A 140207-nucleotide genomic window follows, 5' to 3' on the forward strand; every position below is an offset into this window, starting at 1 on the left:
GTGCGCCTCCGCTGCTGGCCGGGTGGACGCCGCCATGACAGCACCTACTGTGCGCTAAGCCCCACCCTCACAGCCTCTGTGCAGAAGAGGGATCCACTGGCCAATGAGGAAACTGAAGCTCAGAACACTGGAGTGAGGGGCTCACGGGCACACAGCCCGCAAGCGGTGGGGTGGAGCCCAGGTCTGCATGGCACCCATATTATCCCTGCACAGCAGCGTCGCAGGTCAAAGCGTAGGTCTTGGCCATGTCATCAGTTAGTCCTTTGCAAAAACACCTTTCCTAAACAATGCTGATCATCTCCCTGTGACAAACAGCACGAACTGATGAAGAGCCGTTGATCCAGAGATGAGGTTTTGCATTGCTCACAATTCTGCAGGCTGGGAAGTCCGAGATCAAGCTGATTCAGTTCCTGGGAACTGTTTCTTGGTTTGCAGACAGCTGCCTCCTGGCCAAGTCTTCACAGCGTTTTGTGGGGGAGGGAGGAGAGTGAGCTCTCTGGTGTCTCTTGCAAGGACACTAATCCTCCTGGATCAGGGACCCACCCTTCTGACCTCATTTAATCTTAAGCACCTCCATAAAGGCCCTTTCTCCAAACACAGTTACATTGGTGGCAAGAGCTTCGACCAACATGAATTTTGGGAGGGACACAAACATTCAGTCCACAAGACTGTATTTCAGTTATACTTCAAAACAGAAAGAAAGAAAAATATATCGATGCCACTTCCTCATTGCCAGAGATTCGAACTTAGTTGGTCTGGGGTGGGGTCTTGTCCTGATAATTTTTTTTGTTAAGTACTGCCAACGATTCCAACAGGCAGCGGGGCAACCTCTGGCGGGGTGGGGGGGGTGGGCTGGGGACCCCGGGCTTGGAGCATTCCTTCTTAAGAAACGTTCCTCCCTGAGGTTCTAGGACTTGAACCTGGCGGGATAAGCCAGCCGCCAGGCTTATCCTGGAATGCGCAGGCGGCGGTACCCGAGAAGGAAGTCAGCGCAAAGCTCCCTTTTATCTGAAGGAAGTCTTGCATGAAGTGCCGGGGCAGTAGGACTGTGCAGGCTTCCCGGGACCAGCCCCCCCCACCCCCACCCCCGCCCGACACACCCCACGGCACACCTGCACTTGGCAGGGGGCCAGGCTTGGCATCCCTTTCGGCCTCTTGAAAGCCCCGCTGTGGAGGCAGGAAAGCTGTGATTCGCATAAGCCCGCGGTGGAGCTCGGGGAATAATTGTGAATGGAATCCATGCTGGAGACTTCTGGTTCTCACAGCTGCGGCAGGGGGTGGGGGTCACCAAGGGACTTCTGAGTATTGTTCAGGGCTGCCTGCCGCTTCCATTGTTGGACTCTGATTACAGCTTTTGTTTCAGCATAAAGTACCCAGTTATTAAATGCCAGCCAGGAACAAAGATGTATTTACATGCCAGGGGGTCGGTGAAGGCAAGCTATTTTTAGAACTGCCCCTGCTATTAGTTTGCTGGATGGGGGGTGGGGGGAGGGGTTTGTGGGGGGGGACACCCCTCCAGCTTTTAGGTGAAAGTGAATTTTTTCTAAAGGAGCTAGGGATGATTGAAAATAAAAAGCAATCACAAACCTGTTCTGGTCTACCTAAGTCCATGTATTGATATTGATTTATTTGTACGGCCGAGAGAAGGCGGGGTAGGGTGTGTTACAGAACAGAAAGGGTCCGCCTACCCCACACTGGCAAAGCCAAACCCAGGACAGGAAGAACTGCAGTGGAGAAGTACGGGCTACTTTATCATGTGCCACCCAGGGGAACGGGAGGCTGATGTCCAAAAGCCTGAACTCCCCCCTTGGCGTGTAGGTTACAGATACCCTAGGGCAAAACCACAAGGCACTGTGGGTCTATGGCTCGGGGCAGTGCTGGGGGCTCATTGGTCAGAGGCGAGGTGAGGATAATAAATCATTTTAGGTCTCGAGGACAGTTCTAAGGTCTTTTCCAGAGTTCCTCCGTCCGGTCTCATGGGAAAGTCGCCAGGAGAGTCCTTTAGGGCTCAAGAGCTGAAACCTAACTCAGGTCGAGATGTTATCTTCAGCCTGCCAGAGGTCTGGACCGTGTGACCAGCAGTCAGGTCCGGGCTGCCGACTCCTGCTGCCTCGGGGCTTGCTGATCATCCAGGGGAAAGGCTAGGTCTCTGAGAGGTGAGAGAGACCACCCGTAGCACTAGGCTTTAAAGCTAAATGTAATCGAAGTGCTAAGGACCCTCGGTTTTTTCCCAGTGCACTTGGGAAGATGAACTGCAGCTCCCCTGCATTAGGCAGGGTTCTCCAGGGAAAAGGCTAGAAGAGCATTGGCACAATATAGAGATAGATACAGATAGATACGGGAGATTTATTGCGGGAATTGTCTCATGCAGCTATGGAGACGCAAAGGTCCTTCAAGCTGCAGGTTGGAGCCTCGGGAAAACTGGTGGTGAAACTCAGGCCAAGTCTCAAGGCCCGAGGGTAGGAGAAGGTCTCCCAGCTCCAGCACAGACACAGAAGAATCCCCCTGCCTCCTCCTTTGTGCTCCATTCAGGCCCTAAAAGGAGTGGAGGATGCCCACCCACAGGGGGGAGGGGGATCTTCTTTTCGCAGTCTACTGATTCCAATGCTAATCTCTTCCAGAGATGCCCTCACAGACACACACAGAAATGTTTTTCCGAGCTCTCTGGGCCACCCCCTAGCCCATCAAGGGGACACATCAGAGGAGCCATCATGTCCCCCTGATGCTGACATCTGGTCCTTCCTAGTCAGGCCCTCCTCCCCTCCTCGCCCAGCACCACACCCTCGTGGCCCTGCTCTCTCCTCCACAGTGAGTACTTTCATCGCACTCGCCCCGGATTGTGCATGGTGAGGGTTACGGCGGCCCGAGCGATTCACCTGCCCACTGCCCAGGTGAGGGACTCTCCGTGTGTCATCCACATTGGTCAGGTGAGCTCAGGAGCTGGGCTAAAGACTGGAATCGCTGCCATGGATGGAGCCATTAACGGGTGCCAGGCACTTGGCTGAGAGGTTTGCATGCATTATTTCCTCCAAGACTCACGATGAGGCTATGAAGTAGGAATTATTATCAACTCCATTCTATAGAGAAGGAAACACGGAGGCTCAGAGAAATGAGCTAAAGAGTCCAAGGTCATGGCTCGTCAGAGCAGATGGACTTGGGCCCAGGCTCCTTGCTTTCCTTTCCTAGGCTAGGGCCCTTGGTGTCCACGGGCTCTGCTGGGGGAAGCGGTGACTTCTGCCTGTCTTCCTCTGGAGGCGGGGCACCGCAGCCCTGCCAAACACTCCAGGCGCCCGGTTCTTGTTGTTGACTGTAAACAACCTCTTCTGACAAAGAGCAAGATGGATGGGAGAAAACAGCGGCCTTTGACTTAAGGAGGTGCTTGGCTGGCATGGGGCGGGCGAGCAGCTGGGGTCCGAGGAGGAATTCCCACAGACGGAGGCGCTCGTAAAGCCCCAGATGGACTCATTCCCAGGTCCCCTCCCAGCTTTGTCTGCAGAGAGCCCTTCATCCTCTAGAATGCTCCCCGCTTTGGTGTGGCAATTAGCAAAGCAGCTGTGAGCCTGGACAAGCAACTTGGCTTCAGAAAAAAATCTTCCTTCTCAAGTTTTCGGGCCCCACTGAAGCCAGGCCACGGGGTGGATGGCAGCAGGCATTCCGTGCCCCACAACGTTAGGGTTCGCCAGCATCTCGGGCCTGCCACGTGCGGTCAGGATAGTTACAGGGTGCCCTCCTCGGGGTGTCTGCTGGGGCTGGAACCTCACCAGACCCCGGGGATCACCGGGGTTGCTGCGGCCCCTTAGGGGCTCCTGGGGCATCAGGCGACACACAGTGTTAGGGCTGCTTCCTTGTTGGCTGACGGTCCTCTGCGGGAAATCCCTGGCTCTGCTCCCTAAAAATCTTGGGGGCAACCATGACCCCTGACCCCCGTTATTTCTTTTTCCTCTGTGAGCCTGGAATTTGGGTCGGTTGCTGACCTGTTCGGAAACCCTATGCTTGCCCCTCACTCAGGAAACCTGACATGTGGACATGCCTTCACGGTTCCTCTCCGAAGGACTGGGCTCCAGCCCTGGGGCGCGAGAACTGGTTCCAGGACAGCCCAGTCACCTGGTCTGTGTCTCGGGCTGGTCACGTAATTGCAACCCACCTTCGGTGGTTACTGAGAATCATCCCTTTTCTCCTCGGCTGAGGCCAGGGAGGTGGGAGGGTGGGGGCCGGGTGGGGGGGCTGCCTTCTGACTGCTCAGCTATCAAACCAACCCCCCTCCACTCCCTTCCCAGGTTTCGTTTTGACACCAAAAACTAGAAAAGTGCTGTTTTTAACAACCTGCCACCCAGTTTCTGGAGGGGACATAACTGGGAAAAAAGCTGAGTTCAGAGAGCACTCGGTTCACGTTTAATTCTTGCTCTACCTTGGCTCTGATTTCTAGTGAGCAGGGAAGGTAGGCCACCTGCAAGGCCGCCTTTTACTTAGAATTCATAACCTCGCTCAGATTGACCTGTGAACCCACTGAGTTCAATTGTTATAAGGTGGGCTGACCACATCCTGTGATTTGCTAAGAGTTAACGGAAGGGCTGAGAGTTAAACTCCCCCCCCCCACCCCCCACCGTCCCTAACTTTGACAATGGCCAGATCTGCCTTTCAGGAAGACCACGAGGATGAGCAGTGCAACCCCGGGGGTTCACCTGCCTCAAGCTGCCCAGGGCTGGTCTAAGTGACCTGGAGGACCCTCTATGGACCTCCTCACGAACTTTTCTCATTATACCCTCATTATAATACTAAAATCTGCTCCCAGGGGCAGAGATTTTTCACCATTTCTGAACATGTGATGTACGTCTAGGCACATTTGCTAACTTCGCAGGCGCAGGAATGGCTGCACCCACACACGCCGTGCTGGCACTCACCTTGATGTGTCTGCATGGGTTTCCCCGAGTCAAGACCCACCCAGCCCTCTGCTCAGGGACCCAATGCTGAGTCATCCTCAGTGGGTTCCTTGCTTGCCGGCTCGCAATAAAGTTCCTCCCTATAAAATCATCTCAGAGTTGTATTTTGGCTGAGTGATTGCACCCGGTGTGTCCCAGGAACGGGAATGAGGGTTACCTCTGGACTTTGCTCCTTTTGTTGGTTTCCGATTCTGACCCTGTCCCTACAGGGGGCTGGTTGCATCTGCCTGTGAACAGGTATTTATTTCTGTTGTAGGCACTGAGAATAAAGTGACACGCAAAACAGATGAAACCCCCGTCCGTGTGGAGATTACACTTCAGTGAGGCACGCAGAAGATAAATAAGATAAGCATGCAACGTGCAAGACAGTGGTCACTGCTAAGGACAGAAAAATAAAAAAGAAGGGAGAGATGAAGTGTCTCTGAGGAAAGGGGAGCTCAAATACTAAGAGGGGCAGCGAGGGCTTGGTAACTTTCTGTGTGACTTTGGACCGGTCACATGACCTCTCCACATTTCACGTAGAAGGGGCTCAATACATATTTTTGAATGGAACTTCAAAGTGCTTTACACACTCAAGGCATGATGATGGGACGGCAGTGATGTTTTAAAGGTAAGTGGCAGATTCTGGAATTCACACTCCTCCTCTCCCTTTTCTCCAGAGGACGAGTGTCCGTGGGGTGTTTCAGCATTCCTCAGTGCCGTCTGTGGGTCCTGAATGTTCTTGGTTGGCTCCCAGACTGTAATTTCAACAAGGGAATATTCCACATACTTAAAAAAAAAAAAAAACACTGAAAGCACTGTTATGTAATAAGCCTCTCCATCCAAAAAAGGCTGGAAGAAAGACAGAAAGAATATTATTGTTATTATTTTTGTCACTGCCTTTATTGGCTGATCCTGAGTCTTCCTCACAGAAGGGTGTTAATAGGTTCTGCTTCTGGTGCAACCTCCACGTAGCCCCGGGCTTACTTTGCTGTGCCTCTTTGGCAACTTGAATCAAACCTCTGGCTTTCCTCATTGTCTGTAAATGTGGCTCTCAAAGTCAAACAACCTTTGGGGCTTGTTAGGCAAAGAGAGCAAAGGAATAATTTAAAAGCACTCAGTCAATAATGTCAAATGGTAGTAACAAAGAGGACTGAGCTTCCCAAGGGAATGAGAGGCTCTCAGCCTCCAGGGGCTGATCCCTAAGGGAGGGTTTTCAGATCAAATACAAGATACTACATTTGAATTTGGATTTAAGATAAGCGAAGATTTTTTTTTTGTCAGTTTAAGTATGGCCCAAATATCCTATCTAGAATTTTCTAGAATTCCTGAGTTGGAGACCCCATCCAGACCTTCAGGCTAGGGGAGGCAAGCTGAAATGTTTAGAGGGATCAGGCAAGTGACATCTGGATTTCTGGGGGAAGTTTTCCTACTTTTAAATGTTTTCCACACAACTAGGGGTGGGGGGTAATGGGGGGAAGGGGGGAGGGTTGGGTGGAGAGGCTGGAACGGGAGTAGGGGGGAGAAAACTGTACTTGAACAATGATTGAAATAAAAAAAAATGTTTTCCACACATTCAGTTAAAAAAAAACAAAAACCCAAAACCCACTGTGGACCAGAGAAAAGAGAGACCTGGCCAGTTCATAAACTGCGATGAAGCCAAACACTTTCAGCCACGGGACAGATGAGGTCAGGAGGCCTTGAGAAGAAGGTTGTCAGCAAGGCTACGCAGCTGAGATTTCTGAGAAGATGAACAGAACAGTCATCTTGGAAATGCTGAAGATAAGCATTCTGAAAAAGCCAGGATAGGAATCCATGAAGCTTGCAAGGTGTTTGCACCTCTCTCAGTTTACGAGACGCAGAACATTTTGTAAGGTGAGAAGTTGTGCTCACGGAGGGCCAGTACAGCCACGTGTCACATGCTGCCTAAGGTCACACAGGTAAGTCTCCACAGGTGAGTCTAAGGCTGTCATTCACTTCAAATTGATTCCGATGAGATAATATCTAAGCTTCCTTTAGGATCCCAATAGAGACAAACTCCAAGTCTGATTTTCTGCCTCATACACAGAATGAAGTCAGCAGGCCAGGCTGAGGATTCAGACTTTCAACCCGGTTCGCAAATAAAGAAGGGGTGAAGTAATGAGGAGTCTTGCCACGCTACCAGGCTCATTGGCATTTAAATCGTTTTCTGTCCTAGCAGCTGCACAGTTTGTCCTACTACTGGACATTGGTTTGTCTCCTGTACAACTTCATATAGGAAGGATGTTCTGACGAGTGTTGATATAGATTTTGAAGAGGGAAGGATGTGACCTAAGGCGGTGCAGGAGAAGGAAAGGAAGGACCCAAAACAGAATAGTTACGGAGAGCCTGGTGCGTGCCATGAATTGTGAAAGGTATGGCATGTAATTCCCAGCTCTTTGCGCGTCTGAATAACTCTGATTTTTCAGGTTTCAGGTCAAATATCACTTCCTCAGAGGCTTCCCTGACTACAGTCGCTTAAGAGCCCCTCCTCCCCACTATCTCTTTAGCTCGCTCAGTTTCTTCACTGCATTAAAATCTGTAACTACCTTGCATAAGGACTAGCTCCCCTGACAGATCGCAGGCTCCATGAAAGCATGACGATGTCTGTCTTGCTTTCAGATGGACGCGTAGTGCCCAGCACGGGACTTGGCACAGAGTAGTAGGTGCTCAACAGATATGTTAAATCTGAATAAATATTTATGCTCCATCCTTCTTGAAAGAATTCCAGCTGACCCTCCAAGTTTATCTCTTAGGCTCCTGTCCTATTGGGTAGGAGGTGGAGCTACAGTTCTAGGCAGAAATGATTAAGAGGAAAGAGTTGGCGCGCAGAGCTGTAAAAGCGTTTTTCTCCAGGCCACACCGCAGCCATTGAACTTATGCTTCCTGGACCGATCGTGGGACAGCTTGCAAACAGATTATCTGCAAACGAACCAAGCCTATTTTTAAAGATCCCTGTGCCCCGAAGCTCTGAGCGATGATGTCAGACAACCCTGAGTCCCACCCATTAGTTAAGCCGCGCGTCCTCGGAAACTACGAGTCCCAGAATGCTCCGCATCGCAGGGGCCCCAGAGCTCCGTGCGCGACCCGCCCGACGCGTCCGAGGCCTCCTCCCCTGGAACCAGGAAGGCATCGGACACCCGGCCCGCCACGCCGCCCGGACCCGCGCGGTGCCTGCCGGGCCTTGTAGTCTGGCGAACTGGGAGCGGCGCCCGCTCCGGAATCTCGGCGGCCGTCTTGGGGCAGAGGCGGCGCGGGCACGCGTGCGCAGTGCGCAGGACAGCCGTCGTGGGCGCCGCACCGCCAGTTGGACGCCGGTGGGAGCCGCGGTCGAGGTGGTGCGGTGGTTCCGGGCCGAGGGCCCTGGCGAAGTTCTGCGTGAGGAGCGCCGCCGCGCCGGACGAGGTGGGCGGGGCCGGGCTCGGGGAGCGCCGGGCCGCGCCGTGGCGAGCTGGGAGGCGGCCGCGCGTCCGCCGAGGGGCCGGCGGGCGCAGGTGAGTGCGGGGCGGCGGGCGGAGCGCGGCTGTCGGCGCCGGGTCCCGGGCTGCGCCCTCGAGGCCCCCTTCCCCACGTGGGCGCCCCGCGCCGCCGCACCTGGGCGAGGCCGCGGGCCGGCTCACCTGCGCGCGCGAGCTCGGGGAGCGGCGGGAGGGGGCGGTGTCCCCTTCCCGCGACTGCTTTGTTGTTTCCCTGACCTCGGCCCCGCGTCCGGCCGAGGAGGGCGGGCGGGGAGGCCGGTGGCTGTGGCGGTCGCCGGCGAGCCACTCGGTGACTCTGCTGAAAAGTCCAGTCGCGCCCTCCTCCCGGACTCCCAGCGCCGGCCAGCTGTCCGGGGATTCCCGGCGGGCGACGCCTGTCGGAGTGGCTCGCCTCCAGGGCTGTGCCCACGGGGGCTCCGCTGCCTCGGGCAGCGTCTTGTAACAGTTTAACGCGCTTTCCCGGTCGGACTGGCCCTGAGTCGTAGAGTCACCGTGTTAGTGGTTCCGCTTCGCACCTTGACGGTGCCGATGACCCGCGCGGCAGTAGAAAGTGACTTGCCCAAGGTCACGCAGGTAGGACCGGGGAGGCGCTGGGGACCCAGGGCTTCGGGCTGCGAGGCCAGCCGGGAGCCGCACGGCTTCGGGGCCGTCCGGGGTGGTTTGTGGTTTAGTTCGTGCGCTTTCGATGGACTCTCCTGGACAGACCGTCCGGGGGGACGTGTTGTCATAACGAAAGCGTTGTCTGGGTGCCTGCAGTGTGTACAGCCTCGGGGGGAGGTGGAGGTGTGCTGCGCCCCGCAGCGGAGCGGAGCGGCCGCCGTCGGCTGCGCAGGGGAGCGGTGGACCTCGACCGCGGGGTCCGGGGAGGAGCGAGGCCGGCGGCGCGCGCCCTCGTCCTCTGCGGGCTCACCTCCCAGCCCTGCGAGGCCGGCTTCCTCGCTGTGCGGCGCCTGGTCGCTGTCTGTTTTAACAAGATGTTCTTGGCCCTAATGAAGTCATTGCCCTTCGTGAATTGGTTTTCTAAGTAGAGAATCTTATTTCCTGTGTGTGTAATGAGTGGAACGAGCGGCGCTGGATGAGGTTTAAACCTTCGTCTTTTATCTTCGAACTACTACTGATCAGTCTGCTTCATCCCTCCCGCCCCCCCCCCCGCCCCCCCAGCTTACCTACTTTGTTAGTTGGTGCCATTGAAACACTTCACGGCAACTTCGGGTAAGCTTCATGTGATTCAGGAAGAAAGTTTAAGGAATCATTTTGTAAAACTGTTTTTCTTCACCATCTGAAGAACGTGAACTGTTGTCTCAAAAATGGTAGGATTCTTTCGGATTAAAACGCATATTACATTGCATACTCACATTTTCATATTTACACATTCGTGGCAAAAAATACTTCCCCAGACAGAATTTAATAATCCTTATCTTGGCGAAGTCTTCCCAAGGGAAATTGCATTTTAGAATACTCACGTATTTAAACAAGTATATTGAAGCTGAGCAGAATGCGAGTTAATAGTTAATTTATTTTATAATGCTGTAAACCCTACAGTGCCCGCATCAAGGGAGATGGCTGTGAATTTGTCCTTTTCGGTAAGCAGTGGATAGCGTTGAGGTTAAGAGGTGATACATGTGTTGAAACTGCTTCATATCTCATATATGTCTTGTTAATTAGTATTTTTATTGTTGCTTTGAGAGGGAAGTAGGAGGTTTGCATCTTTTTATTTCCCAGCTTTAGCAGTGTAGCAGAAAGGAAAGGCAGTGTGTGAGTGTGAGTTGGTCATAGGCTAGGAGTGACAGTGAAACAGGATAAGTATACAATTGTTAGGAAACGGCCGGGAGTCCGTAAGCCGGAAGGACCTCTTTGGAAGTGCTTAAGGACATTAAGAATAGCATTGGGTTATTTTGTTTGAAAGTCACCGTGGGCGGTACTCATGTTGTTCGTGTATAGGATATGATGGTATGGAGGGGTTCTAGGAGAACACTTGGGGGAGATAGAAACATTTATATTTTTGCGGGGGCTTTTTCTCTAGAAACATTTAATGCAGCTTTAAAAGGATGGCTTTTCCTTAAGCCTGAAAGGTCTTAAGAGCCACACTGCAAAACCCACAGTTATTTTGTCTCTGTGGTAATTTGTAACCCAGAATGAAGTCTATGAAGTAATTTATTAGAATAATTGAAGACAGGCACTGCCATTGAAATATTGCTCGATGTTAAATAGTTATTCTTGTTCTTGTTTAAATAACTCTGTCATTCAAGAATGGGGAAGATAAATAGAGTTCTGAAGAGAATGTAGTAATTATTCAAAGGTAACAATAGTTACACTCTGCTTTTATTAGATAGAAAATTTCAAGTGGTACAGCAGGAACCGCCTCAGCTATGAGCTGAGGTAATACAAAAATGCTACTTTTTCCACATGTTGGAGCATTTTGCGATATTAAAATTTAATATTACATTTCATGGTGATTCTCGCACTTCAGATCTGCAATGATACAATAAAATGGCTTCAGTAGGAGGTAAATACTAAAATTTAGTTTTAAATCTTTTGACCATTTGTAAGTACACAGCATTTGGAAATTATCGATCGGTATCAGAAATGAGTTCTTCAAGTAGAAACTTGGGTAGTTTTAGATGCTTGTCTGTAATGCTTAATTATTTTTAGAAACATAAAAATAGGGGGTGTTTTTATTTAAAACCCAAAATTCCTGTTGATAGTTGGTACAGCAATAGGACTCTTAATGCGTAGCAAGTAATGTTAAACCATTTGAACTCTAAGTAATACTTTTTTCCTAGTAGCTCTTTTGTGATAAAGAGTAGGTGAGCTTGTAACTCCTAGAAGATACTTGAGCAAACATGTTTGCCGTTTATTTGGGTAAACCTTTGATTAGTTGAGTTGCTTTGGTTCAGGAAGATAGTGTTTGGGGGATTTTATAGCAGAAGCTTTTTTGAACTGGAATGTTTGTTGAATGTAAAAGAATATTAGTCATTTGGGATGTTTTAAAATATTTAAATAAGCCTGAGAATCCTAAATATTTTAAAATTTCTAAGTCTTAAATTTTTTTTTCTACATGGAATCCTTATCATACTTGTCAGTCTGATAGTTTTATTATCCAAAAGTTGTGGTTTTATCCCTTTATGTGGCTTAGACTTTTATGCGTTTAACCATTGAACTCTGGATTCTGATTTCAGTTCACCCTCTTCTGGTGGAAAGGACACTCACAGGCACTTAGTGCTGGAAGCGCTCTCAGAGGGCTTCCAAAGTGGCGTCTCCCCCAGGACAGTAAATCCCCCTGGGAATTCCCAGGTCAGGCGTTCCCTCGCCTTAGGAAGGGCGGCGATGCTGGTCCATGTGCCATCAGGGTATTGAGCAGTCCGAGCTTGTTGGGAACAAACATAAAACAGTCTCTTCTTCAACATTCACTGCTTTTAAGTATGATTTGTAGGATGTTTCTCTTCCCCCTCTCTCTCTGCCTCATGACATCATGGGTAAATGATAGCTTTTCTGCATTTACAGCTATTAAAAGCTCTAGTCTAATCTATTTCAGTTTAAACCTTCAATCTCCTCTTCAATTTGAAGCTCTTCTCCTCCCTCACCCCGTGTCAGGCCGCTGGCTGCTGGAAGCACTTGGGGCAGGGAGGGGTGCTGGCGTGCTCCCAGGGGACCCCTTTCTCTCCCCTCTCCTGGGGCCTGCTTGGACGGGGACTGCTCAGAAGGCAAAGTGAAAGGACAAGTGTTTGTCGGCCGGCAGCATTAAAGCTCTCTTTCAGTTTGCAGTGGCAAGCCATCGACAGCCACCGGTGGGAGTCCAAACTGGAGTTTTGGGGAGATTTTTGCAGGGAGACCCCTTGCCCAGAGCTCCTGGATGTGAAATTTGCTACCTGCACTCTCACCTCCTCGTTCCTGCCCTGTCATCTGCCCCCTGGGTTTCCTGTGAGTGTGGGGGCGAGGCGGGTTAGGGATCTTTTCTTTTGCAGCCTGATTTTACGGTGCCAGCGAGATAGCTCAAGTCCAGCTACCTTCTGCAGCTTCAGCTTAACCCACTGGAAACTCATTTCCTCGTGACGTTGAATGCCGGCCTGCAGGCCGCTGAAGGCCACCCCTTTCTGTGCCCTGCCGTTTCGCAGGCAGGCATTGCCCTGGAGACTGCGGTGCCCGTCTCCTTCTAGGCGCTTCTTCTCTTAGTGAGTGGCTCGCTTAGGTGTCCCTGCCACTGTTTTCGGGTGACTACCCCTTCCTTTCCTTTCCCTGTGCTCTCCCCGAAGACTTGGAAGACTTCTCATTTTCCCCTCTCTTTGTCAACTGCCTGTGTAGTGTGGAATGATGGGAAGGTGTTGGTTAGGGTGCCAGAGCCCTGAGGTGTCGGGGGGTCAATGCTGGACCCCACGGATGTTCAGGCCTTGATGGCCATACGTGCTCAGTGAGCTCTGTGTGTGCCAGCAGCTTGGGACGGTAAGGGTGGTCCCACTGGGCATTTGGTTGACGAGGAATAGTGAAGTCCCACGGGCCTCATGCGGTCTCACTGTGCAGACTTGAATTTTTCTTTCTTTATTTTCTGTCTCTGATTTTTATTTTGTTTTTATTTCTTGGCTTACTTCCTGGTTCCTGACTGATGAAGTATTAACTGTGAACTGATTACTGATTGTGTTATCTAACTAGACCCATACAGCATAAGTAATACGGAAGGATAAATATTGGGGAGGTTTTAATAATACAATTTTATCTATTCTGGCCTCATACTGACTTTATTGAAAAGATAAATCTAAACACTAGTAGAGTGTTTGAATGTTTTTTCCTTCTGTCATCTAAATAAACCGGTCAGATAAATCTGCTAAATGATTTCTCGTCTGATGAAGGAAAAGCAACTTTGCATTTGGGAAATTAAACATTCAGATTGGTTACAGTAATTATGGATCTCTTAATACTTCATCCAACAAATATTAGTTACTGAGTGACTCCCACTGTTTGAGCCACTGGAGAAACAATGGTAAATAGGAGAAAAAAAACAAACAAACCCTGCTCTCATGGAGTCTGCGTTCCGGTGTGAGGCGACAACAGACAGGTCGATAAGTGGACGGTGCTGTTCGTTAGTGGTACCTGCTCGGAGGACATGCTGAGGAGATGCTGGGGGAGCGGGCAGGGGTGGGAGGCGGCAGCACAGTCGGGAGCATGCGCGGTTTTAGAGGAGGCATCAAGGGAAGGCTCTACTGAGAAGAGGACATTTGGGTTAAAGGGCCTGGAGTGGGGAGCTTGTGCGATGTGGCAAGGTGTCCACTGGCCAGATGGCGAGGAAGGGGGGATTGGGGAAAGATGGGATGGGCGGGGGTGAGGTGAGGTCTGCAGGTCTTGCTTGGGTGGTTACCCCGAGTGAGAAGGATTGTGTTGAAACAGTGGTTTTAACCTGGGCTGAGCACTGGAGTTGTCTGCGAGTTTCAACAATGTGCTGATGCCTAGAGCTCATCTCCAGAGCTTCTGATGCTCAGGGGGCTGCCAGGGGGAGTCCAGCCTAGGCACCACGGTGTTCAGAAACTCCCAGGGAATCCTAACAAGCAGCCAAAGTGGAGGTTTTGAGTGGAGTGACCTACATGCCAGTGTGGAAGACTCCCCTCGTTGGAATACTGGCACTGCCACTTCCTAGCCGTGTGACCCTGGACAAGACACTTATGAAATCTTACGTGTTTTTGTTTTCTCATCTGTCAATTGTTGTTGTAAGGATTAAACAGACTAATATTTAGAATAGTGCTTGGCAAGTAATAATATGTGCAAGTAGTAAATGAAGTGATATTTAGAATAGTGCTTGGAAAGTAGTAATCTGGGTAAGTAATATGTACAGTCGTAATATGAATCACCAGTTGAGTGTATATTTTAGTGGGATTGCTCTGATTGCTGAGAATAGAATGAATTACGCAAGGGCAGAGGCGAGGAAGCCTGTGTGGTATTCCAGCCGAGAGTCGATGGTGGCTTGGACCAGAGGGGCATCGGTGAAGTGGTGAGAGGTGGTGGGACTGTGGCTGTGTTTTGGAAGTGGAGTCCACAGGATTTGCTAAAGGATTGGACATGGAGTGAGGGAGAAAGGCTCAGTAAAGGTGACCCCCGAGATCTTTTGCCCGAACAGCTGGAAGAAGGGAGTGGCTATTGGCTGAGACGGGGAAGGCAGAAACAGACCTCTGAGGGGTATCTGAGGCCCAGTTTGTTAGTAAGAGAGGCCTGTTAGATCTGTAAGGACATCTGTAGAGCAGGTAGTTGTATCCAGGTCTGGAGTAGGCAGCTGACCCTTCGGTTTAGCAGAGCGTCCTGGTCTGGGGATGGCAGTTGGGAAGTCATTAGTACTTAGACTGTTGGAGTTAGCGAGCTCACCAAGACTGCGGATCTATAGATGGAAGAGGTCTGTGGACCCTTCCTGGGGGTCCTCCACCATTCCGAGGTCTGGGAGGTGAACTGTTTCTGAGGGCGTCCTGTGTGCTCTAGAATAAAAGATGGTTGTAATTCTTTTATTTTTTAACAGCGTAATTGGGATATAATTCATCCATTTAAAGTGTACAATTCAAAGTCTCTTAGTGTATTCAGAGTTGTGCAACTATTCAACAATCAGTTTTAGAATATTTTTGTCACTCTAGAAAGAAACCCTCCCATCTCGAGGCAACGCCTCATTCCTCGGCATGCCCCTGAGCAACTGCTAATCTGCTTTCTGTCTTTATGGATTTGCCCATTCTGGGTATTTCATATCAGTGGGGTCATGTAACATGTGGTCTATTTAGAGGGTAGTGGTATCCATTAGTACCCACCTCCCAGATTCATTAGGTACTGAATCATTTGATAAATGTGGCAGCTATGAGTTCTCCATTATAAAGATGCATTTTCCTCTTTGTAATTAATTTAAAAACTGTGTGGGGCAATATTTGAGACTGTGAATATTTTGTCCTCTAATAGCCTGTTAGCTAGTGTTTCTTTTGTGTTCATTAAAGAGCCTTGCCCTGGCTGGTGTGGCTCAGTGGATTGAGAGCCAGGCTGAGGACTGAAAGGTTGCCAGTTCGATTCCCAGTCAGGACACATGCCTGGGTCGTGGGCCCGGTCCCAAGTCAGCTCCCAACTTGGGAGCGTGTGAGAGGCAACCACACATTAATGTTTTTCTCCCTCTGTTTTTCCTTTGCCCTCTAAAAATAAATAAAAAAATATTTTAAAAAATTGACACAGTAATTGAGGACAATCAATATTATACCACATGTGAGATAGCTGACATACTCAGAATATCCAAATCAGTGAAGTTATTGGTTAAAATGAAAAATGTGTCTTTCATTTTATGCAAAAAACCATGGGGACTTTTTGGCCAACCCAATACCATTTTGTATTCTTACCAGAAATGTAAGAGTCCCCATTTCCATTTCTTTTTTTTTTTTTTCTTAAAGTTTTTATTTATTTTTAGACAGGGGAGGGGAGAGAGGAAGAAACATCAATGTGTGGTTGCCTCTCACACGTCCCTCACTTGGAACCTGGCCCAGGACCCAGGCATGTGCTCTGACTGGGAATCGAACCGGCGTTCCTTTGGTTTGCGGGCTGGCACTCAGTCCACTGAGCCACACCAGCAGGGGCAGAGTCCCCATTTTCTTACAATCTCACTGTTGTGGTCTGTTGTCAAACTTTTGAATTTTTATCAGTCCGATAGATGAGAAATACTATCTCTGTGTGGTACAGGTTTTTTTAAACTTTTCCATTATGAAGAATTGTGAACATCCACAAAAATAGACAGAATTATATAACTACTGCACCTATCACTTAGTCTCAACAACTGTCAACCCAGGCTGTGCCCGCTTCATCCATTACATCCTTCCAAGTTATCCAGATATTTTATCTGTGTCTCAATAAATATCTCTAGTTTTTTATTGCTACTGGATCTTTCGTTTAAAAAATTTTTTAAAGATTTTATTTATTTATTTTTTAGAGAGGGGAAGGGAGGGAGAAAGAGAGGGAGAGAAACATCAATGTGTGGTTGCCTCTCGAGTATCCCCCACTGGGGACCTGGCCCACAACCCAGGCGTGTGCCCTGATTGGGAATTGAACTGATGACCCTTTGGTTTGCAGGTTGTTGCTCAGTTCACTGAGCTACACCAGCCAGGGCTGCTACTGGATTTTTAAATGAACTTTTTGAAGTTGTTACATATAGTATGCTATATCCATTGAAAGCTTTCAGTTGAATTTTGACCATATCGTTGCATGTAGCACAAATTCCTGTATACTATAGAGTGCTGTTCCATTGTCCAGACACACCACATTTTATTTGTGTACCTATTGATACACATTGGGGTTGTGTGTAGTTTGGGGCCATTGTGAATAAGGCTGCTGTAAGTATTTGTGAATTAGTCTTTGCATGCATGGATGCTTCCATTTCTCTTGAGTGAGCACTGGAAATGGAATGCTGCATCACAGGGTAGTTGTGAGTTTGCTTTCACTGCCAGGACACTCCCGTAGTGGTTGTGCCACTTTACATTTCCAGCAGCATCACATAAACTCTGCATGCACCCCATCTTTGGTAACGTTTAGTGTTGTCAGTCTGTTTAATTTTAGCCATTCTGATGAGTGTGTGTGGTATCTTTAAAAAAATCAGGATTATTGAGGTATAATTGACATATAGTACATTTTCCGTGTTTTAGTGTACAGTTTGATAAGGTTTGACATATGCATTTAATTGTGTAAGCTCCACTACAATCAAGATATACAGTCGTTAACATTACCAAAAAACTTCCCTCGTGTTCCTTATTTTTAAAAAAGATTCTATTTATTTATTTTAGAGGAAGGGGAAGGGAGAGAGAAAAAGAGAGGGAGAGAAACATCAGTGTGAGAGAGAAACGTGATGTGTCCTCTGGTATGTGCCCCGACAGGGGCCGAACCTGAAGCCCAGGCGTGTGCCCTGACCGAGAATCGAACCTGCAGCCTTTCTGTTTGGTTTGCGCTGCAGCGCCCAGCTGACCCACGAAGTTCAGGGCCCTCGTGTTCCCTGGTACTCAGCCCTTCTCCCTGTTCTAAGCCCTAGCAACTCTAACCTCTTCCATCGCTGACTTAAACAAAAATTGTATGCAGTGCAGTTTTCTCTTTGCATATGGGCCTGTGAGTTTTGATAAATGCATAGTCATGGATCCCACCATGATCAAGATACAGAACACTTGCATCACTCCAAAAATCACCCCTCCTCTACCTGCTGATCTGTTTGTTATCTGTCCCGATAGCCTTTGTGGGTCTGACTTCCTTCAGTTAGCAAAATACATGTGAGATTTACCCACGCTGTGTGTACCAATAACGTGTTCCTTTACACTGCAAAGTAGTACTCCATTGTTTTGGGTGTACCACAGTATTCGTTTACCAGACGGAGTGACATTTGGGTTGTTTCTGCTTTGCCAGCTTTGAACAGTGGTGCTGTAAACATTTCCATACAGGTTTTTTGTCTGAACATCAGCTTTCAAGTCACGTGGATAAATACCTAGGAGTGGATTGCTGGGTCACATTGTAAGGGTATATTTAACTTGATAAGGATCTGCCAAACTGTGTTCCTGAGTTGTGATACCATTTTGCATTCCCACCAGCCATGTATGTGCGAGTGTTCATTTGTTCCACATCCTTGTCAGTGTTTGGTATTTTCAGATTTCTGTTTTGTTCTGTTTTATTTTTGGTATTTTTTGTGCATTTGTTTTAGCCATTCTAGGAGGTATGTAGTAGCATCTCATGGTTTTTCTTTGTGATACCTTCGTGAGTAATGATCATCTTTTTATGTGCTTATTTACTGTATATATATTCTTCTTTGTAGGCTTGTCTTCATATTTTTTTACCACTTTTCTATTTGGTTGGTTGTCTGATTATTGAATTAGAATAATTTTTTGCCTGTTTATGGACATTATTCGATATATATGTGTACTAAATATTTTTCTCCCATTCTGTGGCTTGTCTTTTGATTTCTTAATGGTTTCTTTCAAAGAGCAGTTCCTAATTTTAGTTAAGCCCAACATATATTAACCATTATATGGTTCAGGTTTTTTGTGTAGGATCTAAGAAATCCTTGTCTACTCCCCAAGGTCACAAAGACCTCCTATATATAGTAAATAGTAAAGCTTTGCTATTGTAGTTTTATATTAGGTTTCTGATCCATTTTGAGTCACTTTATTTCCACATGGATAGCTAATTGTTCCAGCACCATTTGTCGAATGATTGTCATTCTCCTGTGGGATTCCTTGGCATCTTTGTTGAAAGTCAGTTGACAGTATGTGTATGGTCTGTTTCTGGGTGCTGTTCTGTTCTGTGTTTCCACCAGCCTCACGCTGTCTTTGTTCATGTAGCTTTATTTTAAGATTTGAAATCAAGTAGTGCGAGTCTGTTCTTTGGGAAACAGAGTTGGCTTTTTTCATGTCATTTTCATTTCCATACATATAATAGAATCACCTTGTCATTTTGTAAATAAAATATCCTGCTGGAGTTTTGATTGGTTGGACTGTAGATTTACTTTATTCCTTTCTGCGTCTGGAAAATACTTCATTGTACAGATATACCACGTTTTTGTTTACCCATTCACCTATTGTTGGACATGTGGGCTGTTGTTACTTTTGGGCTGTCGTGAATAGTGCTGCTGTGTACATTCATGGAGAAGTGTTCTGAGTTTCTGTTTTCAGTTCTTTTGGGTATATACCTACCAGTAGAAATTCTGAGTTGTATAATAATTCTGTGTTTAACTTTTGAAGAGCTACCCATCTGTTGTACCATCGTACATCCCCAGCAGGAGGGGCCCAGTCTCTCCACATTGTTGCCAAGACTTACTTTCCTCTCTTTTAATTATCCTAGTGGGTGTGAAGTGGTATCTCATTGTGGTATTGATTTACATTTCCCTAATGACAAATCATATTGAGCATCTTTTTATGTTCTGGTTGGTCATTTGTGTATCTTCTTTGGGAAAAATGTCTGCTTATTTTTTAACTTTTTTTGTTGTTCAAGTGTAACAGTTAGTTACATATCAGATACTAGACCTTTGTCAGATATATAGTTTACAATATTTTCTACTATTTTATAGATTGTTGTTTTATTTTTTGATGACCTTTGATGCAAAATTTCAAGTTTTTATAAAGTCCAATTTATCTTATTTTTTGGTGGTTGGTTGTGCTTTTGCTCAGCCAACCACCAAATCTAAGAATTCATCTCCAAATCCAAGGTCATGAAGGTCATGAAGATAAACCCGTATATTTTCTTAAAGTCTTGTACTTTTAGCTCTTACACTGTTAATCCATCTTTAGTTACATTTTGTATATGGTGTGAGGTAGGGGCCCAGTTCCGTTCTTGAGCGTGTGGATATCCAGCTGTCCCGTCACCATTTGTGGACGGGGCTCTTTTCCCATTGCATGATGTGGGCCCCTAACTGAAAGTCGGTTGGCTGTAGATGTGTAAGTTTATCTCTGGATTCTCAGTTCTGTTCCTTCGGTCTGTGCCTTTAGTGTCATGCAGGTTGATAGTTTTTACCTGTAGATGTGTTGGTATGGTGTATTAATTTTTCTAGTTTTGGTAGTACTTTAGAAATTTTATAAAAGTTTGGGTTCTTTAAAGAAATTAACTTCTCTAAATGCTAGATTTATAACTCACACATGCAAACTTAGTGGATAGTTTTGTTTAAAACTTTGTTATGTTTCAGCGTTTCGCTGGCTGCATACAGAATGGTGATTTTTATATGCAGTATGTCAGGGTGTATGCTAATTGAACTTTCACTGTGAGTTCAACTTTCCTTGATCTTTTACGTGAAGAGCTAGTTTTATATAAATGCAACCTGTCAAAAGGTGTTGCTGCTGGTTACACAAGTACAAGAATAGGGACAGTCTGAGCATTGGCATCACATCAGGGAGGAACCGTATATCTAATTTCCAGAGAAAAAATGACTTATAAACACTGCTTTTTTACCCAGGTCATGGTTTTCACCTTTAATTAGTGCAATAAAATTTTTAGTACTTTTGAATCAGAATGTGATGTGCTTCTGAGTCTCTTAATCCGTAACCCCTCTCTTATTTTCCTTGTAGTAACTGACTTGCTGCAGAAACTGGGCTCTTTGTCCTCTTGTTTCCCACAGCTCGGCTTTTGCCGATTGAACCACTCTGGTGGTTCGTTCCTCTGTGTTGTTCGTTTTCTGTAAACTGGTAGTTGAACATGGGGAGATCTAGATACTTGAGCAGGCTCAGATGAAAACTTGTATAACTTGCAGGTTATAATGTGTTCACTTCACTGGTGATGTTTGTATTTTCCATCAGGAGGCAACTAGTACCTGCTTACCTCTTTTCATGCTGTTAGCTCACTTTGTTTTGATTCATTTTAGTTTTGAAGTTGAAAAGGTTTTAAAGGGGCAAGATGGTGTAGAGATGAAGATACAAACCTCAGAGTCCAAGCATCGGGCTCATACTTTGATTCATTACCTACGAGCTCTCTGATCTTGGAGAGTCACTGCTCCTCTCAGTGTTGAGATTCCTCTGTGGGGGAGAAGGGGAGAGGGTGCCTGCTCATGGGGCCGTTCTTGAGAAAGTGCATGGAAAAGGGTCACCCAGAAGCCTCGCAGATAGAAAGGTAGCCAGTGAAAGTTAGCTACTGCTGTTGTCTTGTGAATTTAAAAAATACTCCAAAACAGCCTGACAGGTAGATCATCTCAGTTTTTAAGTGAGGAAATCGAAGTTTGGATAGCTAATTTTTTGTTTCACTTGGGTTTGTTTAGGGAAAAAGTAAGTAAATTCTTCAAACAAGGTAAATAGCTCTCTCTCTTCATCAATGCGAGCAGTTGCACTTAGTCACCGCTCATCAGCTTAATTTTCAAAGTGGTTTTGCCCACGCTTTGTATGTGTTTTCACTGACCGCCCCCCCCCCCCCCCCCCCAGTGTGGACAAGCGGGCCCCTTGTTGAACAAGTCATACTGTAGCACATTTTATTCTTGAAGTCCACTAGGAATAATGGCTGTTAATGTTTTTGTTTTACAGTGTAATGTTCAAGCTCAGAAATGCCTTATGTAGATCGTCAGAATCGCATTTGTGGTTTCCTAGACATTGAAGAAAATGAAAATAGTGGGAAATTTCTTCGAAGGTACTTCATCCTGGATACCAGAGAAGACAGTTTTGTGTGGTACATGGATAATCCACAGGTTTGTAAAATCCGGAGGGTTGCCTTCCTCCAAGAGCATGTGCGGGTTTTAGCTGTTAAAGTGGTTGACACACTACTGACGTTAGGAATTGTCTTCCCGAACTGTACGTATTTAGGTTTGTTCTGCTGGCGGCGGTCGCCCTGCCCCGCACCCCCACCTCCTGGTGTCCTGTTTGAATTCCATCGGATGAAACTAAATTTACTTGATAGAAATTTATGCATCGTGTATGCTTTTCCTCCCTTGGGGGAGAAGCACTGTCTCTGGCAGACAAATTTTAAATAATTTAGATTTAAGATGGCATCTCTGAGATAGAGACTACTATTTTTTGGAAATAAGCTGCTTAAACCAGTTGACACTCTTCCACGTATGCAGTCCTTTTCATTTTGTAGTGTGAGACTTGGATGTCAGCCATTGTAATGCCACTCATGAGTCGAATCCACTGCGTTTCATTGCCTTGCAAATGATGAGGGGTAATGTGGTAAACTAGAAGTGAGAGTCTTAGTTTTAAGATGTGTGAGAGACCTTGCGTTAGAGATCGTCTGTGGAGCAGTCTTGAACTCACCTGTGGCTCTCTGCAAATTGAGATGGATCCTGTGAGGATGCATGCGCACAGCCCGGGATGCATCCTTAGCAGACTTCTAGGTCGATCCGGTCTAGTGGGCTTCTTGTGCAGGTGAGGTGCCTAAAGGCCGGGAAGAGCAGGGACTGGTAGTAGGTTACATTCTGTTGCACAGAGTGGGAACTGGGTCCCCTGACAACTAGTCTAGTGTTCTTTGCTACCCTATACTGATTTGATTTGATTTTTTAAAGATTTTATTTATGTATTTTTAGACAGAGGGGAAGAGAGGGAGAGAAATAGCAATGTGTGGTTGCCTCTCGTGCACCCCCAACTGGGAACCTGGTCTGCAACCCAGGGACGTGCCCTGATTGGGAGTCGAACCGGCAACCCTTTGGTTCGCAGGCCGGCGCTCAGTCCACTGAGCCACACCAGCTAGGGCCCTATACCAATTTTAGATTAGCATGTAGAATGAACAAATATTCATATTCATGTAGAATATGAGTTGTAAGAGACCTTGGTATTCATCCTCCTTAATGCAAGAAACCCATTATCCCTGATCTTTTCTTTCGCTGTTGTTTGAACTACACATTACTAAAAAGTATGTATTATATTTGAGACAGCTTTAATTTTATTTGCTCTGTGAGCCATCATCTAGTTCCGTGTATCATCTACCCATTGATCCTACTTTTGCCCTTGATTCTCTGTAAAGTAAGGCTAGACCTTTATCCACATGAGCCTTTCAAATTGTAGAGGATGATTTGTATTTTAAGTCCGTTTATATTATTTGAATGCTGACTTTGTATGAAACTGTTATTTTTTTGGCTGAAACTCTCTTTGTCCTTATTCTGAGAGCTTACTGATAACCAGCTTTACCCTCTTATCTCTGGGTATAACCAGCTTTCTTGGGTGGTAGTAACCGGGCTATGCCACTACATGACTGATATCTTTATTTGCTTGACCGGAGTCAGTGGGAGAAGGAACAGGTCAGCGGAAATCAAAAGTTCATCCTTATTCGCCCACCGCTTGTTTTAAATCAGATTTCTCCCTTTTCTAACCCCATCTTAATCTGTGGCACAAGCCCTTCCCAATCTCCTTTCCCAATGGTGGAAAATAACTTAATACCCCTTGACTCCTTCTAATTACTATTTACTACATTCCATACCTGGTCCTCCTCGCCCATGCAAGCCATTAGACTGTTCTGCCTGTTAACTTACAATATGGTTTCTCCTGAATTTTATTTGAAAATCCTTTATTGTTTTTCTGTCTTCATATATAACAAGTTCTCCTCCTCAGAATTCCTCCATTTATTAGTACTTTCCATTAGACGGAGCTAAAAGATGATAAGTGCAAATAGAATACGCTTATTGCATGGAAGCAAACAAACTTGGAGTGCAGAGGAAGGGTGTGATTACAGCTGGCAGGGGGAGTTCAGGTCTTCGTGGAGGTGGTAACTCTCGAGACTGACCTACAACTATGGATACAGTTTTGGTCAGGAGGTGGAGAAGTGGGTATTCCCGTGCTCAGAGAGCAGCGTGGGCAGAGAAGCCGAAGCAGGGAAGCCTGGGCTGTGTTGGGGAGTCACTTCGCCTTGGCTCTGGCGGGGCAGGCATCTGCTCCAGTGTGCTCTCAGCTCGCTCTTCGTCCCGTGTGCTCCCTGGGAGCCGGGTGTCTGTGGTGTGCTTAGCACGCTGGGTTTTTGGAATGGAGTGCAGAATTTTTTTTATTATTATTATTAATTAATTTATTTATTTATTTTAAATAGCATTCAGCATTTTTTTAAAGATTTTATTTATTTATTTTTAGAGAGGGAAGGGAGGAAGAGAGGGGGGGGGGGAACATCAATGTGTGGTTGCTGGGGGTTATAGCCTGCAACCCAGGCATGTACCCTGGCTGGGAATTGAACCTGCGACACTTTGGTTCGCAGCCTGCACTCAATCCACTGAGCTACACCAGCCAGGGTAAGTGCAGAATTTCAAAACTGTCCTTTTACTCAGTTCGTTCTCAGTACTTTTATCTCTTCATTCTAACTGATGAGAATCTCACAATCTCAATTCTGCCAACCATTGTGTTAGTCCTCAATTACCAGCTTTGTGTCACTTTTAATGTACTAATAAAGACTTGCATCTTTCATGAAGACTTTAGTAAAATGTCTTACTGAATGTCACATTAGATAGAACCTCATGAAATTGCCAATGCACCAGTATTTTCATGTACTAAAATTGGCAATGTCATATGATTCAATCTAGTTGTTTATGTTTACAGAGCTGTAACATGTTATATTGATCAGCATAACCTTGAGAATGAAAGTAAACTAATTTGGCTCACCTGTCCTTAGGGAGCCATTCTTCCTGCTTTGTCTTCTTTATCGCTAACCATTGATTTAAAAAACCCATTCTAGTGTATTACTAGGGTTCAAGCAACATGTCTAGTCTTTTGACATTTCTTACAATTGTTCTGTGTCTCTAAGTATTCTTCCCAGTGCTTTGAGGAACAAAATCTGGTCTTGTTTATGGCTTTTTAAGCTCATGAAAAAGGAAATAAGTTTAGCTACAATGATAAAAATAGCTTTTTAGTTGGACAATCTGTTAGGGTGGAACAGAGTCGACTTCAGTTTTGTTAACCACGTTGTCACCTTGGCTTCAGACCGGCAGCACTCCAGCTGAAACAGCTGGTTTGTAAAATGTGGTATTAAAAAATCTAATTCATCGACTTTTTGAATGTATAGAAAATTATAAAATAAATTCATGATGTTGATATTGACTATATAATAATAACTTGTTTCTAGAATCTCCCTTCTGGATCGTCTCGTGTTGGAGCCATTAAACTTACCTACATTTCAAAGGTAATCTGTCTATATGTTGAATTATGTTTATGTTTGAATTAAAATCTCTTAGAGTAGCAGGGTGAATAAAAGGAGCAAATTTCCTTTCTGTGTCATTTAATGATGATGGTCAGGTATGTATCATACTGAAAATAGTGCCTGATTACTGTGTTTAGGATGTTCTTTGATAGAATTGGGAAGAATATGGAATTAACTTGCAGGATGTAACCCTGCAGGCGTTAACATTGACTTTTATGGGCAGGTATACGAACAGCAGAGGGGAGAAGTCTGTTCACTGTTGAGCTCTGTCCCTGGGAAGTGGAAGATATTTTTCTAAGTCTGTGTTATATTTATTTAAACTGTTTCCAGTTTTTAAGTCCATTACCTTAACTTTTTGTTTCTTTATGTTTTATTTTAATTTGAGGAAAATATGAACCATCTTTATGATGAATGATTTTCCCCTAATTTCACTTTCGCTCAACTAATTTGTTTTTTTGTTTGTTGACTTTTCTAGCATTTTTGCAGCACCATTTTCTTCTTAAAAATTTAGATTTGATATTTCAGGTAGTTCTTATCCTGTGGGTTTTTTATATTTCACACAAAGTAAAATGTTTGTTGATCACTTAGAATATGAGATGTGAAAAGTAGCAACATAGTATGATTAAGAAATATACATGTGCACAAATTGGAATATATTAGCAAAGATCTTCAACAGACCAGTTTACAGGTGTGTCTCTGTTTAAAAGATTTTTATAAATAAAATACTTTGTTATCAGTATAACAATAGAGCTATTCATTCTCATTGATTTAAACAAAGCCCTTGAACAATAAAGATTAAAAGGAAACAATTTATGTTAAAGCCATATAGTATAAATTGATGAGACAAATATTGCTTAAGTTTACCTCAAGCGTTCCTGTAAATTAAGACATTTAATAAATTCTTCAGGGTAGCTTGCAGCTTAAATTCTGGAGAGACTAGTATTGGGAAGCGTGGGATTCCACGGTTAGGTCGGTTCCCGGTCCCCTGCCTGCCTGGTCGCCTGTGGTGTGCACGCACTGTGGGCACTGCGGCATCCCGGTGCCGCCAGCATGTCCCCTCGGTGAAGCGGGGCGGAAGGGTCTGTCCCACTGAAACAGGCAGTTGATGGAGAGATTGCCCGTCTGCTTGTGTCTTTTTAAAAGTGGGAGCTCTTTATATTTACTTATTTTTTTCAAGGTAAAGTGTGCTTTTATTTTTATTTTTTCATTTGTATTGGCACTTAATTTATACTTGATTTTAATCAAAGATTGCTTTATGTTTTTTTAATTTTAATTTTTTTTCCAGTCACAGTTCACATTCAGTGTTATGTTGTATTGGTTTCAGATGGAAAGATGGGAGCTCTTTTTAAAAATAAACTGTTAACGAAGCAAGCAGGCTGGCCGGCCAGCTGCTCTCCCTTTCTCCGTGGCTTCCCTTTTAAAATGTGACCTCTGCGTAGTTCTGTTAACTTTCATCTCTGTCCACAGCTCACGGAAGTCTGAATGGTACAATTTGTACTCACTTGAGACATGCCACTTTTTCCCCCAGAATTTATTCCTGGAACAAATTTTAGAGTGACTCAGAGCTGTGAATTTATAGTTGGGATCAGTCAGGAGCCCTAGGCTTAGAATGCTTTTTGGAAGTACAAACACATGCTACGGTTACGAGTTCTAACGCTGGTCAGCAGCGTGGCCAGTCGTGGACGGGCTTCAGAGAGAGCTGCTCTGCTTAAAGGGGCAGCAGCAAGCAGGTCAGTTCGTCGCGTCACCTTCTCAGAGGAACTGTGTGGTGCATCTAGTAACTGACCCCATTCGCCCGGGTGGTTCCAATGTACAGGGGAGGGTCCAGTTCAGTTTTGACTTCCTCATTGCAGATCAGTGCCTTCTGGGTTACGGACTCTCTCCTTTGCCCACCATCATTTTCTCTTAAGTTCACAGCTAATTTAGAAATACATAATTCAGGAAGAATGCATAGTTTTGTAGAGTATTCATGGAAGGTATTTTGAAAAATATGTTAAGCTAAAAATATTTATATGTGTGACATTAAAACTTAATAGTTTACTTTCAACTTCCTCACGTGTCCTTTGGGAAATAAATAAGATTGCTCAAAGAGAACATGGCAGCAGCAGTTGTTACAAACAGCTTACCGTCAGGACCCGTACCCTGCATTTAATCTGCAGTTCTTCTTCAGCTGCCTTTCAAGCTGAACCCTAGATCTGTGTGCTAGATGTGCGTGCTGATTGGGAAAGCACGATGGGGAAGTTTGCACAGTGTTGCAGGCTGTCATGGTGGCGTATGAAGAAGTGAGTGATTCCTATCTCTTTCTTCTTAGGTTAGCGATGCAACTAAGCTAAGACCAAAGGCTGAGTTCTGTTTTGGTAAGTAGCCATATTTTATACGTTAGTGATTTTAAGTTAGACTTACCTAATTACATATAGTGTAAAAGAGAACAGTCGTCAGAAACCACACAGCACAACCTGAGGGCTAATGAATTTATTCTAAGGCAAAGTCCCTTGAAGCCTCCATCCAGGCGAAGAAATAAAACTACCGCTCCCTTACCCGCGAAGCCTTTTTCCTTGTCTTGTCCCGGTCGAAACCTCTGCCCTCTGCCATTGTGTAGTCATTGCCTAGGTTTTTACAGTGATCACATCCAGCAAGGCTAGAGGACATTTCTTACTTTCCACCTTGTATTATTCCATATTAGATACATAAATAATGAGAAGGATTCTGTTTTCAGCCTGTGGGTAGTGAGAAGTTTACAGTGTGGGGTAATTGAGCGACTGTCTGATACATGTGCGCTGTGCTTGGCACTAGGGCTGTGACAGTAATAAGAAGCAGTTGCTGCCCTTAAGACTGTCACAGGCTGGTTGTCTCACAGGCAGATACAATGCCAGGTAATTACTGCATTTATTATAGTCACACAAAGGGGAGCACAGTCTATTTAAGAAGTACAGAGGGAGAGCTTCAAGCCCTTACTGAGCATCTTGGGAGCCAGGGGAGCCTCACTGAGGAGGAAACCCTCAGTTGGCAGCCAGCTTACCCTGATCACCCTTTGCCGTTGGGCAGAAAAGGGAGGCAGGACCCCAGGGACAGAGTTGTGCAGGGGATAGAGCAGGGTGTGCGGGAACCGAGCGCTCAGTGAGGCTGGAGGGACTGGTGGGGGACTAAAACGTAAACACGCCGGCAGAAGACAGGGCACAATATGTTGTTGACTAGAGATTTTCTGTTTCTTAATGAAAGGTGGGAAATTCGAGAGCGTCTAGAAAGTACACATCAGGTGAAAGAAGGCTTTTGGGTTTTTGTATGCATAGGAGGGTTTCGATGCTGGTTGATTAGTTAAGTGGCTTTCAGACGCCGCCCTTAGGTCAGGGCCTGAACTCGGGGGGTGGCTGTGAGGGAAAGAGGAAGAGTGAAAAACGCTGGGAGGAAAAGCGCGGGGACTGGGTGACGGGGTATGCGGGAGTTGAGGGGACGAGAGAGACATTCAGGTGGGTTTGCTTCCAGTGAAGAACTGACTCCTTAGAAGAGTGATTGATTGATAGGGTGAGATGCTTGTTAAGGGGTTTGGTGGTGGGAAGCAGCCGGGTGGAAATGTTCTGGGGACAGTAACCAAGGACGGGATGGAGCCTGAAGATGAAGAATGGAGAACTTTGGAATGTGTTAGAATTGTGGGTGATAGTTGAAGCTGGGAGAATTGATGTGCTCTCAGAGAGTATGTTAGTGGACATTAGTGATGGAAGGGACAGAAATAGGAGTGGCCCACTGACGTCAAAAGGGAGTATGTTACGTTAAAAGTGCAGCTGCTTTCTGGGGTAGGATTGATGTTAAAGATCCTTGTTCTCTTCTGCGTGAGAAGGGCAAGTTTGTCAGCAGACGGTATGTTAGGGACAGCGTCCACTAGCAGTCTCATACATCGGCAGTAAAACGGGGTGCGAACGGGGTGTGGTACAGCTGTGCAGAGAATCCAGTGTAATGCTGTCATCACTACCAGGGAACTAAAAAATGCCGTGTGTTTATTACAGGTGTATAATTCAGTTACTAAATAGGAAAATACGCCAGAGCCTTGTGAATGACAGGCTACTGGGGGCAAGTCACGTCACAGAACTTTGTATTTTAGAATGTGTGATACACATGCTTTTGACCAGTTTTTTTTAATGTGAAATCTGGAATGTACAGTTTGAAGGAATAGATTTGACATCAGTTATTGGGGTATTTAAAAGGGGTGATTTTACTTGGGATCAAAGATTAGTTATTTATTGGTCTGCCGGTGGTTTGTTAGTCTTTTGCTGCTAGGGAGGGCTAGAGATGATCATGAATTGCTTGCCTTTGGAGAGGGAGCACTGGCTTCTGAAATGGAACCACAGCTTCTATTCAAATGGGCAACACAAAGACTTGTCCGTCACTGTTTCCTCTCAAATCCCCCAAAATAGTGGGAACGAGAAACACTCAGACTGTCTTCAGCGAAACTCGCAGACATCAATAACCCACAGTGCATGGAGATGGACAGCAAGCGTAGAAGAGGGCAGTGAAAAGCCAGCCTTTTTCAGTGTGCTGCCTTCTCTCCGGCTCTAGGTGGACTTGGGTCCTGGTTAATGTCTAGGGGAGCAGCAGCAAGGAGGGACCGAAAGAAGGGACTTAACAACCTCTGGTCCCCTACCTCCACCTAACTGAGGCTGGCAGCCACCCTTCCCCCATCCCAGCAAGAAATGGCATCTGTATTGTCTCCAGAAATGGGACCATTGAGGCTCTGTGCTTGGGGCTCCTAGTCGCAGAGAAGGGGAGAGATGAGGCATGAAACTGAAAATAGGATTACACACGAGTCCACGCACTGCCCAGCCCCAGAGCGTTGGACCGCCAGGTGTGGGTGGGACACCCTGGAGAAAGAGGGCCATGGGCACTGCCCCCTGGACGTTTCTGCTGGAAGGGCTTATTGTCCAGTGCAGCCGGCCAGTCAGCAGCACTGCACGTGTTCAAGACAGCCTCCCGCGCCTTGTTTTTAAATACGAACGGGTAGCCCGGGCGGGGTTATTGACATCTGAGGAGGCAGAACCGACCATCAAATAGAAAAGGAACGTGAGACATGGGAAACTCAGGGGGAAAGTCAGGATAACCTAAAAGTAGAACAAAGACAAAAATAGATAATAGGAGGGAAATAAAAAAAAAATTAGAAGTTCAATTAAGGAAGTCCACTCTCTGACTACTGGGAAAAGAATCGAGGGAACAGAGAATATGGACAAAGAAATAATGCGGTGAAATGCCTCGTAATCACGAGATCCAGACCTGACCTTACGCAGTCGATCCTAGATTTGGAGGTGGCGGTGGTTTGTAGTCAAGCTGATGTTTAGGCTTCAGGTTTTATCCTTACGATGTTCTCACTCGGACGGTAAAGATTTGAAATGGTGGAATAAAGACGTGCTCGGTGAGAAGGTGGTGGAAGCACAAGCCTCTGGATCATTGCACACGAAACCCTGGCTTTAAAAGTGAGACAACTTCGAGGTCTCGGACAGTTGTTTCAGTTATTATTCAGAGGTTTATTTCTTCCTTTCCCTGTGTCCTTCCCCTGACATGGCTAATGTGACACTTTTTAGTAATTTGCTTTACAATTTTCATGATGCTTTCTTACTTGGAAATCTCTGGGTGATGATGGTGATGATGAAGATTTATTTTGTCCCAGGCACTGTACTAGTTTCTTTACATACATTACCTCCATTCCTCAAGGAAGGGATGGAGGCATTCCATTTCGTAGAGGAGAAAAAGGGCTCAGAGAGATTAGATGATTGTACAAGATGATCCTGTTAGCAGGTGCGTGTGCTGGCCTTGTCCGACGGACTCTGGGCTCTGGTTTTCTGGCCCACATCGTACCACTGCGTTCCTTCCTGCCCTGGAATGATATTTGGGGCACAGGAGTGTTTACTCAGGCTGCAGGGTGGGCTGGGAGTGCTTTTAGAGGTGTATTTGCCTCTCTTTCTTCCCTTAAAAGAAGTTCTTACATAGTGTTATTTATTCAAAAAGGTATGTATTAAGCACTTACTTTGTAGCAGGTATAGTGCTTAGAGTTTCACATTCTTTAGGTGTTCTCTGCAGATGCCCAAAACAATTGTTTTAGAAATATTTTTAAAAGATTTTATTTATTATTATTTTAGAGAGAGGGGAAGGGAGGGAGAAAGAAAGGGAGAGAAACATCGGTTGGTTGCCTCTTGTGTGCTGGCCCGCCACCCAGGCACGTGCCCTGACCTGGAATGGGACCGGCACTCTGTCTGCAGAGACGCCCAGCCAGGGTGCAAACAGTTGTGAGAGGAGGGAACCGTCATGAGGAGAGCTCAGCTTCAGCCTAAATTCGAAAAAGGTCATGAAATGGTACTTCACTGATTGTTAGAGATTAAAAACATAAGCTAAATGCTGACATTGTCCTAGTGAGTTACTAATTTATTTTCATTTATATTTATGGCATTTATAATTTCTCCCGTCTCTAGTAAGACATAAAAGACCTGATTTACAGTGTTTTAAATATTTTTAGTGTGGCCCTGGCTGGTGTGGCCCAGTGGATTGAGCTCTGCTGGACTGTGAAGCAAAAGGTCGCCGGTTTGATTCCCAGTCAGGGCACATGCCTGGGTTGCGGGCCAGGTCCCCAGTAGGGGGTGCGTGAGGAGCAACCACACATTGGTGCTTCTCTTCCTCTCTTTATCTCTTCCTCCCCTTCTCTAAAATAAATAAATAAATAATTTTTTTTCGTTTCCAAACTACTTGTTTTATAGCATTTCACAGGAAATGATTTGATTTCCTAAAACCCTCATCTTAATTCAAGTAAGCTCTGGTTTCGTGTCTTAATCTCAGTTCCAGTTTCAAAATCTTGTGCATTTGAGAAACAGCTTTTTCTTTGAGGGCTTTCATTGCCCCCTTCCTTTAGTTACATTGAGCTGAGTGCTAGGGCACCATTTAAACTTTCGATGCAGACTTCTGGAAGTTACTCTTATATTTCAAAAACTCTAGCCATAGCCATTCAGATGCCTTCGCTCCTAGAATAATGCTTGTTTTTAAAAAAATGCACATGACACATAATTAATGTAGACAACTCCATAGACAGAGGTGGTCTTTGCGTTAGTCACTAAAGGCGCATATATAAATTCAGTTGCATAAAAGTTCCAAATGAATTAAGATTTTAAATATAAAGCAAATATACAAGTGCTAGAGAGATACAGGTGTTTATTTTTATAATTTTGGGGAGATTTTAAAAATATGATACGAAAGCTAGAGTCATTAAAGGAAAAGGTTGATAGAAAATTACTGTTTGATAGAAGATACCATGAACAGTGAAAAGAAAAATGACACTCAATAAAGTACTTGGAATGAAACAGGAAAAGTTTGTATGAAAGCTCTTATAAATTACTCAACAATAAATGAACAACTCAGGAGAAATATTGGTAAGAAGAATACACAAAGCTCACAAGACAAATATATATGGCCAATAAGCATATAAAACTCACTTGTCTCAATCATCAGTGAAATTTAAATTCATTTATTTTTTAAATTTAAAATTTTCATTTTAATTGAATTTACTGGGGTATAGAAATACACGCCATCTGTATATAGTAGTGTGTTCACCAGCCCAAGTCATGTCTCTGTCCATCACCGCTTATCCCCCTTTACCCTCTCCTACCTTCCCGCCACACGAAATTCAAATTTAAATAAGGTTTAATTATTCACTAATTAGGTAGTCAGAGAGTGCCCCAGGATCAAGGTGCTGGCAGGAAAACCCACCTTGCCAGGTATGTCAGACCCTGGGGATTTGTTACAGGGTATTGGCTACTCAACTGTGGGAAGGCTGAAGGAGCACAAGAGGAATGCTGGAGTGAGTCCAAAGGAATCCACAAATTAGAAGTTGCTGGAAGCAGCTACCACCCCCAGGGTTGGAGAGAAGTAATGGGAGAGAGGTAGTTTCACTAGAACCTTTGGAGGAGTGGCCACTGTGGAGCTAGCGACTTGGTGTCTGCTGGGCCTGCACGGCCGCTGCAGGGAGCAGCCTGTCCAGTTGTGCGCTGCTGCTCCTGCTGCCGCTGCTGCTGCCGCTGCTGCTCCTCCTCCTCCTCTTCCTTGAGGGAGGTTGGCTGGAGCAGCGTCTGCATAATTGGTAGGAGTGTAAAATAATTTTCTAATATCTATAAAAATTTTAATGTGAATTCCATCTGATACAAGTCTATATTAAGAAATTTATCCTATAGAAATGCTAGCCTAAGTATGGAGAAATGTATGCATATGATGTTTCATTGGGCCATTTTATATAATTTCAAAAACTGGAAGTAGCCTAAGTGTCCATTGTTAGGGGATGGGCTGAATGTATTGTGGCATTTCTGTTATATGAAAAATGTGGCCCTTATGAAGGAGAGTTTACCTATGTTGTTGGTAATAGCAGTATTATTATATATGGTTCTACATTTTGTCAGATCTGAGAGATTTACAGTATTGGTTACAGTGTGGTTTTTCAACTGCTGTAAACATAAACTTAGAGGTAACAAGTGCAAAATTTTGTGTATTGCAGTTTATTTTTTTTCTCTCCACAGTTATGAACGCAGGGATGAGGAAATACTTCCTACAGGCTAATGATCAGCAAGACCTAGTAGAATGGGTCAATGTGTTGAACAAAGCTATAAAAATTACAGTAAGTATTTGTATTTTAACAATTTTAATGTCGGTGTAACGTTTACATTTTGAAATATACCTGCTGAATAATAACTGAATTACTAATGGGTGCATATTCAAAGTTTACTTGAGAGAGAGGTGTTTATAGTGTGAATAAATGCCTTTTTAAGCCCGTTCTGTATGACCGTAGACTTCAGCCCCGGCTTCTAGTAATGTTTCTGGGGGAGATGGCAAGCGTGGGTTCTTCCACCTGGAGGATGTTTCCTCCTCCGGGAGGGAGGGGCTTCCTGCCGCCCACCCTGGGGGCGCGGGCAGCATTCATTCCAGCCTTTGCCGGACTGGGGCTGCCGTTAGGTGGGGCCTGGGCTGGGGGTGAGGTGCGGGGTTAGGAACGGTCGGAAGAGCTGAGGCTCCCGGAGGCTTCTGCCCACGTGGCCCTTGGGGAGTCCGCCTGTCCGGGGCTCTGAGCTTCCCGGCCCACCCACCTTCTCCGCGTTCCCTCCAGAGCCGGCTGCTCTCCTGCTCCTTTTCTGGGCTGCAGCGTCCGCTCCCGGCCTGGGCTTCTCGCTCTGGTTTTCTGACGGACGTTAATCAGGATTGATCCTTTACAGTGCACCAGGCCTGGTGCTGAGGTTTTACCTGAATTAGGTGGAAACAGGCTCAGAAGGATTGGATAACTGTTACAGGCTTCGTAGCTGCCTGGTTGTGGGGCTGCGACCCAAACCCAGCCTGTGTGACTGTGGGCCTCACTGGGGAGCACGCATCTTATTCTTTACCTTCCCTTGCCCCTCCCTAAAGCAAAACCAGACTTCCGAACGAGAGTTTGCGGCTGACGGTGAGCAGGGAAACAGGTTCTGATCCCTGGTTCTACTTCCTGGTGTTTCCCTCTTTACACACGGGTACAGAAGCGCACAGTAGGCCATTGTGGAAAGGGTGGGGGAGGAATTCCCGTGTGAGCCTGTGTGCTTTCACTGAAGCGCAGTTACTTTACTGACCCCAAACAACTCATTCTCAAGAAACATGTGCCCAGAAGGTCGGCATATGTTAGGTTCCATATTTACATCACAACACAGTGAAGAGTTAATGTAACTAAAGCTGTTGTCAGAGTTAAGCTGAAGTTTTTTGTCTTGCATGAGAACAGCTTGTTACCACACGGCAGAAGACACCCACGCACTGCATCGGATCTGTACATGAAGCAGAAGTTATTTTAGGTTTGTGCACTTTCGAGAAAGCAATTTTTTAACTGATTCAGAGTACAGATTCTTAAAAAGTTTTCACTGACTTAAAAAAAATTAAAAATATTTATTTTTAGAGAGGGGGAGGGAGGGAGGAGGAGGAGGAGAGAAACGTGCATGTGAGAGAGAAGCACAGGTCAGTTTCTCACCCGTGCCCCAGCTGGGCAACCGGCTCACCACCCAGGCCTGTGCCCCGACCAGGAATCGAACCGGCAGCCTTTGGCTTTGCAGGATGATGCCCCACCAGCACAGGTTGTTTTTAACTCTTCTAATAAATATCCCCTACTTGGGAAATTTCCTTAGAAGGACTGCATCTACTAAGTTTCCTGAATTAACTAACTTTTTACAGTTTGCAGTAGTAAGCACAGGTTTCTTAGTGCTTGAAGAGAAAAAGTGGTGAATGGTCTCAGGCCTTTCATCTTTGGAGGTGACAGTAGTATAAGGCAGTGAAACCACGCCTGCCTTTGATACGGGCCGCCTGCCCAGAGAGGCACTTTTCCGATTCTCATCAGTTAGTCAGCTGGCTCCCCCCCACCCCAGCCTAAAAATGTTTAATGGCTGAATTTAAACTAATTTTTATTAGAATGTTTAAGAAAGTTGCTATATTTGTGGGTATTTTGCTTATGTTTTTCTTAGGGGAAAAGATGATTATAATTTAGCTGATTTTTAATTATAAAATGCAATTCTGAGTTAGCTCCTGGATTCTGAGGTTGGAATTATGCTACATTTAGCATTTTACTTTAGGGACACATTGGAAGCAGTGGGCTTAACAGCATAGGCAAGGATGTTTAATGTACTGTCATTTCTAGAAGGAAAATGGAAAACCAGTGTACATTTCAGGGTATTTTTAGGAGGACATGAAAGGTTTTTCTTAGAAAATTCTCGTGATGGTTAAGCTCTCAGCTCCTTGAGGAGGGAACGACTTCTCGGGGCCCTTGAAGCAGCGCGTGTCAGCGAGACGGTTGGAGCGAGGCAGGGTCTCTCCGGGTTCACATCCTCGCAGTGCTCGCTGTTTTCTGCTTTTGGTGGGGTAACTCGGCCACGTTTTCCCAGTCAAAACACTTTGAACAGATGGTGCTGCTCATTAGAAAGCACCGTGGGCTTCCCTAGGGACTTGTTTCTGGGGGCGGAGTCCTTGCAGCCCTTTCACTTTTAAGCATTTGTGTGACTCTCGTTGAGTAAAATCTGTCCCTTGTGCTGCCTTTAAACAGCGCTCCAGAACGTGCAGCCTCTTAGAGACTCTTAGAGGGACTCGGGAGGCATCCCCCTTCAGGGTGCATTTCTCCTCCTTTCCTTTCCTTTCCTTTCTCTCTTTTGTTTCTGCCAGTGACTGGCATTGTCCTGTGAATGCGGGTGAGAGGGGGCGGGCCAGGCTGGAGGTCCTGGGAGGAACGGGAGGGAGTTTCAGAGACAAGTTCCTTGTGCCCATACATTACGTGTATGTGGATTGGAATCCACTAGAGTCCCCCCAGACCAGGTGTGCCCCGCATTTTGCAGAAAGCTTCTTTGTAAAGCCTTGTCCCCAAACACCACCGTGTGCCTGGTCTCCCGGACCTGGTGGGAGCAGCATGGTACAAGAGAACAGACTTTGGAGCAGTGTTTCTCAAAGTGTGGCAACACCCACCTCAAAAACATCTGGTGTTTTTGCTTAAAGTGCACTCTTGTGGACTGCACTGTAGATTTACTGAATCAGAATTTCTGGGTGTGGAGCCGAGAACCTGAAGTTTTTCATGATGTCCCTGGGTGATACGCCACACACAGTAAAGCTGGAGAAACCGCACGGCTTTGCAATCAGTGAACGGTTTGTGTGGGTCTTCGGGTGCGGTGTGAACGGGTCCCCGGCCGCTGCGCCGGGGCCTTGTGAGCAGAACTGACTGTGTGCGGACAAGCGACTTAACTTTAAATTACACGTGTTTACACCTTCACTCCTGTGCTGGTCGGTAGTGCTTGGCACGGTGTTTCCGATAGACTTCCAGGTCCTCAGATGCCCTTCAAGTCATCAGCGAGAGGTTAAGTACCATGTTCGGCATCATGATTGGTGCTGAGCATACTTTATTACATTTTATTCAACCCTTAAACATTTATAATTCAGATGCAGACTACATGAAACGGTCTACTGATAGAAATCGTAGCTAACCGAGGGCCTTATGCCCTGATTAGGCCGTGTACGAAAAATGTGTGTTCAACACTTGTAATGCCTCGGATTCCACCTCAGTGAGGTGTTTGTATAGGAAATTCATACATTACCAGTCACCGTTTCTCCTTGTGAGTGACTTGTTACTGATACAGGTGTAGGAATTCTTTCTAAAATTCCTAATAAATTTTAAGTTGTTTTGAACATTTTGACTTTTAATTTATAAGTATTTTTTATTCCTTTCTTCCTCCCTTTGGATTTATCTACTGAGTCAGCCTTCCAGCATTTATTGACTACTAAGTATGTTTTCGGTAATAGACGCTGCCCTGAGGCTAGTGCTGCCGAGTGTGCCGCCATCCCTGCCCGCAGGGCCGTGGCCGAGGCGCGAGCGGGACGGAGGGGAGGAAAGGGTGGCAGCACAGAGCTGCAGCACGGCACCGAGTGCGCGACCCAGCAGGCGTCGTGGAGCGCTTGAGCGTGGAAGACAGTTCAGCTCAGCTTGCGTGTCAGGCGTTCCCTGATGCCTGTGAACCTGCCGTTTTATCGCTGCAGCGAAGGTCTGTCCCTTGCATAGGGCTGGATAGGAGGGCGGAATGAGAAAATGCATGAAATGGTACCTGCCCAAGTAAGCGCTCCGTAAATTGTGCTGTAGTATAAACACTATTGTAACTGAAAATGGAGTACGAGAACTTAAATGGTTACGTATACACTCTGTCAGTAATTTTTATATATGTTAGACTTATGTAAATAGACTATTTAAACTGGAAATTCTGTGACAGAGAGGGTATCCTATGTATGGGATGCAAAACCATTCATCCGACTGACTGTTTCAGGTACCAAAGCAGTCAGACTCGCAGCCTCATTCTGACAACCTGAGTCGCCAGGGAGAATGCGGGAAGAAGCAGGTGTCCTACAGGACCGACATCGTCGGCGGCGTGCCCATCATCACTCCGACTCAGGTAGCAGGCTCGCCCTCCCCCTCGCGGTGCTCTCGTCACTGCAGGGTGACTTCAGCGTTGCTGTCAAAATGAAAACAAGACGTCCTCTGAATGAATGCAGTACAGTAACACAAAACACTTACATATTTGTTTATTTCAAAAGTGTGTCGTAAAAAATTTAGAAATCGCAGATAAACAACACTTTGTGTTTCGTGGTTTTTTTCTGAGCCTTTCTTCCGTGTACTTTTACCCTCAGAAATGGAGATATAATTGAACCTTAAACAACACAGGTTTGAACTGCATGGGCCCGTATAGACACAGATTTGTTTTTAGTAAATACCTGTACTGGTTTCCATCCCTGGTCGGGGGTCCTCCGACGCAGAGGGCTGACTGCCTGCTCTGACCGCACCATTTCACGCAGGGGTCTGAGCATCTGTGGGTGCTGGCACATGCCAGGGAACCAGTGCCCTGCAGATATGAGGGACAGCTAAGTTTTGGGGTGTCCCTAACCTCCATCTTGTTTGAAGGTCAGCTGTATTTTGTAAGCAGCTGTTTTCATTTACATCTCAAACATTTTTCAAGTCATCAAAAATTATTCTTCACCTTTTCCTTTTTTGGAGACTGGGGAAGGGAGGGAGAAAGAGAGGGAGAGAAACATCAATGTGAGAGAGAGGCACGGATCGGTTGCCTGCTGTGCATGCGCAGCTCAGCTGGGAGCTAGACCTGCACCCCTGGCATGTGCTGGACCTGAATGGGGCTGGTGACCCTTCTCTTCGCTGAAGGATGCGACTGAGCCTCACCAGTCAGGGCTCCGGTGTCCGTTTTGACAATGTATTGTAGTTACAGAGTATCCCTGTTTGGGGGCACCGGTTTGAAGGGTGAAACAACTTTCTGTGGATCTGTATACTTACTTCAAGATGCAAAGTTAAACCTCCACCCTCCCCACCACACACATGCACGCCCGCGTGCACGCGCACACACACACACACACACACACACACCCCGCAGGTGGCAGGGCTTCTGCAGAACAAGAGAGATACAAGTCTATGGTTTAATCAGTGATGGGAAGGTTAGGATCAAGTGTCTCAGATTAATTAGAGGACTTTTTACTTGCAAATCTGTGCTCCTAACTTAAGTCAAGTTTAAGATTTCTACTAGGAAACAACATGGCCTACAAGGATGACTTTTTTTCTTTAAATTTAAAAACTTTTTTCAATTACGGTTTGCACTCAGCGCTATTTTCTGTTGGTTTCGGGTGCACAGCGCAGCGGTCAGCAGCCACACAGTCCGCAGAGTGCTTCCCGGAGGGGTCCGGTGCCCGCCGGGCCCGAGCACGGCTGCCGCAGTCTCACCGACCCTGTTTCCTGTGCCGCGCAACGAGTGTGCTTTGAAGCTACACACACAGGAAAAGAATGCAGTTCTTTTTTGCTTCGTTGTAGAAAGAAGAAGTAAACGACTGTGGCGAAGGCATTGACAGAAACCATCTGAAGCGGTCGCAAAGCCATCTCCCTTACTTTGCCCCGAAGCCCCCGGCAGACAGCGCAGTGATCAAAGCCGGCTACTGTGTGAAGCAAGGAGCCGTGGTGAGTAGCTCACCAAACACGTGCACGGAAGAAAGCGCGTTGCATCAGCAGGCTCGGCATACAGATGGTTCACCTCGCTCAAGACCCAGAGGGAGAGGCCAGCACGCCGAGGAGGCAGGAGGCGGAATAAGGGTTATTCTGTGTTCCTACCTCAGGGCTGTTGTTTTCTTGCTCCGTGAGCAGCTGGGTAAATGAAGGCTTATTACCACTGACCTTCAATTTTAAATGAGCTTTCCTAACAGTTTTATTTATTTCCAAACACTTTTCTATTGATCTCCACACCCGCCTTGGGAGTGGCTGAAGGAAAGGGCGGGGGCGGGGAGTGGGGTGTGGAGGTCAGCCCAACACTCGATTTGACGTTGGGCTGACTTCAGTTGAAAGCTCTGTGACCTTGGGCTACTTAACTTCCTAGCCTCTCAGTTTCTTTTGAAGGAAAGCCATATTCTAAACCGTGCCATCGGAAGGGTTTCTGAACGGGGTAAACACCAGAGCACTTGGCACAGCACCTGGTCCTTAGCGGGCGCTGTTACGGGTCAGCCAGACAGTCTCACACGGCCGGGTCCAGGTGGGAGCTGTAGGAAGAGCCAAGTGCATCTACCAGTATTCCTGAGGTGCCAAGGTGTCTTTTTAAAATGCAAGTCATTCTTTCTGGGTCAGCTACATCTTTAGAATTTTGTAAGGAAATAAACATTCAAGTTTTCAAATAAACAGAGAATTCTGTAAGGGAAGAAATACTGCAAGCTTACCAGCAGTTTCTTTTTTCTTCTCTCCCTCCTTCCCTCCCTTCCTCCTTCTCTCTTTATTTTTTTTTAAAGATTTTATCTGTATTTATTAGAGGGGAATGGAGGGAGAAAGAGAGGGAGAGAAACATTGACCAGGTTGCCTCTGGCACGCCCCTAGGTGAGGACCTGGCCCACAACCCAGGCGTGGGTCCCGGCTGGAATCAAACCTGCGACCTTTTGGTCCATGGGGCCATTCCCAGCCCACTGACCCACACCAGCCAGGGCTACTGGCAGTCTCTTTGTTTTCACATCTTTTCTAATTAGCTTAGGTCAGCCAGGGGAAGGTCCTTTCTGCCCTAATGGTTTGACCTCCTGTTTTTGAGGGTTCTTCAGGTTGAGGGAGATGAAGGTGAGCGCTGGGGGTCTCTCACTGCCCCGTGTCTGCAGGTCAGTCAGCGTCCTCCAGCTGTGACTCACTCGTGTGTTGGGGCTTTTAAGGCGGTGCTCCTTTCTTTCTTTCATTTTCTAAAAAGTTAACGTTAGAAAGACACGTCGATTTGTTGTTTCATTTATTTGTGCATTCACTGGTTGACTCTTGCGTGCACCCCAACTGGGGACAGAACCCGCAACCTTGGTGTGCTGGGGAGATGCTCGAACCAACCGAGTGCCCAGCCAGGGCCAGGAGGTGCTCCTTTCTTTGAGTTTTACTCTTAAGTCCAGACTACCAGTCCTGTAGGACACTGAAGTGCTTTCACAAAAGCTCACAATGAGCAAATATTGTTTGCTCATTGACAAACAATATTTGTACAAAGTAGGCTCACTTTTTAAAATATTTATTGTTTTGCCACTAAGGATCAAGTACTTACAGAAAGACTTGTGCGTTTTATGAGTATAGATGGAGAAACTTGATGTGGTTTAATAGCATTTCCTGTTCTTGCTCTTGAACTCTTGAGAACATTTATTTTATGGGGTTAGAGGTGGAGAGAATGGGGAAGTGCTTTGCTTAAACTTTCAGAGCATTAAAAATATGCCACCGTATCATAAAATCATATGGTAAAAGCTGAAAGCCAGCCACCAAGGCTGAATTAGCAGTTCAAGGCCCAAGTAGCAAAAGGAAGGACGTTTCACATGTCTTCTCATTGTGGGAGGGTAGTGTGAGTTTCTCAGTGCTCGACATTTCCAGTTGTGGGTTCATTTCAGAATAATTAAATGGTTATTAACATTTGACATTCTTAGAAACAGAAGTCTTATGTCTGTGTCCATCTCTGGTAGATGAAAAACTGGAAGAGAAGATATTTTCAATTGGATGAAAACACAATAGGCTACTTCAAATCTGAACTGGTATGTTGCTCAGTCATAAATGTTGCTTTTATATGCTTTTATATGTTACACTGTGGTGACTTTTATATACATATATATGACTTATTTCTCTGATTTTCTGTTTTTAAAGTAATTAAAATCTGGTTTTGAGAGGTATATACAATTCATTTTTTGTTGTGATGCTTTGGTTAATGGTATTTTTGTTAAATATACCTTAAATAAAAAGATCATATTTTCCAAGACATTGCACCTTGAAAGAATTAAAAATATGTGAACCCCCTCCCTAACCCCATCCACAAATTTCCTTAAAGGGATGCTGGTGGAGGTGGAAAGAATTAAGTCCCTAAGAGCCAACATTTAGCGCTCTTTATTTCTGCCTTTCTTCTGTAGTCTCTCCTCACACTTTCTTTCCCTATCTGAGTCACTTTTAAGTTCTTTTGTATGAGATGTTTTGTTCTCTCCAAAGGTAGACATAGACCGACATTCCTTTTTCATTGGCTCGAGTAACATCCTCATTTAAAACATTCTTGTCCTGTCACCTGAGTTGTGCAATAGATGGTTGGATAAATTCTATGCAATTCTGTATTTACACATCTGGCCTGCCTCTTACTGTTTCACGGGGCCTTTGGAGGGGAGCGGCGTGTTTTACTTAAACGAGGGCCCAGGAGCAGCGGGCGCTGTGGAACTGTCTGCACCGATGATGGCAGGGTCCTGTGTGAGCGCTGGCCAGGTGGTGGTCTGGCTGCGACGTGCGGTTGTTGAGCGCTGGAAGTTTGGCTAGTGTGACGGAGGAACCTCACTTCATTTAATTTCAAAATCAAAACTGATTATATTTAATACTTATAAATTTAAATTTATAGCTAGTGGCTGCTGCATTGGACAACAGAGCACTAGAGAGCAGGAAGGGACTGCTTTCAGATTCATTGCAGGTGTCCGTTCTCCTGGGAAGCTGCTGACCTTCATTAAGTGCTTCTCTTTACCCATTGTGGTACCTGGTCCCCACGTCTGTCATCCTGCTTCTCCCTCTGTTTTGTAGTTGTGTGCGTGCTTGTCTTTACCAGGTAACCACGTGAGGTTCTTTAGGGCCGGTTTTCTTTGTGCCCTTTTATGCGCGCAGCTCCCAGTACTTGGGAGATAGCCAGTCAGTAGGTGTGTTTGCATGGATGGAAGATGACGGAGCAGAGCAAGAGTAGCCATTTTGGCACGGGAGCCCTTCTCACACTTCAGACGCCGAGAGCCCCCGCTGGAAGTGCTGGTGACTCGGTGCAGAGAACACTGGCCGTGGTGTCTCGGGAGGCTGCAGATGTGCTTGGTGGGCAGGTTGTTCATTGCTTCCTTTTGAGGTTTTATTTATTTAATTTTAGAGAGAAGGGAGGGGAAGGAGGAAGAGAGGGGGAGAAACATTGATGTGTGAGAGATATGTCAACTGGATGTGTCTCACACGCCCCCAGCCGGGGACCTGGCCTGCAACCCAGGCACGTGTCCTGACTGGGAATGAAACCGGCAACCCTTAGGTTCACAGGCCGGCGCTCCGTCCACTGAGCCACACCAGCCAGCGCTGATTCATTGCTTTTAATTATTGCTTTAATTAACTTTTGGGAAGAGTCACCCACGCAGCACAGGTCCGTGGAGCTCTCGTGGCCCTGGTGCGCGCTGTCCAGGGAACCGGGAATCAGAAACACTCAGTGACAGATGTTCTGGCCTTCACCTGCTCGGTTTTGCCGGAGAAACAGACACGCACCCCTGTCACAGTGGTGAGACAACTGTTAAATATGTGCCAGATTTTGAAAACCTGAGTATGGACATTATGCTATAAAATCTGAGACAAAGAATACTGAACTGTCATAGGATTTAGAGAAATTGTGTGTATTTAGGAATATGTTAATTAGAAAGCACAGATAAAGCTGAAAACACTGTATATTTATAATTGTTGACCCTTATCAATTACTGAGATGCACATTTCAACTTCTCTGAGACCTGAGGGTGCCTTAGAGCTGCAGGTGCGGGGCACCGGGAAGCAGCGCGCTCCAGTCGCTGTTGTCGGCGTGTGCACGGCCTCCTGGGGGGGACCCACAGGCACCGGCACTGCACCTCCAAAGGGGGGCCGGCAGCTGGGAGGAAAACCACAGGGGCCCAGCGAGGTGTTCTTAGGAAACGCTGCGTCGTCAGCTCTCGCTTTGGCCCAGAGAGTGGTATGGAGTGAACAACGGTGATGCTGATGGCCCTGGTCAGAAAGTGGTTCGGAGGAACTAGAATTCGGATGTGAGGTTTTAAAAAGCCTTAACCAATTTATTTTGCTTATATATTTTTGTATATGCTAAAGAAGGATGATCGATGATAAAAATTGATGTTTTAAAGTACGAAAGGGCTCCTTTCTAAAACCTTTTGATATGGAAGAGCTGAAACATTAAGTGGATTGGATCGCTTCTCAGAGTTCATGATTATCAGTCCATGCCTGGTTTTGTTTCTTTCCCACCACCCACTTCTCCCTCCTGCTTTGAACAAATCCTGGACATTATCATTTCATCTGTAAATATTTTAATACGTACCTCTAAAGGATAAGGATTTAAGTTTCCTTTTAGTAGGTTTAAAAGATTTAAGTATACAACTGAAAACTGGAGAAAATATTTGCAGCGTGTGTCAGAGATAAGACATTAATATCCCTACTGTACAAGGTCTGTCCGGAAAAAGTTCAGCCATTGTTAATATAGTGAGAATGGTTTGTGGGTGACGTTGATGTGAGCTGGCAGCCAAGGAGAGTGGGCTGGAGTGCGCATGTGTGAATAATGATGCCTTCCCGGTACTGGTCAGTGGGGGCGGTAGATGCCATTGAGCGAGCATGAGTACTGTGTGGCTATCGCATTCAAAATGACTGAGTGAGTAGGGCAATGAATCTGCATCAAGTTTTGTGTTAGGTTTGAATATTCCTCCGTGGAAACTATTCGGATGATTTAGAAGGATTTTGGCGATGTTGCAATGAGTGCAGCACAAATAAAAGTGTGGCACAAACGCTTCAAAGATGGTCTAGAATGTGTTGAAAGTGACCCACGTTCTGGAAGGCCTGCGAGAAGCTGCACGGGCTGCAGTCAGAGATCAACAACTGACCGTGCAAGAACTAGAAGCTCATGTGGGGATTCCAGACACTGCTGTGTCCGAGATTTGGACGCAGGATGTTTTCATGAAACGTTTCATGGCAAAATTCATTCTGCAGCTTCTGCTACCAGAGCAGAAGGAACATCGTGCTACCATTGCTAATGACTTGATTCAAGCCACCACCAGTGAACCAGATGCCCTCAAGAAGGTCACAACCAGAGATGAACGGTGGGTCTGTGGCTACGATCTGGCAATGAAGGCCCTGCCATCCCAATGGAAGTTGCCTGGTTCTCCATACCCGAAGGTGGCGTGACAGAGTCGCAGCAAGATCAGGGCCGTGTTAGCTGGGTTTGATTGGGAAGGCACTGTCCGTCCTAAGTACACCCCTTCAGGCCAGGCAGGTACTCGGGAGCACCACCGCCTCAGTGTTGTCGTCAGCTGAGAGATGCAGTGTGTCGAAAACGGCCGTAGCTTTGTGCAGCTGGTGACTGGCAGCTTCACCACGACAGCACGCCTGCCCATGCATCACGTCTCATGCAGAGTATCTTGGCAAAACGGCGAATCACCCAGGTGACTCAGTCCCTCTACAGCCCAGATTTGGCTCCCTGTAACTTCTGGCTTTTCCCAAAACTAAAATCACCTTTGAAAGGGAAAAGATTTCAGACCATCGGTAAGATTCAAGAAAACATGATGGGGCAGTTGATGGTGATCCCAACAAAGGATTTCGCAGAGTGTTTTGAGCAGTGGAAGAGACGATGGGAGAGCAGTGTGAGGTCCCAAGGTGCCTTCTTTGAAGGGAATGAGGCATCGTTGTCCTGCATACAACGTTCCCTGCATCTTGTAGCTTCTTTAATAAACGTCTCTTTTTCATATTACATGGCTGGATACCTTCTGGATAGTCCTCAAATAAAGAATCTTAAAAATTGAGGACAGGGGTCCCTTCTTATCTTCTCCCCCCACCAAACCTAAACAATTCAGACCTACATTTTTTAGGTGAGGAGAGTCAGTGTAGGCATCCGTGATAGCGGTGCAGGAGCAGAAGGGCCAGAGCAGCCAGGTGCGTGTGGGCAGAACACACGGCGGCTGTCTGGGCGGGCTAGCTCAGCCTGGGGTGGAGGGAGGAGGCACCCACTTTGGAGAGAGCGGTCGCAGCAGGGGTGGCAGAGCAGTCACACCTGCTTGCTGATGAAATAAGGAAACTAGCAAGGGCAGTAGTGGTCGGTGTGTTCACTGCTGAAGGGGGAGTGATAAATATAAAAAGGGAAAGTTTTTATGTCAGATTGGAATTGGACATGCTGGCGGGAACTTCAGACATACAGGTAGATGCGGAAATAAACACAGGAATAAATGTATTCACGTGCTTACATGCATCTGTATATTTAAGGTATACTCCCCAGCTCTGTGCACTGAAAAAACTACCTTCTTCGCCTGAAGGAAACCTAGGCTCCCTGGAGAAATGGCAAGATTTCAGACCTGGGACGTGAGAAACAAGAATAAAATAACCCTGGAATGTCTTATGTCAGGAAGCAAGGAAGTGCTTGCAGAATGACAGGGACATGTTACAGGACCCAAAATCCAACTGGAAAATGTCCCCCTCACCAAATGTGGGGCAGTTTCAGCATTAAAATGAGCAATTATGGCGCTAGAGTGTTGCCCATTGAATAAAATAGGGATCCACGCACACTCATGCGCCATGAATGAGTGAGTGAGGGGACATACGTGTGTCCAATGATGAAGGAGAGACGGCGTAGTTTCAAAGTGCCTGAGCACCAGGGGGCAGGTGCCTTTATTTACAGTGAAGAAGCCTGGCGGACACCAGCCTAATCAGGTGATCAAGTGAGGGACGTGAGCCTCATGGTGATGAGATGAGTTGGATTCTTTCGCCGCCCACCTGACAGGAAGGCTCGAGAAGAACGCAGCGTCACCGCTGTGGTATTCCTGAGTCTGATCGGGAGGGCGCATCAGGCACACCCGCCCGCGCAGGGGCGGGCCCGTGTACCGAATGCCTGTCCTGCAGTCTGCAGTGGGGTCCAGGCTCCGGAGCCAAGGACAGAATGGCCGAAGGAAAGAAGACACCGGACAAGTAAATGCAGCCTGTGATTCTGGATTTTTCAGCCTTCATAAAAGACATTTGGTGACACTTCCTGATTGTGGTGGTTGCGTTGTGATCATCTAAGGGGATTTCTTTGTAGGAGACACACACTAAAATATCAGGGTAGTAGGAGCCAGGCCAGCAACTCTGAGATGGTTTGGGGAACTCGGCTCTGTGTGCCGAGTTTTCGACCTTTGTCCAGGTTCGTTCATGGTTGGTTCAGAATTTAAGAAGAAAGTTTAGGGGGAAATACCTGCTCGCAAAATGAGCAAAAGAGACAGACAGACAACTGATTTACAGGGAAATTGGTCCCCAAACATACAAAAAGATACCCTAACATCACTTGTAATTAGAGAAGCATAAATTAAAAAGAAACTTAACAGCTACCTCGCTTCTCATCTGTCACGAGAAAACCATTGCCGAGTGAACAGACGGGCACATCCTCTCCCCATTTGCGCGGAGGGGCCCCGTGGGGAAACAGCTGGCTTCGGAGCTGGGCAGGGAGCGCGTGAGCTGCGCCCATTCTGAGCGTCTAGTTCGGACAGACAACAAGGAAGCGGCTCAGACAAGTGACGGGGACGTGTTGAAAGGACACAGAAGCCCCCAGAAACTCAGTTTGAGCAAGAAAATAAGTGGTAACAATGGATTACAGCTCATAGAATTCAACAAGTCATTAATAAATGGAGAAGGAAAAGCATTTTCTTAGAGTAAAGTTCCAGCTGATATATGTAGATGAGTTGATGGTGTTAGAAAGGTCACTGTCTGGTAGCCACTGTGGTGATGGTGGTTTTAGGCAAGAATCCTCTGTAGTCAGTAAATCTAGAGGGCAAAATTGTGATGGGAAGCTGGGTATTACCGAGGCCCAGGTACTTCCCCACAAGGTATTTAGTAATGGCGAGGGGAAAAGAGTGATGTTACAGTTGCTGGCCAGCGTGACCTTAGCGAGAGAGCAGGGTTAACACCCCCGGGACCCGACAGACCACTGCCGCGCACCCTGCGAGGGGTGCTGCGCCGAGAACAACACCCCGCACGTCGGTCGGTGGTTTCCTGCACCGACAGGCGTGCAGCCTGGGTCTGAGCACCGTTAACATCGGAACCGGATGCCGGCCTGGCTTCTTAAACTGGCCAGGTCAAGGAGGACTGAAGAGCCAGTCCACGGGACAGGAGACGAAGACACGGCGACTGTTAATAAACAGGAGGTGTGATACCGGCCCGAAGCCCAGGCCAGAAAACACACAGGACCTGTTTCTTTCGCTGTAAAGGACGCAGTGGGGCAGCGCACGGGGTCTGAGCACGGCGTGTGTCAGAGAACAGCAGGGTGTCATCGTGGGGCGTCTGCTCTCCCAAGTGCACCGTGGTTGTGTCAGAGAACAACCCTTTTGTTTTTTCTCGGGAAATACGTGCTGAAGTCTTCCAGTGGTAAAGGTGCGTCATATCTCCTGCGTGCCCTCAGACAGTTCAGGAAAACCTGTGCGTGCCACATTCACGTGTGCACACGCACACACGGTTTAGGGAATGTGAAATACGTCTTGGCAAACGGTGCAAAGAACACAGACATTTTTACAGTTTGAGCTTACTTAAAATGAACTGTTCTGTAAAACTTGAAAGAATTACGGTTTCAGAAAAGTGTTCAGCTGTGACCTACTGTTTTTCTTAGTGCTCATAAAATAATGGCGTGTTGATCTTACGGTGCGATGTTCAGGGGGATACGGGGCGCAGTGTTTTAGGGACCCCACAGCGTAAACACGGCTCATCCCCAGATCCCTCAGGCGGCTGCCAGTGCGTGTGTTGTAGGGCTTGGGAAGTTCAAGTGAGATGACATTTAAAATCCAGCACATGTCCTGGCACCTAGTAAATGTTCGATAACTTGTGCTTGCTGAAATAATGTATTCATATGAAAGTGTCATTCTTAAAGTGACGCCTTTAGCTCAGAGTAGCTGGGTATTCACCGCTCTGGTGCCTTCTGTAGCAGGACCGCATTCCAGAGAGGAAGAAGTGCCCACTGCACTAGGTGCACAGGGCTGGTCGGGCTCCGATGGGTCACGGCCGGGAGCAGGCTGCCTTGTTTCAGTCCACAGTGTATAGAAATAAGGTGGTAGTGTTTGAGCTGTTCTGATGCTGGACGGTTCGAGAGGGACGATTTATGTCTTAGATTTGCTTTAGGAAAGAAGCGTGATTTTCACACAGCTCTCCAAGTGAGGCAGCTGACTCTGAGGACTAAACTGCATTATCTGTTTGCTTCTTTCCCCTCCAGGAAAAGGAACCTCTTCGTGTAATACCACTCAAAGAGGTTCACAAAGTTCAGGAATGTAAGCAGAGGTAAGCACTAGTCTGACTTGTGTATTCCTTGTGTGTTGCTAATACACAGTAGTGCTCCAGTTCGATCGATGTGTTTACTGATGGTATTTTTTTGCATCCTAGTGTTATTTTTAACTTCTCATAGTTGGGATATGCTAGACCTTTTAAAACACTTGGATTGAAGTATTGAGACTTTTTTGTTTGAAAACTAAAAGTTAGGAGACAATCCTTAAGCGTATTAATGGAAAGGAAAAGGCTATCAAATTAAACAAATCGATGTATTTGTGTTTTATAGTATTTCCAGGTTGGTGCCGAATAGAGTTTTGTAAGAAAACAGTAACTTGGTAGCATTTGAGCGAACTGATTTCTTCATGTTTAAAACTTTGGATTTTAAAGTAGTTTTATGAACCTTTTCTAAAATATATCTGTAACTATATAAAGTAAGTAAAATTTAATGTAAAAATAAGTTGAAAGGTTGATAATTTGGTTTTCTCAAATCAGTATTTTTATCTCTAATATTTACTTTCTGTTGATACACACTTGGTATTGAGTAAAGAAGTGAAAGAGAAACTGTCAGACAGCTGCTATTGAAGTGTACTTGGGGATTCTTTTTTGTAACAGTGACATAATGATGAGGGACAACCTCTTTGAAATTGTAACGTCGTCCCGAACTTTCTACGTGCAGGTAAGATACTTCTTTGAAGATTATAGATCCTCTTAAGCAGTGAATAGTTTTAGAGGTGAAGTAAACTTGTAGCTTACGAGAATAAGCAAAATATATGGCAGATTCACCAAAAAATGTTCTGTAAGATGAGTGGTAAGGCCCTGTGTTCAGCAAATAAGAGTTTTCTCTGCTGTGAGGTGGTCAGATGGAATTCCGCAGTGTTTGGAGGAAGGGAAGTGCTGCTTTAACCTAGATGCTACGTGTGTGCTTTCGACTTGGGTTACTTGTGCACGTAGTTTGGAATTTTGATTATATCATTTTTGGTAATTTTATAAAAGGGGGGGCTCAAATACCCATAATAAAAGTAGACAGTAGATCTTGGAGTTTCATTAATGGTAGGTAAACATCCTGTACATACTTTTTACTTACCACATTAATTAGATTGGAAATTAAAAAAAAATTTGTTTTTATTTTGTAAGACTTAACATATGCTTACTGCACAAAATTTAGAAAACAAAGAAAAATATGGCCCTGGCTAGTGTGGCTCAGTGGATTGAACAACAGCCTGCAAACCAAAGGGTCACTGGTTCGATTCCCAGTCAAAGCACATGCCTGGGTTGCAGGCCACGGCCCCAGTAGGGGGTGTGGGAGAGGCAACCACACATTGATGTGTTTCTCCCTTTCTTTCTCGCGTACTATTTCCAGAAAAATAGTACGTAAAATAATGTCATAATCATTTTTAACTACACAATTACATAAGTATTCTTGTGGCAAATTTAGATAATATAGCAGCAAATATAGATAGAGGAAAAGTGATTTCTACCATTTTTTTGAATCCGTTGCCTTAGAATGACTTTGCTGTTAACAGTTTGTGACCAAAATGCATCCGTTGGGTTTGTAGGGAAAGAGCTGATGTTGAGTAAACAGTGACTAAACGAGCCCTTCCTTTTGCCCAGGCTGACAGCCCCGAGGAGATGCACAGCTGGATTAAAGCTGTCTCTGGAGCCATTGTCGCGCAGCGGGGACCCGGCCGGTCGGCGTCTTCTGTATGTCTCCTGTGCCCTGGGGTGGCCCTCCCTGGGGTTTCCCCGTCCTGTCCAGTTACTTTCCTTCCTCTCCCCCGATCCTCCCGGTTTCTTTCTGTATTGAGATTTACTTGCATGGTAACTTTCATACCGATTGGACTTGCAAAAAAAAATAATGCATTTCTAATTTAATGCTTCCTTGTAGTGTTATGTATACATAACTTTCTGTGCATTGTATTGTCTTAAATGCACAAGCAGGGCACCTAAAAAATGACCGTTTCCTTGCTTTGTTTTAGGAGTTCCTCACTTGTCAGGAGGCCTAGGTTTGGTGCAACTTGACCAGTTCTTTGCACACTACGTGGCCTGTTCGTGCAAGGCACCTTTAGGGGCAGCGTTGCACTCTTGTGAACGTCCCAGTTTCCTCTGCTTCCTGTAATTTCAGTCGAGGTGTTTTGTTTGTTTGTTTGTTTTCTTTTATTTTTTTCTTTTTTGGCTTAATAGTGCCGTAAGACATTGAGCAGCTGGAACCTTAAATACATTTGACTGCTCTCAGTCAATAAATATTTTCCATTTCACGTTTCATTCTCATTTCCTAGTAGGTTAATTTTAAAGGCTGCTTTTGTTTGTGATCTTTTTAAAAAATATTTTATGTATTTATTTTTAGAGAAAGGGAGAAAGAGAGGGAGAGAAGCATGGATGTACGAGAGATTCCTCCATCAGTTGCCTCTTGAACACTCTCACGTGGGGACCTGGCCTGCAACCCAGGCACGTGCCCTGACTGGGATCAAACCAGCGACCTTTCAGTCTGCAGGCTGGCACTCAGTCCCCTGAGCCACACCAGCCAGGGCTGTTTATAATCTAAATTATCATTGTAGTATGCCATAAAATTGAAACAGCTAAATATTTTGAGAAGTAGTAAGAAAAATGTTTTTAATTTTTAGCTGACTACATTTGAGGACAATATAGGAATAAGATATGCCTTTAGAATACTTTGGTCACTGGTCTCTGATGTGAAAATACACGTTCTGCTGAGGAATGAAAAATGTGTGAGTGTCTTGAAGTGTAGCCCTCTGGCCTGCAGAACGGGCCTGGTATGTAGCATGGTGGCCTTAACTATCCAGATTCCCTGGGAATGCTAGATAATCTGTGCTTCCAGGGTTTTCCTGGTAGTAATATTGTCTTTTAATAGTTTCCTACTGTTAGTAACTACAGATCAGTAAATACAGATCCCTCCTTCTCATTTCCAATGAAGTCATCCTCCTTATATTCTTTCTGGAGTATCAGAAAGTTCATGTCCTGGGTGTTACTTCAGTAACTACCTGTGTTTTGTGTGACTTTTCAGCGGTCAGGCATGAGACTCTCTGCAAAAACGGTGTCTGTTGGGAAGAGGACAAGCCGGAGAAGGGCGTCTGTGTTTTGTGCTTGTGGTGGGGGCCAGGCGGACTCTCTAGCTGTGACTGTCAGCACGCCTTTCTCTCCCCTCCCTCTCCCCAGGATAGGTCAACTCTAATCGTAGCTTTGCACTGTGTTCCAGATGCGGCAGGCCAGAAGGCTGTCGAACCCTTGTATACAGAGGTATACATCGAGAACTGGTGAATGCGGCACGTATGTGGGCTCTCACGCAAACGTGCCTTCTTACTAGAGGGCCCGGACTCACTCACTACTCACCACTCATCCTAGAAAGTTGAGTTAATCAAACTGCCTTCTGCAGTTACCGTAACCATGTCAACACTAACGCCAACTGTTGCACTGGAGTTATCAGGATGGAGATGTATTTCGAAAAAATAAGTAAATGATGAAAAATAGAACTTTACTAACTGAGAAAGTCATATTAAGTTATTCTCTAAAAGTTACTTTACTAAATTGCCACAAGAGTTTCAACTTCTGTATTTTATGTATTTTGAATTTTTTTAATACACCGCTTGAAACACGTCCTTGTTCTAATCTGTGCACACTCGTGCATGTAAGTGCATTGGATAAACTGCTGCAGTTTGCATGGCGTTTTAAATTGCAGTTGAAATTCAGCTGCCTAAATTTGTCACATTGGTAGTTTGTAGCACTTTGTTTTCAAAACCACTGGTCTCATAAATGAACACAATATACTGGGAACTATATAGGGATGCACTTGGAATGGTCATATTTAAAGTTATCCTCAGATTTGATAGAGTTAGAAGCATGTTGAAATTAATATTCAGAACTGGTAATTATTTCACCATAGTTACGGTAGCTGATTGAATTTGTGCCCTGTGCTCCCTTTACAGTCTTAAGCCGTATGAATGCACGACATTCTAAACTAAACACATACAGTGAAATGAAAAGCGAAGAGACTGTACTAGTGGTTGCAGAATTCAGGGAATGTATGCCACTTAAAATATGTGGGATAATTCCTAGTGTTGATTTAAATCAGCTTCTAAAGCAAACAAGAGCTAGTTGGCCCCTTGTAAGCACAGTGCAGCTGCAGTCGGGCCACCGTATTCCCTTTTGGGCTGACTGCGTCTCCAGAGTGTCAGAGCTGATTTCTCAGTGGGAATGGTTGTTGGCCATCATCGCTTTAAACTCACTCCTGAAAGTGCTTCGCTTTGGGAAAGAACTCGCACACGTTTGCTGCATGGCTCGTGCTTCCGCTCCGTGTGTGTGCTGTGTTGCGTCTGTTTTTCAGAGAATAGAGTCTCGCGCTGAGTTACTAACCTTGTCGGTGTGCCCGGCCGTGTCTGACCGCCACCCCTCTTTGCAGGAGCATTCCGCCGGCCCCGAGTCCAGGCACGCCTGCCGCCCCGCCGGGGCCGCAGCCGCCCCCTCACATTCCGCAGCCTCTCGCAGCCACTCTTTGGTCTCAAGCTTTGCCGTGGAGAAGCGAGGATTTTACGAATCTCTTGCCAAGGTCAAGCCAGGGAACTTCAAGGTCCAGACTGTCTCTGCAAGAGAACCAGCTTCCAAAGTGACCGAACAAGCGCTGCTGAAACCCCAAAGTGCAAACGGCCCTCAGGAAAAAGACGGCGGCCCGGTGGACTTGGACGACGCCAGCCTCCCCGTCAGCGACGTGTGAGGCGGGCATGCGCGCGGAGCCCGGCCTGCCTCGTCCCCTCAGCGTCCTTTCCTGAGGTCTCTAGCCAAAGATGACAAAGGGGGGCGCGCTTTCAGTGCGTGCGCTGCACCGCCCCGGAGACGCGCTCTCCCCGAGCTGGGAAACCAAGGATTTGGGCAGTGGCCAAACTTTTAGTAAGCAGCCTCTTCGGGAAAGAAAGGAGAGAAATCTAAGTGTCTTCGTATCAATTGTCTGAAGTGTTGTGTGTCCTCATTTGGGTGATAAAAATGTTTGTGTGATGTTTTTTCCTAATCAATTTGACAATTTAAATGTTGATCAATTTAAAACATTAAAAGTGCTTATTATCTTGTCATTTTTAAAATGCTACTATGACTCCTATTAGATGGTTGATATTTACACATTCTTACTGGTTGATATTATTGAATGAAATATTACCAGTCTAAGACCCCGGAACTCATGATGTCTGTGGTGCTGTAAAATTTATACTACAGTGTGGACTGTTTTATCCAAAAACCATTTTCGATGCCCCGGATCGCAGGGCGAGCGAGTGGGAAGCTTTGTGTGGAGGATAGTACTGGACCGTTGCGGAGGGCTGTGGGTTGCACCGAGGTGGAGAAAAAGGGGAAATCAAGGTTCAAACAACTGCATTTTGGACATTTGTTTGAAAAGGTTAAATACTGAAGACTTGCAGTGGCTATTGCTTTATTCAGTGAAAATTACTTGGTGTGAAGTTTCTGGGAAATCTGATTTTCTTACGAAAGTTTTGTACATAGTTCTTATTTCTATATTTGGATCGGTGAGGGACCTCAAGTTTGTATGTAAAGGCACACTTCCCTTCCTCCTGCGACTGTGGCCTCTACTTCTTGTCACTCACAACCTGTATTCAAGTGCCTGTGTTTTTCATTCTGTCAGATGTGCTCAGAAGTCCGCCATGATGGGTTTCAACGTTGGGGTGAAGTTCATTTTCAGCAGGGGGTTGAATGTGTGAGAGAAGGCCTCACTTGATGTTAGAATGCTGGTATTGCACTGCCTGTGCACATTTATGGTTTAGAACACAAATTTGAGAACAGATTTAATCACAGGGAATCGTCAGTATAAGCACCTCTCTAAAAAAATCCTTCGTTTGAGATGTCGAATAACAGACCAATTGGAGCAATCACCGTTGTTGTGGTGCGGTCTTAAACATGGGCTTTAAGAAAGTAGTCTTGGATTCCACATGCTGCTATTTTTATGATACTGTACCATTGTACTGTCCCGTGTTGTTTTGAATTCATGCATGTCACGTGTCTCCCTTCCCTTGCTGAGACGAGTTCCCGTCTGAGAGCGAGAGCGAGCGGGTTTCCCGCTGCAGTGGTGGCCCCCCCCCCCCCCCAGGCCGCCCTCTCCACGCGGGGGGCCTCCCAGCATCCGCGGCAGCCCCGGCGCCTGAGGGGCCCGCCGCTCCGCTCCTTCATTCATAAGCTAGTGTTCCCGAAAGTTGTACTTAGGGTTTCCTTCCTTGCAGCCACATTTGAAAATGATAGGATGAAGAGATTTTAAGTAATTATCACTTTTTATTCATTATCATGGCTCTTGACAGTTCCTTCTTCATGCGCACGCCCGAGAAACCCTGTGCGGGCGGTGCACGGCCTTCAGGAGCCCCCGCCGCTCTCCGGGGCACAGCTTCCCCGGTGCGCGTCTGTGCCCGCGGGCCCTGGCCTTGGTGGGCCCCGGCCTTGGCGGGCTGGCGTATCTCATAGCGGCAAAGCACTGTCTCTGTTTGGGGACTTTTGTGGAACTGCCCTTGTATTCACTAGCATAGGAAAGTATTCTTGTGATTTGGGGGGTCTTCTGATATTTATCTCAATACTTTTGTAATTCTATGAAAATTATTTAATTATTTTAAAACGTATACTTTTCTTGTAAATATGTCACATCTGAATTGTCAAAAATTACTTTGAATCCCTTACTGTTTGCTGCCTTTTCCCCCCTGTACATACGACACGTTTTCTCTCGGAATGGAAATACACGTGTGCTTCCCATCGTTTACTTCCGCATCTGTCGTCTCCATGTGTCCGACTGGTGGAACACTGTAATGACTTGAGAATAAACCGCTCAGAATGAATTCTGCCGTGCTTCTCATTTGCTTTGGTCGTGCTCTCGTGCAAACAGGTAAAATAGAACACATGAGTTTGGTCGATCAACTTGAATTTATCTACTTCGGGACAGACTATCTGGTTACCTTTGAAAGACAGAGCTCGCCATGAAATTGTGAAAACAACAAATCTCCTGGCTGGCGTAGCTCAGTGGATTGAGTGCGGGCTTTGAACCAAAGCATCGCAGGTTCGATTCCCAGTCAGGGCACATGCCTGGGTTGCAGGCCACGGCCCCCAGCAACCACACATTGATGTTTCTCTCTCTCTCTTTTTCTCCCTCCCTTCCCTCTCTAAAAATAAGTAGATAAAAATCTTAAAAAAAAAAAGAAAGAAAAGCATACAATAAAACCTAAACTTCTGATTTTTGTTTTAAAAAAAAGAAAACAACAAATCTCTTTGGCGAAAAAGAGCTTGTTTATTTTGCTCAATTAAAACGTGTGCTCAAAAGCGCCCTTAAACGTGCTGCTGCGGAGCTAGTTTGAGTCACCCAGCTGCTCGCAGGGCCTGGCTGTGGGTGAGACTGGGCGCGGCGTGAGGCGGGCATCGCGATGCCCGGGCGCTGCTGACACGCGCACACAGGACGTCCCGTCCGGGGCCCCGGGCCGCTTCTCACAAACCCGCATCGGCGACAGGCAGCTCGTGTTTGCTGTGTACTCCCGGGACCGGGTGGCAGCAGGCGCCTGTCTCGGTGATGTCTGCCAACTGGTGCGGCTTAAGTTTCTGTCCCTGAAAAGTGTTCTAAGTGTTCTCACATGCAAAAAGGGAACGTCCTGAACTTTGTTGCTTGTGTGAGAAAGCAACACAGCTTTTCTCTTCCTTCCGGTTGCTGTTCAGGAATTTCCCTTCAGTGGTGCTCAGACCTCTCATCCGAGCTCTGCCAGCAGTCGGCGAGGCGGGACATCACAGCCTAACCCCGGATCGGTGGGCGTCCGCCTCGTCCTCGGGAGGGTTTGCCCGGCCACGCGGGACGTGATGGAAGGGTCTGTGTTTCCTGGTGTGAACTCGCTGTGGTGCACAGCTCCCAGATTATTGGCTATTTTTTAATGTCTTTTGAAAATCGTATTTTTCCCAAGCCTCACCCAGGACGTGTACTGGGAATACTGCTGAACGGGGGCTAGCATTTAATTTTGGTAGGGAGAAGCGCCGTGTTCTGTGATGAGGACAGGTAAAGTGAACCGTGCCCTTGCCGTGGCCCAGCCGTGGGGCAGCGGCGCCACCTTCTGGTGATGTTGCTACATTGAAAGGAAAGCAGTTTGGAGTTGAGTCTGTTTCACTTCGTGGTACTGAGACAATTAGAGAAGACATGCAAATGGCTTCTTTAATTAAGCTTTTTGGGGGGAGGGGAGTGCAGATTCAGTTCAGTGGTTTGAAGAGGAGCACGGAGCGCTTATGTGCCCTGCAGTCGCTGACTCCTGACAAGGCCCCTGAGAGCCCGGGAGAAGGTAACCGGGCCGTGGGCACCGCTGCCAGCCCCAGCCCCAGACGTGTCGCGGTGCAGGATGGTTCTGTCATCTCGAGGGCCCCTCGCTGCTGTCCTGGTACGGCCCCATCCGCCTCCCGTCCCACAGGTTCGGAAGTAAACGGAGTCCCTGGCCCGGAATCTCATTCGGTTTAAAACCCTTTTTGCTGCCGGAGTTCAGGCTCTTCACCACCATGGTATCGCTGCCCCAGGGGAAGTCCTGCAAGCTACTCTTCGTTTATATTGTCTCCAGGTTACTGAGTGGGATTTTCACTCAATCTGTTTTCAGCATTTTTCAGAATAATGTTTCAAATGATAGATTTCCTTACACATACACTTAAGTTTAATATTCGAAAATCAATAATAGATGTTGTGAGCATAACCTCCCCGGGGGATCTTTAAGCTCTGACATTGGACGTTACGTAAATGAACAAGGTTGCCGACATAAGGGTTGTAGGCTGAAACAGCTTTAGGATGCCCGGTGCCTGCAGCGGAAATAGCGGCGACACTGGGTTCAGTCGGTGTAGGGGATGAAGAGTGGGGTGTTTTTCCGCGTAGAGAAGCTTTTGACCTCTGGAAGCCTTGGGTCACCTCGGGGTCTTCAGCGTGGTGCACCAGGCAGCGCACGGGCAGCCTGAGAAGACGATGCAGATGCTGATAGGGAGTTTGCAGGAGGAAGCGCAGAGTGCGACCCGGGATGGAATCGAGCACGGAAAACTCCCACCTGGGGCTGACCTCCATGCGCGGTGGAGTGACTCAGCGGCACCTGGGGGTGGGGGGGGCCCTTTAGGAGGGAGGTCCCAGGAGACAGACAGACACAAATAAAAACTAGGACACGACAGTATGTTTGCAAAATGTCAATTGGGCATCTGAAGGGTCCAAATGGTCCCACAAATTGAAATCGTTCCCTTGAAGGTCCATTGCTCCTGTCTCCCTCCCAGACTGGTGCACACACCAGCCACGCTGGTTCTCTTAAGCAGTTTGGGGTTTTAGGGGGTGGGGCGGGGGGAGTAGGCAGCGGCTATATTTCCCTGATTTGGGAGTTTCCACAGCAGAGCCGGTGCTGGCCTGGCATGGGTGCCTTCATGCTGTGAACTGAGTCTGCCCCGTGGGGCCTTGTTCACTGGTATTAACAAAGAGGGACCTGGGCTCCCGTGACATCGGTGCTTTTGTGGCTTTCCGTACACGTCACACCCGTGGCCTGGGTCTGTGTTCCCACTCTCGTCGCCCTTTCAGCTCTCCTGTTGCCCGTCTGTGTTTTGAAGGCGGACCCTTCCTGCTGGACTAGGGTCGGCCAGTGAGAGGAAGTGAAGTGTTGGGGACCACGGCACGTCTGCTGGCCTGGATGACCAGAGGGGGCGCCAATGGGGGGGCTGGGGGGGCTGCAGAGGCTGCAGGTAGGGCAGGGTGCGGGGGTTTGGGGGGGGGGGGGAGCCTGCGGTTGCAGCACAGAACGGGGTGGTTTGAGATGACGGACACCTAGGTAGAAGCATCAGGGACTGAGAGGGGTCTGTGCTGGGGAGTTGCCGGCACGTGAGATGCTGTTTGCAGCTGGGAGACTGGATGGGAGCGATGAAGAAAGAAGGAAGGCCACAGCCCTGGCTGGCGCAGCTCAGTGGATTGAGCGCGGGCTGAGAAGCAAAGTGTTGCATGTTCGATTCCCAGCCAGGGCACATGCCTGGGTTGCAGGCCACAGTTCCCAGCAACCACACATTGATGTTTCTCTCTCTCCCTCTCTCTCTCTCCCTCCCTCTAAAAATAAATAAATAAATAAAAAGAAAAAAGAAAAGAAAAGCAGTGGGGAAAACTTATTAAAAAAAAGTAGTTTTCAAGTACTTATATTTTACCGAGTGGTTTTTTTTCTTAGTGAAAAATGGTGGCTGAATTTTGTCAAATGGTTGCAGTATCTATGAGATAATCTTTTCCCTCCGTAGGTTAGTTCATGTGGTGAACACGAATCCATTTTCTCATATTTAACTATATCATCCCATTTCTGGAATAAGTGCCATTTGCTCAGGTCGCATTGCTTTTCAAATGGGCTACTTGATTGTACTTGCCATTGTTTCATTTTTCCATAAAGGTGACGGGGGCCTATATTTTTCTTTTCCATGGGTCCTCGTTTCTGTATATGTCATGGGCTTCTATTGTACCAGCTTCGCTGAAAGAACTTGGGAGGTATGTTTTTCTTTTCAGCTCTTCAGGAGCACCTAGAAGAGAACTGAGGTTATTGCTCCTCAAGAGTCGGAGGGTTTTGCCTGGGAACCCATCTGGACATCTGTGGGGGGGGTGCATCTGAGCAGTCCCTCCTCTGCTCTGTGAAAACCAGCGTGCTTAGGTTGCCTATCTTCTCTGGAATCCGCTTGGATACATTACATTCCTAGAAAAGGATACATTCTGAGTTTTACCTGGAACGGGGGCAGAACAGAGCAGGAACAACACACTTTGTCTGGAACACAATGTGGGAACCGAAGTGAAGACTTTGTTTCTATGCTGCGTTGTGACCACACTAGGTTTTGCCCGTGGCTCCAGACCCACCCGTGGACGCCAGAGTAGCGTGGTGGTGTTCAGCTGCAGGGAGACCATCCAAAGCATCAGGGTTTTAGACATTGCAACTCGAGTGTGCAGCATGTCATTTATTTCTCAGAAAGAATGTGTGATCCCTGGAGAGCAAGTCCAGGTTCCCCTTCTGAGAAACTCCCCTCGTGAGCTGCGTGGAAACTTGTAGCTTATCTTCAGGGCCCTGGCCTTTCGGGCTTCTCCCACAGCACGGCACGGCACGGCTCGTGTACCCTACACTCCGGCTCAGGTGGACCATTCCCTGGTTCCCGGCGTTCCCGCTGCCTGTGTTCCTGCTGGCCCTTCTGCCCAAACACCACTTGCCGGGGCGTCTTTGCCACTTAATTTCACCCACCCTCCAGTTCTCACCTAGGTGAAGTTTTCTCCAGGGGTGTTGGAGTTGCTTTCTCTCTCTCTTTCCCTCAGAACATGGCTGATGTTTTTAATGTATTGCTTTTAGAGAGAGAGAAACACTGATTAGTTGTTCCACTTATCCGTGCACTCATTGGTTGATCCTTGTACATGCCCTGACCGGGGATCAAACCCGCAACCTCGGCGCATTGGGACAACGCTGTCACCAGCCAGGCAGCCCGGCCTGGACTGAAATTGCTTTCTCAGCTTCCCCACAAGACAAGCCACAGTGACCCCCAAACACCTGACTGCCTCTCCCTCTCGTGCCAACATTCACTTCAGTTCATTGGAACTGGGATCCAGTCGAAGCTTTTGCTCTTGAACCGTAGGCTGACCAAATGGCTTTTCTTTCTCCACCGCAGTCCCTTTAAAAGCCAGCGACTTCCAAACTTGGAAAATGTCGGAGAATGGAAGCGGCCCAACCTAGCTCTTTGTTGATGAGATGGGCCCACGAGACATAAATAAGACAGGAAGCACAGTTCAAACATCCTGGTGGTAGCGGCCACTCCGGGAGAGCGGGACACAGCACTGTGGTCCCTGCAGTTGCTCACGGCTGCCGGCCGGGCCTGGGCCCCTTTCGTACCCGTGGGCGGGGGTCCACGTGCGGCCCGAGTGGGGCCACGTACCAAACCTGTTGCGTCAGGGGCGGCCTGCGTGGCGGTCTCTCAAACTCAGACCAGTTGCCACATAGGGTGAACGTGTAGATTCCAGCTAAAAGCCGGCCCGGCCCGAGGTCTGGCCCTCCCTGCGCAAAGGTCAGTGTTTTCCTGCCTGAGCCTGTTTGGTGCGTCTGAGAGGTCAGAGAGGTCAGAGCGGTCTCCCCCAGACCCCTGCGGCACAGCCAGAGCACCGAACCTCAGAACTCCTTACCTTGTTCCCGAGTACCAGCTCTCTGTGCTGTAAGTGTTGTCACCCATCCCCTGCCCACCCATGTGGAGGAAGCGTGTTTCTCATGGTTTTACCTTTCTTTAAAAAATACATTTTTAAAGATTTTATTTATGTAAGAGAGAGGGGAAAGGAGGGAGAGAGGGAGGGAGAGAAAAAACATTGACGTGTGAGAGATGCATCTACTGGTTGCCTCTTGCACACCCCAAATGGGGGCCTGGCCCGCAACCCAGGCATGTGCCCTGACTGGGAATCGAACCTGCGACCCTCTGGTTCACAGGCCAGCGCCCAACCCACTGAGCCACACCAGCCAGGGTTGGTTTTGCCTTGTATCCAGTCCCAGAATTCTCCCTGCTTGGCTGTCCTTCTCCTGCCCCCATGTCTAGCACCCATGGAGGTCCTGTAACCCTCCCTCTTACATCTCCCACTCTGATTCCAACGTATGAGACACTGCAAAACCCCCATTCCCCAGGGCTGCTTCCTGGTAGTTGTCAGTTTGGCTCAAAAAAACCCTCAAACTCACCTTATTTTTATACATGACAGTCAAAAGAGGAGGCACAAGTCAGCTACATGAAATCCATTGGTGACGGATTAGGGAGGCGGGAGGATGCAGAGTGGGGTGGGGGCGGCGTGGTGGGGGGACCTCCGGGATTGGATAGAAGGTGAAACGGTGGACTCGCACGTCCTTTACACGGGTGGGTGCGGGCAGCAGCGCCGGCCGTCCCAGGACAACAGTAACGAGGAGGGGGTCGGGTCGGGGGCGGGGGGAGGGGGCGCTCTGTGGGCACCTGTGCTTCCAGGGGCCTGGAGAAAGGAAACCTGGCGTTCCACCGGAATGTTATCCAGATGCTGGGAGACAAGGCGCAGGCCAGCTGACGTAAACACTGACCTTTGTGAGCAGACATACATACCGGCCTGGGACAGGACTGCCTGCCGTGACCTGCTTTTAATCTCGGTCAGGAGCTTTTAGTTTCGGACCACGAGGGTGTCAGGGTTCGTGCCTGGCCCCTGCCCTCCACGCTTGGGTGGAAGGAAGCCTGCCACCTTTTTTAGCAAGGGGAGCTTCTCGGTATGAAACGTTCAGAGGCTTTTATCCCGTGGGTTGGGCCACAGGGGACACTGGGTAACCTTGGGACCAATGTCCTTAACAGCAGTTTTTGTAGAAAGTGGAAAATTCTTTTTTAAAAAAAATTAAAAAAAATTTATTTTTAGAGAGAGAGAGGAAGGGAGGGAGAAAGGGAGAGGGCAGCAACGATGGGCTGCCTCTCCTACGTGCCTTGGCCAGCACCAAACCGGAAGTCCAGGCATGGGCCCTGCCCGGGAATCGAACCGGGGACCCTTCACTTTACAGAGTGATGTCCAACCCACTGAGCTACACTGGTCAGGGGTGAAAATGAAAAATTCTTTAAGTGGCTTTCCGTGTTCACCCTGAGAGCCCAGAACAGTCCATTTAGGGTACTTTGGTGGGAGTGAGTGCTTCACACACCCTTTGCCCCCCTCTCTTTGGTTTGGAAATTCCTCGTTGCCCTCTGTGACTCGGTGTGTCCTGTCACTGCCTCCTGGAAGCCCTCCCTGACTTCCCCTACGAGTGCCTTGGTCTCTACACTCCCAGGGAAGTTTTGTGTTTTCTTTTGTCAATATCGGTGATTTATAATTTTTGAGAACATTTCTACTCCTTCCCCATCTCTCTTATCTCTTCACAGTCTGTCCTCACTTTTAAAATTCCTGATTGTGACTCCCCCAAGGGAAGCCCCTAGCGGTTTTCTGCTGTTCTGAGAACAGAAGCTGCCCCCCATGGTCTCTGAAGGCCGGCCCTCCGCAGTCTGGCCCTAGCCTGCTGCCACTCGGGCCTCCCTGGGTTGGGGTCCACGCCAGCGGCAGCGTCTCGTCCTCCTGCTCAGGGTGACAAGGCGGCCCCCCCTACCCCCCCCCCCCCCCCCCCCCGCCAAGAGGAGCTCGCACCACACGCTGGAAACCGGGTTCTGATTCTCGAACCGGCTGCATCCCAGCTCTAACGGAGCCTCCGTTGCTCCGGGACAGGCGCTGACCTACAGCAGAGCGTGGCTTGTGGTGGGTTCTCGCCCCTCGGCGTGAGGGTAGAGCAGGCGTTAATAAATGCCACAGAGCGTGTTTGGTTGTGCTCGGCTGTCCCCCCCGCCACCCCTCCCCAGCAGAAGACAGACTGTGCTTAGTTAAATTCAATCAACAGTTTTCAAGGGCCTCCCATGGACAAGCCATTTCGCTGGCCTTGTAACTGCATAGAAACTTCGTTTCTTTATGACGACCTTTTCTTCTTTTTTTTGATTCGAACCGGCCTCATCCAGAACCCTGCCTCCCCCAGCTCCCTCTCCCTTGCACACCCACCTCCTGAAGCATCAAGCCCTTGGGACAGTGATGTTCTGATCGGCATCAAATAGTCTCTGGGGCACAGCCTCTGGTCTGGTAGCTGCAGAGAGAGCTCCTTCCGACCAGAGTTAACAGCCCGGCCTCCGCTGCGTTTCAGCTCCAGGCCCCCTCCCCCAGCTCCGACCTCTCAGTGGAGACCGTGATCCTGACCTCAAGGCTGACGCCCTCCATTATCATGATGGACGACTTTCCCCTGTGGAGCCCCTGCCCTAGATGCCACTTCTTGAGCATTAGCTCACCTAAGTCCCTCGGTGTGGGCCACTTCCTAAAAAATAAACCCCTTTTCGGCTGCAAACTGCTGTGCGTGTTTCCCTGGGCTTCGATGCGCACAGGCAGACGGACCCTTTGGTCCGGCCACACTCTCTGGGGTGGGGGAAACAAGGGAGGCGGACACGCCAAGGCCGCCTCTGTTGCAGGCAGACTTGAGCCCGTGTGATGACGCTCGCCGAGCTGTGGCGCAGTAACACAGCCCCAGGGGTTCACAACCGTGAGGCTCGTTGGCCAGTGACGCCCTGCGTCCGTGTGCGCCTGCCTTGGCTGCGCACCTCTCCCTGGAACGAGCAGCCTCCATGTGACAACAGGAGACACACCTCACGTGGCCGCTTCTCCAGCCCAAGTGGCGCCCTCGTCAGAGCTCAGCACATATCTACGGTGTGAAACGTTAATTCAGAAATCCTGCGTTGCATTTGAGATAGACACACGCCCCCCCCCCACACTTCCTTCGGTGTCTCCTTGCTGTCAGATGTGCCGTGTTCATGTGGCATGCCTGGCTGTGTGCCAGGGCCTGGGCTAGGGCGTCGGGGTGGGCAGCAGTCCTCAGGGAGCGGACCTTCGGGGTCCTGCTCCTCCACGGGGCACCGGGACGTGCAGGTTGGGGGCGAAGGGGTGGTGGGAGGTTCGGGGAGCTCAGGCTTTGTCCCGCCAGGTGCGAGTCTGACGGTCACCTCCCGAAGCAGTCAGGAGCAGACAGCACAGTGTCACACGCTGTGTTTCCTGCTTCGTGTTTAAGCATCCCCCCATCCCCGGGTCCTCCAATCGCAAGCCCAGGGAGCTGGGCGTCAGTGAAGGGTGCCCCAACTCCTTTTCGACGAGGGTCACAGGGGTTGGGCTCCGCCCTGAGGCTGAGCGCTCCGGTCCCTTCTCCCTCCCTCCTATCCAGCTGCAGGTCCTGGTGACGGGAGGGCTGGTACCAGTCAGTGCAAGAGCCCAGCTTTCAGGCTGATTTGGAAAAGTGATGGTTATTTCTTTTTTTTAAGGACTGGCAAGTTCCTTTGATTACCGGGTGCCAGTCACTGGCCTAGGCTTGGGTGCCCAGAAACTGCACCCAAGAAGTGGGTGGGGGGGGGGACAGAGAGAGACAGTGTCTGCAGTGGGAGGTGACAGGGCTCTGACAGAGGACAGGGAAGCGGCCGTGGCCGCGGGCCCAGTGGAAAAGTACCTGGGCCGTGACTCATCGGGGATAATGCTCCGCTGGTGCCTGGTCATTGTCGCCCTGGAGCGCCGACCGCCGGAGGCCACGTCCAACGTGGAACCGGTTTAAGGGGAGAAAATAAATGAAAATGAAGATAAAGTGCATTCCCTTCGGTGCTGTCCCTGGCTTCTGCGGCAAGCTTCTGTCCCACTCAGCCAGCAGGAGACCCGTGCCCGCGTGTGGCTGGCGGGGTCCGCTGGGGTCCGCTGGGTGCCGGCACCACGGGCAAGTCAGGCTCCGGCTTGCAGGCAGCGCCCAGCCCCTGGGCCTGCAGAGGGGAGGCCCCTCTGAGCACGGATCGGCTGGTGAAGCCACGGCTGTGAGTGAGCCAGATGGAGTTCCCAGTGCCCCTGAACCCCGGGTCTCCTGGGGGTCCCCCTGGCGGTAGGCTAACCGATGGTTTCCACTGCGGTCACGCAGCAATGGCCCGTCCGGGGGGCTCTGCCCTGCTGCTCCTCGGAGCTGCGGGGCCCTCTGACCCCAGGGAGGCTCACTCACAGCTCCTAGAGGGTTTTTTTTTCCCCTAAAGCAGCTTTTTGGGCTATAATCAAATGTCATGCCTTTCCCTCTGTAAAAGTGCTCCATTCGATGGTTTTTAGGGTACTCACTGAGAGGAGTGAGGGGCCACCATCGGCACGACCCATTTCAAGATGCTTTCATCACCTCCAAAAGAACTCCTACCCTTTGGGGGTCCCCTCCCCACTCCCTCCCCTCCCGGCGCTCAGCAGCCACAGCCTGCCGTCTCCCCGTCCCCCTCCCTGTCCTGGATGTGTCACAGGGATGGAACCATGTCACACATGTGTGGTCTTCGTGTCCGGCGTCTTTCACCGAGGGAGGTGTTCCCCAGGGTCCCCTGCCGCTGCTGAGGCACGTGCCGGTATTTCCCCCTTTTGATGGCTGGACAGACGATGGCTGGACGATACTCCCTGGTACCGACACAGCGCGTCAGCCGCCCTCCCTTTGGGGTTATTTCTGCCTTTGGCTACAATGAATAACGCTGCTTGGGACACGGGAGCAAGTTTCCGTGTGGGTATATGCTTCTGTGTCTCTCGGGTGTACACCTCGGAGTGGAATTGCTGGGTCACGGGGTCACCGTTGAACTGTTTGAGAAATAGCCACTCTGTTTTTCAGAGCAGCTGCACCGCTTTGCATTCCCTCCAGCGATGCAGGAGGGTCCCCCCTTCCTCGGCATCCTTGCCTTCTCCGCTCATCACCCGGTCTTGTGATTCCAGCCAGGCGGGTGGGCGTGAAGGGGCATCTCACTGTGGTCTGATCCGTTGATGACTGACTGACGATACTGAGCATCTCTTCGTGCCCTTACTGGCTCCTCTGAGTTGGTAGGGTATTTACTTTTTCCTTTTAAGAAAGTTTCTTTTTTTCCAAATTTCAAAATCATTTTAGGTTTAGAGGAGGGTGGCAAAGCTAGTACAACACGCTCACTCACCCTCACCCAGATGCCCCAGATGCCAACCGTGCTTGCTCACTCTCCTCCGTCTCTGAAATGTTTCACGGTAAGTTGAGACGCGAAGGCCTTTTACTTCTAAGTACATTCTGTATTTTCTTTAAAAAAAAAAAAGAAAGAAAAAAGCACCAGCATTCTCTTAGGCAACCACAGAACATGGTCAAAATCAGAAAATCAGCACTGACTCAATACTATAATTTACTGAATTTAATCAAGTCTTGCCAAATCTCTGGGCATCAGCATTTGAAAAAATGCTTACAGATTATTGTCTGCAGGCAAAATAGAGGCAGACTCAGAGAGAGAGAGAGAGAGAGAGGCAGAGAGAGAGCAGATGGACAGCTCTGGGGGGTGGGGGTGGGGATTGGGATTGAGCAGAAAAGAAAAAACGAGGAACTCAGGGACCCAGAACAACAGTGGGGTGATTCCGGGGTGGGGAGCGGGGAGGGGGCAGGTGGAAGAGGGTGAAGGGGGATAAATAATGGCGATGGGGAAAAAGCTCACAGGTGGTTCTAACGGACATTCGGTATCTCTGTCTCCCCTTCGGGCAGAGGAGGACAGGGACAAGAGAATGCCCTCCCTGAGGTCATCAGCAATGAGAGCAGTTTCCAGGGGGCCCCCAACCCTGGGGCACCTTGGTGGGTGGAACTTAAGACTCCTCTGGGTGCCTGGACCAGGTGGCAGCCAGCTTGGCAAGGGGCCAGCACCTTTGTCATCGCATCACGCCCCCTGTACATGAGCACGTGGCACATTCTCCATCCAGGAATGACTGGGACTGAGGAGGAGGAGGAGGGGAAAGGCAAGGCTCCGGTTGCCTGGGACCCCTGAGTCCGTCCTGCTTAGTGGATCACGTGCCCTCCCTTTCCGCCCAAGGAGAGCCTGTGCTTGGCACCAGAGTGGGGAGGAGAGGGAGCCGGTTCCAGGCAGAAGGACACACTGTTTCTTTGTTGCACTCCGAGCTGGCAGCTGCTAAAATCCGCGCTGAACTCCATCCAGCGGGCCCTCTCTCTCCCGCCAGCTAGCACCTGCCTCCAGACTCCGCTGCCTTCTGCACACCCATCCCTCCCACCAGCTTCCCCTCCATCCTGGCGGTCTTTCCAGCCCGCAGATCTGACCTCTCCACCTCTCTCTCCTGATGAAAACCCTAGCGGACTGCATGCACGCTCCTCCCTGGTCAGTAAATCCCAGCAGTGGTGTTCCCGCCCTTCCCAGCCACGGCCCCAGCTCCCATGTCCTCCCGGGACTCTCTCTGGGACTCGCTCTGCAGAAGCCCTGCTGAGTCTCGCCCCTCCCCCACAATACCTCCCTTAGTGCCTTGGTACGCAAAGTGGGGTCGCCAGACCAGCAGCAGCCTCGGAGCCTGAAACCTGTTAGAACTGTGAGTGTGCGGGCCCTGCCTCGGGCCTGTTGCTTCGGAGAGTGGGGAGTGGAGCTGAGCCAGCTCTCCAGGAGCTTGGGTTGCACGGTCAGGTTCAAGACACAACGGTGCCTCAGAGCACCCACCACAGGGAGGTCCCTGCAGGACCGGGGGGAACTCAGCCCCGCTCTGGTTCAAGAAATTCAAGGTAGATGCTCTCTGTAGCCAGTGAGTCAAGAATGCCCACACGTATCTCCAACGTGCCGGTTATGTGCCAGACAAAGAAAGCGGGGAAGTGCCCGGGCGGGAGGTGGGACTGGGCGAGGGGACCCCAAAGCCTGTGGAAGGCCATCAGGGCGGCCCCTGGAGCCCTGGGCTGGGTTTGGGGTTCCACAGATGGAAGCGGACTCCTCAGGCGTCGGTGACCCTGGGTCCAGGCCTTCGGAGCCGTCCCGAGGAACCGCGTCCCATTCAGCCGTATCAGGACATTCTCACAGATTTGCATTTCACATTGTTCCCGTCAGCCCAGGGGTTAGCAAAATAACACTTGGCAGCACGTGTAAGAATGTAACAGTGCAGGTTTGTAGAGGAAGGATCTGGACCCTCTCGGTCAAGCTGGTTTAAAGCGTTGATATCCAAGCACCCTAGGGATCCTGTGTCCCAATAGCCTTAGCAAAAGCCTTTTCCTGCTTATAGAACGTCGGTCTTTCGTGCGTGCTTTAGCACCTGTATAGACAATGGAATAACTCAAAGGTTGAAATCCTCCCCGTCTGTTATAAAACATGTCTTTTATTCGCATATTTAAAATCCTGAGCCCTGGCTGGCATAGCTCAGTGGATTGAGTGCGGGCTGCGAACCAAAGCATCGTAGGTTTGATTCCCAGTCAGGGCACGTGCCTGGGTTGCGGGCCACGGCCCCCAGCAACCGCACATTGATGTTTCTCTCTCTTTCTCTCTTTTTCTCCCTCCCTTCCCTCTCTAAAAATAAATAAATAAAATCTTTTAAAAAAAATCCCGGCTCATCATTTCGAAGTCAGATGATCCTGCCACCAGGCAGCGTGTTCTGACTGTGACCTTGTGTGGCCTCCCTGCTCCTACCCCCCGCCCTCCCACACCCGTGCTGCCACCCTCCTCCCCGCCCCTGATTGTTCCCTGCTGTCACGGAACATCGATACGCTGTCGTTCCATCCTTGTCGGTGGCTGCCTGTGGCTCTGTTCGAGCTGCGTCTCTCATATTTGGTCTGGAGAGCAGAAAGGTTTGCTCACGTGGCAGGCAATTCTAATTTCCTAAAGCCAGTATCTCGGAAGCAGCCAGTGAATGCACACGTAGACCACTCGTTTTCTGCAGCTGACGGGAGGGGCAGGGCGGCCTGAATGACCGGAGGGCCGGAGGCACAGCTCCCGGAAGAGGGAAGGGAAACCCAGCACAGCAGCCAGGCCCGGGACTGGTCTTCACGGGTCCTTCTCTAATGAATGGACATGCACGTTTTGTGATTTTGATGTTAGAAATGCTAGTATCTCTAAAGTGCTTCAAAAGATCTCCAAAATATTCAACCCCCCTCGCCATTTGCACTATTTTTGGAGGAGGGGTTTGCGCGGAAGAGGTCACGCTGGAATGAGTCAACTGTGACCAAGCTGTTGGAATTTCTTTTTTTTTTTTTTTACTTCTTATCCTATGGGGTTACCTTAACTGCATCTTCAGGCAATTCAAAGTGCTCCTTACGCTAAAATCTAGTAAGGTGCCTCTACTTAAGAATGGGTATGTTACTGAATGCAGTTTTCCCCCCAAACCACCATCCCGACTGCACATTATGATTCTGTCAAAGCACTTCCCCATCGGAAGCTGGCCAGTGTGTCTTGTCAGCACCAAAGCCCAGCGTCCTCAGGGGGACAGCCAGAGCCGTTCCCCACCTGGCCGTCCCCTCCAGCAGCCACCAAAGGCAGCTTAAATTCCCCCAGTGGGTGGACACTGGGGGCCAGGTGAGGGAGTGCAGGTTTCATTTCCCTGTAGCTGAGCGGTCCTGACAATCACTGGGTAGGGGGGTGACACGTGGTAGAGAGAGTTCACATCCTCCCTAGGCTGGTCCTGTGGATCAGGCAAGGCTGTGGGTGCCCCCACCCATGCTGGGCCCTTCGTGCCTCTGGGAGGACCTTTCTCCTCCTGGGTGGTGAGTGTAGTCGTGGTTGCTCTGTCCCAGCTCAGGACCCTCCTCGCTTAATCAAGGCTCTGGCAGCCGTAGGGTGTCATTGCTCACTATTCACCAACAGACTTGACCTTGTTCAGAATCAGAGCTTCGATGCTGGCTACTGGGGCTGCAGCGAGGAGGGCAGGGAACTCGCCGGTGTGGCTTCTGAACCGCCCCGTTTTCTCCAGAAAAATCCTCTCTAGGAATCGGTGCCAAGACCTGGGGAGCGAAAAATGAGTTTTCACGAAGGATCAAAAAATCGCATCTTTTAGAAAGAAACCATCGTTATAAATGGCATCAGAAGGGGAAGACAGAGAGAGAGAGAGGGAGAGAGGGAACACCCCTTTCAGATCAAAGGCACCGCTTGTAGACGTGGGGATGTTGGGACTGGAAGGTCAATGACAGGCTGCGACACCCGGTTCCCGCTGGCGTGTTCTGTGCGTGCACTCGCACGGACACACGCAACAGGCTCACACGCAACACCCTCCAGTGCGGGCCGGTCAGGGCCCTGGTCACTCTCCTAGTGGGACCCAAATGTCTCTGACTCGGAGTCAAAGGACTTGTTGGGTCCCCTCTGTCAGGTCGCTCCTCTCGGTGGCCTGGGTCGCCCTCAGAGCAGTGGGGTGAGTGGCCCTCGAGCCTGGGAGAGGGTCAGGGAGGGGACCCTGGCCTCCCTAGGACCTCGGCATTGAGGAGGCTGTTTCTCCGGCGCTGCGGGCCTTCACTCCACCTTCGCTGGCTCCCGCTGATGACACCGCCGCTGTCCTCCCCCTCCCTGGGCGGAGAGCCACGTGGCCGCCGTGGTGGGCGCCTACAGGCCATGCCCGTCACACACACACTGCCCCTAGGCTGAGAATGAACTATCGCGGGAGCGGTTCCAACGCCACCAACGCCCTCCTTAGGGCTGGTCCTCGCTCCTGGCAGACTTGCTGTCTTGCCGTTTTCTGGGGGAAGGCCCCTGAGGTTCTTAAACGACGAGCCCGAGGTCACGGAATTAAGGGCCAGAAGGTAGATTTGGAATCCAAGCCCACCAGACGGACGACGTGGCTCCCGCCTGCCTCACTGGGGCACGCCGACCCAGCCTGGAGTGGGGGAAGGACCGTTCGGGGGGGAGGAGGGCGGAGCTCGGGCAGGGCGTGGGGACTTCAAACTGGGGCTGTGTGTCAGCAAATGCAAGTTATTCCACGCTGGTAGAGTCCTGTGTGCAAGATGAGAGGGCGGGGTGAGGGGGCATTGGGGGCTCAGTGGGACCCTCAGGGACTCAGTCACAGGCTAGGAGCTTGGAGACCCACCCAGCAGCCAGTGGGGAAGCTGCAGTCACGCTTTGCTGTTAACTAGCTGGATCGCTGCGCAGGCTGGGGGTGGAGGAGGGGGACGCGCAGGCAGAGAACTTTTGGGAGGTGTCCTGGCTCCATCCTCACTAGTGTGTGGGGCTGGGGAAGTCACTTGTCCTTCCTGCCCTCGGTTTCCTCACCTGTAAGAGTGCAGGACAAAAAGAATTTTCCACCAATTAATTCACTGCCACACTTCCGCTTATTTTATCTGTCTCGGCTGGACTGCACTGGGGACTTTCCTTACCTGCTGACTCCCCACCCCGCCCCACCCCACCCGGCCACCCCCTGTTGAGTCATCACAGCTAGCCAGCTTATCGGTGGAGGAGTCCAGCCCCCTCTCCCTGTCCAGCCCTGAGTAACTTCTGGGGCAAGGCCTCCCTTCCCGCAAGCTGGAGGTCTGGCTTTGGGAAATGCTGCCCTGGGGGCTGGGGGCCGCAGCATCTTTCTCCTGTCCCAGGCCCAGGTGGCTGGACCTCCAGCCTTCGGGCTCTTGGTCCCAGAGCCCCTGGGCACTCACGTGGGTCATGTTTGGGAGGTGCATTGAGGGGGCGGTTATAAATACTTGAAATTATACTTGAAATTGAAAGCGACTGAATCTTTGTAGGGAAGGGCGTGCCCAAGGGGAGGAGGGGGGAAGAACAGTGCAAAATTCCCTAAGCCTCCCTCACCCCCCCTCCCACCCCGGGCCTACTGCACCCCAAGGTCCATACTCCCTGGCCCTCTGCCCCTGGGCACCTCTGTGTGCTGGCCCCTGCACAGGAGGGTGTGTGCAAGCCGCCCTCCTCTGGGGGCCTTGGGACCCAGCTTGGCCCCTCTGCTCCAGGCGGCCCGGAGGCTGCAGCCTGAGGGCCTGGCCAAGCCTGGGGACCCACCTCCAGGACCCCCACCCCTGCCCCGCCCTGTGACTCCTGTCTGTCCCAAAGGATGCACCCAATACGCAAGTGGAAGAGCAAAGGAGAGCCGTTTTATTTGAAACCGAGAATATTTAGAGAGAATCGTGCACGTGGTGAGGAAGGTACAGTGCCAGCCCCTCCCCCACCCGAGTCTCCCACCCCTCTGGGCCCTCACAAGCTTCTCCCAGGTCCTTCCCAAGCGAGTCCGTGCGGGTGCAAGCACGCATCCCACCCACAGCTTTAAAAGGCATCGGGCGCACATTATTATATTCCAATCACTTTTTGTCACCTAAGTGGGTCTGGACACAGGCACTCTGCCAGCCCCACGGGTGTTGTATTTTTTTGTGTGGCTGCCCAGGACCCCTGGTCAGAGTCGCGAGTTCTGGGCCAGTGGGTGAGTTCCAGAGAGGTGCTCGCCAGCGGTGCCACCCTCGCGCAGCGCCCCCTCCGCTCCCCACCACTCCACCCCTCTCTCCGCAGCCAGGGCAGGTCCCCAGCTCAGCAGTCTGCGGGAACTTTTTCAGGGGACTCTTGCACGAGGGACCTCCGCCGGTTTGCCCATGGCAGAGTATCCTTTTGGCTTTAAGGTGGCAAGCCATGCTGAGCAACCCCACAAGAGGCGAATGAGTGGTACCCGTAGACTGGGAAACAGAGCCCGGCGGAAGTGGCCCCGCCCCGGCCCGCCCCGGCCCACGAGCCCAGGCGTGCCTGCCTGGCCCCTGCCGCAGGCAGTCCCAGGTCCAGCTGCCCGCCCTCCTGCCCGCCCTCCGGCCGGCCCCCCTCCCGGGCGCGGTGCCCGTCCCCAAAGAGGCTCGTCACCGCTGCGAGGCCAATGGGCTGGGCTGCACGGCCGCGCGCACTCGCACCGCGTCCCCAGTCCCTCCCGCGCTCTCCCCGGAGCAGCTCTCCAGATCTGCAGCCGTCTCCCGGCCCGCCGCCGCCGCCGCTACCGCCGTCCGAGCCATCATGCAGCCCGCGCATGCCTCGTCCCTCCCGCGGCGGCTGCTGCTGTGGCTGCTGCTCGCGGCGCACGTCTCCGCGCAGCTGCCCCGGTCCAGCCGCGCCCCGCTAGCAGTCCCCGCCGGCTGCCCGGAGCGCTGTGACGCGTCTCGCTGCCCAGCGCCGCCAGGACACTGCGAGGGTGGCCGCGTCCGCGACGCGTGCGGCTGCTGCGAGGTGTGCGGTGCGCCCGAGGGCGCCGAGTGCGGCCTGCAGGAGGGCCCCTGCGGAGAGGGGCTGCAGTGCGTGGTGCCCTTCGGGGTTCCCGCCTCGGCCACCGTGCGGCGCCGCGCGCAGGCCGGGCTCTGCGTGTGCGCCAGCAGCGAGCCGGTGTGTGGCAGCGACTCCAACACTTACGCCAACCTGTGCCAGCTGCGCGCCGCCAGCCGCCGCTCCGAGAGTCTGCGCCAGCCGCCGGTCATCGTCCTGCAGCGAGGCGCCTGCGGCCAAGGTACCTGCGGGCGGTGTTCCCCACCCTGCCCCCGGGGGAGCTTAGCTCCGGGGAACTTCCAGGTCCTCCCATCCCGGCCCCAAACTGCCCCTCGCGGGACAGACGGGCAAACCGAGGGGCAGGAAAATGTTGCGGGATGTTCAGGCACCCACTCGCTGGGAGAGAACGGCCCGGCCCCCGGGCAGTGTGCTACGGGCTCCCCGGAGCCAAGCTTTGCATCTAGCCTGGGGCCGGTTGGCACCCGGTGGGCGCCCAGCACGCTGTCCTGCAGTCAGGGGGACAGGGCGTCCCACCTGGTGGCCGGCTGCTGGGTGCCCTGAGGGGAACCCCACAACACTGGAGTGGGGGGGGGGCAGATATAGGAATGGGAGCATACGGGAGGAGGGAAGTTCGGGACTGGGGATGGATGGTAAGTGCCTTGTGCCAAGCAAGGTGGAGTCGTCGGGACCACAGGGACTCATTTCTGTCGCTTTCCGTTCTGCAATAGTTCTCTGCACCCGACTCCCCCCCCCCCTAAAATGACCCACACCATTCACTTTAGTATGGGTCCCGCCGGGGACAACTTTGTTTAACTTTCTATCTGAAAGGACCCGTGCTGCCCGCCCCGCACCCAAGTCTCCCCAGGCGCTCTCCAGAGCCAGGCTCCGGCTTCTCGCTGCAGACGCCGCCGCGGCGTGGCTGCCGGCCTTGCTTCTCCGTGTTTTGAGCCAATCCTACAAAAATGAAAGTGGCTCTTTTTGAATAAGCTGCACGGGCTTTTGGGTCCCATCTGAAGAGGTGGCGGTGTGAGGGATTCGGGATGAGGAAGGGTTGTATCCCTTCTCTCTTTTCTGCATCAACAAGCCGCGGCTCTGGTGGTGGGGGTGCAGAGGGCGGAGAAACCTTCAGAGACCTTCCAGAAGGACGCTTCTCCTCTCCAGGCGGAGGGACCATGTGGGTAAACAATGTGGAGTTCATCCGCGGCCAGTCCAGCCTTGCAGGGACGGGCCAGCAGGGCTTGGCAGTGGCCCTGGCCGCAGCCACCCTCTGTCTCCCCACCCTGGGCAGTGCATGGGGCGGGGGGAGGGCAGCCCAGCAGAGGGGCTGGTCTGGATTTTCTTTGTGGGAATGCGACTAACGGGGACCTGGCACAGTTTGATTCACAGCGAAGGGACGGTGCCAGGGAGTGCAGGAAAACTTGGAGAGTGCAGGGAGCCTGGTGCCCACTCTTGGGAAACCGCTCGGGGCGGGGAGGAGAGCTCCCGGCAGGGGAGTGTGTGTCTGCAGAGCCTGGTCTGCGATGATGAAAATGTACACCTATTGGTGCCCGCTCCGTGCTCCTGCCCTTGTGCTGGAGGTGCCCCAGGCGAGACCTCACTCGGTCTTCGCAGATGCGCGAGGAGGGAGCCTCTGCTAACATTCCCATTTTGCAGGTAGAAGAATGGAGGTTGCATTCGGTGCTCAAGGCCACTAGCCAGAGTTTGAACCCAGACAGCCCGCTCCCAGCGCAGTACTCAGCCCCAGAGCCGGGGGGAGAGGTCAGGCGGGACGAAGGACGTTTCCAGAAGGCCGGAGTGGGGCGCATCCTGAGGGGAGCCTTGTTTGGGAAGTGGTGAATTGACCGGTGCCTCCGGGACAGGTGGGGAGGAGGTCAGGGGCGAAGCAGCTGGCGCCTGGGATCCTGAGTGACTGGCACCTGATGTACTGCCAGTGAGGTGAGTCCCCTCGAGACGCTGGAGTTGGCAGCCGGTCATGGTCACTGTGTGGAGGGACACGGGTCCTCTCCCTGGGTCAGGCCCTCAGCAGGCTCCCTGGAGAGCCGGCCAGCGGACCACCCCGGAAGGATGCGTGTGGCCCTGCGAAGAGGGGGAGACAGAGGGTGCAGCTCAGTGCTCGTCCTTCCCCCTTTCTTTCTGCAAATATTTGTCGAGCTCCGCAGGGTGTCTGGTGCTTTTTGTCTGTCTGTCTGTCTGCTCGCCCGCCCGCCCACCTGCCTGGAGGAGGTGCCAGATGGGCCTGTGGATGGATGATGAATGGGTGAATGGATGAAGAAACAAGAAGGGCCTGAATTACGTATGAGGCAGCTATCCGCTCTTCCTTTAATGGGAGGCTTTGCTTTCTCCACCCCCCTCCCCCCCTCCTCCGCTCTAGCCCTGTGCCCTTGACCTTGCGCAGGGGCCCCTGAGGATAGGAGCCCGGGGAGCCAAGACTTCATTCAGTTGCAGCCCTGCCCACCTGCAGGTCACTTGATGTCATTGTTGAATGAGGTGACTTGGCCGCCTGCTCTGGCTGAGAGGGTTGGCAGGCACGCAGTTTTAGCGGGGAGTTGGGGGGGGTGGCGGTGGGGCAGAGGGGGCCTGTGGGAGGCCTGGAGCTGGAGGAGCCCTGCCAGGAAGTGAGGGAGGAGCCTCGGGCCAGGCGGCAGGCCCACGGTTTCCAAGATGCTAAGGAGGAGCAGAGCGGAAGGACAAGGAAGGGAGGAAGTGTCCCCGGGCCAGAGGTCCCCGGGCCAGTGAGCAGCGTCTTGGAGGCAGGGTGGGTCTTTGGAGGGCGGAGTGTGGTGTCCTTCAAAAAAAGGAGCTCGTTGGTCTGTGAGCTGTTTAACAGAGACTCCAGGGGACATCCCTGATCACGGTCCTGGAGTTGAAGGCAAGTCACCTGTTTCAGAAATCCACACTGCCGCCGCCCGGGTTTGGACGGGAAAGTGTCCAGCTGTACTAGAGAACAAAGGTCTGTCCGCGTCCACCGTGTCAGCAGTGTGGATTAGTTTAAAGCAAAAGCTCTGCACAGGTCAGGGGATCACAGAAAAGGAAGGAATTGTGATGAACAATAGTATAATAAAATAATACGGGCTACCATAGGCTTGGTGCCCGTTCTGTGTCCGGCGTCTCTGAGCCCATCTGACCCTCATGGCCGTCCTGTGAGGGGCGGGGTGGCCCTCACCCAGGACTTGAACCCACGCATCTGGTCCAGAGCCCATTCATTACCAACCCCGTGCCGTGTGCTGACGGAGAGACGGAGGTTCTAAGCCAACCCCAGCTAAGCCTCAGCTAACAGCTGGAATAGACTGCTCCAGGCGGCCATGGCCTTGAGATGAAACAGGAGACACATAGGGCCGTAGGCACAGGAGCTGGAGGACAGGGCAGCCCCCCTGCCCCCACCCCCCTGGGTTGCCCTCAGCCAGCGCTTGCTGAAGAAAAGCAGAAGAACAAGGGGCTGTAATAAAGACACATCTGAAGCTGAGCCCCGGGCCCTGGGCTGCTGGCGGGGAGAGCATTCCCAGACCTCGCCGAAGCCCGCCTGGGTGTGCGGCGTCGCACACTCTGCTGCGAACAGACACGAGGCCGGGCAAGAGACCCAAAAAAGACTCCCAAACGCCAGGCGCCAAGTCCATCTGTCCCCCTGGTGCACACTCCAGGAGAAGCCCCCGCCCCCAACCACAAACAGCAGCCCCGATGAGCCCAAGGGTCTCCACGCCCGGGGGTGCCCCATGCTGGCCTCACTGGCGCGGATGAGGGGAGGCCTCCGCAGGCGGAGGCTGGCCGGGCGCTGCAGGGGAAGAACCGCAGGCTTCGATGTTTCTAAGGCGTAGCTCACCTGGGCTGGTTATCTTCTTCTTTTTTTTACAGTCCCCAGCTGAGGATATGTTTATTATTGGTTTGAGAGAGAGAGAAAGGGAGAGAGAGAGAAACATCAATCGGTTGCCTCCCGTATGCGCCCTGACCAGGGATCGAACTCACAACCCTGTGGTGCCCAGGGTTGATGCTCCAGCCAACCGAGCCACCTGGCTAGGGCGGTTGGTTATCTCCTTTTATTCTGTGTTGGTTTTGCTAGAGAGTTAAAATGTCAAGGTTTTATAACATGAGCAAGTTAACAGCGAAAGCCAGGCATTTGAGTAACTTCCATCCGGAGAGCTGTAAATGGGTTGCATCAGAACCTAAAATAGCTGCCTTCGGTAAGCGGCAGTGGCGGGGACCGGGAGCGGACTGTGGTTGGAGGCCCGGCAGCCTCGGGACTGGGGGGCTGGGTCCTGAGTCCACGTGGGGTGGTGCGGCCCTGGACGCGGTGCCGTGCCTTGGAGCGAGCGATCAGAGTTTCCATGAGCTTATGTTTGAAGTGAATAAATAGCTCTGGTCGGGCTTCATTTGAAGGAGAAATCAAAGTTGGCAGCGGTTGCGGGTTCCTTGGAAGGCCAGCTGGGGTGGAGGGACCGATGGGCGGGCAGGCGGGCAGCTGGCTCGGGCCCTTCTTTCTCGGCTGTTACCTGACCAGGTGACCGGCCGCCGACCTCTCGGGGCCTCCGCTGTGTTGGGGTTGGACCAGATGATCTCCGAGGGCCCTCCTGGCCGGACTGGGCTGTGATTCATGTAAGAAAACCGGTCTCTGGAGAATTGTGGTCACCTCATCCCTGTTTTAAAGGCCAGGCTGGCTTCTTCGGGAGTTCATTTCTTTTTTTAAAATTATTGATGGTTAAAGCCAAGGTCGCCCTTGAATGCATGTGGCCCGTCTTGGGCCCGGTGGCCCTGTGCTTTGTTCAGCTTTGTGCTGGCTGCTGCGAGGCCCTGGATGGCCACAGTGGGGACAAGCCCACCCCCAGGAGATGAGCTGCAGGGAGCCTGGTGCCCCTTGAGGCTTCCTAGGGGCCGGGAGGCTGGGCTGCGGGGGATCCGTGGGAAGAGGTCCCTCCCAATCCATTCCATGTCTCCTCCCCACCCTCCCTGCCGTTAAGAAAGAAAATCAAAGAGAAACGGAGACGCGTAGCCATTCCAATCGCTTGTCCGAAAGGCCCCCTGCGGTGGCAGAGAGCGGGTGCCGCCGGCTGACGTGTGTCCGACAGGCACCGGCCAGGACAGCGCGCAGCAGCACAGGCGTGAGTGGCAGCGAAGAGGCCTGTCTGTGGGTGCCGAGGGGCGCCGGGTTCGGCTTTGGGGGTCAGTGACGTGAGCTGCGTTTAGAGCACTTATCGAACACCTGCCGTGCACTCAGACGTGTCCGGGTCTGGGGAGTCAGTCAGGGGTGAGGAAGGCTGGGCGGCCCCCACTCGAGTCTGAGGTCGGTCGTGCAACACCCAAGGGCTGGGCTCCTGGCGCCAGAGCAGCGCTTCCTGACCGTGTGGCCCGATCTCCCCGAGTCTCGGTGTCCTCATCAGTAGGAGAGCGATGCAAGAATAGCACGTCCCATCCACACCCCGGAGGGTCGCTGGAGGCAGGAAGCACCTGATCCCACGACGGGCAGAGAGCTGTGCGGGGACGCAGCCAGCAGACTTGGCAGGGCATCCTTACCCTCCTCATCCTCGACCAGTCGGTCCCTCCGGGAGGCTCTCCGTGGGGGAAGAGCTGTGATGGGCTTGTCTCCCTGGGGGTAAGGCGGGCAGGCCGGATACAGGAGTGGGAGGAGGAGGCAGGGGGTGTGCCCTGGAGCCTGGCTTGCAATTTGTCACTGAGTAAGTGAGAAAAGGTTCTCCGGGCAGAGGGATCCGGAGATGACCCTGCTGTCACCTTTGGAACCCCCGCAGGCGTTGCCTGTCTCAGGTGGGAAGTATGTGCCTTCTCCTGAACAAAGACTTGTGTGTCTGGGATGCCTGGGACGTCACAAATGTCACCTCACGAACCCTCCCTGGGCTTGGCGATGCTCAGGAGATAGCAGTTGCAAGGAAGCCCTGAGACCCGCGTGAATGGTGCCGGGTTTGGTTTCCACGCTTCGGAAATTCCTCGCAGGGAAAGATGGGTCACATCTCGGGGAAACCGAAAATAGTGCGGGAGTTCACGGCTGCTCAGTTAGCATAGACTCCCAGGACAGAGCGTCAGATGAGCCTGTTTCATCACGATATTTCGCTTTCTGCGATGGCTGCTGGTCCCTCACCAGCAGACAGCCCTGTCTCCCGAGGGACCCGCTGCTCTCTCGGACGGCCCATTGTTGTGGCTGGCGTTCCGATCGTTTGCAAATTCGAAGAAGCTCCGTCTTCGTGAGTCAGAGCCTTGTGCAATGTTTTCAGGCCCCGGGAAACTTTTAACAGTTCATTGTGCAATCAGATCTTGAGAAGAGGGTAGGCCCGCCTGCGCGGTGAGCTGTTCTGTTTTGTTTTCTTCTCCTTTCCAAGACAGATTTGGGTGCATCGTCCAGCAGTCGAGTCAGCATGTACCCCGCGCCCAGGAGAGCCCTCTCTTTGGTGCCAGCGTTCCGAGCGGCGGTCACCGCCTGGTGGGGATGGCTGGAGCGGGGGGTGGCCTAGCAGTTGAGGTTGCCTAGGCAGATGGCTGCCAACTGGATACAGAGGAGGGAGGACTCAGCATTTAGCAGTCACAGCTGCCTCTCTCTGGCACAGGCTGAGCTAGCCCGGGGTGGGGGCGGGTGCAGGGGACAGCCTTGGACGGAACAGTGCCTGAAGGGCTGGGTGCTGACCCCGTGACAACACTGCCTTGCTCTTCCCTCACCGTGACTCTGGGAGGCGGGGCATTATCCCGGTCTCCCAGCGGGGGACAGGGAAGCCGTGAATGAATCGTCCAAGGCGCCCAGCGGGAGGAGGCAGAGCCAGGACTGAACCCAAGTCTGTCTCACTCTCCACCTGCTCCCGAGGCTGCTTGGACTCCAGTGTTACTTGGAGGCATGCGGTTTAATCTCCAAATAGTTGGGGGCTTTCCAGCTACCTCTCTGTGACTGGTTTCGAGGGCAGTCCCCTTGTGGTCTGAGAACATTCTTTGTAGGGTGCCTGTCCTTCGGCATTTGTTAGGGCATGTTTTGTGGTGCGGAGGGTGGTCGCTCTTGGAGAATGTTCCCCGTGAACAGCAGAACCTTCTGCCGCTGTTGGGTGGAGTGTTCTGTTACATCACTTAGGCCCCGTGCGCTCACAGCGCTGTTCGAGTCAATGGCAGCCTCCCTGGATTTCTGCCGGTGTGTCTGTCAGTTCTGGTTAGGGTCTCCCGAGTCCATAAAGAAGCCCCGAACTGCTGGCTCTGTTCAAGTCCATGGTGTTAGGAAACCTGGGTCCTGCCCCGCTTGGACCTTTTGGGTGAGTGACTGACTCCCTCCAGCCTCCGTTTCCTTGTTTGTCTGCAACAAGGGAGAGCAACGGTGCTGCCCGGAGGCCTCAGAAGGACCCTGTGAGCGTCAGCTGGGTCAGCCGGGGGCATTGCCATCTCGAGGAGTGGGATCTCCAGCCGGCAGTCCCAGACTCCTCCAGGACTCCTGATGGAACCCACGCCACCGATCAGTGGAGCCAAGGAGGGAAAAGCAGGAGGTGTCCTGGGCACCAGGACGCGGGTCTCTTCTGGGCGTGTTCCCTGGTCCTACTGAGACACGGTAGCTTGGCCAAGGTGACGGGATTGTCCTCGAGCACTGACCCTCTGTTTTAGGGACGCCGAAGGCACAGGTCGCCACCCCGAGTTCCCAGAGCAGATGCTGTGGTTTGAAACGGCACAACCCGCACCGTCGTATTGTAGAGCTCGCACAGCTGTCTGCTCGTGCCGCTCGCCGGGGGCCTGGGGCCGGGGGCCTGCCTTCTGAGTTTCTCCGTTGTGTCTCAATGGAACATTTGCTGGTCAAGAAAGGGCCTGTGTTGACTTTGCTTGGAGCCTAGCTTGACGTTTCTCCATCAATTTGACCCCGAGAAGAGCAGCCATGTGCGATTGGTTCACTGGGAACAACCCAGGCAAAGTCTGATAGCAGCACAGAAGGCGGGGCGGAAGGGCGGCACTTGAGACCACCCGGAAAAGGGCCCTCTCTGTGGGGCTGCGTGAGACTCTCGTCTGTCATCTGTCCCCGTGGGGTCCCCTTCACCGGCCAGCCACACAGCCCTCCGTCCTCTGGAACCTCTCCCTGCGCTGTCGCCTTCCACAGCCCGCCTCTGACCACACCAACTCCCTGTTTTCAGGTCTTCCGGCATCGTCTGGGCAAGGACACCCCCTTCCCTGCGGGGACACTGGTGGCTGGCCAAAGCCACCAACTAACTGGCTTGTGGAAAGCACAGAATCCTGGAGAGTGGGACCTGGGTGTGGAAGGTCCTTGCAGGTGCCACAGCCCAACCGGTCACTTTGCAGATGGGGAAACTGGGGCGCTCAAAGGCCGAGGCCAGGGCCCACCCACAGGACTTTCCCACGAAGCCGAGAAACAGTGGATGTGCTTTTACTTAGTCTCCTGTTCTTAAGTGATGCTCAAGAAAACTCTTCCCCCCACCCAGTGATCTCCATGGGCTAGAAAAGACCCGAAAGCTGTCCATATAAAGACTGATTTCTCCTCTCGAGAACTCTAAGTGCATATTAATGCCCTTGAACTGTAATGGCAGGGCTGTTGCCGAGGGGAAAATCAAGTCATCGTAAATCAGGGCTCAGCTGCCTCAGTGTCTTTCTGGCTGCGGTTGGAGTCTGTCTGGGCGGAGTACACTGTTTTTCCTCTTGGCATACATGCTCTTGTAAGTCATTTCTCTCCCCCTCGCTTAGACGCCCCCCGGGGGAATGCATCAGCACATTCGCTCACACATTGTCCTGCATCAGCTTTTTCAAGTTATAAAGAGAGTCGAATTATGGCATCAAAAATAAAGAGAAGCCCTGGCCGGTGTGGCTCAGTGGATTGAGTGCTGGCCTGAGAAACAGAAGGTCGCCGGTTCAGTTCCCAGTCGGAGCATGTGCCCGGGTTGCAGGCCAGGTCCCCAGCTGGGGGCAGGTGAGAGTCAACCAATCGATGTATCTCTTGCACATCAATGGTTCTCTCCCTAAAAATAGATAAATAAAATATTTTTTAAAAGTAGAGAGAGGAAGGAAGGTCTGCGATCCCACCGACCGCCAGGCAGCCGCATCCTTTCTGTCCTGAGCGTCACACCAGCATCCGGCGGACTCTCGCCCTCTTCCCGGCCGCCTGCGCTCCCGCCGCCACCGCAGGCAATGCTGAGAGGAATGTGCTGGCGTCCGTGGTCGGTTCTGTGTCTAGGCTTATTCCCTCGGCTCAGGTACAAGTGCAACCACCGGTGGAAGGACACGGATTTTTTACGGCTCTTGGCGTAGTTTGCCAAATTATTTTCCGTGAGTTTTGTACCCATGCTCATCGCCATCAGCTATGGAATGATCACCTTCTTGAGTCACCGAAAGCTAGAGAAGCCAAAGAGACCCCCCCGCCCCCACTACAAAGAAATCCTTCCAGATAGGCAGAGCGGGGCGGTAGCAGACCAGTCCTCCCGCTGGGTCGGTGAACTGCCTGGCCTGTCTGTATGAGACCTTCATTCTCAGGTTGATCTTGGGGGATGAGCAGCCTGGGGCCTTGCATTTTGGTTTCCCCTGGGGATGGAGTGGTGGTCACAGGCTGTCTGACCTGGAAGGGGTCGTGTGGCTGGTGAGGAGCTGGCCAAGCGAGGGGCTGTGAGGGCCTGAGGTCACAGGTGAGGCGGGGACAGAGAATGGAGTTTCTTCTGGACGCCCGGCCCAGGGCCGTCTGCCTGCCGGACGCCAGCTCTGTCCGGGGTGCAGGCAGGGGCCTGACTGTTTCTGTTTGTTTGGAAAAGCGAAGTGTGTGTTTACTCATGTTTTGTACACACGGGCAGAAAGGTAGTGCACGCCACACATAGCAAATCCAGTTTCCTAATAACCGCATGACAAAAGTGAAGAGAAACAAGGGACATTAATTTTTGCTTTTTTTAGTTCGGTATCATTGAGCTATAATTCACATACTATAAAATGCACCCTTTGAAAGAAACCTACCATACCTCCCCCTCCCCGCCCAGCCCCTGCCCAGCCCTGGGCAACCGTTAATCTGCTGTTGTCCCAGCTGGATTTCCCTGCGTCCAGACATTCCAGGTAAAGGGCATCACGTGGTGCGTGGCCCTGTGTCACTGCCTCGCTCACTGGGCACGGTGTCTTTAAGGCGCATCCGTGCTGTAGCCATGCTGGTACTTCAGCCCCTGCTTGACCCAGGAGCATTCTGCTGCGTGATACAAGGAGGCCGGTCTTGTGTCTCATCTCCTCTCCCGGGTGGGGGATGCTGACCCCAGCCCGAAAGTCACGTTGAAACTCTCCACCGCTGGAGGCAGCTGTGGCTCATTCTATGGGGCGACCTTGGTGCAGGGGACTCAGGAAGCCTGCCTCGAAAACTGGAATCCTCTGTCCTGATGGGAACCACGTGCAGTGAGGGGAAGATCGGGAAGTCACGTCTCAGATTCATGAGGCCACACAGCCTTTGGGGGGGCTGGGAAGGATGTTGGAAGTGGTCTGGCCGACCCTCGTCTTACCCATGAGGTGACTGAGGCCCGCAGAGGGGAAGAAGGGGCCTGTCTTGAGTCTCAGGGCCCGCTTCGTCCTTCTTCCTCGAGACAGACGCTCTCTGGCTCGTCTCATGTTACCAGGGTCGCTCATTCTCCTCCTCACCTCTCCGCCTAGTGCTCATCAGCAGGTGGGTTCAGGGCACTTCTGGACGTGAAGCGTCTGGTGTCACCGTCGCATCACATCACATCATACCACACCCCTCTACCGCTTCGTCCCTTTCCCCCAAGCCTCAGGCTGTCCCTCTGCCCCCAGGGGGCCGCGGGAGGGTGACGGATGCCGGCTGAGGAGTGTGGGTTCCAGGCCCCTTAATGAGACCACCCTTCGCTTCCCAGCCCTCTGCTCGCTGCTCGCGGCTGAAACGTCCGGGAGCTGGGACTGCCTTGGCCTCTCCAGACACAACAGCCAGGAGCCATCGTGCGGGCAGCGGGAGGAGAACCCAGCTGAGCAGTCTGGGGAGGTCAAGACTGGAGCCAGACGCTTATCGAGAAGAAAGTTAATAGTGTTTTTGTGAATGGAGCAGTCAGCCGTTTCTCTGAAGATAATAATAGACACATGCGGGGCATTCAGGAGACTTCTGAAAACAAACAAAACAAGAAAACCCCCAAACTCCCCAAAACCATGGGGTGTAATTGATTGGAAACTTCTCTCCCTCGGCCACAAACTAGGTCGGCAAAGACGGTCACAGGCAACCATACCGACCAAACCCGAGCCCTCAGCCCTGGCCGGGGACACTGAGACGTGATTATCAGGGACAGGCACCCTGAAGCCCAGACACGTGGCTCTGGAAAAAGCACCTGGGCCCGCGGAGTGGGAGCTGCTGCAGGACTGGTCCGTGCTCACTCGTGACTGGCGGCACATCCAGGGCTTGGCCGCCAGCTGGCCCGGCGCCCCCAAACACTTGTTGCTCATCGGGTGAGATTGTCTTGGGCTTGTTTGGGTCGGTCTTTCTGCCTCTTCACGTCACCTGCCTGGCCTCTTTCAGCGCCATCTGCTGCAGCCTTGGCCCCGGCCGCCGCAAGCAGTTCCTGGCTCACCGGGGGCCCAGCGAGGTGGGGACCGCTGTGCCGGCTGCGGTCTGGCGTCGGGAGAGCTTTTCCCACTCTGAGCGTCTGGGAGACTGCGCCGGAAAGAGAGGGGCTGCCAGCGCGGGGAAGTGCCAGTGTGGGCTGGAAAGCTGGAAATCCAGGCCAGGCTCCCGGCTCCGCCTCCTCTTCCTCCTCTATTCAGGAGGAGGAAACAAACAGGTCACACGTGACGCCCCTGAATTGTCCGTCTTTGTTTCTGTGCAAGAGGCAGGGAGTATCGTGGTCCCATTCAATTCGGAGCGCAAAAAAAAAAAAAAAATAGTAACAGTTGCTACTTGTGAATTCAGGTTAGTCGAACAAACAAGAATCGGCCCTGGAGTCGCTGGCTGTGGGAAGTTCGACACCAAAGCTGTGTCTCCTCTGTCTCCTTCTTCCTGAGATGTGCCCTGGACCCTCCGGTTCCCTTTAGACCTCGTCTGCTGCCGGGGTCCTGGCCAGGGGATGCCTCTCTCCTTCCTGTGCCTTTTCTCGGCAGGGTTCTGAGAGTCCTAGTGGCACAGGCCCCTCTGTGCCCGGGCCCCCGACGGCCTAGCATTTGCAGCTGCGTCACCGATTAGAATAGGGGTCTGGTTCTCTGGAATGTGCAAAGTCTCGCTTCTGGGTCTGCGGCCTCCACGCGCCAGACCAGCCCTGGGCCAGCCTCCGGGCTGGAGCCGTGGCTGACAAGTGTCCTTGGAATTGGATGCAGTGGGACAGACAGGATGCAGTCACTCGAACTGCAAACATGGGGAAAATGAGTCTGGCAGGAAGTCCTTGCTGCAGTCGGGGGGGGGGGGGGTTATGCCCCCCCCCCCCCCCCCCCGCAACTGCTCTTGCAGACAGGAGGCCCCACCTCCTTTGCACTTCAGGCCTTATCTCCCGCTAGGAACCTGTGTACACTGATTGCTCTCCTGACGCCCAGGGAGAGAGTCGTCTGGGGAACTCGGAGGGGGAAGCCGAGTGTCTGCCCTTAAGGCTCCTGTAAATGCAGCTCCTGTCTGCTCCTCTTCTCCCCGCTCGGCTGCTCCAGCCCTCTCCTCCCCCACCTCTCACGGCCATTCTCAAGTTCATCCTTCAGCCTCACAAAGACAGCTTTTCTTCATGAACAATCATCCCCCTCGCCCTCCCCGAATGCGGACCAGCACCTCTCCGGCTGCACGGTGTCAAGTTAGTTAACCGCCTGCCTCCTGGTCCGTTCTCGACGACGCTCCTGCACCCCTGGGACAGTTGTCCCCTCAGGCCTCAGGTGCCGGCGCTTGGCCGGAGTTCCGGAGCCTGGATCCCAGTTCCGGCATCAGAAGCCCTGATGTGGCAGCAGCGTGGCGGGGCTCGATCCTTCACCTGAAGCTCAGTATTCCAGGTGGTCCCTGTGCGCTATCCCAGTGGCTGGTCAGGGCGGGCTCTCCACGGCCTTGGCCTAGCCTTAAGCATCTCCTGCTCTCTGCTCTGCTTTGTCTCCCTGTTGCTGCACCCTCACCCCATCAGAAGTGTGGGGACCTTTCGTTTAGGGCAGGACGGTGCTGGGAAATGTGGGGGGTACGCTGAAGGGGTGAGCCCTGGATCCAGCCCTGATGGCGGTCACTCGCCCGGCCCCTCTGTAAAGGTGTCACACTGTGAGTGGAACAGACGAGTGAGGCCGAGCTCCCAGGTGCGTGGAGGGTAACTTCCTCCTGGGGTCCCCTCCCAATTTGGACTCAGATCTGCTTACCCAGCAAGCAGCCTCTTTGGAGCTACTTTGATCTAGCCGTGCCAGGGACAGCGAGGTGACCAGACGTGGCCCCCAGACCATGTAAAGGTGGCGAAGAGGGCAGCCTCCAGCATACACCCCCACGGCCACAAATGCTGGGATGTCTCCGAGTTGGGGGTCTGAGTCTAGACGGACACTTGGGGGCTGAGGCTCTGAAGACCGGACCCCCCTGTGGGGGATTGCTGCTTGGGGTGCTGGGGCTGTGGGAGGGTGATGACGACAGCTGAGGAGTGGGGGCCAGAGCCCTTGAACAACTGGGCCATCCCCAAGGACTGTTTAACATTTTTATGACACCCCACCGGGAGTTGCTTCCTGATTCATAGCTTCGGGGCCAGTGGGAGCCCGGTTGGCTGGGTGTCTGCTGGTGGCCAGGGGAAGCGTCCCAGGGCCTTGGGGTGGGGCTTTGAGGCCAGAGTGGGGTGGATCCAAGCTGGTATCTCAGGGGCAAGTACTTCTCTGGGTCCTTCATGGCCAGGAGGGGTCTCCCGACCCTCCAAGGGAAAAGGGGCCTGCGCTTCCAGCCTCTGTACAATGGACACCTTATGTGCCCGTGCCTCTGAGAGAACTCCATTTCTTTCGTCGCTTGTGCCCAGGCCAGGCCACAGCAGGAGGAGCAGGGCTGGACTGGACGCGCCAGGGAGACTCAGGGTGGTGTGGGGTGGGAGCTGTCCCTTCCGGGGCTGCCACCGTCCCTTGGCGAGCAGACCCTGGCCGCGTCCAGCGGTCTCGTTGGCCGAGCTCCTCCCGTTTTCCCCTTCCGCAGAGTGCTTCCGATTGTTGGAACTGGGTTGCGCTCTGATGGATAGTTTTTAAAGTACCTGTACCTTTGCTGGCATTGACAGTTGGAGAAATGGGGTGGAAAGTCTCAGGTGACTTTCTCCCTTTCTCCGTGAGAGTGGGGAGGGACCTTGGTGGAGCCTCCTCATTGCAAAGTTGAGGAGTCTTGTGGCATGAGGGGCTGGCCTCCCCGTGTGCGCCTCGCCCCGTGTCACGGAAGGTGGGCGCCTGCCTCCCTGTGCGGGGGGCGCTCTGCCAGCCCCTGGAGGCTGCCCGCCATGTGCTCCCGGGCTCGGCCGGATTCCGGCGGCGTCCCCGTCCGCTCCTGACCGGGTGTGATGCTTCTCCGTGCTTCTCTTGCACTTTGGGTTTTACATCAAACGCGGTTGGAATGCAGGCAGGGCCGGTGTCATGGGTGTGCCACCCATGGGCGATCCCAACTGGGGCCCTACGATTGATTCTCTGCTGGGACCATCTTGGAATTCTTAGTCACTTCGAAATGGGGGGCCGTCACATTCTCGTCTTGCGCTGGGCTCTGCAGATTCCCCAGCCGGTCCTGAATGTGGGGCAGTGCATTAGAATGCCACTGATTCCATCGGCCTGCTCTGGGAGCTGATTTGAATTTTGGGAACATGCTGTTCCCTGCGAATAAAGGAGGATTCATTTCTTTTCCCTCGAATACACAGCGTTCTGTTTTCCAAACGAGCTCTGCTCATCAACTCTGGTGAGAAACTGGATTGTGTGATTGTTGTTGCTGGAAGTGAGGGCTGGGTTGTCCGTCCTGGGTCCTGGCCCTGCGTTCTCGGGCCCGGAAGTGGGGAGCTGTTCACAACCTCGGGGGCTGCCGGGGGCTGGAGGTCGGGGGGGGGAAGGGCTGGGACCTGGAAGGGAGGCCACAGATGCAGGGCAGAGAGCCCCAGCTGAGCAGCCAGAGGGATGGGGCCAGCCCCCCGCTGTCACCTCTGCCCCTCACCCGCCTGGAGGCTGTGGGCTTTCTGTCTTTCTGTCCACAGGGGTGAGGGGGATGACCCCACCCTGGGGGCTTGCGGGAATCACTAGAGATAACGTTCATTCAGTGCCTCGCCTGCTCCGGACACTCGGCAGCTACTCCACAAATGAGAATTCTTATTCTTCCTGCTGGTGCGATAACAGGCCGGAAGAAAGTGGCTGTGCAACTGCCAGGGGTGGCGGATCGGGGCGTTTTGGGGTGTTTTGGGGCATTTTGGGGCATCTTGGAGGCCTGATGAGAGGGTGGCTGGTGTGGAGAGCATGGGCTGAGTCCTGGGAGGGACAGGTGGGAATCAGAGCCCCCAGGTGCACTTACCAAGTAATCAGATCCCCACCACTTAGCATTTGTGTCCTCACAGCACAGTTTATAACAGTCATTTGAAAAACAGGCCCTGGCTGGCGTAGCTCAGTGGATTGAGCGCAGGCTTCGAACCAAAGCATCGAAAGTTCGATTCCCAGCCAGGGCACGTGCCTGGGTTGCAGGCCATGGCCCCCAGCAACCGCACATTGATGTTTCTCTCTCTCTCTTTCTCCCTCCCCTCTCTGAAAATAAATAAATAACTCTTAAAAATAATTTTTAATATATTTTAACTTCACTATTTGATGGCCACAGTGACTTATGAACGGGACACATGCTGTTGGTGCCACCCAGCCCCTCGGGTCTTGGGCTCGAATTGGACACAGTCCCCCCCACCCCCACTTCAACACTGGTTTCGGGCCGCACTTGCTCTGTTTCGCAGGGGCCACCAGAAATCCAAGTTCACAAAGACGCGGAATCCTCGAAAGGACCGCAAAGAGATCTGACTTTGAAACCGAGCCGGTTCTCAAGGCGTCCGAGATGTCGAGTATCACTCCCTCTGTCTCCCCGGGGCATCTGAAATACCCTGCAAGCTTGCTGGGGCACCCTGGGGTGCCTCGAGGCCAAGTTTGAGGACCAAGACATCGGGACCACCAAGACAGGCTTCTCTCTGCTTGCCGCCTCTCGTCTGGTCTGCACCTGACGTTTTTGCCCCAGAGGCGGGAGAAGCACACGCTCCGATGTATGTGAAGCGTACATCCCATGTTGTGCTAAATCTTCGATTCACGTCGGTTCCTTGTGATTTTCTGTGTTCACGTTTCTTCAATGAGGCCACGTGTGTCCAGCACTTACCGTAGGGCCTGGCACCCTTCAGCAAACCCCTGCGAATGGAAGTGTCCGTGGATCTGATTTTGATAATAATTGTGGGAACTTATCAACACTGTGTGTGTGTGTGTCTCTCTGTCTCTCTTTCCTCCTGTAAGGACGTTGCTGAGCGTCGTTAAGAAGTATCTTCTGTGAAACTCCAGGGACGCTGGGTTCCAAGGAAGCTCGTGGCGTTGTGTGCTGGGCTAGTGGCTTATTAAGAGGAAAAGTGAATCATTTATTATCTTTGGAGGGAATCCTGCCAACTTAAAAACTCATAAAATTATAGGACATGTTGGCTACTCTTAATGGGCCATTTGTTGTGTTTAAAACCAGCAATGATAAATATTTATTAGGTAAGTGGAAAGCTCTGTCTAAATACCGTGACTCATTACTTTATTAATCCTAGTTATTCAGACTTTCTCTGTTTAAAATAAAAATCACGTAGTATGTTATTCGGTTTTCTCTTTCTGAGAATTGTTTTGGATATCGTAGGGTCTTTGTTTTCCACATACATTTTAGAAATAGCTGATCGATTTCTGTAAAAACTCCTGCTGGTGTTTTCATTGGGACTGTATTGAATCTGTAGATCCGTTTTGGAAGAATTGGTAGCTAAACAAGAGGGAGACTCCTGACGCATGAGTGTGGTATCTCTCCGATTATTGAGGTCTTCTTTAGTTTATTTCAGCAGCATTTTGTGGGTTTCAGTGTTCCAGATCTTGCACATATTTTGACAACTATTTCCCCAAATAGTTAATATTCTTGATGCTATTGTAACTGATATTTTTAAAACTTCAGTTTTCAACTTTTTTATTGCTAATACATAGAAGAGCAGTTGATCGTGTATATTGACCTGTTTTCCTGTGGCATTGATAAACCTGTTTATCCTAGGTAGCACATTTATATACTTCTAAGCTTTTTCTATAGGGGCCCTTATGCTAGTGGCAAATAAAGCCAGTTTTATATTCTTCTTTCTAATCTCTATGCCTTTAATTTTTTTTGTAGCCTAACTATCCCGTCTAAGACTTACAAAAATGTTGCATAGAAGCGGTAGGAGTGGACATGCTTGCTGTGTTCTTGTTTCTAGAGGGGAAGTGATCAGTCTGTCACCGTGAAGCACGACATTAGTGTTAGGCCTTTACTGGTCTCTGTTATCAGGCTGAGAAAATTTCCTTTTATTTCTAGTCTGCAGACTGTTTATTAATCATGCATGGGTGTCCAATTTTGTCAGATTTTTTTTGCATCTACTGAGATGATTATTTGGATTTTCTTTTTTAGTGCAGGGTGGGACAAAAGTAGGCTTGTAGTTGTTCATATGGAAAGTAATAACATAATTAATAAATAGTAATACAAACATAAACGGTGTTTTGTGTGCTCACAACTGTAAACCTATGTTTGCCTTAGCCTGTATGTTAATATTGGGAATGACATTGTTTGGTTTTCAAATGTTACACCAACTTTATTTTTCTTTTCCTGAGATAAACCCTACCTGGTCATGATAGATTATTTGTTTTATTATATTGCTGATTTCTTTTTGCTGAAACGCTTAAAGATATTTGGTCTATGTTTATGGTGGACATTAGTCCACAGTTTTCTGATGTCTTTTGTCTGGTTTTGCATCAGGGTAATGCTGAGTTCCCCTGAGTTGGGTAGTGCCTCCCCCCTCTCTGTTTCTGGGAATGGTTTGTGAACTGTTAGCATTGTTTTTTTCTTAAACATTTGGTAGAATTCACCAATGAGGCCATATGGGCCTGACATTTTCTTTGTGGGAAGTTTTTTAACTGCAAATACAATTTATTTGATAGATACCGGGTCGTTTGGGATAAATGTGTCTTCTTGAGCCGTGGTAAATTATGTCTGTGAAAGACACGTGTCCATTTCGTCTCAGCGGTGGAATTTATGCGCACATGGTTGTCCATGACACCCTCCCATCCGACTGCCAGTGTCTGCGGGATCTGTGGGGGCGCTCCCTCTTTGAGTCCCAACGCGGGTCTTTGTTTTGTTTTCTTTTCTTTTTTCATTAGTCAGGAATGTAGCAAATACCTCCCTTGTATGTCTCTGAATTCTGAGTTGCCAGCTTCCTGTCAACGGCAGGCCACTCCTGACCGCCAGCCGATCCCAGCCTTCTGCACACTCACAGAGCTGCAGGGAGGGCCCAGCCTGGGCCCTGCTGGAGGCTCCCCATCCTCGTCCGTTCTGGCCTCCATGAACCATCCCTTCACTCCCTCGAGGGAGTTCCGGTTGTCTTCTTCTGGGGCAGGCAGGTTGCCCCCTGGGAGTCTCAAAATGCACCTGACCTTCAGTCCAGACTGTTCTGCTGACCCGGCTCCGTGTCTTCCTTCCGCAGGGGCTGCGGGGTACTCTCGTAAGCTGGGGAGCAGAGGTACCTGTCCAGCCACGAAAACCGCTACCACCTGCTTCCCCCTGGTCCCTGCCTCTGCGTGGCTGGCCGCAGTGGCCCTGGTGGCAGGAGCCTGCAGGGTCTGCATGCACTTGCCAAGGTGGGGGAGGGGATTCTCTAGACACCTTTACCTCTCCCCTTGCTTCTGTGCTGCACCACGGAGGCATGTGGTGCTCACACCTGTCCACAGCTGCCTATGACGGAGCAGCACCCTGACCCACTCTTTAAAACAAGATTTTTTTTTTAACTGCATGGCATGACTTGGTCAAGCTCTTCATAGAAAGCAGCTCATAAAATCAGCCTCCAAAACACACTGAGGGAGGTGTCATCATCCCGTTTTGTCATTAGGTGACCCACCTAAGGTCACACAGCAGGTAAGGACTGTGTTCTAAGACCAGAGCTTGTGCTCTGACCCGTTCGCCCTGGGCTGAGTGGCCCGGATGCCCCAGCCCCCCATCCTCCTGCGTCACACAGAGCCAGCCTGGGATGTCCCTGGGAATTCTTCCCCTCGGCTGACCCCTCTGGAGGGAGGCCGGTTGACTGGCAGGAGAGAGCAGGGCCGTGGGGTCAGCCAGGGTTTCTGAAGACCCCGAGACAGCAGCGGCTTCCGCCCTAGTGTGGCCGGTGGGCGTGCAAGGTCCCAGAGCAGCACTCTCAGGATGAGCCGGGCCGCTCTCCGAGACGCTTGCCTTCCTCGTTCTGAGGTTGCCCCGGGAGGAGAAAAGCACTTCCTCTTTGGCTTGACAGTCTGCCCATCTGCGAACAATCAGCTGGTGCTCCCTGCGTTCGGCCGTTTCTGCTCCGCTTGGCGTTCCCATGCCACCGGCCCGCCACGTGACGGAGCGGAGGCCACGGGTTGCTTCTCCGTCTGAGCTGCACAACGGAGGCTTGTCCGTCAGCTTTTCTGTGTGGTCCGGGCCCCACGGCCGCGCCTTTCTGTTTATTCATCTGCAGAATCTGGAGGGTCCTGTGCCCAGTGCCCAACCCCTCGAGCTCGTGCCTTGCTGTGGCACGCTGGGGCAAGAGGGAGGGGGCGGGACCGGATCACAGAGTGTTGGGGCTGCAGTAGGCCACACGGCTCCTTCTGGGGGGCACTTGGCCCCATTTCACAGATGGGCAAGTGGAGGCCACCCGGCAGACGGAGGATGGAACCCGGGCCTCCTAGGGTCCAGGCTGCTGCCCTCTCTGCTCTCCCAGGCGACAGACCTTGGGGCCACTTTCTCTCGTCTGTGTGAGAAAGCAGCTAGTTCTCATTTTGGTTGGAAAAACCCATGTGTAGGCTCACTCCCGATGTGGGCAAATTCCCCTGTGCTTATTCGCAAGTCAGGCAGAGGAAGTGACTTCATGGCCCCGAGTGGCAAGTCTCTCACAACTGTCCTCCCCACGAGGGTCTCAGGTCCGCGCTTCCCCGAGGGTCGCTGGTCTGGCTGGATTGCTCCTGCCTTGGCCTGTCCTGGGACGCGGGGCTGAGGAAGCCCAGAGGGGTTGCTTGTAGCTGTGTCTGGAACGTTCCCCAGGTCCTGGGGTGGGAAGGAATGTTTCCCTCCCTCGTTTGTGTCTCCCACTGGAGAGGTCGGGGAGACGCTCCAGTTAGCCACAGCTACCTGGGGACCTGGGGGGATGACAGAGACACGGGGGCCAGCACTGAATTTAAAACTGGTGCATTTGCTCAGACCCTCCCATTCTTGGTACCCTCCACTAAGAAAGCTGAGTGTCTGTGGAGAAGTCGTGAAAGTCCGCGAGCCTCAGTTTCCCTAAATATAACATGGGAGCAACGTCCGATTTTGCAGTTCCGCAGGAAGAAGGGAAAAATTAGAATAAGGTAGCGTGTGAAAGGGCTGGAAACAAAACCGATAAAATCGTGCTGCCGTGACTTCGTTGAATCGGTTGATCTTGCCCAGCAGGGGCAGAGATTTTCCTGCACCCTAGAAGAGCACGCTCTGCAGGAAAAGCAGATGGTGGCCCTCCCAGAAAGCAGCCCCGAGCCCAGTGGCCTGGCCAGAGAGCGGCCCTTCGTGCACCGGGGTCTCCCTCTGCTGTCGGAGGCTTGGGAGGTCCCCGGGCCGGTGCTACTGAGTTGGGTCACTGAGGTCCCTGGTGGGGACGCACAGCCACGGCAGGGACTGAGGAAGCCATCTCTGCAGACGGGGAGCCCGTGGCAATGCAGCCCTGGGAGCCACGGAGCATGTGAAAATGTCCCCGTTGTCACTGACGGCCTAGGCCGGGGGTGGCTGCACCCTGGAGGGTAGGCAGGCATGCATGTGTGTGGATACACGAGTGTGCATACATGGCTGTAGGTGTGGGAATGTGTGTGTTTATTAGTGCGTGTGAGTATAGGTATGTGTGTATGAGTGTGTGAGCATAACAGTGTGTATGTGCAGGTGAGTGTGCCTGTATGTTTGAGTAGGTATATACATGTGTGCATATGTTTCTATGTGTGTGCGAGTGTGTGTGGGTGTGCCGGGGACACACAGGTCCTTTGGTAAGTGAGGGGCAGTTTTGCAGGCCGGCGGTGTGGCTTTAACCTCCAGGCTCGCGCTACATGAGCTGTGATGGCGGGTGGGGGGTGAGGGGAGGAGGCCGCTGCTTCTCAGACCATCCCGTCTCTTTTCCTTCGACCTCCTACCCGTCCCGAGTCAATGCACAATGTGCTAAAACTGAATTACTCCCAAAATGTAACAAAGAGATGAAAATACAAGTCCCAGTGTAAAGTTCTCAGTGGCGACAAGCCCGGCGTTCCTCTGAAATTGCTGTAAAGGTTTCCAAAAGCTTCCTGCCAGGTTCTGTGTAGGGCCACTCGGGGTCGAGAGCAGCGGCAGAGTCCCGGGTTCCAGGGGTGAGCTCTGTGCAGTGTCGGGCGGGGTGGGCCGTGCTGGGCGGGCCAGGTGGGTGGGCAGAGCTGAGGAGAGAGGAGGAAAAGCGCCTGAGAGCCCTCAGCCTCTTGCCAGCCTCGAACCCCTCCAGCCCGTTTGAGCAGGGAGACTGGCTAAGGAGAACCAGCAGGGGACAGGGATTTGGGGCCAGAGTGAGGTGCTCAGATTGCACTTCCAGGGCCACACTGCCTCCGCCACCACCCGAGCCAGCAAGACGGGTGTCCTGGGACCCCGAGTCTCCCTCCGGGAGCTCATTTCTGAATCAGATGCCCTGGGCGTGTGCATCTGTGGGTTGGCAACCAACCTTCGGCCTTGCTGGGAGCCCCACACTGTGGCGTGTGTTGGCTTCGTCTGGAAGTAGCTTCACACGTGCCTACCGTGTGCAGGCGCCCGCACGCTGGTGCACATTCTGTACAGAAAAGCGTGCTCCCTCCGTGTCTCTCTGTCTTCTTTCCCCAGCGGTTTCAAGACACCTCCTGTGCCCTTTGGCCCGGGAAGTCCAGGGTAGGGATGAGTGGTTAAGGTGGGGCTGAACACTGCTCTGGGGACGCACAGTGGTCTCCCCTGGCCTTGTGGTCGCAGTGGGAGCTGTGCCTTTGAATACTTTTTCATATTCTCTTACTTAAACCTATGACATCTGGTGGCCATCGCGTCCGGAACAGACTCCGCTCTCCCCAGGACGGTGGCGGTGTGCTGAGAAGGGCTGCTTCTTTGCGCTGCTGGGGGAGCTGGATGGGGGGTGACACTTGGTGAAGGGGGTGCCATGGCGAGGCGACCCTGGGGTGGCCCGCGTGGAATAACCGGTGGAGGGTCCAGGTATCTGCCGGTGCCTCCGGCCCAACGCTGTCCCGGCGCAGCTGCCGAAGGAAGCACGCCAGGCCAAGGGGCCATCCCTGACGGTCACTGCTGTCTTCTCGGGGTGGGCGTGTCCTCCAGAGCCAGCAGGACCCGTGCCACGGAGCCCAGGTCTGGGGTCTTGTCCTCAGCCCCCTCCAGGTTTTCCCAAAGGCCTCGGACACCCCGCCCCCCCCCCCCCCCCGGCCCACCCCATCTGTCCTCCAGGCGGCTGAGGGTCTTCTCTGTGCTTCCGTTCCCAGGGCAGGACGACCCCCACAGCTTGCGCCATAAGTACAACTTCATCGCCGACGTGGTGGAGAAGATTGCGCCCGCCGTGGTTCACATCGAATTGTTCCGCAAGTAAAGACCGGGGTGGGGGCTTCTTCCTTTTTCTGCCGCGTCGGAAGCTTCCGGCAATACGTGCTGCCCGGGGCAAGCCGTCGGGGCTCCTTCTGGGCCCCTTCACAGTGTCAGAGTCACTGAATGTACCCCCCGGGGGGGAGAGGGTTTCTCCCGGAAGATGTGCTCCCGTTTGACTATGGAAATCTACCTTCCTGACCCTTCCAGGGGTTTGGGGGGCCTCTGGCCCCGAAGAGGCTCCCGTAGCATATTCTCTAAGTGGAATTCCCTTCGAGGCGTATAAAAGTCGGCCTAACGTTCCATCTTAGAACGTTAAAACAAGCCCCAGATGTATCATGACGAAGGCTGGGCGTGGGTCGCCGCTGGGGACCCCCTTCCGCAGCGCGGGGAAGAGTGCGTTTCCAGGTGCTTCGGGTTTGACCGGCTGCCCTTCTGCCGTCCAGGCTTCCTTTCACCAAGAGGGAGGTGCCGGTGGCCAGTGGGTCCGGGTTCATCGTGTCCGAAGATGGGCTGATTGTGACCAACGCCCATGTGGTGACCAACAAGCACCGGGTCAAAGTCGAGCTGAGGAACGGCGCCACTTACGAGGCCAAAATCAAGGACGTGGACGAGAAGGCGGACATCGCTCTCATCAAAATTGACCACGAGGTACGTGTGTCTGTCCCCCGCTTGCGGAACCGGGTTCTCGGGCTCGCAGGCTGAAGCTTGCAAAGCCCGGAGAGGCCTCCTCTCCTCTGGGGACAGCAGCGACCCTGGACTGAACCGGGCAGATCTGGGCCAAAGGACGGCAAGAGGAGATGCTGCCTGTTGCCTGGGGTGGGGGAGGGGCAGGGGCTCCTGGAGGCTCCTGTAACAAATAAGACCAGAGCTGTGAGACCAGAGAGTTTTGGAAATAGTGTCGTGCGTATTTATAAAGCAAAACCACGGGTTTCCAGAGAAATTGTAGGTAAGCAGTGGAAATTGAGTCTCCCTTCCATTCTGAGGCAGCTGTTGTTGCAAATTTGTGCATTCTAGGTTTGAGGACAAACTGGGGTCTCCCAAATTAGGTTTTTTCAGGGTGACTTCCTCTGTTTTTAAAACAATACTCCATACTTAGGAAAGTTTGGGGAACCTTGAATTCAGACAAAGCAAGCGGGTTTCTTCCTTATAGAACTCCCCGGAGCTTTTGGTATGCTAATGTGCATATGACTGTTTTGTAAAAGGGTACCCACCCTTTTACAAAAAATTGGAATGATCTGAATATGGGATCTTTTGGTTTCCCTCCCTTCCCACAACTGAAGCACAGTGAACTCCATTTGGGAAATGCTGTGTTCAGACATGGTTTGCTTTCTACTCAAATATCGTCCTTGAAGTCCCTTTTGCTCTGTGGATTTGTGTAGCGAAATCTTCGTGCCTGACATGAAATCCGGCTCTTACTGGACACCAGAAATTCCCGCTCGTCGGAGGGTTGGTTGGTTGCGGAGGTCTGGCGTGCTGTGTGGCATACGCCCAGTGAGATGCGCTTTCTGGTTTCTTTCCGCCCTCGGTCTTTTCCTGACTTGGTCAGGAGGGAGGACTCCGGGGGGAGGGCTGGCATCTCGCTGCTGGCCAGGAGAAGGTGGCAGATGGAGAGCCCGGAGGGTCTGCTTTTCCAGCTCTCTGCGTGGCTACCTGGATGTGGGTGGGTGACGAAGCCCCGCCAGGGTGGTCCCGCACGGGCCGTGTCTGACGGTGCTCTTCCTCGGGGCAGAAACGGCTCTGCCCCCGGGGTAGCCAACTGGCCCCCAGCAAGGTGGCGATCGTCTGTTATTTCTGTTGGGTCACTGTGGGCTTGCTGGTAACAACGCATCTCTCAAAGCGTGCTTATTGGTCACCGTGTAATCCTGGTAACGTCTATTGGATAAGCTCTAATGCCCTTATTTGTAACTTCCACCTCACCTCCTCCGCCAGGCAGTCCTACTCTCCCCATTTGGCAGAGGAAGAAACCGAGGCTCGGGAGGCTGCCCGAGGCCACGCCGCCGTGCTGTGGTGGAGTCACACAGGCTTCCAGGTCAGCCAGGCTGCTGCCCCGCAGTCGCCGAAGGCCACAGCCGTCCGTGCGATGGCTACAGCCGGATTTTAAATCAACCACAAGGCGGCTGGCTGTCCCCATTTAGGGACGCTGCTAGGAAGGTGTCCAGGATGTGGTAGTCTCACCGGACGGAGGCGGGCCAGAATAGCACATCCTGGGGCCCCACACTGGGACGCGTCAGCTCCACCGAGACCTTGGGAGGCAGCCAGCCTTTGGGGAGGGCTGGGCCGGGTGGGGCGGGCCGGGCGCTGGCCTGGGTGCTGCATGAGCTGCCCTCACTGAGGGGTGGCGCACCTGTGGAGTGTGTGGGTGTGGCCTGCAAGGCTGCTGGTGGGGGCAGGGTGGGGCTTCTTCTCAGATTTGGAGCCAGGTGTAGTGGGAGCAGGTGTCACCCCTGGCAGGCCCCGGCAGGGTAGGAGCGATCTCAGCCGTCCGCTTTGCGTAGCGGCTCCTCCGACCTGGCTCCCGCTGCCCTGGGGGTCTTGCCCTTCCGCCCCCAGCCTGCTACTTGAGATGTGTTTCCAGCTCGAGAAAAAGGGGCTTGCCAGTTGAAAGGTGAACGAAGGTGGCTTTTTGAAATGGAATCGAAATGAAAGGATATGAAATTGCAGACACCCACACAAGAGACTGGCTTCCGAGGACGGAACACCTTTTTTTTTTTTTCCCGCTGGTAGTAGTTGGAAGTGGGGAGAATGCAGATGCCTCCTCCAGCCCCTGCCTTCGCCTTCCGTGGCTGATGGGATGATTCAAGAAGGAGGGCGTGTGCAGACTGGCCTGGAATGAGGCCTCCCTCCCCTTGGCGCGTACGCGGGGTAACAGTGTGCGGGCTGTGGACGGGGCGGGGGCCTGCCTGGCGTGAGTCGCTCTCGGGAGTGACAGGAGAGAGGAAGCGGGGCAGGAAAACCCAGAGGAGGCAGAACAGAACCAACCAAAGTTGGGCTGGGGGTTGAACGTGATTCCAACCGGAGCTTGCCAGGTGGGGCCACGGCCCAGCCTCCCAGAGCTATTGCTAACGGCCACAGCCCTGCCCCCGACAGGGCCCAAGGGCTGCACTGTTGGCTCCTAATCTGGGCCTGTCTCTTCCCTCCAGCATCATGATTTCGCTTGAAGGGACCCCCGTTCCTAGAAGGGGTGTTCGCCCCACATTCAGTGACTGGAAAGGACCGTGGGCATCTGTTGTCATTGACACTGGCCAGCAGCTACCCTTCCGGAGCAGCGGCCAGCATGTCCTTTGGGGTCTGCTTCTCCCCTCACGGGCGGGACCATCAGTCACGGTGCCCGTGAGCCGCCAGCGGACCAGGCAGACCCTCCCCGGCGGGTTGCCGCTGGCTGTCACCCACGCGAACACCACGTTGGGTGCAGCCGGCGCAGCTCCCGCAGCCGAGATCCCCGGCACTGCCTGAGTGCCGGCCCTTTCTGCACCCGACTCGCCTCGTTTTTCTTCCATTCTTGGAGTTCCCCTCGCATCTCCAGTAAACCCCCCTGGGCTCGAGGCTGCCAGAGACATTCTGGGCCTGCGACCAAACAACGCTTCTCCTGGCTTCTCCTCGCCGGGGAGACACATGTGCACTGGCTCTCCCCGCTGAGCCTTCAGCGGGGAAAACTTCTGGACGCGGGCTTGCCGAGCCAGCGGGCCCCTCGCGCCTGGCCAGCCTCCCCCTGCGGAGTCAGGGGGAGGGGGTGGCCCCCGGAGGCTTCCCCGGAGGAGCCGACCTAGGGTTTGGAACTCTGTTTCCTCAGCCCCCGGGTGGGAAAGCCTGGTGCAGGAGGGGGGCGGGGGGGGAGGGGCGCAGTGTGCACACAAACATTTTAATAGGAAGCAGCTTTGAGGGCAAACTAGTTCAGCTTCAGATACAAACTGTTTCCAAATGTGCTCAGCTTGACACTGGCCGTGTCTGCAGAACATTTTCACTCCGTTTCCAAAGGCAAGCATTTTGTCTTTGTGGTTTTTTCCCCGGTGTAGTTGAGAGAGAGATACAGTCTGGGGGTGGGGGGGGTGGGGGGAGAGCTCTTGGCTCGCTTTAGGGCACAGCGTGAGGCAGAAATACTGGGAACATCCCGAAGAAGGTGAGAGGGGAAAGGGGCTTGTGTCGCAGCTGTTTTCCCAGCAAACACACAGGAGAAGAGCACCCCCCCCCCAACCAATGATTGCAACACTGAGGTCCTGTCCTATCTGTCTGTCTGTACACAACCCTTGACCCATTCCCCGCTGCTCTCACTGAGGGCGCTTGGCCCCTCCCCACAGGTCTGGCCTGCCAGGGCGCCCCCTTGGCCCCCTCCCTCCACGCCTCACCCACCCTGATTACCTGCCCCCTCCTCTATCGCCTCCCCACCTCCACATCACTCTGGGGACATATATCCCCTGAGACAGTCGCCTGTCACTGTTTAATCCCTCCTCACCTCCTTATCATAATTACAGTTGACTTATTTGTGTGTTGATTTAAGTTCGTCTCCGCTGCTAGAGCGAGGGACACGCTTGTCAGGTGGTAGGCGGCCCCAGGAGGCACTGTCCCAAGTGTGAATGCCAGCACCTTCTGCTCGGAAGGAAGCCAGCACCCAGTGCTCCACTCTGTGGGTGCAGGGCTGGTGAGTGAGGGAGCTGCTCTCTGACTGATTTTCAGATGAGATGATGGGGCACCAGCCAGGTTGCAGAGGGGCCCCCCACCCCACCCCCACCCCGCCTCCCACCACTCTCTTCCCTCCTGACTCCAGCCAGCGCTCCTTGCTCCCCAGGGCTGCCTGGGGTTTGGACGGCAGCCGACAGCCGGCAGAGCCGGGGCTCCAGCAGCTTGTGGTCTTCGCTAACTCAGGGAGCTGGCGAGGTGCTGAGGCTTCCTGTGGGCGCTTTTCCCTGACGCCAGCAGCTGGGGGAATATTTGGAAGCAGCCTTGTTGAGGCTTAGGAGGGGGGGTGTTTTTTTTTTGCCTCAACCCCAGACTGGTGTCTGTTCCCGGCCCCCTTTGGGGCCAGGTACCACCTACAGACCTGTTTGAAGTGGCTGAAAAGTGAGACCTGGGGGTGCTGGGGCGGCTTTGTTTCCAGAGGGTTCTTTTACTGCTGAGCTGGCTGCTGGGGCCGCCCTGTGTGACATGCAGAGCTGGGGTCCGAGGGGTGGGGGTGGGGGCCTGGTGCCTTTCACCCACAACACCCCTCATCCCACCCTCCTACCCCCGGGGCAGAAGAGCAGGCTCTGGTCTCCTCTGGGCCTCTCAGAATGTGGCTCTTTGTGGGGGGCGGGATTTGCCCCGAGTTCTCTGAGCGGGGAGGGTCCAGGCGTCCCCCAGGCGTGCCCCGAGGGGCCGGTGCTGAGACAGAGAGCAGCGTGACTCTGGCCAGCCCTGCAGCCGGCTCCCCTCAGACAAGCTGATTGTGAGAAGGCGCTGACTAAGCGCCAGCTCATCCAGAAGCGCATCAGGTAACAGAGGGCCTGCCTGCTCCGGACTGGCTGCCCGGCTCCCAGCCCGGCTCCCTCTTGGAAAGAGCGTGTGAGCCTCACCCGCCGGCCCTAGCCACCCTCTCGTCGTGGTTTTCCACCTTGTACTCCTCCTCCCCCCTCCCTCTGTGCTGATCTCGGGGTGTCTCTCTGTCCTTTCTCTCCCCAGACTTACAGAGCTGCCGTTGCATTGGCTAAAGGTGCCACAGACCCTGTGGCTGTCCCCAGGCTTCCATTACCATATTGATTTTTACCATTTTTAGGGGGCGGGAATCTATAATTCATCAGGCAGCGGCGACCCAGCTGGGGGAGGGGAGGCTGCTCCCCTCCGGTCCAGGGGCAGAGCAGGACGCCGCGGCTTCCCGCAGTCCCGATGGCATTCCCTGTGGAATGCGACAACCAGACCGGCCAGAGCAGGCCCTGGTGTGTGCTCTCTGGCCCTGGTTCAGGAACTCAGTTGATTGAAGGAAATTCTTTGGCGCTGCTTTTCTCTTAATATGGTAATGCCTTTTTTCACTCTGGCACGCTCCCTTCAGGAATTGGATTAACGCTGTTATTTATGGTCCTGGTAAAGCAGTGGCCAGCTTGGTGGCTCTGCATTTATCGGTGGCCCATGGGGAGTGTGTGTCCTGTCCTCTTCACAGAGGGGGACATGCACTGGTGCCGCTGGACAGTTTGGTGAGTGGGGCACAGCGTGTTAAGAGTCCAGGGCTGGCCATCTGCGGCTTCCATCCCAAATCCAGCCCTCCCTCCGTTCGTGTAAATAAAGTTTTATTGAAACACAGGCACATCCATTCCTTTAGGTAGAGTCTATGGCTGCTCTCGCCCTGTAACAGCGGAGGTGAGTAGTTCGGATGGAGACCACATTTATTTATTTTTTGGCCTTTCACAGAACAATTTGCCAGCCCCCCTGGGAGACCCTGAGCACCCTGTCCCGGAGCTGCTGAGGGTGCCGAGATGTAAATATGCTCCCGAGACCCCAGTGAGGCGATGCCCTAGGTGACCAGAGAGGCTGGTGCCATTTGCCCTGTCTCTCGGGGGCATGGCGCACCTTGGCTGCGGCTGCCGCGTTGGCTTTCCTGGGTTACACAGAAAGAGGCCTTTGTCTCACCCGTGTGTCTGTAACAACGTGGATTCAAAGATGCCCTGCGAATTATTGTCCAATTTTATTTTAACTTTGTTTTATTCTTATGGATTCCATTACAGTTGTCCCAGTGTTTCCAACCCTTCGCCCTCCTCCGTCCTGCACCACCCCTGCTCCCACGGCCCACCCCACCCCATTGTCCACGTCCCTGGGTCACTGGTACATGTTCTCTGTCTGGTCCCTTCCCCTTCTTTCCACCCTCCCCCCACCCCCTTCCCTCCGGCAGCTGTCAGTCCGTCCCCCGTACCCATGTCTCTGGTTCGCTCCTTAGCTTCTTTTGTGGATTATATTCCTCCGGTTTTAAATCATGATGATCTTCTAAGGTCTGGTCTGCTCATTCTTTCACTTACCCTTTATTCATCCACAGATTCTGTCAATATTAAATGAACCTCTCTTTTGGCTGAACAGGGTGTTAAGCGCTGAGGGTGTATCAGCCACAGGGACGCGCCGTTAAGATCACCGTCTGGGGTGGGAAGCAAGCAAGTTGGAATACACACGACGAGTGCAGAGAAGGAGGGAACAGGACAGGAGGTCGGAGGCACGGGGTGGGGGCTGGGAAGAGACCCCCCCGCAGCTAGGGTAGGCGGTGACAGTGTGCTGACTGGAAGGAAGAGAGAGCAAGCCCGGCGAGGGGAAGAGTGGGGGGCGTGCGTCCTTAGCTGGCCTTTTCTGCCTGGCCTGGAAGACCCAGACCTTGACCGAGGGCAAACCTGTTTCCCAGCGAGCTCGTGAGAGCCTTCCAGAGCACAAGCCGTGTGCCCGTGCAGCTGGTCCGAGTGCTGTCTGCCCTCCTCACTGGTCCTGCGTCTTCGGGGTTCCCGGTCCCAGCCCGGGAAGCTCCCGGGTCTTACGCACTCTGTCTCCCGGGAGTCCCCAGTGCCGAGGGGTCCTCACGAACCGGCCGTCCACCTTCGCTCACCGCAGGGTAGATCCTGGCTCCCAGAACCGTGGCAAGGAAGAAATAAGACTTTCTGGTGAACGGAGGGCTGAGTTTTCTAATGAAAGTGCTCGTTAACAAGTTACTTTTGTTAATTGAGGCACCAGAATCTGATCAGGAGAACACATGACTCATAGTGTTTTCCTCTTTGCTTTGGCTACCAGGCGGCTCATAGAAACCTTCGGCCCTGTGGTGAGAATGTTCTCTATAGCCCCATGTTATGTCATGAATGTATGTCAATTAACTTCTTTTACTATGCCCCGTGCCGTGGACCATTCAAATAATTTTTATCTAGCGGAGGTTGTATGTATGTGTAAGATTTTTAGAAATGAAGTAGAAAGGAGCTAGATATCCTGGTGAGCCTCTTGGCGTGCGGCCCAAGCTCCAAGTGGCCACAGGCAGCGAGGAGCCAGTGCGCCTCCAGCCCAGCAGACTCGGCACGGCTGCGGCGTGGCGGGCGCTGAGCCAAACAGAGAGAGACCGCAGCCCTTCCTGGCGGGGACCTGGCCGGTGTAAGCCGTCCCCCTTTGCTCCCCTGAACGCTGGGCCAGCAGCAACCTTGTGGACAGCTGGAAACCAGCCTGCCCCCCAGAGCCAGCTACCCAGGCCGAACCCCCCGGTGCGGCTGGCCCCGATTCTTGGGCTCACCCCACGTTTGAGATCCTGATGGAGCTTTCAAGACCTGATCTGTTGACTCTTTCATTATTCACGTTCGTGGACTCTTATAAATGTTTATTGGCCGAATGCGGTTGTCGCAGCAGCCGCCAGGATGACGTCAGGGGGTGGAAGTGGGCATCACAGGGGCTGACGTAGGGGGGAGACAGATGGTAGACTTGACGGAGACAATGTTTTGTCTCCTGTGGGTGCCCCGGAACACGCACACGCACTGGCCATGGCGCTCTGACCTTCAGCTGTTGACATTTGGCGGTTTGAGCAGCAGGACTCAGGGAGCGTCAGTGAGGCCCACACGCCTGCTGTGGCTCAAAGGAGACTGAATGTCGTGGCGTCCGTACACGGGAGGGGACGGTTGTTTCGATTTTTCACTTGCTCTTTCTCTCCCTCTTTTTCGTTTTTGCATAACCCTCCTCTGTTCTTTTTCTCTTCCTTTCTCCCGCCAGCTCCCCAGTCCTCCGGTCTCTCCCACCTGAACCCCTCCCACGCCTGTTGCTGTCCCCTTCTCCTACCTCTGGTCTGCCACCGTAACATGTCAACTGGGAAAACGGATGGTGGCGATTTGGTCCCACCCTCCATCGGATCTCTGAGTGTGTTGGTGCTCTCAGCCCACGGTGCAGATCCTTCCTGCCTTGGCCTCTCAGCTACCTGGCCTCGCCCACAGCCCACCTGCTCCGTGGAGCCCCCCTCCCTGGTCGTAACCTTGCCCTTGTTATCACTGATGACTTCTGCCCTCTCTCATCTGAATCCCAAGCATCGCACTCTTGGCCCACAACCTCTTCCCCTGGCAAGAAGGCTTTATGGATATGTGACCCGGGTATCCCCAGGCCCTGTGCTCAGAAGGGCTCCCTGGTTGAATGTTCTGGGGTCACTGTCTTAATTTGTGCCTTGCCACTGAAGTCTCGTGAGATGATGGAGTGTGTGCTGGGGGGAAGGAAGCCTCGGCTCATGCCTTTCTCTTCCTGCCTCCTTCCCACCTCCCCGGGGTGGGTTCTTGGCCTGCAGCTCCCTGTCTGCTGAGAGCCCCTGGCCCCAAACAGCAATCACTGCTAGTGCGTCCTGGTGAGGAAGGAAATTGTAATGCCCTCGAGATTGTCTGTCCCCCGTGGGTTGGGGCCTTTGGGCTGGGGAGATGTCCGGCTTGTCCTCCCCACCCCTGGCCGGCCGTGCAGGGGTCTGTGCAATAGCTGTGGGTCAGAGCTCTGGGTCCTGGGCCCCTCGGTCTGCACCCCCCCCCCCCCCCGCGAGCATCTGTGCCCCAGGGAGTGCGACGAGACATAGCAAATAAAAAAAAATCAGGACAGCTTAAGAGAGAGAGAGGCGTGGAAGGAAAGGAAAAAACTTTATATTTTAGTGCTTCTGCTGGCACTTCAGTGCCTTTACTGGCATCTGGGTTTTTATTTTGCCCTGAGCCCTGCAAATTCTGTAGCTGTTCCTGCCTTCAGAAGCTCAGCGCCAGCAAACCTCCGCCTCGCCTGGGTCCACAGTCCACGGCTCTGCTCACCCTGCCAGCCCTCCTGGGCTCGCTTCCTCCCTCACCGGGCTGGTCACTGGCTCGCAGACCCATCCTAGGTGCCGACACCCGCCTCGACTCCTCTGCGGCCCAGTGTGCTTCTCCTTCGCAGACTGGCAAGTTCAACGGCAGTGCCCCTTGCTGGGCATGGGGGGCGTGCTATTTTCCCCGTTGCATATTTTTTCAAGAAAATGAAAGGTTAGCATAACTGTTTCCAGAAGGCACATTGAATCACTCTGTTGAGTCACAGCCCGTTGCTGCGCCATTAGCCTTTGAAGCAGACCCTCAACACCCAGGACCAGCCTGGAAGCGAGCGTGCTGGGCAGCTGGCGGCGGAGGCTGTGGCTTCTGCAGATTCAGCAACAAAAATATTTTTGTAACGGGAGCGCTTTCTACTTTTCAAAGAAGAGAAAGAGGCGGCGGACTTGCCTCGTTAGGTTAAAAAGCAAGTTGCCAGTTTTTCCTTTAGCTCCAGTGGTTTGTTTTATTGCTCTTGTCTCGGGGCCTCGGGGGAGGAGGTCGCAGTGAAATGAGCACTCAGGGGCTGGTGGGCCAAGCCCCGCGTGGCCAGAAGCTGAAACGGGGGCGGCCCCTGCTGAGGCAGCATCTGGAGTGTTCCAGGAAGCGGTAGGTGTTCTCAGGGGTCATCTGATGCTGTGGGGGAGTCGTGGGAAAGATTTACTAGGGACTCCCGTGCTTGTTTTGATCTTGCCCATTGAACTGCTGTCTGCTAATAGGCTTCTTGGGTAGTCAACCAGGTCTTCCGGAGAGAATCCTAACTGTCAGAGTGGGGGTGGCCTTGGGCATCCCCACGCTCCACTCCCGCATTCCAGAAGTAGTGACACCAAGACCCACAGAAGTCCACGTGGCCCAAGGTCACGGGGTGAGTGAGTGTAGGACTAAGACCCAGTCCAGATGGCTGCTGCCTGGGATGGCGTGCTCCTGGGACACGCGTGTCCCGGTGCCGTCATACATGTGTGTGTACTCGTTTCGTCTGTCTCCATTCTGCACCGCCCTCGGTGGCTCCGAAGAGGAAGTGGAAGCAAGCCATGGGCCTGGGGGCTGTGACTCAGCTGAGCCCAGCTTTTCTTCCCGGGGCGGGGGGTGGGGGTTCCAGCCACTGTGATTCAAGGCAGCAGGAGCCAGGGCCACACATAGAGCCCCGGAGGCAGGGGCTGCGTGCAGGCTTGCCTCCACGCCCAGGCCCGGGCTTGTCTGAGGACACCTGAGGCTCCCGCCGGCGGAAGAAGAGCGTGGCCCCGGGGCTGCAGGAGCTCAGCTTCCTGTGGCAGGCCTTGCCTCAAACCCCCCATCGCCCTACTGTGTGGTGTCTCTGCTCCCGTCCCCTGCCCCTGTGGCCCAGGCCCGGCACAGAGCAGCTGGCCAGCTGTGCTCTGAGCATCTGGGCCAGTGGGCAGAGTGGGCCGAAGACAAGAACACCGGGAATGGGAGCACAGAAGACTCCAGTCCTGGTAATGCCACCGCCCAGCCGGGGGGCCCTCAGTCCCCTGGGGAGGGGAATGGGCACAGGGCTTGTCCCGTCCGTCTCCTTGTGAAGGCCGAGGCCCGGGGCACGCAGAGCATGCGTGCGCGGCCTGGGTTTGCCTGTGGCTCTGCTGGGACCCCTTGTGCCCTGCTGACCACCACTGAAAATCGGAGGCCACCACTTTCTTTGGAATCAGACTTATCTTGCCCCCACCCCAACCCCCCCCAAAAACCCGCATGAAAGCATGCTTACTAGAGTCCTTTCTACACATCGTTAGGTATTAGGGTCACCACTCTGCAACAAACCATTTACCCCCAAGTTTGTTTTAGGTTCACTCCTGTTCCACCCATTTCTAAAGCAGGCAAACCCTGAGCCAGCTATGGCCGCCACGGGGCCAGGTCCCCTCACCAGTGGGCGGATGAGGGCAACCTCATGCCTCGTTGCTGGCCCCGTGGGTCCACTACCCACGGGGAGGAAGGTGCTGGGCCCTCCTGGACCCTCTGCTCTTCTGAAGAGACACACAAGGTGAAAAGATCTTTCCTTCCCCTGGGCGTTGCCACGTCTTTCCGTGATGCCTGGCATGGTGATGGCTGTCTGGTGACTGTGAGAACAGGCCAGTCAGACAGAAGGAAGGAGCCTCCTCTTCTGTTGTCCCTCAGCCTTTGGAGTGACCGGCCCTGGCACCACCCTGCCCTTGAACTAGTGGCTACTTACTCTATTTTGAGTTGGGTTTCCTGTTGTGTGCCACTGAAAACTCCCTCATGGCTACCCCCAAGCCATTTTGGCTGTTGATCTCTAGTTAGCCCTTTGGGAAGATTCTGGGCTGAGCTGACCTTGGAAATGGAGACTTGGGCTTTGTCTCTTTCTACTGCCGTGCGCCCTGGTGGCTTGCGTGGCTCTCTGCCCGGGAGACAGTGAGCCTGGGGGGCACGGGCCGGTTTCGCCGGTCTTGGTGTTCACCGAGCCAGGTGCTTTGGGGACGCTGGGTGAGAAAGTTCCCTTTGGGGTTGGCAGTGCCCCCAGGAAGACCACCGCCGGGCCTGCTGGTCCTCATTTGTTGCAATCTCAGCGAATGCCAAGAGCCTTCTTTAGTCCGACCAGCCACCAGCCTCCTTCAAGTTTTAGCATTACGTCGGCCACACAGTTCACATCCTGCCTGCAGCTAGCGTTCGGGGGTTTAACACAGACCCGGTGAGTCTGGAGTCTGCACTGGGACTTCTGACTCCCTCCCCAGGCCCTTTCTCCATCAGCAGGGGTGGCAGTCGGCTGACAACTCAGGTACTAGGGGGGCTTATGTTTTCTTAGCCTCGTCGGCCCTGTCGTGAGGGTGTCGCTCAGCAGCAGCGAGGGCTTGCAGAGTACAGGGTGCGGGGGTGGGGGTGTGCACTTCATCCCAGAGGACCCTCTCCTCTGCTGCCTCCCAGGCTCCCCGCTCTCATGAGCACGAGGGTGGCCTGGAGGACTGGGCTGTCCCTCGTCCTACAAGGACTTGGGCCATTCCCGAGCTGCGGGCTTTCTGGGTGGGGCCCCAGGGCTCCAGCGTAGTAGCTCTGATGCAGAGCCCGGAAGCTTGGCCTTGGCCACGTCGTCGGAGCTTTCCCAGCTCCCTGCTCTGATGGGCTTGGGCTTGCGTTTTCATCCCCCCAGGGGCGGAGCAGGCGGCATGAGGACCGGGGCCCAGGGCGGCCTTCTCCCAGCGCCCCCTGCTCCTTTCAGCTGCCGGGTGGAGGAGGATGGTCTGCCTTCCGCTTGGGAGGCATGCGGCGAGGCTCCGGAGAGATGGCAGCGAGGCTTGGGAAGTGGCTGTCCGGAGGGGGACTGGCATCTCCAAGGGGGCTGGTGGCCGGGGCTACGTCAGAAGAGCTCAGGGGGCGCCTGCAACCGGGAGCCTGGGGGCGCTTTGATGCGGGTGGTGCAGGCACCTGCCTGCAGACAGCCTGCAGACGGTCTCACCAGGAATGAGCAGCAGCGTTTCACGTGGGCAGGGCAAGGCCCGGCGTGGCTTTGCGCTTCTGGCGGTATCTGCATTTCATCTGCCCGAGTTCCCCCGTGGAGCGTATGTCTGTCTAGACAGCTGTGGAGTCAAAGGCTCAGTTACTGCGCAAGAATTTGGCCAGCCGACCTACAGCCGCATTGAGCAGACAGGCCCGAGGTGAGGGTGGGGGTGCAGAGTGAGCCCTGCTTGGCTCTGGGACAGATGGGGAGCCTGATGCTGGTGGGGCCAGCTGGCTCCCCAGAGCTGGCCCCCAAAAGGCACTCCGGCTGCACGCAGAGCCACGAACCTGGCCAGGTCACGTCTCTGTCCCATGTCACTCCCTCGAGAAGGCTCCTGCTTTGAACACTTAGAACTCTGGGTCAACACATCCTAGGAGTGCAGGCCTCAGAGCTGGGGAGCCTGCCTTCTCGTTCAGCCACGCCGCTCATTGGCTGTGAGAAGTTGCTCCTCCGAGCCTCAGTTTACATGTCGGTGAAATGGGGGGAAGTGCGCTCCACGCCCCCAGGTGGTCATGGGAGTGCTTTGTCATCTGGGCGGCCAACGGTTCGTTCCCGCATCTCGACTCAGGCTTCCTGCCACGCCCCTCCCCTTGTTCCGTGTCTACTTGCTTTTTCTCACGATTGTCCTTCGTCGTGGGTGAAACGTGAGGTGAGGCCTGGCGTTGCCCACTGGTGCAGCTTCGGCTGACCGGCCCTTGCGACCTGACTTCTTCCTCTGCGCTCGGTGGAGATGGGTTTTCAGGAGTCTCTGGGCTGAGTGGCTGATGTCCACTTGTCCAACTCCGCGGCCACGCTTGTCCACGGGGTTCCCTGGGCATCCCCCGGAGGCCTGGCCCTGCCCAGCCCGTGTGGCTGAGCAGCATGCAGGCCCTCGCTGCTCTCCCCACGTGGGGGTCTCTCCCTGTGTCCTCACCGCTTCGGCACACGCCCCACCTCAAGCGTTTGCCTCCCTCCCCGTCTCTGGGCCTGAGCTCAGACTTGCAGAAGGAAGTTCCAGAAGACCCTGGCTCTGGCTGCTTCGCCTTCTAAACGCCCTGAGACCTGGGGGCCCGGGTCTGGCTGCCTGCCCAGGGCGTGGGGGTGGGGGGCCGTGTGGAGGGGAGTGGCAAGTAACTTTCTGATGTGGTTCCCAGCTTGTGGCTGAGCTGATGTGAGCCAAGCCCACCGTTCTGTATTTAAACTTGATCGCGTGCACGGAAGTAGGTGAAAAGCCACGGTTATCTCGGGCAGCCAGGCGGACCAGGGCCAGGGGCCTGCATCGTGGTGTCCCCTCGCTTACCCCTCAAGCGCAGCCCTGAAGGCTGTTCCCAGGCCCTGAAGGAGCAATAGTGTGTCCCCAGGGGGCCTCCCCATGGCTGACGCCGACTCCTTCCCGCCCACCCTCTGCCCAGCGACTGTTGGATGAGCTCATTCCTGGCAGGGGCGGCTGGCGTGGGCCCAGGGTAAACAGGCTGTGCTGAGCTCGCTGGTGTGCCTGGACGCCGGCGAGCTGGGGGGGGGGGGGGGGGTTGGGTGTGGGGCTGCAGGCCTGCCCCCCTCCAGAGCTGCACCGTGCTCTCTGGCCTCAGGTGACCCCCAGGTCAAAGAGTCACTGTCAGGGCAGACCCGTGGCACCAGCCTTCTCCTGTGGGGAGTGCTGGGTGACCCGGACTAGCCTGTGGGACTTTGGTTGGTGAGGTTTCCGCCACTGTGTCTGCACAGACCCGCATGCTGATGACAACAACCGACATAACAACAACCGACATTTGCATGACGCTTACGGGGCCGCTTATGTGCTGTTTAAAGCGAGCCAGGCATTACTCAAAGAGCTGCTCGGGTCTGAAGTCTGAATTCTCACACCTAACCGATGAGATGGATGTGCGACATGGTCCCGATTTTCCAGATGGGGACACTGAGGACCCAGGGTCAGAAGTGCAGGCCGGGGTCTGGTCGGGTAGCCCGGCCAGGGGGCCGTGTTCTCGGTCACCGTGCTCGAGGGGGCCTCTCAGGGTGTGCCGACGGAGGGGCATCCCTGCTCCCACCTCTCTCTCATGAAGTCACCTTCAGGGGCTATATCCTTCCTTCAGCATTCCTTTCTCCTCCGGGACCTTGCTGGCCCAGCAGCTTCCTGAGCAGCCCCTCCCCCGTTGGGGTGGGGAGGGCGTCTTGGTGGCAGGGTGCTGCTGTGTGTGGTGGCTGAGTCTGGGGCCAGGGTCACAGCCCTGGGTTTAAGTCCCTTTGCTAGCTCAAGTCGTCCAGTTGCTTGGAGCCTCAGTCTCTTCATTTGTTAAATGGGCCCCCCTGTCACCCCCACCTTGTCACCCAGTGTCTTCTCCATCCCTGGTGGAGGACATGCTGGAGCTTCGCTGGTTTCTTCCCACCCAACCTCCTGACCCTCCCGACCCCCCCATCCCTTTTGGGGGTGGACAAATAGGGGGCCCTTGCATTGCAGTTTGCGTGAGGCCCGGGCCAGAGCGCTGCCTCCCGGGCCTGGTCCACACTGTAGGGGGCAGCTGTTTGCTTTGACTCGAGAACAAAGGCAAAAAGAGTTGCCTGGCTCTCGGGAGGAAGGGGGGGCGGGAGGGCCTAAGGCCGCCCCGATGGAAGCCTTGCTGTCTTCAGCCTGGTGACTCGAGCTGGCTCTACTTGTCCCATTTTGGTTTAAACTCCGCCTTGTCTGAGGGCTCCGACTCTGCCCAGCCTTCACGGGGCATCCAGGGTCGGGCTCGTCGGGCTGATCTGCCTGCCAGAGCCAGGAGCAGAGGTGGTCCTTGCATCTGGGGTCCTGGATGCCCTGCTGCCCCACCCCCATCTCTGCCGCTCGCCGGAGGGGCCACGGACTCGGCACAGGACGCACCGGTCTGAGTCAGTGCAGCCCCAGCCCTCGGTGCTCCCGTCTGCCCAGGACTCGGGAGGCCGCGCCTGTGAGAAGGGCGGCCAGCTCCAGCCTGCCCCTTCCACCCAGTGGCCTGTGGTCTCAGCGTCCTCCCTGGGCCTTGGGCCCCAGGGTGACCCCAGGCAGCCTTGCCCCAAATCTGCAGCGTGCCTCCCTCTGTCTCCTGGTCTCAGGGGGTCAGAGTAAGGCTGTGCTTGCTGGTAGCTTGCTGGTAGCTTAGGACCTGCCGAGCTCCTAAGGTGGCCCTCGGTAACCTTCCCACATTTTCCTGGGCGAGTGGCTCCAGAGCTCCTACGGCTCGTGGTGATGGGTGGGTGGTCGCGGGTGGGCAGGCCCGTAGGACCGACCCGGATGGCCGCAAGGCCTGGTGTGCCCAAGTGCCACCGTGGCTCAGCGTGCACGACCCAGGTGCGAGCGCCTGTCCTGCTGACCACACGCTGCGCCGCCCGCCTTGTGGTTCCAGGGGAAGCTGCCGGTGCTGCTGCTCGGCCGCTCGTCGGAGCTGCGGCCCGGGGAGTTCGTGGTCGCCATCGGGAGCCCCTTTTCCCTTCAAAACACGGTCACCACCGGCATCGTCAGCACCACCCAGCGCGGCGGCAAGGAGCTGGGGCTCCGCAACTCGGACATGGACTACATCCAGACGGACGCCATCATCAACGTGAGCCCGGCCGCGGCCGTCTGCTGGGGTCCCGCGGGTGTTGGGAAAGCCGGGCTTGGGGACCGGGGCTGGGGTCCGACCCTCAAGGTGCTGCATAGGGAGGGAGTTCCCTTCGAGGCCCTAGACAGGTGAGGCTGCGGGCTGGTCCTCGGCCCCTCCGCCATCCCCGGGGACCGCTGTGAAGGGGACTTCAGATTTGCCAGGGTCTGCAGCCTGCAGGAACTCCCCTCCCCTGGGGCCCTCGGGGGCACCGCTGTGGCAGCTGGGTAGCCGGAGGGATGCTCACCCTGGCAGGGGCCCTGCAGTGCCAGCAGGGGGTTGCTGCGCCTTGGGGCGCCCCCTGAGCGTGACCCCTGCACTACCCGATGCCTGACCAGGCCAGGGGTTGCTTGCTCCACACGATCTCAGAAGCGGAATCTTTTTTTTTCTTAATTTATTTATCTTTAGAGAGGGAAGTGGGGGAGAGAGAGAGAGAGAGAGAGAGAGAAGAGAGAAACATCAATATGCAGTTGCTGGGGGCTGTGGCCTGCAACCCAGGCATGTGCCCTGACTGGGAATCGAACCTGCGATGCTTTGGTCCGCAGCCCGTGCTCAATCCACTGAGCTACGCCAGCCAGGGCGGAATCTCTTTAAAATCGCACTTTCCCACTTCAGTTATCTCCCAGTAGGGCTGACGTCCATAAAAAGCAATGTTTTCTCCCCCCTCCACATCCGTCTGAAATAAATAAGAAACACAGCATTCGGTGCACTCGCTGCCTCTGGTAGGTTTCGTTCCCGGGCTTTCCGGTGGTCCGCATGAAGTAATGGAAAGACAACAAGCCACGCGGACTCCCAGCCCCCGCAGCAACGCAGGGGTCACCCAGATCGGGGGGCTGTGCAGGCTGAAGTGCCGGCGTGCGGCCCCGGTGGGCCGCCGGGCTGCTTCCGAGAGAAAGTTGTGTTGGGCGTTTTAGGGAGTTCATAGTTGGCCTCTGAGCTTTGGAGGAAAAAAAAAATCCACGTACGGCATATCTAAAATCTTCTGAAAACGGTTAAGGTCCCTTTTCTCCCAGCAGCATGTTCGGGTGATAGGCACCAATCACAGGAAAGAGCCTGCACCCAGGAACCTGCCGGGTGGGGAAGGAGACTGGGGTGTGGGAAGATTCAAACTCTAACCTTTGCATTTTTGCTTAATTTCAGTATGGAAACTCGGGAGGCCCACTCGTAAACCTGGTAAGGCCCTTTTTAAAAATCTGTGCATATGCTATTTTGGGGGGTTGTGTTTTGTTTTTTTTTTTTTGCTTGCTTTTCAGACATGAACTTGCCCACCATATTCATTCTTTTAAAGTGAAACCCGTGAATGTCCTGTGTCCTTGTGAATGACCCTCCCTATCTTTCTGGGCAGAGCAAGGGATGCTGGAGCCAGGGGTTGTAAGTTATGCCAGGGGACACGCTTGTGTTTCCAAGCCGTGAGTCAACGCGGTGGAATGCGGGTCCCCCGCCGGAGTAGCCGAAGGAGCAGGCCTTCATTTTGGAGGTGTCAGCAGTTCCTGGCTGTCCCAGAAAGACGTCTCCTTCAGACGAGGCCTCCGGGCTGCCGGAGGAGCCGTCTTGGCTTGCCCGCAGTCTTTGTCTTGGCTGGGAGCCCTCCCTTCAGGCCTGGCTGGGATGAGGAGCCACCCCACTGTCACAGATGTCACTGAAGCCTCAGAAGCAGACTCTCAGGGCCAGGGCACAGCGAAAAGTCTCAATTCTCATCTATGAGGGGTGTGACCGAGGCCATCTTTAGCAAGGCCCGGGGTGGCCACGCCCCCGCTGGGGACGCCTTCTCGGTGCTACAGGAAGTGTGCAAGGCGTGATTTATACTCTCTTGGCCAGTTTCCCTTTGAAGCCCGAGTGGAACAAACCGTTTACCGAGAGTGTTCAGAATAAGGGTGGCCTGGCGTGAGGTGGGGCGGGCCTGCTCTTCCCGGAGCGTTTCCGACTGAGTAGCGTTGACTAAACTGGGTTTATCTGGAAGCAAAGCACGCCCTGCAGGCTGGCTTCTCCCACGACTGCAAGCCCGTCCCAGACAAGCAGAGGAAATGAGGCCATCGTGCACCCCCGGTGCCCGCCCGCCGCCCGCCTCTGCCCTCGGCGGCCGTCTGAAACTGCGTCTCTGGGGATGGAGCAGGCCATCCTGGTCCTCCCCAGAGCCGCAGAGGGATCCTGAGGTCAGGGAAAGGGGACAAGCAGGGGGTGTGGACAGCCACCTGAAGGGCTCCGAGGTTTTTGGAGACCCTTCCCCGTGAAAAATCAGACAGGCGCGTGTTGTGAAACTCTCTGGCCGAGGCAGTTTTTGCTGCACGGTGGCCCCTGAGGACAAGCCCCGAGAGGGTGTGGGTCTGCCCTTGCTGAGTGTGGCATAACGCTGCCTCAGTGATACCCGTCCCCTGGGGCGCCGCAACCCCTCCCGCCCACCCCTCGCCCCCTGCCCATGCCACTCCAGGACTTCCTCGTCCATACAAACCCTCCGTCCTTGCTCCGTGGGCATCTGCAGGTGAACCCCTGTGGGCTCAGGAGGCCGCTTCTGTCTTGCCTTGCAGGACGGGGAGGTGATCGGCATCAACACTCTGAAAGTGACGGCCGGAATCTCCTTCGCCATCCCGTCGGATAAGATCAAAAAGTTCCTCACGGAGTCGCACGACCGACAGGCCAAAGGTAAGGGGAGGCCCCCATGGCCGGTGGGAGGGGCAGTGGAGGCTTGGCCTCCTCTGGGGTGTGGGGTGGGGGAAGGACGCGCCTGAGGACCCCCGAGACTTTCTGTCAGGAAGGGCAAGGGCTGCGCGTGGTGGGGCCCCGGAGTCAGGACGCAGAGGTTTTCCATCTTTGGCCTGAGATCTCGGGCGTTTCACACGGGTTCCTGGGTGCCAGGTGCCCTCTCGGGACGGGTCCTCAGTCCCGTGTGACTGAGGAGAAAGCTGAGATGTGGGCAGGTCATTCCACGAGGGTTTGTGGGCCCATCCGCTCGGGTCAGGCTGGGGGGTCCCTTGCAGGGGTGGTGTTTACCTTCTACCTGGGGGGGACGGTGGGGAGGCTGCCAGTGCACAAACAGGTAAGAGGGGTTCAGAGAGCAGCAGGTGCTTCCTAGAACACGGAGCAGGGTGGCGGCTAGGGAGCCGGGGGAGGGACAGCCAGTGGAGACGGTGTGGCTGGAAACCCCTTCTAAGCTGAGGCCTGAAGGAGAGGGAGCCGGCGGGTAGGGATGTGGGGGGAGAGCGTCCTGACGGGGACCGGGGCTTCCGCCCCGGGCGCAGCACAGTGAGCCCAGGGCCCGAGAGCAGGCCTGGTGGCTGGATGCGGTGAATGCGTGGGTGTAGAGTGAAATCAGCCCGGGCCACCGCTGGCCGGGGCGAGGGGCACGTTAGCTGCAGGACGGACAGGGACGTTCAGATCTGCTTGATGTCTTTGAGGGGTCGCTCTCAGGGCTGGGAGGTGACTCAGCTGGAAGGGCGGGTGGCAGTTGGGAGACCGGGCAAGAGGCTGTTCCAGTCCCCCAGGCCAGGGCGGAGGGATGGGGCCACATCTGGGTTTGTAGGAGGGCTGGAACCCCTCTGAGGTGTCAGGGTGGTGCCCGGAGGAATTGGGGACCACGCCTAGGTTTTCAGCCATTAACTGAAGGGACAGGACTTTCCAAGGTCGCACAGCTGCATCAGAACCTCAGTCTCGGCCTGTTTCCCCATGACCCTGACCTTCTCCACTGCAAACTGGGGGTTGGACCTCATGGGTCCTGGTGTCCCCAGCACAGCCACCAACTGGGCTACCTTCTGTTGTCCTTTCGTTGTCCCACCAGGCAAAGCCATCACTAAGAAGAAGTATATCGGCATCCGAATGATGTCGCTCTCATCCAGGTGGGTAGCAGGATGCATGTGTGTCTGCGTCTGAAGTGTAAGTGAACCTGAGCTTCAGAAGGTGCTGGCTGGTACCCCTGAAGGACAAACTCTATGCTGCCTTCCGATCTCCCTGTTTTTGGATAAAACTGTGTCACATTGGGAAAGAGAGGAGGGGTCGTTACCCTTGACCTCTTGCTTTTACCTTTCAGTTTGTTTTCATGTTCTGAAAAGGTCCTTCCTTGCAGAACATTCTGCCCCCGTCTTTGAAGGCCGGTCCGAACAGCAGGTGGTGTCGGTCACCCTCCCTCGGGCCTTGCTTTTGCCACTTGCTGTGTTGCAACCCACATTCCGGGAGTGCCCCGGGCACCGCCCTGCGCGCCAGCGCACCCCGCCCCACCCCGCCGGTCACGGCTCCGCCGCCTGTGGGCCGAGGCTGCAGGAATGCCGGGCCTGGCCGGCAGGTTGATGGGCTTGTTTTTCTGAGCTGGTGGAGGTTGCGGCATGTGGCTGCCAGGCCCAGAACACGCTGGTGTTTTTCAGCCTTGATGAGGAAATCTGATGTAGTCACACGAGTGCTGGTAACCAAGGGCGCGGTCGAAATTGTTGTAGGTAAACTCAGCAAAGGGCAGAGCTTGCTCATATAGACATTACTACACTATTAGTGTAGCTAATTAACTGTGAATTAATTGTGAACCCGTATGAGAGGCTAGATGCATATTACGAATGCCGGTACCTTTCCCAGCCAAGACTAAAACGGACTGCAGTTCTGGCCTTGAACTATGGGAGACAGAGGTGTCAGCCTGGGGTCCGGCCTCCGGGGCTGTCGTCTGAGCCCGGCCAGGTCCTGGTCTGTGACCTTGAGACTGACGTGGCCTCGGAATGCCTCTGTTCCCTGCTGTCCAGGGTGGGGATAACATTGTAGTGGAGCATTTGGGTGTGTGACAGGGACCTGGTGGTTCAATGTGTGTCCAGGCTGGGGTCAGTGGGTGGTGACAGTGAGCGCAGCCACAGTGACACTAGCCACCATTCATCACTTGCTTGCTCTGTGCCAGGCCGTGGTGCTGCAGGCGGATGATTCCATCGAATCCTCCCAACACCCCGAGTCACAGAGCCAAGCCAGGATCCCTCCTTTGCATTTGGGAAAACTAAGGCACAGAGAGGTCAAGCTGCTGCCCAAGGTCACACAGAAAGTGGCAGCGCTGAGGCTCCAGACCAGCCAACTGCTGTCTGGTGCTGACTCCTTGAGTGGTAGCCACTATCCGTTAATGAATAAAATTAGTAATAATGATGAAACACTTCTCTCGCTGTTACCGGATACATCTCTGCATCTCACGGACAGGCAGTTTAAAGCAGAGCCAGGACTCCCGGAGGAATTCTGCCTCAGACTCAGGGACAGGAGGAGAAGCCGGGGGGAGCCGGGTCCCCGCAGCGGAAGGCCCGTTGGTGCTTAACGTTAACACGGGGGCTCTTTCTCCTGAGCAGCAAAGCCAAGGAGCTGAAGGACCGCCACCGAGACTTCCCGGATGTGCTTTCGGGGGCGTATATCATCGAAGTGATTCCTGACACCCCTGCCGAAGCGTGAGTGGGAGTTCCTCTCCCTTGTAGTCTCTGGGGGTTGTGGGAGGGCCCATGTGCTTTTCTCGTCAGCTCAGGTGATTGTGGGGATCTGGGACAATATGTTGGATGCCCTTGGTCAGTCCTGCCGGTTGGGCCTTCCTACCTGGTTCCGCTTAGGACTCACCAGCAAAAGGGAGCTTCCTGCCTAAGTCCTCGATTCACGCGGGGTCATCCAGATAGAAGGAGCTATGGACGCGCAATGAGTCTCCCAGACAGGCCTGGCTGGGGAAGAGGGTCTGAGGAGCAGGGCCCCCGAGACCCCCGGCAGCATCCTGCTGGGCTTCGGGACGCACCTCCTCCTCCTCCTCTAGTCGTGTCTCATACAGGTCCGGCCATGCCTGTCCGTAGCTCTAGGAGAATAGCCAAGTACGGGCAGCGAAGTAAGATGGAAAGAAGGACCGCAGCCCACAGTCAGGGTCTGTCGCCCGCCCTGAGCTACTGCCCGGAGGAGAGCGGCCGACTGAGGCCAGCGAGCTTCCCTGGGGCCGGGGTGGGCGGGCTGCCCGCTTTCATCCCGCCTGTAGCTTAAGGATGGGTTTTGCATTTTAAATGCTTGAAAACACTTTAAATAAGAATAGTATTTTAAAAAAAGATTTTATGTATTTATTTTTAGAGAGGGAAGGGAGGGAGAAAGAGAGAGAGAGAGAGAAACATCAATGTGCAGTTGCTGGGGGCCGTGGCCTGCAACCCAGGCATGTGCCCTGACTGGGAATCGAACCTGCGACACTTTGGTTCGCAGCCCGCGCTCAATCCACTGAGCTACGCCAGCCAGGGGCTAAATAAGAATAGTATTTTATGACACATGAACATTATGTGAAATTCCAACTTCAGTGTCTGCATGTGAAGATTCACTGGAACATGGCCCTACCCAATACAGGAACTGTGGTTGACGGTGGCTTTGGAGTATGACAGCAGAGGCGAGTGGTTGTGGCAGAAGACAGTCAGGCCTGCAGAGACTAGGATGTTTCCTGCCTGGCCCTGTGCAGAACTAGTTAGCCCGCCCCTGTGCTAGACCATTAAGGACCTCGACAGCTCATTTGATGCTGTCATACATAAGGGCCACAGTTACAGCAACAATAAGGCAAAAGAAGTGTCCCACGAGAGAACCGTTCCTCCCACCCCTGTAGGAACGGCTCTGTGGGTTGTGACACCCAGTACAAGAGAGTTGGCCTTGGCCGTGGCACATGGCAGGTGGAACATGGCTCACCTGTGCCTCCTTTGTGGCCAGGCTGCCATGGGTCACACGCGTGCTGGCAGCATTTCTGCAGTGGACACGACAGACAGTTTGTCCTAAAGATCTCAAAAGGAAATGACGCAGCCCTTCAGGGGTTAACGTCACCTACGTCCACCACCACCCTCCCTGTTCGCCCCGGGCTTCTGGGCCCTAAACTGCGCCTCTGCCAACGCCGGGTTGGTCACCTTTCGTGGCAGGCAGACGGGAGGAAGGGAAACGTTACCGTGGTTTTCCCCTTGTGTTGCAGCGGCGGGCTCAAGGAAAACGATGTCATCATCAGCATCAACGGACAGTCGGTGGTCTCCGCCAATGACGTCAGCGACGTCATCAAAAAGGAAAGCACCCTGAACATGGTGGTCCGCCGGGGCAACGAAGACGTGATGCTCACGGTGACCCCCGAGGAAATCGACCCATAGGCTGAGGCATGAGCTGGACTTCATGTTTCCTTCAGAGACTCTGCCGTGGACGATGCGCGGGGCCTCCGGGCTGGTGGCACGGGACACCCAACACTCCGACCGCCACGTTGCTCGTTCCGCAGCAACACCCCGGCCAACAGACTTCTCCTTGATAGTGTGCAGGCAAAACCCATGTACCTTGTAGGTCCGCAGGCAGAGACTCGCCCTCCTGTATCTATGTACGCAGTGTGCTTTTTCTTGCCAGCTTGGACTGTTCCTGCTTAGACAGCCAACATCCGTCTCCTTTATAACTGAGTCATCATCCCAGTCCCAGGAAGGCCGTTGATACAACGCGTAGATAAGAGGAAAGCCCCGTGGGAGCCACGGCGGCCCTGGGCGCGGGCGTGCTTCCCGCTGAGTCAGCACCCGGAGGAGGCAGACGCCGAGACCACAGGAGGGCGGACGCTGGCTTCCCCGGGAGCCAAAGTTGCCTCTCCGGGCCACTCCGCAGAACTGGGAGCACAATGACTTTGAGTTTGAGCTATTAAACTACTTCTTCATACCTGGCTTTCTGGTGTGCTTCCTTTCCTTTCCTCCGAACAGCTGGCTGCAGTTCCCGGGAGGCGCCGGCCGGGTCAGTGGGCTCCTCGTGCAACCGAGTTGTCCACACAGCGTTGAGCTTGGAGTCTTCTTAGCCGTGACTTCAGAGTCACCCGCGGGGCTTCCTGGTGTCACGAACGTCCACGCCCGGCTGCCCTGGCTTCGGGAAACTGGACTTGAGGGCAGCTGCACTTGCGTCGGGAGCTTTTCAAACTAAGAGGAGGCAGTCAACCCCATACACGGTGCCGTCAGTCCACACAGGGCTTCTGGGCCCCTGCCCTGCGCCGGGCTCGGGACTCAGAGTACAGGCGAGAGTGCAGAGCAGGACGGACCCAGCCCCTCTCTCCCCAGAGTTCGTTTAAGAAGCCAGGTCATTTTTTTGTTTTTGAAAGGGAGACACTGCAGGAGACTGGGGTGCGACGTGAAACTGTCGTAAGGCCCCAGAAAGCACAGGCTGAAGCCGAGGCCACCTGTGCTGGGCTCTGGACTAAAAAGTAGACCGTAAGCCTTGAGGGGTGGAGAGCAGGGCGGCCCTGGAAGTGGCCCGGAGCAGGCACAGGCTCAGGCAGCTGGAGGCACCTCTGTCTCTGCAGAGGCTTCCAGGGGCTTGGGGAGCTGGGCCCGAGAAGACCGTTGCAAAACGTTAGCTTGGAGTCCGCACAGGCCTGAGCCCCGTGGGAGCGCACACCAGAGAGGGAGGGAGCTGTTTAAACTAAGAGCAGAGGGTCAATGGCCCTTTTTGGGGGCTTGGACTGGATGGAGGTTCGGTTCTCCAGACGGAGCGCTCAGCCCTTCCTGGACAATAGGACACTAGGCCCGCTGAGATCAGCTCAGAACAGGAGAGGCCGTGGAAGGCCCACGGCCCAAGTGAAACGTAGGAACAGTCCAGTTCAGCACCGGCCTCGTCGGTGTTGACGCGAGGCCGCTGAGCAGCTGTGTCCGGCGCGTCCCTCTTCCGTCCGCCCCGATGACCTCACAGGGGCCGGAAGGAGCTGGTAAGTCCTCTCACTGCCGGCGTTCCCGCCCTGTGCATTGAAAGGGGTGATGACTCAGAGGACTCAGAGCAGGGCCTGTGGCTCCAGACCCTCCTCCTCAGCCGTGTGGCCTGTGGGCCTCTCCCCTGGGTGGTCCCCGGGGCTGAGGTGCAGCCGCCGGCGGGGAGGACATGCTGGGTGGAGCTGGGGTCAGAGCCAGCCCCGGCCCGCACCCATCTCTCCCCAGCCTGTCACGCTGGGGAGGTCACAGATGGTCCCTCTGGAAGAAATCGGCCTGGCGGCCGACTGGCCTGAGGCCTCTGTCAACACTCAGCAGCCTGTCCCTGAGCTCCAGCCGTGCTGGGTGGGGTCAGGGACGCGCCTGCATGTGCAGTGACATCGAAAGCCACAGACGTGGCAGCCTGGCACACTCCTTGGGACCTCGTGAGTTCGGCCCCATGGCCGCCCCGCCCCTCGGGGTCCAGGGCCCGGTGGGGGACCACACGGCCCTGCGGGGCTGCTCCCCCAGCATCCCCCACTCATCCTTGCAGTTTCACCGACCTCCCAGGAAGTACGTTTCTTCTTCGTCTTCCTTTTTTTGAAAAACAGGTTTTAGAGGGAGGAGCAGGGAGGGAGAAAAGAGGGAGGGGTGAGCGTCCGTGAGTTGTCACCCATTTGCACCCCACCCAAGGACCGAGCCTGCAGCCCAGGCGCACGCCCTGACTGGGAGTAAAACCAGTGACCTTTGGCTTTGCAGGACGACACCCAACCCACTGAGCCCCACGGGCAGGCCCGCTTCTTCTTGCTTTGGGCTGGGGTGGAGGTTTTTGTAACACCGATAAGCCCTGAACCTGGGAGGCAGAGCTGATTGGAAAGAGCATGGACTTCAGCACTACTACCTGTGTCTTACTGGCTGTGTGACCTTTGAGCCAGTTACTCAACCTCTCTTTGCCTGTTTTCCATCTGCAAAATGGGGATAATCATCGCACCTACGTCCCGTGGCTGTTGTGGGGATTGAATGAATCAATACGTGGCACCTGGTACGCGCTCACGCAACTGGCCGTGTGTGTGCTGGGAACCCATGCCTCTGAGCCCTCGTTTCCCCTGGTGTGAAACGGGGACACCAACCATGTCCGCCTGCCCCGGAGTGGTGAGCGTTCACCACGATGGCACCGGGCCACTAGGGGCACACAGCTGCTGCTGTTTTGGTGATTAGCCTGCCATTGTTCTGGTCTGTAATGACAATCACAGAAGCTAACGTCTGCTGGGTGTTAGCTCAGCAGACGTCAGCCCGAGCATGTTGCCTTTGTTAGCGGGTTCAATTCTTCAGCTCCACCCTCAGGTGGATGCTAAATTTATCCCATCCACAGGCGAGGAAAGGGATGCTCAGAAATTCAGCATCTTGCTCAAGTTCCGGAGCTAATATGCCAGGGGCTGCGCCTTAAGCCCAGGGCTGTGACGTAAGCCCGGGCGGTCTGAGCCCATGGCCTCCGTGTGGTGCCACCCACCCACCCACCTTTACCTTCATGGGACCCAGACTCCGGGCCCGTCCATCTCTGCACTAGCCTGGGTCCACCTCCCCTTCTAGGAGGTGGTCAGGAGGCCCCAGCTCAGTGTGCGGTTCTTCCAGGTCCTTTCGGGCCCCCAAACAGCCCCACTGGCTGGTGGCTCAGCAGCTGGCGCCCCCCCAACCCCCGTCTCCTTCCCGCTCACCCTTGCCTTTCCCAGTCTCCGTTCTTTCGGCTCCAGGCCTCTGCGTCCAGCTTTTGCAAAACTTCCAGGGTTGTCAGTCACAGGGGTTGGGTTTCCCCAGCACATCTGTGTTACCCCATCTTCGGGTTCCCATCTGGCCCTGCCGGCTGCTGGTCCGGATGCCCTGGCCGGGAGAGAGGCCCCGCATCAGGTGTATGCTCCATGCTCCCTGGGCCTGGCAGCTCTGCACAGGGTCCTTCTCTCTCCTGGCTCCACGTCTCCATCTAAGAATCTGGGAGAATGCCCGTGTCTGGGAGCGACGAAGAGCATGTGTGTTTATTAGGACTTGCATGGTGCTTCCCCCCGCCGGGCTAATACTTCAGAGAGCCCTGAGCCTCGGGCAGTGGAAAGGAGGGGGCTGGGCCCATTTTGGCAAATGCCACAGAAGCTGGGGCCAGGCTCGCTGAGGTTGTGTGATAGAGAACTATGTCTGGGCGTACGGACCAGCCCAGCCAGGTTCAAGGTTACTGTGGAAGCTGCCGTCTCCCCTGAAGGCGGTGATCGGTGAGGTCAGAAGCATGACAGCATCGGAGTGGCTTTGTGCCAAGACGGCAAATAGGTTTCTCCCATGGCCTGCCAGTGCTGATTGATGATTGGCAGGGACTGGGCTGAGCGGGTTGTGTGACCTCACTCGCAGCCGTGCTGGGCATGAGACTGGCAACCAGGCAGGCTGGAGGGAGCGGACCTGTCCTTCCCTCTGGGCCACCTCCCCCTCTCCCCACGGACTGCCTGGCCTGTGCGGGGGTCTCCTGCACACCACAGTGCCTTCTTTGGCCCTCTCCTGCAGCCATCACGCCACAGGCCACTCCCCAGCTCTCCTCCCGCAGGGTCTCCGTGTGGTTCCAAAGAACTGTCAGTAGAATCAGCTCATGACATGTGACTGTCGGCCGCCTGGGTCTGAGAGGACCATCAGGATGCCCATCGGAGAGCTGTCCCTGGTTGGAAACAAGTGTCGTGGGTTATATTTCTGAGCACCCACGCAGCCTCGGCCCCCGGGGTGCACTTAGCCGCAGCTCACAGAGGGGACCCTGACTGCCAGGCAGGAGGCCAGTGCTTAGAATTAAACATGGCCTGGCATGTTGGAAGCACACACCAGAAGAGCCCCGGCTTTTGTGCGGTGCCAATGGGATCAGGGGCCCCATCGGTGTCCTGGGGCCCAGCCGCACTGACTCACCGCTGTCCGAGCCGGCTCCCACCCGGAGGGAGGCCGTGGCCCCCTGCGGCTCCCATCACCATGAGGGTGGAGCACGCACCCGGCACAGGCCTTCCTGCCACCAGGCGGTGGTTTTATTTAGAACTTCAAACAGCAACGGCCTAGCATCATGCCTGCCAAGAATCAGCCAAGATCAAAATGAAGCCAACACTGACAAAATGCATTTTTCAGTTAAAAGAGTGAAAAGTGGTTCAGATCCTTTACAGAGGAGCTTTCTGTGAAATGCGTCTCGGTGGGCCAGGCAAGTTTTGCCTTTCGCCGCGGCTCCGCCTCCTCAGCCACCCGCACGGGAGGACCCCCATTCTACAGATGAGACTATGGAGGCACAGCCTGAGTCACGCAGTGGGGCGGGGCAGGTGGTGGGGCAGGTGTCGCCGGTACACTGGGACCCAGGTGTCTGGCTTCAGAGTCCTCTCTCTTGACTGCTGGGCCGCCATCCCCTTCAGCTGGCCGTGCCAGGGACAGTTGTCCCTGAAGACCCCCATCTCCACCTTGGTATCGTTTCCCGCCGGCCCACCTGTGAAGCAGTGAAGGAAAGCTGGGCCCGCACACATTTGGTGGCTGGTGTGTGAGGATGACTTTGCAGGACAGGAGCGCTCACCCTCTGCTTCATGAGTGTCACCTGCCCTGCCCCCACGGAGGGTCATTAACTTGGTGGGCAGGGACGGGGGCTGGAGGGAGGCCCGTCTCCGATTCATCACAGAGCGCCCCGCTCCGCTCCCTGCCAGGTGCCAGTCTGTCTTTGTGCCCTTCCCGCCGCAGGCCGTCTGCTGAGTCATTACACTGGAATGCAGAGTCTGAAGCGACACCCAGGGTAAAAAATGTGCTTCATCTGGAAGGCCTTGCCTCCACTGGGAGCAGAAAAAATGCACCCTGGAAACCGAGGATCACTCCCATGGGATTCCAGCTTCACCAGAAATCCCAACAGTCGAGAATGCTCGGCTGGCTTTCCGAGCTATTTCCTGGTTTATTCCCCTGTCGGGTCCCTCCTCAATCCTCTGCACTGACGTTTAGTGACCGTGTGCGGACGGCTCTGAGGTGTCCACGCAGGTCAATCAAAGAGAACGCGGGGGCGGGGGGGGGGTGTCTCGGGAGAGTGTTCCCTTGAGAAACGGCCGCTGAGCTCGGGGACTGGTCAGATCAGTGTCTGCTGTTCATCTTGCCCACATGCTGTGCCTGTGACCTTTTATCCAGCGCTGGTGTTGTGTCCACACTGTGTGGACACAAGTGAGACACAGACCCACTCCGAGCAGGGCCGGGGAGCCCGCACGCCGTCGGGCACGCCCACTGAGCACCCCGCCCGGGGGGTGAGAGCTGCTTCCCTCCCATTGGGGGCCGTCTCCCGCCCAGCAGGGAATTCTGGGAACTGACGTAGCGAGTCAGTCTTGTCCCAGGTGGCAACTTGCCGGTATGTTTATTTACAGCCATTGCTCCTCTCCCACCGCCCCCCTGTGCCCCCAGCCCCTGTGCTCCGGGACCCTCCAGTCACTGTCTCAGGCTCCGATGTGAGTCACTCACTCCTTCCAGGGACACGGAGCAAGCGATTCACCTGCCCTGGACCTCGTGAGCCCCTCAGAATAACACCTTGGGAGTAATGCCCAGGTTCAGGTCGTGAAGAGGAGCCCCTTTTTGTTGCCATCTAGAGCGCGTATTGTAAGTAACGCCACGGCGGAGTTCATCGGGAAACGCGCTTCTCTGCTGCCATCTAGTGTGCGTCTTTGGAACAACGCCTGAGGGGAGGTCGGGGATGCACGCTCCTCTCTCTCTGAGGCCACAGAGCGTGCAACCCGTGAACGAGTATTACCTTAGTGCATGCCATCGTGCAAACAGTCTGCGGCCGCTTAGGTGCATCTTGGAAGTCACGCCTGAGTGTGGGTCACAAGAAAACGTTTTTCTGCTGCCATCCCAGGGGCTACCAACCCGTAAACAACAAGGATTCTGTGGCTACGGGGCACCCCCATCCCCCACCAAGGCTGCAGGGGGCCGACCCTTGGGGGTCCTGATCTAAAACAGTGGATTCGGAATGTGTACTCATCAAACCTACTGAGGAGAATTCGGGGCCGCCCCTCCCTGCTCACACTGCCCACTCGTGGAGAGCACCCTCGGGCTCCCGTGTCCACCTGCAAACACGCATGTGCGGTTTCACCAGGTCGTCCCCGCACTGCTCACCCCAGCCTGACTTCCCCACCGACACCGCCCCACAGCCTCTTACCCTACTACACGTTTCTGTCTCAGAAATGAGACCATAGAGTGTTCTGTAAGGGTTGCAGGATAAGACCGTACCAGAACCCCCTGTTGTTCGACTTGGATTTTGAAATATGTCCAGCACATTGCTATGGTGTAGACAGCTGGCATCAACATCTCTGTAGCCAAGTCTGAATTATTCCCGTGGGGCGGAAGGGGAGTCACTGGCCAGAGGGACGAGTATGGTCACGTCTTTCTGAGTGGCTGTGTCTGTGCTCTGCCCCGAGGTGTCCAGAGGGCTGGCCTTTCCCCCACACGGCTGCGCACCACAACCGCCGAGGGCACCTTCGGGAGCGGTGACGCCCAGGCCCGGGCTCAGAGCCTCTGAGGTTCTGGTTCGGAGGCTCTGGGGTGTGACCAGGTTCTGCAGATCTGAAAGGCTCCCCACGAGATTTCGATATGCAGCCAGTGTGAAAGGGGAACGTGGTGTCGCATTGTTGTCATTATAATGCTCCTCTGAAACTGTCCCAGACAGACTGGGGATGGACTGGGGTGGGGGAGGAGGGAGGGAAGGGGCAGAGGGAGCTCTGGCTGGGGTTCGAGCTGCTGCGCAGTTGTCTGAGTGAGCGGGAAGCAGAGCGGCCCTGAGGTTGGCCTCAGCTGGCTGGGAGGCGTCCAGGCAACTGGTCGGAGGGACACGCTGTGCCCGTTGCTGTGGCCGACGGTCTGGACGAGGCTCAAGGCAGCGGCTTTGAAGTGGGTGGGCACTTCCTCTCTCCTTCCTTCCCTGTGCCCCAGCGTCTGGTCCTGTGGAAGAGAGAGACACCCACCCCTGCTGGTGGTCCCCACCCCTGGCCGCCTCAAAATCAACTCTAGTGCATTCACTCTTTATGTCAACTTACGTGATTAATAACACTGCCAGGAAAACACCCCCCGAGAGCTGGCACTGCGCAGAGTGGCACAGTGCGTTGGCATCTGTGATGGTATTTGTGACAAGTTCTCACAGGGGCTCTAAAGCACAGCAAAGCCCGGGAACCACGCGTCTGGCCTGAGGGTTTCATTTACAGACCTGCGGAGGGTCACACCTGGGCCACGAGGGTGTAGGTCCGTAGGCTGGTTTGCTCCGGCTTTTCCCCGTTGCACTTACCTACCACGCTGCTCGAAAAATCCGACGGTTGCTCCATGTGTGATGAGAACAACAAGGTCCCTGGTTTCATTCTGGCAAAACTCAGCAACCCGAGTGTCACGTATGAAGAGTTTTTTCTTCAGTGTGTCTCTCCCCAAAGGCCTTCTGTTCGTGCAACAAGTCACCAGCCCCTGGCTCGCGTGCAAGCCTGCCACCTGAGAACCCCCCGGGCGCTTGTGCAGGCAGGAGGCAGGCAGCTGGTGGCCGGCGGGGGAGTCAGGCCTCCTGTCCCGGTGCTCGGGATACTGCCGCGCCTGGCCCGGGCCTCCTTGTTGCCTTCCCCACGGTGCTTCCTCGTGGGAGAAAGGAGTGGGGGGAGTCCAGAGAGCAGCAGACCTTTCTTTAGGTTGTTGATTTATTTAACATTTAAAGTGCATTAATTATATGTGGTATGAAAATCAGAAGAGGCCAAGGCCAAGACAGAGAAGCGGATGGAGCCTTTGGCAGGTGTGGGGCTGTTGGGAGCCGCCAGTGTTTGTAAGAGTCCGTATTGTGATGGGCGATACGTGAGGAGCTGAACAAATGGTGTACTTTGCTGTGTGTACTGCGCACCCACACTTTTAGTGCAATCTTTCAGAAAAAAAATATTTCAGTTTAATTTAATTCCACTTTTTATTTATTTATATTTAGCAACCAAACTGATTATCGTATTCCAGGGTAATATTTTTTTCAAGATTTTATTTATTTATTTCTAGACAGAGGGAAGGGTGGGAGAGAGGGAGAGAAACACTAAGATGTGGTTGCCTCTCATGCGCCCCCTACTGGGGACCTGGCCCGCAACCCAAGCATGTGCCCTGACTGGGAATCGAACCAGCGACTCTTTGGTTTGCAGGTTGGCACTTGATTCACTAAGTCACACCAGCCAGGGCCCTAGGGTAATATTTTGCATATAGATATCATTATTGCTTTCTAGAGTTACACTTTTAATGCATAAGCATAAATAAAAGAATTAAAAACATTTATGTAGACACAGAATTAGTACTACCCACGTATAATGCACATCCTTAATTTTCCCTAAAATATTTGGGCAGAAAAATGTGCGCATTGTACACAGCAAAACCTGGTAAGTGCAGAATTACAATAATCTCTAATAAACACACAAAAATTAAACCCGTACTATTGGCCTCAGACTTGCCAAACGGCTTAGCTGTGGCTGTAGCACCGTGTGCCTGGTAATAACACCCCGTCTCCTTCCAACGTTCTCCAGTTATTTGTAAAGAGGAAAGAACGTGAACAGAAACATCAGAGTGACTCCGTGACTGTGCCCCCTGAGGGGCATGCTGGGTGACAGAGCGAGGGAGCCCACTGCTGGCCCTGGTGCGGGGTGGGGGTGGGGTGGGGAGAGTGGCTGCTCACTGGCCGATGGCTCGGTGCTGCCGGAGCACGCAGGCTTCTAGGGAAGAGGGGGCAGGTAGACTTCTGCAGGGGCCCTGGTTCCTGCCCTCCTTCCTCTCGAATGCCTCATATGACTCCCGTGTTTGCCTCTTGGTGGTGGGACTCAGGCGTGTCTTGCTCTCGGGTGGCCCAGGGGTTCTATGTCCTGCTGCGTTCAGGTGGCCGCCCCCCACCACCAGAGCTCCCTCCTGCCCCTGCCCCTGCCCTGCCCCCACCCACGGTGGGCACTTCCGTCTTCATTTCCCTGCTCAGGGGAGAGGAGCAGGACATGCCCACGCTGCTGGGACGAGGGACTCACCAGGTCCAGGAGCTCGGCCTCCAGGACGCCCTGCAGATTGGCAGTGACCATGTGAGGAAAGGGACTCCTCAGGCTCCCAGGGACCCGCCCTGGGGCTCCCTCGGGAAGCTGCAGGCCCTCAACTCCAAGGCGGAGGCTCGGAGCACCACCGCCACTGTGGTGCTGGACCGGCCCCCGGATGCCCGGCCTGCAGAGAAGCAGAGCCAGGTGGAGGAGGACTGGGGCTCGTCTGCTGGGACTCAGCTGATGACGTCTCCACAGACACCTACTCCTTCTCGGAGCTGCCCAGCCCCGACGCGCCCGTGAACCCCTTGGGCCTCCCGTGTGCGCCGCCGCCTTCCTGCAGCAGGAAACCGCACCGAGGATGCCTCTCTGCCAGTTCTCCCTCCCGCTTGTTCTGCCCGACTCTGAGGGCCTCGCCCACACCCACGCCTCCCTGCCGTGGGCCCTGCGGGGCATCCTGTGGGCATGGCCGGCACAGTCCGAGGGGCGCAGGCAGCCTCTGGAGGGACAGCATGGTCCTGCCCCAGGTGCCCGCCTCTGCCCTCCTGCGCATGGGGGTCAGCGGCGACTCCAGGTTCCGGCTGCTCAGTGAGACCCAGGAAGAAACGGAGGATGAGGAGATAAACCTCATCAATGCCCTGAGCCCAGGGGACTCCAGGTTGGCAACAGAAGGACCCGCCACATCACCACCCATTCCTCTAGCTACTCCTGGAACAGATCCAGAGATGCCACAGCCTGTTTGACAAGCGACGGGCATCCCCTGCCCCAGAAGAAGACCCGCCCGGGGCACCCACTTTGGCCAGGGAGCCTCCCCATCCCCAGCGAGGCGGCTCCCCGTGAGAGGCAGTCCCTGTAGGCGGAGCAAAGTCAGGGAGGCCCGCCCACCGGCTGCCATTGGGCTCCGACTCCATTCTCCACGTCAGCCCTACTGACTTGGAAGCATCCCAACCCCTCGAATGGGGAGGGTACTCAGAGAACGGCAGGCTTATGGCCTCCCTCTAGCTGCTCACCCTCCAAACCGGGGGGATGTGCAGCTTCTCCTTAACATCTCGTCCACCGCAGACGAGAGATGGCTGGTGAGGAGCGGGGCTCAGGAAAGGGCCCGATGGCCCCAGCAAGAGAATTCCGGTGGGACCCTCAGCCCAGCTGGGCCAATTCCCTTGACGGAGCTGAACTGGAACATTATGGAAAGTGTGTCCTGGAAGCGCTTAGGAAAGGGGTGCCCCTCTCCCCGACAAAGAGTGACTGTGATACTGACTATTCAAGCAAGACCAGACGAGGACCCTCCTGAACTTTGGGAGAGGATCTCCTGGGCCTGGAGGAAGTGCACTGATGCCGACCCGCAGGCAGTAGAGAAGGTGCGGACGGCAAACGTGGCTTTTATTGGGCGGAATGACCCCCCCCCCCCGCCCCCCCATGGCACTCCAGGGTCCGGCAGAAGCCACGCCTGCTGGAGTGTGGTTGGTAGGGTAATAACATGGGTGCAATAACTTAGCTTTAATTAGAACATTTAATGTCACCTAAAATGCCACATGGCGTGTTCGAGTGTGACATTGTTACGTTACAGAACCACATGCTTAGGAGATGGTATTTGTGCCGGGCCCTGTCCAGGGAAACGGCAGAGGTCAGATGGGGCACTGCGGAATGGGGACCATGATAATAATGTGTTTTTACTAGGACATCACCCACTTTCTCTAGTTTTGTACTTTGAGGCAATAGGTTTTTCTTGTGGGACTCTTAACTTCTCTCTGTTGTTTGAACAGAGTCATTATGATTAATAAGCAAATGCCGATACGTTCTTGTTAACTGCAGTCTCTGTTTCCTTCCATTTCTCACCCCCGAGGCTCAGTCCCAGTGCTGACACCGCTGTGTGTCAGAGCCCCGGCTGGTCTTGCAGGCAGGGAGGCCAGCGTTGACCTCAGGGGTCCCTGGTGCCTGGGCTGGGCAGTGTGGTCCGGAATAAACCCAGGAGAAGAACGTGGGGCCCGAGACAGAGTCTCCACACCGTCCGGCTGAGAGGCAGACACGCTGTTCTCCAGGCTGGGGTGGGGGAAGAAGCTCTTGGTAGTCCTCGTGCAGGGGAGGTGACAGGGTTAGACCCCTAATTTTGAAAGATCACACGCGGTCACGGTGTGGCAGTTGGATTGGATGAATTGGGGACAGGAAGCGGAGAGAGCCGTGAGAAGACTGGTGCGGGGCGGTGCGGGCCAGAGCTGGGGTGGGCCCTGAATTTGCAGAGGAGCAGCAGTGTGGGGAGCAGAGAGAGGCTGTGGTCAGGGCTGCCCCGAGGAGGAAGCCAGACAGGTGCAGGCATGAGCACCCAGGGGGAGTGTGGCTGGTCGGACACTGAGAGGAGGGAGGGCTCATCTGCCGAAAGGGGGCTATTTGCTAAACTCTTGGTTTGTTCAGCCCGTGGAAGGTGAGAAAGGGCAAAAAAGGGAGGAGGGAGGGAGAGTGAGGCTGATCACATGTTGCACAGGAGCTAAAAGCCCCACCTCACTGAACCCTCACAGGCGCCCCGGGAGGGAGCCGGTTACCTGCATCGGACAGAAGGGGAAACTGAGCTTTCCTTTATTTGCCTGAACTCGCTCAGCTAGTGGGTGGTGGAGCCAGAGGCACTACTCTGCTGCCATCTAGTGTGCAACTCGTGAATAACATCTGCCTTGAGAAGTCACTCTCTGCTGTCACCTACTCTGCACACCTGTTTGTCACAAGGAAGGAAGGAGGGCGGGAAGGAGGGAAGGAAGGAAGAAAGGAAGGAAGGAAGGAAGGAAGGAAGGAAGGAAGGAAGGAAGGAAGGAAGGAAGGAAGGAAGGAAGGAAGGAAGGAAGGAAGGAAGAAAGGAAGGAAGGAAGGAAGGAAACCTCTGCTGTCGTATAATGTTCACTCTGGGAATAACATTCAAGTGCAGGCCATGACGAAAAGCCCTTTTTGGTTGCCACCTAGTGTGGTCATTATAAACAATGCCACGGTGAAGTTCATCAGCAAACACACCTCCCAGCTGCCGTCTAATCCGCATCATTCACGAAAGCCCTCCTCTGATGCCCTACCCTGTGCAACCAGCGAGCACCGCCTCACGCTCAGGGTACGAGCACGTCACCAGACGGCCACTGGCTGATGCAGCCTGGTGTCCCTCACTTGAACAACGCTCCAGCGCACCTCACCATAAAAGTTTCTCACTTCCATCGCCAGTGCAACCACTGAGTAAAAACGGATTCTGCTACCACCTAGCATGCATCTTGAAAATCCTCCTCCCTACCAGGGAGGGCAGGGGTCCCCCTGCAGCTGGCCAGGGGCCAACCCTCGTTGGGTCCGCACCCACTCCCTACATGTGGGGTCCCCTGTGTCTTACATGGGGCCAACAGCTGGGGGGTCTGAACCTCCATGCAGGGGACCGCTTGCTCTGATAACCCTAGCTGGGTTTCCTTGTCAGCTGGATAACTGGCTACACGTGGAGCCCTGGGCCCTGCCTCAACTTCCCGACCTGCTGGTCAACCACGGCTCCTAGGCAACCATCACCATGTCCACTGGAGACCCCTCCCTACCATGGGGTGAGGGTCCCCCCGAGGCTTGCCAGGGACTAACCCTTGGGGGGTACGCACCCCATCCCTACAGACGGGGCTGCTGTACCCCCGAGGCTTACCTCTGTTTCCATCCCTGCCACCCACTCTCCCCCACGCTCCGGTCACGCCCTGCTGTCTCAGGCTCCTCTGTGAGCCACTCACTCTTTCCAGAGGTTCACCTGCCCTGGACCTTGGGAGGCCTTATGACTGGAGGGGGTGTGGCGTGCAGGGCAGTCCCTCTGGCACGCAGCGGCAGCTCCGTGTCACAGTGGCCCTGTTTGTGTTACCTTTATAGTCCTTTGTTTGGGGCTGGGTTTGGAAGGCCTTTCGGATTTTAAAGGTGGAGGCTCCAACTCGGGAGAAACTCCTGGTCCAGAAGGAGAAGGGGATGGCTGAACTGCGGCCTCAAAGAAGACGAGAAGAGCTGGTCAGTTGCTGGGCACCCCCGAGAGACAGGGTAACAAGCCCGGGAAAGCCGAGGTGCATAGCATCACAGGAAGCTGGCGGGAAATCCCTGAAGGTGGGAAGAGCTGAGGGATGGGCTTACACTTGAAGCTCTTGCTCTTGGTGGCCCCCAAACTTGAGTAAAGACTTGCTGATGAAACTTTGGGCCAATGCTGGACCGAGAGGAGCAAGCGGGTGAGGTGGTCAGGCCATGGTGAGTCCAGCGCAGCTCGGCGGGCACAGGAAGTGGGAGTTACAAGCATGGCGGGGGGTCTGCGCCGATGCCCTCGTAGGTGGTGTGGGAGTCTTTTATGTTTAAATACTGGAGACCTGGGCGACTATGAAGCTGAAGGAGCTGAGGACGCACAGGCTCCGGGCACCTGGTTTCTCGGCTTCGGTCACCCCTGCTTTCCGATTTTCCCCTTGTGTCCCGACGTCACCTCCATAGCGCCTCCGGAGGACGCTGGGTGTGTCTCTGTGCCCTTGTTGTGCTTGTGGTCCGACTCCCTCCCCGAGCTGGGGTTCCGCACGCAGAGAGGGAGGATGCGGCTTCCCACACTCTTCCTGGTTGGGGCCCAACGCCAGCCTCGCTGGCCCTGCACATCTAGGGGGCAGCTGCCAGGCCCGGCCGAGTCCGCTGCCCACCACTGGGGTCAGCACCGACAGCCCTCTCACACTTGTTTTGCTCGCACACCCAAGCCGGTGCTGCAGAAGCAAACCTCGTCTGAGGAAACCCAAGGAGGGAGCGTTTCCCTGGCCCTGGATGAGGACAATAGCCAGCCCCTGGGGCACAGCCCTCCTGGGCGGCCGCTGCCCAGCTGCTGGGTTGCCATGGACTCGGTTTCCTGATTGGAGCCAAGGGCATTTCCTTTGGTTTGACCACAGCCACCTTTTCTTTTGATTCTGGACGGATATCGTCAAGCCACTTGGCAGGAGACTGTGGCCACTGGAGGTGGAACTTATAACTTCTGGGAAGGATAAGGGCGCCAGAAGATGTTTTCTTGGCCACGCTTAGGATGCCACACTTTTTTTTCATTGACTGTTGCTCTTCGGCGGCAGCCTTGCAGCCTGGAGGGGCATGGTCTATAATGAGCAGTTAAGGTGGATGCTGTCTCTGATGTTTCCAAAGTCCTCTGTCCATGTCCTTCATACTGTCATAGGGCATGCTCACCGCACGCCAGGCACTTCATGTGCGTTATCTTACTGACCCCTCCTACAACCCTGTGCAACAAATATGAGTTATATTAATCTACATAGAAGGACGCTGAGGCTTCGGGTTTGCGTGACTCTAAAACTTAAGCTTGTACTAACTTGACCTATCCTTCCTGCTTCAGCTGGAAAGACTTTTCTTCTAGAAAGCCAGCCCCTACCACCCCACGTGAGGGGCTCCCCCTCCCCCAACCGTGTTTCCGAGATTCCCAGACGTGTGCTTGCCTGAGGTAGGCTGAACACTCCTAACTCTTCTCCCCCACCCATCCTCACCCTAATCCCCAGATAGGTTACGTTCTGCGGGTGTGGTCACATTCAGCCTGTTGCGGTGTGGAGGTTATCCTGGGCTATTCGGGTGGGCCAGTGGAACCACAGGGGTCCTCGAGAGAGAGGGGCAGGAGGGTCGGGAGGAGAGAAAGGAGACATGACTTCAAGAGCCAAGGTTGGACCAATGCAGGAAGGGCCTTGGGCCAAGGAGATGGCAGCCTCAAGCAACTACGAGGGATAAGGAAGCACATGTTCTCTCAGAGCCTTCAGGAGGACATAGCTGTGCTCATACCTCGGTTTTAGTCTTTAAGACCCATGTTGTACTTCTGCCCAAGAGAACCGGAAGGTAACAAATTTGTTGTTATTTGAAACTACTCCGTTTGTGGGCATTTGGGACAGGAGCGATACGAGCGCACCCCGGGCTGCGGTCTCTTCCCAGCACTAAATCCACCTGCTCAGCTGGGCTCGCTGACCTCGTCCTGGTGCTGCGTTTTGAGCGCTCTCTCCATTTTTGAGTGTGCCGCCCCGTGGGAAGCAGGGCCAAGAGGAATAAAACAGATCTCTGCCCTCGAGAAAACTACGTCTAAGATATTTGTGTTTTCAGGGGTCCCAGCTCAAAATCCTGCCCCAAAGCGATGTGTAGTAATTAGGTAGCGCGGAGAGTCCCTGTCCTACAAAGAAAAAAAATACAATAATCCAGAGGAAAATGCAAATACATTTAGTAAGGTTTTATAGAGGAAACTAGAAATAGGGGTCCTCAGATTTTTAAATGAACGACAGTAAAGATAAACATTTCTCGAAGTGATCTAGCTCTCCATGAGGAAGGAGGAGAAATGGGGGCAGCTGGGGCCGAGGAGGCTGGAGGGGAGAGGAGGCTGGAGGGGAGAGGAGCTGGAGGGAGGAAGGAGGCGAAGACTGGAGAGGCCGAGGGCCGGGCGGTTCTGGACTGAAAAGGGGCTCTGGGAAGCCTCTCGGACCACACCTGCTCTCTGACTTCTCACCGACTATCCCCGCCTTTAAATCGCTAACTAAACAAATTAGCCCCTTTTCCCAGGGTTAAAAAAGGACCTTTATCTGAGCCCTCCCCTCTGCAAAGAACTGTGAGCATTTCTGTCCCCGACCAGGGTGGGGGTCAGCCCCAGGACATTGCTGATTGGCATCCTGCCCGCGGAGGGGATGGCCTGGTACCCAGATACGTCAGTTCCGTTTCTTTAATGTGCGAGTTTCAAAGGTCACCTGTGTCAGAATCCCCCAAGCACCTATTGGCGCTCCTGAACCCCTCCCAGACCCCCTGACTGTGATGTTACCTCAGATTTGAGGCCATTGGCAAGTTTTCTGCTTATTGGACAAAAGTTTCTCAAAATATGAACAGTCTTAGTAGTTTTATGAACTACATAGCATGAAGCCTGGGTCCTTAAACACCTGAGTCAGACAGACGGATTCTTGGGATCGAGTTTCCCTTCAGATTTCTGCAGAGTAGCAGTTAAGTGAGTATTTTATGGCACCTCTAGCATGTGTCAGTTTTGCTAAATAAAAATATATCATCCCACCTGTTCAATAACCCACATCAGGTCAGTGTACGACTTGATGGTACAGTATGTGTCTCCTAGGAGCCTGATGGTTAAAAAACAGAGAACGGTGGACTTCGCCTGGAAAGCTTCTGGGAATCAGAGTTATCGATAATAACGAAGCCACTCTTAAAACAAGGCATTTTCCCATAATCCAAGCTCTTGATAACCCGAAATGAAGGTCAGTAATTGTGTTGTTTTGTAACATAATGGAGCAATGAACATTAATCTTTCTGGCAGATTTATTTTTTTGTGCTGGAGGTTCCTGGCATTATCTGAGCTGTACAGAAGTACTGCAAATGATTAACCACAGTGTAAAGATGGACATGCTGGATCTGCTCCCGCATCGGATGCTAGGAGGCTGGTACCGCTTCTCACGTTCATTTTCACGTAAAGGAAACCAGCGCATCCACTGGGTCAGGCAGCTCCTGGGGAGCGGGGCTCCTGGAGCACTTAGCCACGGGCTTGTGGTGAAGATCTGAGTTGTTCATGAGAAAGTGGATGGAACACAGTGTGTGGTTGATGTCTTGAAACTGACCTTGGAAGGAAGCCCGAGTTTCGGTGTTATCTCTTCCTACATCTCAGAGCCATGTTGAGTGATGCTCAAGACTACAATTCCACCCTATTTTCAGAATCAGTGTTTCGAATACACTTCTTGGAAGACTGAGTCTATAAAACGGGTAAATGAGAGAGGACATTCACATTATGGCCGAGGGCTGGCAGCAGGTGCCAGGGGGAGGCAGGCAGGGCTCCGGGGGCAGAGAGTGGCTCACTCAGCCACTTGGTGACTAGCTCTGTGCCAAGGGGTAGTTTTCTTGACTCGACTTCATTTCCAAAACAGGACAGTGCATTCTACCTCCTGGGATCGTTGTGGGCTCTGAGAACCTGCATACAACATGCCCGTCCTGGTGGTGTCAGGCCTCATTGAACGGCGGCGACAGGGGTGGTCTGCATCACTGTTCCTCTTTCCTCCGACCCTTTAAAGCAAGGAGTTGTGCCCATTTTTTAGCATTGATTACATAAAATGTATCCTGTGTCCTTATTATTTTTTTTCCAGGAAGGATCTGTGAAATGTTTCCGTCGTCATTGTGGCCACCTCCCCTTCCACAGCTGCCCGGGGGCTGTTACCTTGTAAGTGGTAAGTGCTACCTGCACTATGCTTGACTTGAGTTGAATTATAAGCTTTGGCAGAGCGATCTTGACAGAGGGTGGGAACTTGTGTTTTTCACCCTTGAGTGGACCATAATTAAACAGCTAAACCTGAAAAAAGTCAACAGAGACTATTATGTTCATCTGTTTACCTGTAATTAAGTGCATAATGCCTCTTTTGACGTGCGCATTGGGGCATCAGAGCTCCTCGCTGTGTGAGACCTTGGGAATCTGTCTGGGTTTCCTTTTTTTATCTTTTAAGTGTATTTTACTGATTATGCTATTACAGTTGTCGAATTTTTTTCCCTCTCCTTTCTCCCTCTCTGCCCTGCACCTCCCTCCCTCCAGCATTCCCCACACCCCCTTAGTTCAAGTCCATGGGTCATGCATGTAAGTTCTTCAGCTTCTTCATTTCCTGTACTGTTCTTAACCTCCTCCTGTCTATTGTGTGTCTACCCATTATGCTTCTTATTCCCTGTAACTTCCCCCCCATTCTCCACCCCCCCACTCCCCGCTGATAACCCTCCATGTGATCTCCATTTCTGTGACTCTGTTCCTGTTCTCGTTGTTTGCTTAGTTTTTGTGTTTTAGGTTCAGTTATTGATAGTTGTGAGTTTGTTGTCATTTTATTGTTCATATTTTTGATCTTCTTTTTCTTGGATAAGTCCCTTCAACATTTCATATAATTAAGGGCTTGGTGAGGATGAGCTCCTTTAACTTGACCTTATCTGGGAAGCACTTTATCTGCCCTTCCATTCCAAATGATAACTTTGCTGGATAGAGTAAACTTGGATATAGGTCCTTGCCTTTCTTGACTTTAAATACTTCTTTCCAGCCCCTTCTTGCCTGCAAATTTTTTTCTGAGAAATCAGCTGATAGTCTTATGGGAACTCCTCTGTAGGTAATTGTCTCCTTTTCTCTTGCTGCTTTTCAGATTCTCTCCTTTAATCTTGGGTACTGTAGTTATGACGTGCCTTGGTGTGTGCTTCCTTGGGTCCACCTTCTTTGGGACTCTGAGCTTCCTGATCTTCCTGGAAGTCTATTTCCTTTGCCAGATTAGGGAAGTTCTCCATTGTTTTTTCTAGTAAGTTTTCCATTTCTTCCTCTTCTCTCTTTGGCACCCTTATCATTCAGATGTTAGAAGGTTTAGAGTTGTCCTAGAGGTTCCTCATACTGTCCTTATTTTTTTTTTTTTTTGAGTTCTTGTTTCTTCCTTCTGTTCTGGTTGAATGTTTATTTCTTACTTCTGCTCTGAATTGTTGATTTGAGTCCCAGTTTCCTTCCCTTCACTGTTGGTCCCTTGTATATTTTCCTTTATTTCACTTTGTATAGCCTTCACTTCTTCCTTTATTTTGTAACCATACTCAATCATTTCTGTGAGCACCTTGATTACCAGTGTTTTGAACTCAGTATCTGATTGGCTATCTTTTCGTTGCTTAGTTGTTTTTCTGGAGCTTTGATCTGTTTTTTTCATTTGGGCCATATTTCTTTGTCTTGGCATACCTGTTACATTATAAGGGGTGGAGCCTTAGGTATTCCCCAGGGCAGGGCAACCCACTTGACTACGTTATGGCCCTGTCTGTGGGGGAAGGGTGTGAGGGAGAACAATGCTGTTTGCTTGGCTCTCGCCCTGCTTTCAGTTACTTCCCTTGCTAACCACAAGCAAATTGGGCCCTTTCAGGTGTCGATTCTGGGTTGGGTGGGTTTATGTATGTTCTATGACCCCCTGAGTCCCTCCAATGGACTCTCCTGTGAGGCTCGGAGTTTCTCCCATTGCCACAACCCCCACAGGTTTTTACAGCCATAGGTTTTGCAGCTTTATTTTCCCACACTGGACCCCTGGGTTGTGTGGTCTCTCTAGCCCCCTAGTTATTGCTCCTAGTTTATCCGCACACAAATGTGGGACCACCTGGTCCATGAGCTGCCTCCTTGCTGTATGTTCTCTCCTCCCCAGCTGCCCATCTCCGCCCCTCCTACTGGTCTTGATGAATGTTTCTTCTATAACTCCTTGGTTTTCAGACTTCCATACAGTTTGATTTTCTGGCAGTTCTGTTTTTTCTTTTTTTTTTAAATTTGTTGTAGTCCTTCTTTGGGTTGTGCAAGGAAGCAAAGTTTATCTACCTATGTCTCCATCTTGGCCATAAGTCCACTCCTTTTTTCTTTTTTGCAATTGGATTTTTCCATAGACATCATTGGAGGCTTCTGGTACCAGGCTCTAGACTTCATTTTAACTGCAAAGAGGATAATAGTTCAAGGCTCTCTATAACCATCGTGCTCTTTGGTTCCCATAGGTGATGGCAAGTGCTCCTGACCATGGGGAGAGCAGAGAGAAGGTAGTGGTCAAGCCTGCAGGCCT

The 140207-nt window shown here is 52.9% G+C and overlaps 2 protein-coding genes across 11 annotated transcripts; both read left to right on the forward strand.

The window, feature by feature from the left end:
* The first annotated feature begins 8135 nt into the window (after positions 1 to 8135).
* PLEKHA1 (pleckstrin homology domain containing A1) lies at positions 8136 to 62996 on the forward strand. 10 transcript variants are annotated; one of them, XM_036027421.1, is made up of 13 exons: positions 8136 to 8431; positions 21385 to 21545; positions 24890 to 24946; positions 27276 to 27321; positions 33502 to 33599; positions 37783 to 37908; positions 39327 to 39470; positions 41465 to 41533; positions 48952 to 49016; positions 49617 to 49680; positions 50616 to 50705; positions 52219 to 52289; positions 53419 to 53655. In XM_036027421.1, exons 2-13 carry the CDS (start codon positions 21405 to 21407, stop codon positions 53624 to 53626), a joined length of 1179 nt encoding a protein of 392 aa, XP_035883314.1. In that variant the 5' UTR covers positions 8136 to 8431; positions 21385 to 21404; the 3' UTR covers positions 53627 to 53655. The 10 variants fall into 10 exon arrangements, with proteins under 10 accessions (XP_035883314.1, XP_035883316.1, XP_035883311.1 ...); XM_036027418.1 differs by lacking the exon at positions 52219 to 52289 and adding an exon at positions 62984 to 62996 and having other exon boundaries at positions 8138 to 8431; positions 53419 to 53762; XM_028512109.2 differs by having other exon boundaries at positions 8139 to 8431; positions 52219 to 52259; positions 53419 to 55837.
* A 10096-nt stretch (positions 62997 to 73092) lies between these two features.
* On the forward strand, positions 73093 to 120587 carry HTRA1 (HtrA serine peptidase 1). Its single transcript, XM_028512236.2, has 9 exons — positions 73093 to 73731; positions 96087 to 96186; positions 96630 to 96834; positions 112755 to 112949; positions 114129 to 114161; positions 115514 to 115628; positions 116761 to 116818; positions 118283 to 118378; positions 119899 to 120587. Exons 1-9 carry the CDS (start codon positions 73248 to 73250, stop codon positions 120065 to 120067), a joined length of 1455 nt encoding a protein of 484 aa, XP_028368037.1. The 5' UTR covers positions 73093 to 73247; the 3' UTR covers positions 120068 to 120587.
* Positions 120588 to 140207: the final 19620 nt, after the last annotated feature.

The sequence above is a fragment of the Phyllostomus discolor genome, chromosome 5 (genome assembly GCF_004126475.2).
Source record: "Phyllostomus discolor isolate MPI-MPIP mPhyDis1 chromosome 5, mPhyDis1.pri.v3, whole genome shotgun sequence".
NCBI classification, from domain to species: Eukaryota; Metazoa; Chordata; class Mammalia; order Chiroptera; family Phyllostomidae; genus Phyllostomus; species Phyllostomus discolor.

Bases quoted from the DNA above. Each gene is read 5' to 3' on its own strand.
- HTRA1 (XM_028512236.2), top strand. From the start codon at position 73,248: ATGCAGCCCGCGCATGCCTCGTCCCTCCCGCGGCGGCTGCTGCTGTGG. The intron at 96,835-112,754 runs GTACGTGTGTCT...TTGTGGTTCCAG, and splicing joins TCATCAAAATTGACCACGAG to GGGAAGCTGCCGGTGCTGCT. The intron at 116,819-118,282 runs GTGGGTAGCAGG...TCTCCTGAGCAG, and splicing joins ATGATGTCGCTCTCATCCAG to CAAAGCCAAGGAGCTGAAGG.
- PLEKHA1 (XM_036027418.1), top strand. From the start codon at position 21,405: ATGCCTTATGTAGATCGTCAGAATCGCATTTGTGGTTTCCTAGACATT. The intron at 27,322-33,501 runs GTAAGTAGCCAT...TTCTCTCCACAG, and splicing joins AAAGGCTGAGTTCTGTTTTG to TTATGAACGCAGGGATGAGG. The intron at 41,534-48,951 runs GTATGTTGCTCA...TTTCCCCTCCAG, and splicing joins GCTACTTCAAATCTGAACTG to GAAAAGGAACCTCTTCGTGT.